Genomic DNA, 142293 nt, shown 5'->3' with positions numbered 1-142293 from the left:
CTCTGTCACACAGGGAATTTGAATCCAAAGCTTGTTGCTCACTTCATCAGGTGCAGCTCCAGGGAGCCTTTTTCATGATGAAAATGCAGCTTACATATGCAGCTTCTATTTCAAAATGTACTTCCAAACACATAACTTTTAATGAAAAGAGAAAAACCATTCCCTGAAAATATTTTCAGCATGAATGCACCCAAATTGATTCATAGGCTTTTCTGGATCAATAAATCATTTCTTTGTCACATCAGAGTTGCAGCTGTAGAAAGGGATCCTTAAAAATGGGCACGTTTTCATACCTGTAGCAGAACTTTCTGATCAGATCACATCTGTGCATGTGTGAATTTAAAATATGAGTTTAACACGAAAAGCTTTGAAACTACATTCTATATAGAAACTGTATTAAACTATATTTAACTGTATAGAGGCATTGCCTTGCTCAGAAGTGATCAAGTCCTCCCTGAGTATTGTACTAGCAATGGGTCCAAAACCTAAACTCACTTGCATTGCAGCAGCCTATATCTGTCTCACCAGTATGTCAAAGAACCTGGCTAATTCTAAATCAGTCCCACATACTTCACTGGGAAGAGCAGGTGTTCAACACCTTCGCAAAATCAGGTAATTTAATGGGTTGGCTACAGCTATAAACTCAAGACTCGTGCTTAAACTCGTTCAGCAACTTTAGAGGAGTAAGAGATTGCCCTATGGCTTTGTCATTCACAGTACCATTGATCCTTGTACATGTATCCTTGGACTACAAACACAACAATAATTACAGCATTAACTACTAAGATACATGGCAGAGTTTCATACCAAAACCAAGATCAGTTGGAAACCAAAATAATCCCCAGATCCTTACTATCTGCATCTTGGCAGTGCTTTGCACCTCATGCCAATGCGCCCAGAATTCCTGATGCTGTTTCTATGAACAGGCTAATACAGGGAAGTCAACAATCTTCAAAACTGTCTCTCAAATTAAAAAAGAAAAAAAAATAGGTTTCTCAAATCAGTTATTTTTACAAAAATACCTGAGGCTGAGCTGGAATTTTTGGAAACTAAAAGACCAGTTTCCAAAATTGTTTAGACTAGTTCCCACTAATGTCCAAAAGAGCCCAGTGTATGTATTCTTCTTCACTCTTAGCTTCCAGCAAACAAATAGTGTTCTGTTCTTCACTCACAAAATGCAGCTTTTCCTTGAACTCACCCATAGGAAAAAAAAAAAAGAGTGATATTTAATCAACGGGGAAATCTTGTCTTTTCATCTACAAGGCAATCTTGTCATTTAATCTCTACGGCCTTTCAGCAAACAAACCATTCAATGAGCAATATTAAAAGATCGTTTTTCTTCAGCCTCACCACCATTCTTTTTGTCTATGCTTTCCACTCTGTGTAGATCAACAAACACAGTATGCTCTTTTTTCCTGTAAAATTGGTTAATTTATTTCTTCATATTATAAAATGTAGAAGACATACTCAGATTACTCCAGCTACCAGTAATTACAAATTCAGAAAATAAAACCTGTTGATGGGTTTGGGGTTTTTTAACTAGTTGCAAATGGTATTCCCCATGACAGCCAGCCAGTAACACTCTAGACCTAGAGCTGCTGCGAACTCCGGAGTATGCTGTGCCGAGGCTGGTTCTGCCATCAGCTCAGCACGCTCAACCTAAAGCCCGCAGGTTTCTCACGTCCTTCCTGACCCACATTTGCCTCCAGGGAGACCGCAGGTCTCAGGAACCACCACCACTGGCACAGGACTCCACAGGCGAACCCGCCGTGCCCGCGGAAGGATGGATGCCCCGGACCCGCTCCGGCACTACCGGACCCCGCCCATACATCAGGGCTGGCCAGTAGAGGCGCTGGACGTGAGATAGCTAAGCCAATCAGCTTCAGCGCAGGCTGCTGGTCCTTTTGCTAGGGATGCGACCCCCCTAGCCCTGGACCAGCCGCCCCAGGGCCCGCGGTCAGGCCGAGGGCTAGGGGGGAGTCGAAGACCCCCGGAGGTCTGCAGCTGCTGGTTCTAGCCTTACATCGGGATTCTTCTTGCCCCTGCACGGCTTCACCCGGCCTTCTGGCACTGCCCAAATCCCGGAGGTTTCGGGAGGAGGTTGTCGCCTCGTCCCTGGCTCAAGCGGGGCAATAGAGGAGAGGAAATAGTAACAACCAGCTCTCCTCAGGAGACGGCTGGCGCAGCGCATCCTGCAGCTGACATATCGGAAGCCGCACTGGAGAGCGGTGACCCCGCTCAGGATTCACACTGTTCTCCCTCCTTGCGCAGCGGCGGCCGGTGCGTGGATCCCGGGCGGGTCACTGGGCTCGCCCTCTCCCCTTTGCACGGAGTTGGTGGGACCCGTTCGGTGCTGGGGAGGTCGCAGGGATGGGGCCCAAAAAATTAAATGTGGTAGAATTTCTCCCCGTTTCTCCCCGTGTATTTTGTGTTTCTGCTTATCCGCTACACAGCAGTCAAATAAAGTAAAACAAAACAAAATAAAATAAAAGCATAAAACCTGTTTTGAGTTTGGGGTTTTGTTTGTTCGTTGGGGTTTTTTTTTGTCTCGACTTTGGCTGTTCGAGGTTGCTAAATACTTACTTCGATTTGTCGTTTGCTTCTTTCAACGACTGCATTAATCTGTAGACATACAGACCGATAATTCACGGCTAATTCAACTTGACTGCCAGGAGTACCTTTCTTTGTAAAGGTAGCCGAAGTATTACGATGTCGTGGGACACCTCTATTAAAACACACAACCTCCACTGACATGTAAGTAATTCCCAGATCACAGCTTTATTATTCCAGGATTTCCCCGACCTCGTAGCCCAAATGATGCAGCTCTCCCCAGGTTCCTGCCCTGAGAAGGCAACAGATAAATATGGAAATAAAGACATGGCAGGTTAAATTCCGGGTCCCGTTACACATGACAACGGGGTTTTCGATTCAACTGACAGGCGAACAATATCCCGTTTTCCACAGGAGAGGCTTTTTCTATTCATTTTCATGACAGAAACACAAGTTGTGTCCTGGGATAAAAACGAATCGACTGAGCGTGTATTTAGTGCATTAGCCCAGACATCATCATCATCATAATTAAAATAATAATAGTTATAATATTAATAATTAAAACAATAATAGTAATAATAATACTAATAATATCTCAAAGCCTACAGCTTTAAAGGAAATACAAGCCTGGTATTTGAATTCACATTTCCTGTTACTGCCAAGCACTTTTAGCCTTAAGTGAGCAAAAGAAGGGTCTGATATTCTTTCAGCTTTGCATATGAGAGTGATTCAGATGCTGGAAGAAATTTGTTTGCATTTTACATCGCGTCCCCTACACCCTGGGCTGAAATAGGGCCCGATCCTGGAAATTCTCAACCTTCTGTGGGTCGCAGCATCAATTGAAGAGATGTACCATCTGCTTCAGGGTTGGGAGCTATGCAAAAGCAAAACGTGGGGCTCTCTCCCGTCTCCTCCTCCTGCCCAAGAATAAATTCCCACCGAAAGCACTGGCTGGGCCTGAGAGGGAGGGACTTGGGGAGTTTTCCAAGGGAAACATGATTTTCTAAGTCTTTTATAAGTTGAAAGAGTTTCAGGTTCCCCGTGCCAACAGTATAAGGAGATTTTTTCCTTAGACAAAAGTAAAAACGATTCTAAAGAAAAGGGTTTTCAAAAGGGGCACGTTTGACAGAACACAGATAAAGCAGAATAATGATGTCCAGCCTTTAACATCTCTCCACGGACCCTGTGCAGAAAAAAGAGAAAATTGTCTTCCAAAAATCGTAGGCATGGGGAAGAACAGATTGGATTTTGTTTGGGGTTTGCCGGTTCGTTTTGCTGAGTGACAGAAGGAAACTACTCAGACGCAATATTCAATGGGACAAGTACTTTAGGGCTTGACTCAAAGAAGCTGAAGCCAGCAAGATGTGCGCCGAGCTCCCCATCATCAGAAGCGTTATGGAGAAACACGAGATCCTGCCTGCAGCGTTTCAGTGACCAACCAAACTGTAGTTTGTCAGTAACTTTATTTAGAGAAAAATAAAATAAACCAAAATAGCATGACAAACCGGAACCAAGACCAAAATACTGTATCCACTGTACATCATTCATTAGAAAACAAACATACACCACATTTGTATTCTACCGAACAGAGAGTGTATTTCCCTTAAAATGATATAGTGCGTGCTTTTAGATTCATGCTTTTCAATATGTAATTTACATTTGTTACTCGAATATTATCTGTTATAAATAATTGCAACTTGATCAAATGGTGCACCTGTTATATGCGAACCTCTTCAGTGCTGCAAGTGTGGCTTTTTGTTGCCTTTTTTTATTTTTCTTTCTTTCCTTCCTTCTTTCAAGAAAGCTGCTGGTATTGCTTTATTAGGACCCGAGAAAGCACATCAGAGGCGTCAGATAAGGTGTACGGACGCCAGAGGTTCTTGTGACCCGGGTCTTCTGCTGCGCCCTGCGGCTTGGATCGCAGGAACAAGTGGCGGGAGAGCATATAATAAAAAATCGTTTCCAAAAGGCACAATTTCCTCGACACAAAGGTACCATAAAAATATATGGCCACTAAAATACGGGCGCCTATGGGGGTGCGCTGTCTGTTCGGTGGGATCCCAGGCCCGCCAGGGTTTCGCCCCCCCTACTCTCCCGGCCCAACTCCCGGCCGCCCCGCAGCCAGCGGGTGCCAGCCAGCCCGCTCTCCCCCGCGACACGGCCTCCAGTGGGACCGCCCCAGCTCGGAGTCAGCGGGAGGAGAGGGCTGCCTCTGCGGACCGGCCCGCTCCTCCCCGGTCGCATCCCGCGTCACTGCTCGTGGTTCCTGCTGCCGCTCTCCGGGTCGCTCTGGTCGTCGGTGAAGCAGACGTCCACGTCGCTCTCGTTGTCAGTCTTTTGTTCCTGCTCGGGGGCCGCGTAGCCAGAGTCACTCTTGTCCTCGGCCGCCTTGCCAAGGCTCTGCCCCGGGTGCCGGGACTTGACGTGCCGCTCCAGGTCGCGGCGCCGCACCAGCACCTTGCCGCAGTACTCGCAGCGGTAAGGCGTGTTGCCCTCGGCGTGCAGACGGATATGCTTGTTGAGGTTACTGGGGTCCCCGAAAGGCCGCAGGCAGACCTTGCACTTAAGCGGCTTGTAGCCAGTGTGAGTCCGCATGTGGATCTTCAGCCCGTACTTGCGGGAGTACAGCTTACCGCAGTAGAGGCACAGGTGCCCGGTCTTGGGCTTCCCGCCGGCCGCCGCTGCCGCCGGCAGCGCCTCCAGCCGCCCGCGGCCCTTCTCAGCCGCCAACTCGGAGAGCTGCTGCGTATGCATGGCGATCTCCCGGTCGATGCTGGCCAGCGAACCCAGCTCGGCGGCGTGCAGCCCCGCCGCCGGCCCCCCAAAGTACGACACCGACTCGGGGTACTTGAGGAGGCCGCCCAGGTGCAGCTTCAGCGGGTAGTAGGGCGCGGCGCCGTAGAGCAGCTCTCCATTGTAGACGGTGAGCGGCATCACGGGCAGCCCGCACTCCCCCGCGTACGCCTTCAGCCCCTCGAAGGGCGGCAGCGCGAAGCGCTCCAGCGCTCCGCCGGGCAGCGGTGGGTAGCGGGCGGGCGGCAAGGCTGCGCCTGGCAGCCCCCGCTCCACCTGCCGGAAGGCCGAGGCCTCCTCCAGCGGTGAGAGCAGCGGGAAGGCTCGGAGCCCGCCGCCGCAAGCCAGACCGGCCGCTGCCGCCGGGGGGGCGGCCTCGCCCGACAGCGCCCCACACTTGGGCGGTGCCTCGGCGGCGGCACGTCCCACCTTCAGCCCCCCCAGCAGCTTGGAGAAGCCGAGGGCGGCGGCGCCCCGCGCCTCCTCCCGCAGCGGCCCGGCGGGGCGGAAGGCCGAGCGCGCCCCGGGGCACAGCGCCAGCCCGTTGCCGCCCGCCGGTCCCAGCAGCGGCCCTGGCCCGCGGGCGGCCCCTACGCTCATGTCCAGGGCCCGCTCCTGCTCCTCCTTGCCTGCCGCACGCTTGGGCAACCCCGGCTTGGCGAGCGGCGGGGAAGAGACGGCGACCTCGCGCTTGACGGGCTCCCGCGGGCCGCAGCCCGGGGGCGGGTGGGCGCGCAGCGCGGCGGCCGGCGGCTCCTTGGGCGGGAGGCCGAAGGCAGCGGGCCGGCCGTGGTCGTGGTGGAGGAAGGGGCGGCCGTGGCTCAGCGAGCAGTGGAAGTGGACGTGGGCCTTGAGGCTGTTTGGGTACTTGAAGGTCCTCCAGCAGTACCAGCAGATGTACCGTTCTTCCCCTGCGGAGGCAAGAGGAAGGGCCCATCAGCGGCGGCCGCGCATCCCCACGCATCTCCGCGCTTACCCGCGCATCCCCGCTCCCCCTCCGTGTCGCGGCGCGGTGCAGGCTCTGCGCTGTTAGGGTTGCGCTCCCGCGGACGGTCGCCGTGAGGCAGAGGGGAGCAGCTGCTGCCGCGGGTAGTCTGTCGGGGGGCCCATCTGTTGGCGTTTGCAGAGGAGGTAGCGTATGTCAGGGAGTCGGCTGCACCGAACAAAGGCCAATCTAATGATCGTGAGCCCCTCATTACGCGGCGAGACAATATCCGATATGTATGGGCCATATGTAATCGTTCCCTTTCAGAGGACAATGCCCTTTGTGCCCCGTCCCCTGAACACTTCGGCTTCTCTAAAGCTCAACAGACCCCGGTGGCAGCCACCCTGGTGACTCCCCGGCACGCAGAGGAACAGGCTTCTCTTTCCTTCTCCTGGTTCTGCCTTGCCAGGGGTGTCCTCCTGAGCAGGAGCATCTCCCAGCCCCGACGGTGAAACGCTGCCTCTGCGGGCAAGCTGCCTGCCTGAGTATCTTTATGTCTTTTCCTTTTTCCTCGTTTTTCTTTCTTCCTTTCTCACTTTCTTTCTCTCCTTTTTTCCCCCTTCTTTTTTCCCCCTTTCCTTTCCATTCCTTTCCTTTCCTATCTTTCTCTATTCCCCCTTTACTTTTCTCTTTCCCTTTCCTTCTCCCGTCTCCTTCCTTCTCTCTCGTGTTATGTCTACATACCCATCCTTCTCCCGCCCCGTCTCTCCTCGTCACTACAACACACCACTAAGATGTTTCGGGAGCCGTCGGTTCCCTCACGAACTGCTGCCTATCCGCACCCCGTCTCCAGCCGATCCTTGCGGTGTGACCAAGTGCCGCACAGAAAGCAGAGGCCGCTCAGGCCGGGGACCAGCTCCTCACACTTGGGGGAATCCCTTGGGGGACGATGGGGGTAGGGTGGGGCACAAACCACCAGGAATGGGGTAGCTTCAGCTGGGGCACCGGCTGAATGGGGCTGGTCGGCGGGGCACCGAGACGGGCATGGTGGCCGCAACCAGCCCGAGGGGCCTTAACTCAGCGTCTGCGGCAGAGACGAGCCTGTGGCCGCTGATCCGGTGAAACACGAAGTCTTCGCTGTCCGCGGGAGCTCAAGTGGACGGACCCAGGGCTATTGAGAGTGTCCCGTCTCCTGTGTCCTTGCTGTCGTGCTCAGCCCTTCCTCACTTGCTGCGAATCGGATGTCCCAGGCTGCGCGGCGTTACCAAGTCCTTGAACGCGGGTTTTCGCCCCGTCGAGGAGGGCTGGCGGGAGGAGGGAGCGTATGGGTCCGGCAGCGGCCGCTGGAGGGAGAACCGCGGCCGAACCCCACCGCCGTGTATTGCAAACCGGGCAGAGGAGAGCTGTGGACCGAATGGCGTGTGGCCACAGACCGCTGCCGTCGTTCGCATTTGTGGAGCGGTTTGGTCCTGGTTGTCCTCGGCAAGAGTTTGATGGGACCGGCAGCCTTCCGAGCGACACCGAGCCAGGCCCGGGGCTTTCCTGGATCAGCTCCAGTCCAACAGTCATCGCTCGGAGGTGGGGTGGGGGGAGAGTGGCGTAAGAAAAAAACGAAAAATACCCTTTTCTCATCCCAGTAAACCCAAATAAATGAAGATTTGGAAAATGAAACTTCCAAAGTTTTGTTTGTTGGGAAAAAAGAAAATAAAACAAAACCAAAGCAAAGAAACAAACAAAATCCCCTCTGACTTTCTTCTTCAGTGTTGGCTTTGGGGGTTTGTTGGTTTTGGATTTGTTTTGGGGGTGATTTTTGTTTGTTTGTTGGTTGGTTGTTTTTTGTTGTTTATTTCGGGGTGGGGGAGGGTGGGTGCAGTTCGGTTGGCGGTTTTTGATGGAGCTTTGAGAGTTTTCTTCCAATATACTGTCCTTAAAAGAAGAGCACTTCAGCATTTGATACGCTTATTCCGAGCCCGTTTAAATTACCCTGGAAGTGGTGGGGCCGGAGACACGGCAGATCCGCAGGATCAGTCTGCAGTTAAACCTTTCTTCAAAGGGGCGAGGAAGATGCCGCACGCCTGCTGCTTCTCGCAGGCCCGAGATTCCTTGCCATTATTTCCCTCGAGCAGCATCCGCTGTCAGGGGCTTCTGGGCGGGGAGAAGGGGCAAAACCCAGCCCCGTGTCCTCCTTTCTCCAGCCAAAACTTCGCCAGAGCAGATTTTTTCTAAGGGGTGACGTTCCGCAAACCAGCCGCCTCACTGCCCTTGGTGGAGGGAGGGACAGAGACGTGACGATTAGCTTCTTTTCCTGGTGAAGTTTTAGTATAAGGAGAGATTTGTGCCCTTACGCATAGCACGAGTTGGGCAGGAGGTGAGCAGTCAGCGCCCGGTGTTTCTGCAGTCATCCATCCGGGTTGGATCCCCATTTCCCTCCGGAGAAGCAGGACTCGAGGGTTGAGGAGGGCTCAACATCCCCCGGATTGAGCCCTTGCTCCCTTCTCGGGCACTCCGCCGCCTGAAGCATCTTCTGTGTCGGGCAGCAGCAGGGGGGTCTCTCGTCGCCAGCTGAGCGGCCATGGCCCGGGGTGGCCTACTGCCCGCCCGCAGGTCGCCGAGCCGCCGCCGCCCGGGGGAGCGGCCGGCCCCGCCGGGATGGGCAGGAGGGTGTGCCGGCACCTTTTCGTTTCGTCTTCATTTCCCTCTCTGAATGTGCTGCCACCTTGTAATTGTTGTGAACACCAGTGTGATTCCAGCTAAGAATGAGCTCTCAGCCCAGTGTCTTCCCCTTCCTGGTGTCTTCGGATTTCCCTAACTGAGCCTGATTTGATGCCTGCTTAAGTTTTTCCTTCATACGTCCTAATTTAAAGGGACTATCCAATACCCGTTTGGATTTGACTATATGAACCTACCCACAAGATAACCTGAAAATAGGCTCTGAAGCTCTGACCGAGGAACATGGGAGATGCAAGAGGTATTTTTAAAGACCGTGAAGCCAAATTGCTGTCTCGCACCAAAACACTAGCCTTGTTTCACAGAAATCCCATTTGCCTATCAAAAGATCATTAAACTGTATCGAAGTCGGAACTACTCGAGGCACGGGGGCCTTTCCATACGCTACTGAACTAATAGATCACCCTTTAAACATAAGCAGATGGAGTCTTATTTTAAAAGATGGCAGGTTAAAAGTCACTGCAGCTGTGCTGGCATTAATGTTTTCTAATGGAGCAATTTGAAGGACCCACTGCTGCCTACCGCAGTTTGAGTTCCCGCCAAAGGTGATAATTAATAGGGTCTGGTTTGATTAATTTAATTTGTTTGCTCTGAAACGAATGGCCGCATCTGTACCTTTCTCGTCGTGCGTTGGGGTGGCCGTGACGGGGATGTCAAACCACTGTGCCAGTGGGTTGGAGTACCAAACGGTGAGCTCCTCTCCCGGCTGGACATCTCGCAGCGCCCGGTAGAAAATCTGGGAAGGAGAGAAAGGAAACTTCTTCAGGAGACTTGAGAGGGGAGGCAGGTGACGGAGAGCTGTACCAGGCCGGCCCGGAGCCGCGAGTGGGGTACCTGTCCTCCTGGCAGATCCGCAACAGCCTCCAGTGTCTGCTCTTGGGAGTTTCGGGCAGCTCGGATTAACCCTATCCACTCCAGAGCTGAGCTCCCGGCTTCATCCACTAATTCCCCTCTCACCATCCGCACCTGGAAGACAGGCGGCACCTCTGTCACTTCCACGCGAGACGAAACAGAAAACAAGCAAATAGCTTACCCGTCCCCCTGCCTCCTTGCCTGCCCTCTCTGCCTTGCCCTGCGAGCCTGCTCTCCTAGGCGGGTGCCTGGGCATCGCAGCTCGGAAGCAGCGGCCGGAGCATCTCGTTTTGCCGGCCTTACATCCTCAGCCTCCTTTGGGCAGGAACTTTCCCGGCTCGCAGGTGCATTGGGAGAGCTGCGGCCGGCCTAGGAGGGAGTGGGTGGGGGTTGCTAATCTGCAGGAGTCGGGATAGAAGATCCAGGTCCCCAGCATTGCGGGGGGAACTGGGATTTTACCCTCAGATCCCACTGACCCAAATGCATCTTTTTCAGTCGCAGCTACTACAATTAGCTTAACGCTGTATTAAATGGCCAGGTAAGATGCTATTATTTTTTTAAGGTTTTGTGCAGTCTTTGAATCGGTGCAACACAATCACGACACACACTACTTGTAGGGAGATATGAAGGGGGAAAGGGGAGAAGGATTCTGCTTAGCTACAAAGTCTCTGTAGCCCCATACTTCATAATCTGCTTGCCCATACAAAGAGAAAATGAAGTGCCCGTTCCCTGAATGACCGTGCAATAAAAGTCACCGGAACAAAGCGGTCTAAAGCGAGAAACCAAGGGAGCCAGATGAGAAATAAATTTGAGTGGGCTGGCAGAGCGTTTAAAAACAATTAAAGGCCATTAAAAATCCGAGCGGAACGCGTGAGCCGCGGCTGCCCGGGGGGTGGAGGGAGGGCTACCACCCGCAGTACCCTGAGGAGCCCGATGGACGGGGCGAGCACCCTTCACCGCCTCGTCCGAGCCCCGTCCATGCTCGGACACACACTGACCCCGGTGCCGGCAGCAGGGTAGCAATCACCCCCTCCCGCTCCAGCTGTGTGGGTGGTTTGTGGGTCTGAGGCTTTCAGAGAAGACCGAGCAGCTCCGGGCTGCCCCGGACCCCACCACCCGCACCCCCTACCCTGGAGGACCCCCGGACCGCTGCGCTGCGCTCCCCTGCGGCCCCAGTCAAAGGGCTCTCTGCTGGGGAGAGGGATGGAGGGACGCAGGACATAAACCCGAGCCAGAAATTAATCGGTGCATCGCTGCGCCCTCGAACAAAACCGGGGGGCTGAGAAAGCCGCATGTCCCCCTCTCGCCGGGGCTCGGGGTCACGACGCCATCCCTGCCGGGAAGGGGCAATGCCCGAGTATACGGAGACAAGAGGCACGGGGGCAGAGAGGAGGGACCAGCACCCTCCAGCACCGGGCATCAGGCACGGGGCTGCAGCGACGTTTTCAGCACGTCTGTGTTCAAGGCGGGAGCGCGTCCGCTCCTCCGGGAGAGCCGCTTGGTCCGCGGGCCTCGTCGCGGAGGCGAACCGGGCTAGCTGACCCCTGGCGCTGGCGTTGGGGGGGAGAGGGCATGGGAGGGTTCTCCTGGCAAAGCCACAAGGAGACATCTCGGGACGCCGTGGAAATGCTTCCCTTTCTTTTCCTGGCTTGCTCTAAGAAGGGAAGATAGAAGGCGGGGAGGGGGGTGATAGAAGGCTTTTCTCCTAAGCCGGCTTCCCCCGAACGAAGGGAAAACAAGATCCAGCGGTGCAGCAGAGACCGTCGGAAAATACCTTTTTTTTGGGTCCTGGCTCCCTGCGGTCTGACAGGTACTTGCCCAATTTGAAGGAGCCCGGCACAGGGCCCAGCCGCAGCCCCGCAGGGATGCAGCTCTCGGCGCTGACGCTGCCGGCCGGAGCCCTGCTGCTTTGCATCGCTGCCTCCGGGTGCCAGTGCTCGGGAACCCCAAGTACTTAAGGGGGCCGGAGTGACAGGGGCAGGCGGGGAGGACGAGCCGCGGCGTATCCCCGCCCGCGGAGTGACGCGGCGGTGTTGTGAGAGCCGGCTTTTCAACGGGAGCAGGAGGGGTACCCCTTGGCAGGGGGATGCTCCGGGGCGCGGAGTTTGGTGAGAGAGTTTGGCTCCTCGAGCAGCTGCGGAGTCCCATCCGAGAGGGTCACATGGAGCCTTTCCCTAACCCTCCTGCATAATCAGGCCGAGTGAATGGCTGGCAGACAATGGGCCAGGCGACCTTCCCATTCCTAAAAATCCAATTTGTCAAGGGCAAAGAAAAGGCGCTGGTGAATCAAAGGTCTGGAGGGACCATTAATCCTCAGCATGGGGTATTGTCCCCGAGACAGTTACGATATTTTAAGTGACAAATCCACTGTATAATTTCTCCATAAATTTTACTTCCTTTTATTGTTCCTCGACAAACCAGTTTTGGAAAATAAGTGACTATTTTAAGTCTACTTGGCTGAGCCTTTTGAGGTTTAATATACTTCAAAGATTTTTAATTCTCTTCCCTTGGCTTTATTGTAAAGGAGATTAAACAAAGAGATGGGGAATGTTTTGAGGACTTGTTAACTTCTATTGATTCCCGGCGTGTGCCATACAGAAATTGGGCAGGTACTTGATGGGAAAACACCAGAAAATACCTACACTTTCTCTTTTTTAAAAAGAACGACCATATTACCATTTCAGTGGGTTGGTTGCAGGCCAGTAATCTGTTCAGAAGAGCTTTGATCCTTAAGGAGGATGAATAGCTCAAAATATGAGCAGTCGTAGCCCCTGTAAAACACAACCCGCTGCACCTGCGAGAGCTGGGAAGCTGCGGTTGTAGTTCCTGCGATGAAGAAATAGGGACAAGAGCAAATAGAGACATACAGGCATGGGGAAACGAAGGGCGCGACCAGCAGATAACACAGATGTCTAGCAAGCAGCTTGTGGCTGCATTCCTAGTTTAATACATCCACAGGCTCCTCTCCCACAAGCAAAATCGCTTGCATCGAGGCTGCTTTCAGAGGAGGGACCTGCAAAAAGCGGCTGTAAATAAAGCCAGAAGGACGCGATTCGAACAGTGTGTCTCTGTCTCTCCTCTTCTCATAAATATTTTAATTAAGATACAACGAGGTGCTAGAATTAAGTCATCTTGTAACTCAAGCTGGGGAAATGTCCCAAGATTTTTCCAGGAGCCGAAGAGGAAAGGTGTGCGACTTTTTTCTCAGGCACATGCAGCAGCCCAGCTGTGCCTGTCAGACCAAAGAGTACAGTAACAAATTCAGTGCTGCATTTTCGCTTTTCTAGCCAGGTCTAGTCCCCGCTAGCACGTTTTCTCCGCTCTGTACCTCGTAACTCTGCAAAAAGAAGATTTCTGAACCTTTCTCTTGCGGAGAAGTTGCACATGCAGATTTTATCCACGTCTTTCAGAACACACACACCCCCCCCCCCCCCCCCCCCCCCCGCCCCCGGCGTTTTTCTAGCAGTCAGACCTAATACATTTCAAAAGACCCCCCAAAGGCTACCCTTAGAGGCGCATCTGCCGATAGGTGCCAGGTAACCTAGCGGGCTCTTCTGAAGTAATCCCGCTGTCTGCAAGATGGACTTTGGCACATCACTTCCGACGTGATCCTTACTGTGGGCTTTAGCCTGGATCTGCTTGACGCTGTCACGCGTGGCACCCACCGTGGAAGCACAGGCCACAGGGATAGGCACGGGCGACGAAAGCGATTTTGAACGGGCACGTCTTAGGTCTGCGGTTGCAAAGATGCCCTTCCCTCTCACCGCGCCGGGAGAGCGATGGAGTCTCAGCCCGGCGAGTTACTGCCACTGCTGTCGTGACATGTGCCCACACCGAGCGCTGTTCGCTCCGGCCCCGCAAGGCACCGGCCTCTGGTGCCCTGAAATGTCAGCGTCAATGCTGGGACCGGCGGGGAGAGGAGGGCTGACCGCTCCCCACTTCCCGCCCGCAGCGCTGGGCTACTCCGGCCGGGCTGGACTGGGGCGGGTTGGGGCGTTCCTTCCGCCTGCTCCGGGGGATGCTGGCTGGCACCGGGCTGTGAATCTGGGTTTTATTAATGATACGTATTGGCAAGCACAGGAGATAAATGTCTCGCCTGCTCCCCCGTAGCATCAATGATCATCGATCGCATCTCTCTGGGGTGCAGTGGCAGGGACCGTCCTAGAGAGCGGAGGCCGTGGAGGGGCGGGGAGATAGGGGGGTAGAATTGTGTCTTTTTCACTTCGGCAGGGACGGGAAAGGAGGGGGGAAAGAGAAGATGTGGGGAACTGAAGATGACCCCTTTGATCAGTGGCCTGAATGGGGAAAAATGGATAAACAAGAAGTTGAGGGCAATAAATTTAAGCCATGAACATGTCCCTGTAACCTCTGGCCTGGCCACTTGAGGATGAGACCGGGCTGAAATTCCGGGAGCCGCAGAGGTAGAGAGAGAGAGAGAGGGCTTTTAAGGCGACCAAGGTACCCTACTGCTCCGCCTCGGGAGCAGCTCCCTCCCAGGCCTTAATGAGTCAAAAAGCGTGAACGACACGCGAACAATTTTATCAATAGGACCATGTAAAGGCCGACTGTGAGGAAAGTTATTTATTAATATAGCCGATTGTGGCTGGTTCCCATCCACTCAGAAAAGAAAAGCCCTTGCTCTGGAAGCATTCACACCAGTTCTCCAATTTTTATTCTGTCCTGTGGCTCAAAGTTGAAGTTCCCCAAGTGAAATAAATTGTCCACAAAAGAGGAAAGGAACCACATTTTCTTTTATTTTTCCTTCCCTAAAAAGGAAGGGTGAAACCGATCTAATGTGCCCACTGGAGCAAGATGCAGCATGAAAGGCCGGGTGTTAAAAGTAAAAGCAGCCTTTGGAGCAAATGGGATGGAAAATTAAATGAAATTAAATAGCTTGAACGACCGTATTGTCCCTTATTAAAAAGACACATTAATTACATGGTTTCAGCTTTATTCAAAGACAATGTTTAGACTCAATCAAAACATTCCACTATCGCTCTTTATAGACTTAAACCGGGCTACTAGAGGCACCATTAAAGCGAGATCACTTTTGCCCAGAGATGCGATGAAAGTTATTTTCCTCGGCGGCCCTTATTTATGCCCACCGCTGAACTGCCGGTGCCCCTGAGTAACACTTTGGCACACTGTTCTCCCTGATTTAACAGGTTGCCCCATAATGAGGCATGAATGTTAAGGAACAACAGTCATCCAAAGAAGCACAGTTGCAGAGAGCAATGTCCCACCAGGGAGCTCCATTCAAACCATCAAGCCGCTCCGGCACAGAGAAGGTTCAACACCACATTCAGACCAGCATGAATGCCTGTATACAGGGCCCGACTCATTATGCCGCCGAGCACCGCAGCGGAGGCTCCAACAAAATGCTGCAAGTTCATTCAGCAGGCCGAGCTCTGCTGGGCGGCCCCGCCGTCGGCTCCCGGGGTGACCTCGTTCCCAAATGGCTTGGCCCCGACGGGGCGGCCCGGCCTCGGGCTGCAAGAAGGAGCGGGGCAGGGCGGGGAGCCGGCCCCGGGGCTCTGCCGCCATGGCCCCGCTGCAAAGGGGGGGCAAGCAAGGGACTGGGCGGAGGGCAGGCGGCGGCTTATGAGACCCTGAAATTCGGAAATCACCTTTAAACCGAAGAGACCAATGAGGTCTGAACATCTTTTATCTTTTTTCCTTTCTTAAAAAAATCTCCTCTCCTCTCCTCTCTTCTCCTTTCTTCTCCTCTCCTCTCTCCTTGCCTTTCCTCCTTCCCAGCCTTCTCCTCTCACTCCTTCGCAATTCCTATACACCTGCTCCTCCACTTGGCTCACCTTCGCTCTTTCAGCCACTCTCCCTCCAACCTCCTTCCCTTTTCTACCCTTTCCTTCTTTCTGTCCCTTCCCGCAGTAACAATTTCTCCCCCGCTCTCAGCAGCCGCAGCAGCGGCATAGGCAGCGGCAGGAGCAGCAGGGACAACAGCCGCCTCCCGCCGCGGCGCTGCCGGTGCCGGTGCCCGGTGCTGCTGTCGGGCGGGGCCTATCGGCGGCTGCTACCCGGGCCGAGCCGGGTCGGGCCGGCGGCCCCCAACCAGCTGTGCGGTGCAGACGAGATGCGGGTGGGATATTAAAGCAGCTTTTGAATAGTAATTCAGGTTCTATGGGAACCCGGGCAGATGACAGGAGCCCGATTTGGTATTCGTATTGTTAATCGCGAGCGTCAGCCCAGATCGGATTCAAACACGTTTTGTGCTCGTTAAAAATTCCAGTGTAGGGGCTGAGATTTTTTCTCTCTTTCTCTCTTTTAGCCCAGCTTCAATTGGAGGTGAAACTTGCCGCATAAAGTATTCAAAGTCTGTCTAAAGTTGCCTTTTAACCGGATTCTCCCCCTCCCGCAGCCCCCAGCGTATCTCTTGGTTCTTTCGGTTGACATGGTGCAAATAAAAGTCAGTAAACTTGTTGCTGAATTGCAATGTTTCGGTGTACCTTATAAATTCATACCTTTTCTCCCTCGATCGCCTCAGAATGAGCCCCTGCCTCAATTCGATTTTCCTTGCTGTTGGGCACATTTAGGAGAGAGTCTATTTGTGAAGTTCATTTCTAGGCAAATGTATTCAAGAGCTGATTGGGATGAATAGGACCGTGTGTCAGCCGCCCCTAATTGGGATTAAAGCACTTCGGACCATATGCAGAGAGTGACAGAAATTCTCAGGTTTCATTGTGCTCAGACTTCCACCCGCCTGGACACTCCCCCTGGAAAAGGGGGATTTAGAAAGATTTCAGGGAGAAACTGAGGAAATAAAGGAGCGGCACAAAATAACCTGGCTAATGTCCTTCGGCGGGGTTGCCAACGTGGCATCTGCCGGGGGCAACGACGGGACCCGGCGGGGCGGCGGGACTGGGGCCACGGGCAGCCAGGAGGATGAGAGGGGATGAGAGGAAAAGGAAGGGAAAGGAAAAGAAGGGAAGGGAAGGAATGCAAGCTCTCTCACCCCCAAGATACTAAGCTTGTATTTTGGCTTAGAAACACTGGGATGGGCACGAAAAACCCCAAGAAGAAACGTCCCCCGGTGTATCTAGCTTAAGAAACAGGATCCCAAAGAAGAAGGGAAGCAGGGAGGAAGAGAAGGGGAAATGTGAGACACAGGCAGACACCGCTCCCTGCCCAGCCCAGCACTGGTACCGAGGAAATGCGGGGTTTGGAAATTTGGCCCTGCTGCGTCAGGAGCTGGGCGAGAGCTGCGCTCCCTGCGCCGAGTGTGCCTGATACAGCGGAAGATGCCCACGGTTAGCTGGTTGGACTAAATGATCTTTAAAGGTCCCTTCCAACCCAAACCACTCCCTGAGCCTATGGGCGGTTTTGTAACCCAAAGCTGCTCAACGTGCGTACACATCCACCGCGCTGCCTGCCTATCTGTCCAGCCGCATGCCAGCTGTGCACGAATGGCCCTGGCCGGGTGGAAGTCCCTGCCCCTGAGGGCCCTGCACTTGTGGGGCCACAGCGAGAGGCGACGTGCAGAGCCCAAGCCTGGCCCTCACGCTGTGACTAATCCGGGTGTGGGTTCCTCTGCATGTGGTTGCCTGAAACGTAGTGAAGAAAACATTATTTAGGTTGATGTTTTTTTAAGCTCTGTGGTCGCTTATCAAACCCACGACATTTAATCCCCTCGGCAAGACGGAGGAGAGCCGGCACCGCTACCAGGGCCTTTGTGTGCAGAGGCTACTTTGTCACAGCAAGGTGACCGAGAGCTGGTGTCTGTCTGCTGCTCTCGTCCTCTCTACGCTCCTCTGCAAAGTACCCTTGGTCCCGACGCGGCGGATGTGTGCCGGAGTCCCCGGCAAGCCCGTGTGCAGCTGGGGGTGATAGGAACACAGCTTTCCTCGACAACAGTGAGCTGGGTGTCCCCTTTATACTGTCTGTGGGCAGATCTGTAGTGGTGGGAAGGGTCCTGCCCGCTCCCCATTGTTAGCCAGTAATGCTGCTCACTTCTGCGGGCACCTTCCCGTGTGTGTCGTGGGTCTGCCTGGGTGGGGTGAGAAGACGGGTCTGCCCTCAGCCCCGTGTCCCGGACACGGTGCTCCATTCCCAGCACTGAACAGGGCTTGGGATGCGACATGCGGAGTACGGCTGGCCTGGAAAGAAGCAGCATGACTCTGCAGTATATGTCAAGGACTGAAGTCCTTTCCCTGGAGTGGGTTTGCCCCGGCAAGTAGAAGGTCTGGTTTAGAGGAGGCTGACAGGGCGAAGCGAAGCCCCCTCACGTTTCCTCCCGCACCGCAAGGCAAAGAGCGGGCGGTAGCGGCTGCAGGAGGAGTGGTGGTGCGGCACCGTGATGCGGCACGGTGGCGAGGTGCGGGGATCGGGGCACAGTCAGGGCCGCCGCTGAGCCCGGGAGAAGTCTCTGACATCAGCCCCAGCTTTCCGGGACGGGGGAACGGGTTTCCCAGTCCCCACCCCCACTCCAGCCGGGCAACCCGTGTTTGTTCCTACCCCCGCCCCGGATCCAAATCTCTGCCCCCGGCCAGCCCGAGGAGAAAAGCTCGGCGCTGGTCAGAAAGCCCCCGAAAGGGATGCCCGGAGGTCCTGCCGCCTGGAGGTGGCTCCTCGGGTTAGGGGCAGAGCTGCAGCCTACAGCTACAGCATCCATAGGTTTCACCCGTATATTCAAAGGCGCCTAGAGAGCAGGAAGGATGCGGGCTTGCCTGTGTGTCTGTGCATATGCGCCCGGAGATGTTTGTGTGTATACGCACGCACACAAGTATATTTAGAAGTCGGTATGCTGGAGTCACTGCAACCCCTTTTTTTCCCACGGTTTTCGTGACAGGAGCGCAAGGAGGAAGGCCCTTCTTCTCCTTTCTGGCTGCCTTTGAGAGACAGGGCTGTAATTTACGGAGAAGCATACTGCACATACAGAGCCATAGGTTACCGAACGTAGAGGACCGATGCCCTGGGAAGCATCTGTAAAGGTCTGTACAGCTCTGAGGAACCGAGCTGTTCCTGTACTCCAAACAGTACCAGGGTAAAGAAGCAGAAGGTGCTGCCGTCCCTCCCTGTCTTCCAGCATCACAAATATCCCTGGGAATCCAATTCATGGAGCCGTATTCTTTCTGAGTCTGGCTTTGTAAAGACAGTGGTTGTACCACTTAAATCACACGGCCATTTCACCTCTAGGCAGGCAACTAGCAATGATTTTTTATTTCAGCCTGAGCTTTAATTGTTTGGGTGCTTTAAATACAGTGGGAGTCCCCTTATCCGAGCATTTCCACAGACTGTCTATATCCGTCCTGACAGCTTGATAGAGTGGAGCCCGACTCTGAATCTCTTCCAGGGATGAGATTGTGCAGCGACAGAGGAAGCCAAAGCACGCAGACAGAGCACGCATCCCTCAGATCACCCCCACTGCCACATCCCTTCCCTCCTCCCTCCTCCTCCGCAGAGCACCCCTCCACCCTGCTCAGCTCGGCTATAGGCGAAGTTAATTCTTTATACACAGAGTAAATTCGTTGCGTTTTCCACAAGAGCTTACAGGGGAGCTCATCTCTGAAAATCAGCACTGTTGATTACAGGAGGGTTACAGCTGCAAAATGAGCACGCAGTCTCTGTAAATCTTCTCCCCGAGGGGCAGTGTTATAGTACAGCGACGTGGCTGGAGCTTATGGAAGGGTGCTTCAGATGGAGGGAAGGGTGGCTCATTAGGAGGAGGCCAAAGACCTCGGGAGAAGTAGGTGCCACCGGTACTGGGATGGGAGTGAGGGCCGGGGCATGGCGGAGGAAAGGCACCGGCCTGCTCCCTCTGCCTTGGGTTCAGGAGTCGGCAGGTGAAAAGGACTGAGATTTCCCCTGTTAGGCTCGCACTGAATCCCTCACTTGATGTGAGGAGAGGCAGGGAAATAAATCATCGGCATGGAAGAGATAAAAGGATAAAAAACATGGTAGCTGCTGGAAGCATCAGCCCTCTCTGCAGTGGCACCAGAGAGCAGGGCAGAGCTTGCTGCCTGGCTGGTAATGCTGTAAATGGAGAGAGATGGTCTTTGCCAGCAAGTGGGAGAAAGGGCTGTAAGAGAGCTGACTTCCTAATGAGCGACTATAATGCTGTAAAGGGTTTCAGCATTTTATGCTTTTCAAGATACGACTATCAGCAAGCAGGGAAAAAAAAAAGAAAAGTAAAGAACTTTAGCAAAAAGGGAGCCATCAGAAACTGTTCGTTACACTCCGATAAACAACCCCTCATGGTGAAATCGTTGGTGGGGGCAACAGGCAGGGCAGAAAACGCAGCTTCTTCTAGTATGTGAAGCTCTCTAATTAATGAACCTGACAAACTGAAAGGTCTTCTCTGGTTCCTGTGGTTTGGCTTCTTTTTTCTTCTTTTTTTTTCCCTTTTTTTCTATGCATATCTGAAACAAGAAAGTATTGAGGTATTTAAAGAATAGAAATTATATAAATTTTTCTAAGTTTGGTATTTAAAGAAATGTTTAGATACGCAGAATAACGGAAGATAAACCCACATTATCTTCTCTTCAAGTATGTCACGAAGTACAGCCCTTTTCCTTTTCTATTTCAGCACTGCATATTTTGATGCTGAAATATGCATCATTTTTGACAGCTTCGGAGTTACGAAACCAAAGGAACTTGTAGGTGTCATCTGTCGGAAATAATTTTTCGTTTACAGCCTGTAGATTTAACATTGTTGTTTCTATTCTTTGTTTGTGCTATTAAAATAAAATCTAAATAAAATTATTCAGTCTTTTTGCCCTATCGCCTGTGGACTGCTGCCCTCAGCTTCCACAGTGCCATCATCTTTCAGTCTAAATATTCAAATATACGTTTTACAAGAAGACAGATTAACCGCAAAGTTTCTGTCTCTATGTCTCTCACACGTAAAAATCAGGGTACACCTGGGGCACACACATACAGAAGGGTTAGCTCTTCCAAAACTAGGAAGGAAAATCTTATATATCTTTGATTTTTTTCCAGCACGGCATGGTATTGGGCAGGGACGTCTTTTTTAATAAACTGAGCTCCTTAATTTTTTTGTAGAATGAACCCTCCTTAAAATCGGATTTGAATTAAGCTGAGCTCAAAATATCAGGGTCAAGCTAACCCCTGATTTTGAGTCACTTGTTTTAAAGCTAAATTTTGATGCCTACCGTACAGGTATTTCTGCCTGAGGAAGGTGGCTTCCCACCACTGTGTTTAAACACAATGTGTTCCGAGGTATTTGAAGAAAAAAAATCGAGTGTGCTACCGCTTAGGAGAGGTTTCCAACAGCCCCTGGGGCTTCAGAGTTCATTCCCAGGTACAGAAGCTGCTCTCAGATGGTTGCGCTGTTGGACTCTCCATCACAAACATAACCCTATATGGAGGGAATACTTGACTCCCATCCACCCCTTATGAGCTTTCCGAACCACTTTTCCTCAGGAATTTGAGACCCAGGCCAGTCCCCGAGGTGCCTGCACCCCCCTGTACTGGGCTGGCCCAAGATGCCAGCACACCTTCTCCCCATCCTGGCTTTCGGGCTGAGCGCTGCTGCACTGCCCGCCCCGTCGAAAGACCCCACAACCTTGGGCAGTTTTTATTTGAGAAAGGGCAGCCCCGTCCTACAGCAGGGGCGTCTCTTTTCCACCAGTGTTTTACTTTGGGGAGGGGGAAGAAGATTAAAAAAAAAAAAGAAAAGAAAAAAAAGAAAATTAAAAAAAGGAAAAATGAAAAAAATCAAAGAAAAAAGAAGAAAGGAAAAATATAAAAAAGAAGATTAAAAATAGAATCAGAAATAAAGGGGGGAGGGGAAAGAAGAAAAATAAAAGTAAAATAAAAAAAAGAACGAAAAGGAAGAAAAAACCAAACCTATTTGTTTATTAATTCCGAGAGAACAAAACTACGCCTGTCTCCTGGGATGAGTTCCCAGGAGGGGAAATATCGGGATATTCGTCACAGCGCACCTGAGGCTGTCACCCGGCCCCTTGTGCCCGCGGTTACAGCGAGCCCGGCTCTCCCAGTCCCTCAGTCCCTGCCAATACCCGCCTGCCGGCGCTCCGCCCGCAGCCTGTCCGCGGGAGGAGAAGCCGGCCCGCAGGCTTGCGCGGAGCGGCTGGGGGCTGCTGTCCGGACACCGCGGTCCTGCTGCCCAACCGGCCCAGCCCAGGGGCCGGTTGTGTCGGAGGCGATTGAAACCCGGGGAGAGAAGACGGCAGTTTCTCAAACTCCCTTTGGGAGCCAGCAAAGCTGTGTAGAAAAGATGTGCATACAGATGTGCTTATGCGTGAAACCTGTCCGGGGGAATATAGACACGGAAATACACAACGCGGCAGTGATTTATTTTCCCTCATAGGTTATATAGGTTTTGCCTCGCTTAGATAGTTTCAGACACAAACACCTCCTGAGCTTATGGGTTGGGGAGAGACAGTTTGCTGCCAGATCGAGCGAGGCACCAAAGCCTCCCGTCAGAAAAGCCTCTCAAGCGTGATCCGCCAAAGATGTAACCAATTAACCCGCTTCTCCGTTTTCCGCTTACTTTTTCTCCGGCAATATCAGGGCTTGCGGAGAAGCGGGATTTCTCTTCGGGACAGGAGCAGCAACCTCCCGGCCGCCTCCCGGCTTGCTTCAAGGTTATCTGATACCTTTGTGAAGCCGTGCAGAATCCCCTGCTCCCAAGGTCCCATGAGACCGAGTCAAACAAGAAAATACGTGTTCCTCATTTTATTTGAGCTAGGCAAAGCGGCACAACAGGTTTGCACACGCGGGCGGCTCGGGCTAGAGGCGGAAGAGCTCCTCTCCCTGGGGGCAAACGCATGAAAACCTGGAGGGATAGCAAGGAAGGAAGGAGAAGTGGCGGGCAGGTGGGGAAAGTCCCCTTGCAATCCTGGGGTGGTACCGGGACATCCCCGTGGCTCGGCGGGGGGACCGCAAGCCGGTTACGTTTTACTGCAGCATCCTTTCCGTTGTTTCGGAAGGGCCAAGAGCTCAGTGCAAATCCCGACACTCTTGAGACAGAGTCGCTTTCTCCAGAAGGCGTTTAGGATGCGGAGGGCTCCCCGAGGCACCCAGAGATGAGGGGCAGGCAGCCCTGGGCTGGAGAGTAGCCTTGGTCAGCCTCCTAACTTCTCAGGACGCCTTTCACCGCCCATAACGGCTTAATGTTTGTTTAACTGAAGGTTTGAGGGAGGTAAACTCTCCCTGCGAGGTGCAGGGCACCTTAGAGACCTCCGGTCCTCTCCTCCTGTGCCCAGAGCGGCCACCCTGCCCTTTGCAGCACCAACAAAGAGGAAGGAGAAGCTGGGACCGTGCTCAGCGCTGGGCTGTGGAGAGGGAAAGGGGGTAATCCCCAAATACTTTTTCGTGGGCCTGCATTTCATCCTGTGAACATGGTCTTTCCAGGAAGAAAAGCCCTCCCAGATGGGCCACTTGCCAGAGAAGGGCTGCCCCGTGTCTGGGCTGCACGTTGATCTACACGGCTTGAAGGACACTTTAATCCCCATCTCAGCCTGAGTATGCTGCTCAGCCTTACCCCGGGTCACCCCCTGAAAAGGCATGGAACCCCTGAGCCTCGGGGATGGGGGATGCACCAACAGCTGACCAGACAAGAAAATATAATAAAAAATCAATCCAACACAACACTGATTTGATACTACATCCTGCATATGTTCGCGTTGTTTTACTGAGAGGAGGTGGGGTTAAATGCCAGAGTGTCTGTGACCCAGAAAGGAAACCCTTTGAGAAAGCATCCTACTGTGTGGAAATGATGGCGATTTTTAGAATTGTGTAGGTTGGTAGAAGGTGGCTGAGAGCATCTTTCTGGATCAGCTGCCCTCACCAAGAAGTTTTCACAACAGAGCTGATGCTTTTAGTAATACCTCCTTCTCATTTATCCTCATGTCGTAAACTGGACTCTCATTATTTGAAAGTTGTTCCCTCATCTAATGAAATTACCCTGAAGGTCTTCTACCTAGGATATTAAATGGTTGTCATTGCAAGAGTCTTTTGTGTGTGCATTGGGGGGAGGGTGCTTCAAATAAAAATATCTCCAGTATAAATCCTTTGCTCCTGAAATTGTCACTCAAGAACAACAGGATCCTTATGTTCAGATACACGCATGACTGAGCAGCTGAATTTTTATTTCATATATATAAGCATTATTTGTGGATACTCCCTACTGGTTTGACATGCGGTCACATCCAGAGTCACCACTCCTCCAATCCACCTCCCTCGTTGCAAAATATAGCCTAAAAGACCCCATTATTGGGAAAAATATCAGACAACTGTCACATTACCTAACTTAGTGAAATCATAACAAAGGCTTCCATTAGAAGTGACATAACATAAGCTGGAAGGGGTTTTCAATTCCACTTAGATTTCTTTTCCCCGTTCCTTCCCTGAAACGTCTCACATTCTTGGCATGTTTTGTGAAAGCTTGATTAAAGTCAGGAAATCTGGTTTTGTACCACTCATTCATTTCCTGAGGGGACATTAAACAGAAGAGGGCAAACAGGAATGCCTATTGTCAGGTCTGTGAAAGATACGTACTGTTTTCTGTTATTAGATGAATATGTAAACATGTAAAAAACCTAAGAGTATTAGCAGAGAGTATTTTTTTGTGTGCAGCTAAGGGAAGGGGCTAACGAAAATATTGTATTTGGAACAGTGGTGGAGGATCCATGAGGAGGAGCATGCATCATCCTTCCATCATTTTAAATGCTATTTATGACATGTGTATTGAAAGAAGCATTTATTTCACAAGAAAAAAAAGACTCTATCAAACTATCCTGTGTAAGTTTACATGTAGTGATTCACTACTAAATATATTCAATATGTTTGTGACAGGTTTTATCAGGGGGGCAGCGGGGGAAGAGATCAGTGAGAGCTGACAGATAATTTCATCTCACAAATACAACGAAGTATAATTTTACCTGCAGGTTCTTGGCTGCGATTTTTTCATCCCATATCTGGATGTCCCTCAGAGCAGCAGCCAGGTCCAATGCTGAGCAGGAGACATAGGTGCACACAGCAGCACTGTACATCTGCTTCATGAAATCTTTGTTTGCCTGTTTTGACAGAAGCACACAGAGAGTACATGGTAAATAAAGCAATCCTCAGCACTGCTTCTGGAAAAGAAAGGCTGTAAAGCAATGTCAATGGGGAAAAGCTCTGCCAGTCTGCCTCCCACCATGCCCTTGCCCAGGAAACCACCTTCCAGCTGGGCCTCCAGGGAGATGGAACCATAGCAGTATCCACGTCCTCCAAGAAACATGGGAAAATGCACATGGTCACACAGCTCCACACCAGCTGCAGGACTTCTGGCCTGCAATGGGCATCCCCAGCATGCTGCAGCCAAGATGAGCCTTTGCCCTTTTGCTCAAGGGATGCTGATGGGCTGGAAGTACCCCTCAAAGCACTGGGAGCCTCCTGGGTGCTGTAGCACAGGAAGGATTTCCAGCATGGCAGAATGTCTCTTTGTAGGGTAGTAGGAGGGTGGCTGAGCAGGGTAATGTATATCCCAGAGGCTTTTGCTTCTCTCTATGTATGTGGGGCAGGGAGTGTTTCTTCTTCCATAACTCTGGTACTAGTGTGATCTGCTGCAGTGCTGTGAAATGGGGTCATGCAATGCGAGGCCTGCCCTGTTGGGAAAAGGACAGTCTGGGAGCAGGGCTGGCAAGACCCTGTGATGCCAAGTGCTCTTGTTCCAGCAGCAGTAGATAGCTCCTAGGTTGCCAGGTGCAGGGCAGGCAGAGCTGTCCCCTGTGCCCAGTGTGCAGTGGAGCAGTGGTATTTATCATAGTTGTGTCAAGTCTCCTGCTTGATCCCTACTAATTATTTTGTGCCACATTGTAGCACAGCATTTCAGAATTGTTTTGGTTGGAAAATACCTTTAAGATCATTGAGTCCAGCCATTAACCCATCACTGCCAAGTCCACCACTAAACCATGTCACTAAGCTACACATCTACACATCTGTTAAATACCTCTAGGGATGGTGACTCCAGAAGCCTCTTCCAATGCTTGACAACCCTTTTGGTGAAGATATTTTTCCAAATATCCAATCTAAACCTCCCAACGCAACCTGAAGCCACTTCCTATTGTTCTATCACTTGCTACTTGGGAGAAGAGACCAATCCCACCTAACTACAACCTCCTTTCAGGTAGCTGTAGAGAGCTATAACATCTCCCTTGAGCTTCTGTGAGAGCCTGGACATTGAGCTTGTCTCAAATACCGCTTACATTGCATAGTGAAAGTCAGAGACAGCAAACTGAGCTTGTTTCAGGCACCATTTGCATTTGACTATGGGAGAACTTGAGCTTAAAGAAGCAAATAACAAGGATGTTGGCACTCCATACTGAGGAGCTAGGACTGTTCAGATCCCTTCATTCAAAGCTGATGATTCTCCACAGGAATGTGAAAAATGCTTAACTCAAAGGATGACTCAAGTGGAGGGAGTCAAATAGCTGACACCACCATATGAGGGACACTGCAAGTGTTCACTAATCTACACCCATCATTATCATATTAACACCTTTCCATGCTTTGTATGCAAATGATGGATAACACCCCAAAGAACATGAACATAGAAGGGCAGGTCTCTGGTCAGAGGGAGAGCTCCTTCTGATGATATCGATGATACCCTGGGTGAAGAGGATCAATGAGACGTCACTGGATCCATGAGTAATAATACTTCTCTTCCCACTCTTCTCCTCTCTTGTCTCTTCAAGTATGTAGAAAGTTCCTATGTTAAATTTTGCTGAATGAAGCCATTTCCTTGCTTATTGGTGATGGTGGGGTTGGCTGCCTTGCAGGATATTTACTTCTGTCTCTTTAGACACCCCCTTAGTTCAGACTGATGAAGGTGAGAGAAACGTTTTAAGTGATGGACAGCAATGGAGGGAGTTTGCCCACTGTGAGGGGAATCTCTAGGAAGCAAGCAGGCTGCTTTTTGCACAATATGCTTTTTGCAGATGGGCAAGGCATACTTAAATTCCAGAAAAAAATAGGTTTTGTCAGACCATGCAAAAAATAGCCCTCATGTGCTCACAGGTCTTGATATCTATTATCTAAGCACAACCTTCCCAGCAGGATATACCAGGGGTTATTTCACCTTGACAAGGATATACCCTGTCAGAGTGCTTCTTGCTATTACCATGATTGTTGACAGGAATTCTGCTGACTTGTGTGGGTGCAGGAGTGGGTCTGAGCCCCAGCCTGGGTTTATGGTGGAATGGGGAGGCCATGGCAGCTGCAGCTTTCTATAGCTGCTGCCAGTTGTTGCCTGTCTATCTGTCTTCCTGTTTTGTGTCCAGTCAGCCTTCCTTTTCCTGCCCACATTCAGCCCTGAAAACTGGGCTTGTAGGAGGGATGTGTATACACTCATCTGGGTGAGACCACACACGTATGTCTCTGGGTGTGAAAAGAAATAACTCCCCCAATCTTCGTTATGCCACAGCAGGGTCCTCGTTAGGAGCAGACAACTCAGCCTGTTGATTTTGTAGTGAAGGTGTGGAAATGGGAAATAAACCCAGTAGACTGACTTACTCAATCCACTAATTTCATACACGGTGCATGTAGAGGACAAGGGAGAGAAATGGATGAATGTAACGTAGGTCAAGCTCACCTTCAAGACCCCAAGAGTTTCACCTTTTTAATATTCTTGGTTAATTAGCAAATTAATGGTTAATTGGACTTGATGATCTTAAGGATCTTTTCCAACCTAGTTGATTCTATGATTGATTCTACATTAGGAAACTATTCTGGAAAGCTGTGGCAACAAAGTGCAGAACTTAATGATTTAGACAGCAGTTTTAATGCAAACATGCTTGGGTCAAATATTACATCTCATGAAACAAGGACATCTCTTTTACTGCATCCATGCTGGCACACCACACACTAGCACCACGTGCCAGGGCTCCAAGGACACCCACAGCCCTGGCCATCCCTGCCCACCCCCAGAAGCTCACCTTACCCTTCCCATGGCCCAGGACCCCATCTCCGCCCCCCAAGGCAGTCAGACACTGCTACATGCTGCCAAACTGCATTAATGAGCCTTCTCCCCAAATATGGAGTGGGGTTTAGCCAGCATGTGATAGGAGTGTGGGTACTTGGCCTCTAACCACATCAGTCACAGCAGCCTTGCTCAGGGTCCCTTGTTGGCTGAGTGCTCCCAGCTCTGCCAAATGCCAGGCAGACCTGCTGACCTGGGAGGCGATGGATAGTATTCAGATAGACTCCTCCACACTTTTAAAACATATCCTTTTTTACTGATCTTGCTGCAAAACTCAGGTGTACTTTCCCTAGCAACAGGCACCATCCATCCCCTCCTCCCTCCATGCTCGTCCTGCTGGGAGCACTGCATCCTGGTGGCAGTGCAGGTACCAGACCCACAGCTCCTGCCCTGATGCACCCTTCCTAGCAATACATGGATCTCAGATCCCATCAGAAGTTGAGTGCTGTGAGTGTTCTGCATGCTGCCACAAGGAAGAGCATGAAAAGAAAGTTGCAAAGGGCTCAGGCCTGGGTTCTTCCTGTTAGATGTTAAATAAAATTACCTCCAGAGACTATTTCCATTGAAAATTCCAGCATGGAGCAAGCTGAACTCTGGGACCTTGGGAATGGGTAAGACGAATTTAAGTGAGGTAGATACAGTGGAAGACAAGTAAGCAGCCTTGTCTACAGTCCCAACTGGGACCTTGGTGGGAGTGGACTGGTACTGAATTTAGACAGCAACGGTTTTCCACTGAAAGAGGGCAGTTTGAACAGAAGGAAGTAGTTCTTCACTATGAGGGTGGTGAGGCACTGGCATAGGTTGCCCAAAGAAGCTGTGGCTGCCCCATCCCTGGCAGTGTTCAAGGCCAGGTTGGTGGGGGCTTTGAGGAACCTGGTGTAGTGGAAGGTGTCCCTGCCTGTAGCAGGGGGTTGGAGCAGGATGGTCCCGAAACGGCTCTGTATGCAGTGGGCATAGCACGGGAAAGCCCTGGCAGGACGCGCTGCACTCCGGTGCGTGCTCCGTGTGTGCCTGGTGCCCTCGCTCCCACCACCACAGCGGGCGGCCGCGCTCCGGGGCCCGACTGCTTCGGCGGGGCCTGCCGGGGCCGGCGGAACCTCCGCGCAGGGGAACGGTTCCCCGTGCCGCGTGTTGCCGGCCGGCGGCGGCAGGCGCGGGGCGGTGGCGGCGGCCGCCTCCTTCCTGCTGCCGGCGCGGGGGCGGCGGCGCTGGCGCGGCGGGGCCGGGGCATCGCGGGCCCGGGTGCTCCTCCCGCTCCTGAGCTCCGCTCCCCATGGCCGGGAACTTCTGGCAGAGCTCGCACTAGTGGGTGCCGCGGCCGCGGGGGTGGGCGGGGGGCTGCGGGCCGCCGCCACGCTTTATCCATTCATTGCCGGGCCGGGGTCGCGGGGCAGGACGCTGCCGGAGGCCCAGCGGGGGTGAGGGGCCTACGCGGCGCTGGGCCGCGGGTCCCGGCGGCGGGGCCTGCTCGGCGCGGAACCATGCCGGCGGTCCGGCTGCAGTGGCGGCGGCTTAAAGTGTCGGGGCTCCCCGGGAAAGGCGTCGCGTCCTGGGGCCGTGCCCGGGTCTCGGGCGGCCGAGGCAGGCAGCCGCGGCCCCTGCGGTGGGGTATGTTTTCTGTCGGCGGCGGGGCACCCAGGCCGGGCTGCGTTAAACCACTTTGTGGTGAGCGCGTCGAGGTTTAAATGGGTGTCTGTGAAGTGCTAAATATAACGTAAAGCTTGCTGGTGAGTGTCAGTGTGTAAGGTCTATAAAGCCGGTTTAGTTTGCTGTAGGTAAAGGCAAATCCTGGTCCTTGCTAGACAGTGCTTTTTCGTGTCTGAAAACCTGTAGAGAACGGTGGCGTGAGAGGATTGTATGTGGCTTGGTTAAAGGTCACTAGCCCTTCAGACCTGAGCCTCAGTCTGTAGTCTGTTTGTACAGTAAATGGTGTAATCTTGACAAAGAGTTGCTGACATTATTTTATCTCCCTTTAGTTTACAATGGATTTTGGATAAACAAGATCTGTTGAAGGAACGCCAGAAAGACTTGAAATTTCTGACTGAAGAAGAATATTGGAAGCTACAGATATTTTTTACTAATGGTAAAACTGCTTTATTTTTATTTTTGCCATAAAATTTGTTGTCTGCCACATCTAAATTCAAGTTTGAATTGCTTAGGGAATGTAATGTTTTCATTGTGATATTACATATACTTTCACAACCTGTTTTGGCAACTAGAATATCAATAACATTGGCATTTGTTTGTGGTATTAACACAGTTCAGGAGAACCTACAGGCAAGCTACCTGCACATACAAAGTTTTAACATGTTATGGAACAAATAACATTTGTACATTTGGTACATTTTCTTATTTTCAAGCAGTTCTTAACCAAAAAGGAAAAGCAAGGAGAACCTGCTAAGCTAGTATAGTAAGGGCGTAATGTAAATAATAATACTCAGACCGGGCTTTTGGTGGCCCATTAAGCTGTGGTGTTTTGTCCCATCTGCGCAGTCCTGTTGAGCAAAACTTGGAAACTTGTCACTAGTGCTCAGTTATGTTCTTTGAAACCTGCACCACAGCCTGTGTCTTGCTTGTGACTCATTCCCTAGCACTGAGTGGCTCTCATGTTGTCTATAGGTTTCCAAGAGCTGTTGGCAGGCAGCCTGTTCTCCCACAGTGTCTGGGGCTTGCCTGTGAAGTTATCTAAGTCTTACTTGGTCCTGCAAAGTATTTAACCATATGAACCATCGTGCTAGAGCATTTCAGATTACACAAGCACTTAAACTCTTTTCTGTGCAATAGATCAGCATTAAAAAAAAACCAAACAAACCACTCCCTAAGCAAGGATATTGCAAAGGAGCAGTTTGTTTGCAGACAGCTGTTTAATGTTTCTTCACAGCAGACTTTTAAAGTAGAGAATGCTATCTAGCTGGACTGGAGACAGAGAAGTGACTTTCCCAAGGCTGCTGAAAGATGTTATGTCAGTGCTGTAATGCTATCTGTGAAAAATACTTGTTCTAGCTTCTCTCTTAGCATAGCTATTTTTGTAATAATTGTGTATGCTGCAAATCTGATTGCTGTGAATGCCACCTGTGTTATCACTTACCCAGCACCAGGAAATCAAGCTAGTAATGCTTTACCTATTTGATCAATTCCTGAAATTCCTTGAATTTAAAACAAGGTGTCATAGCTTCATAATGCAAAAAGAGAAGATAGAGTACTCCTGTTTCTAAAACCGTATTTCTATGCTAATTTTCACTAGCATTAATTTGAATTACAAAATAGGCTTTTTCAAAACGTTTCACTTCAGTATTTTTCTTGAGTAAACAAAAGCTTATAAGGTAGACAAGTTGGTTTCAGTTTGTGGTTCTCAGGCTTCTTTTTCTTGGCACTCCTTTCCTCCCCTGAAGGTATAGTGTGTGACCTGTGGCAGCTGGAGAACAGTTCTGCCAGTATCTCCTTTGTGCATGTATGAACACAGCCTGCCATGGAGGAGAGTGGTGCTGGGCTTTCACTGCTTTGGTAGTAAAGTGAGTCACTGTCACAGGGGCTGCTGTGCACTGGTGACACCTCCGGCACAGCTTGCCTTCTTCACGCCCTCGATATGTGTTGTATTATCAACACCTGCCTCTGAATAGGACCCTGCTTTGGGTTCATAGAGCCTCCCTCTCTTCTCTCCTACTTTTTGCATTACCTGAGTAGGGATATGAGTCTTGGGCATGGCCTGTCACATTCAGAATGTGTCTGCCCAAGACATGGTGTTCCCTAAAGCAACCAAAAAATTGCCTGGAGAGAGGCAGTTTCCTTCTGCCTCCTCTTTGGAAAACAAGTACAGTAGATCACCAACTGATTGTATGGCCATGCCCAACTATTCAGAATGTTAATATTCTAAAGAAGGAAAACTATTATCTTCTGAAATAGTTCAAAAAGGGAAACTGACATTGATTTATTTATTTGAATCGCCAAGTCTTAGTAGAGTTTTTGGTTGAAAAGCACATTAGTTGATTTCCCTTTCTGGTTTAGGGCAGAAGCTGTAATGTTTGTGGTACAGGCTACTCAAGATACTCAAATTTTAAATAATTTTTATTAACCCCCACTGAAACCACTTATATTGTAAACAGAAGGGAATAAGTAATCCAGTAGTTTCTTTTAAAATAATTTAAAAATTAATTACAAGTATTGGACTTTTTCCCAGCGTATACAAGCTTCCATTTCATTAAGTCTCTCTAGGCTCTTGTCCATTTTTTTCCCTAAACCAGACTTGATTTTTCTCTGACAGCAGATGGCCTAACCGTTCCTGAAAATCCCATGGGAGTAAGAAACATATTTGGAGAATTCTGTTTATCTGCATATTCAATTTTTTCCTGATGCTCTAGTAGCAGGGCAGCTTTATAGCCCCATGGTTTAATCAAAAGAAAAAATCCTTTCAAACCTCCCAAGGTATGCGGATAAATATTTTACTCTTTGTAGAGATACTGCATACCAGGATTAACCTCCTTTCTGGCAGTATTGCTTGTCCTACTGTCACTGGCAAGCTAGGCTCAATTTGGCATTATTCTATTTAGGAAAGGAGTGGTGTGACACGGACAGGGATTTAATGTTGCTTTGGGTAATCGTAGTGGGTGTCAAATTAATTACCTTTTCCTATGGGGGGAAAAAAGTTGCCAATCATCCATGCTGTTCAGGGTGGTTTTCTCCTTTATCTCCTTCCTGCCTTCCACCCTTTTCTAGCCAACAATGCCCTTGATATTTGCGTGTTTTAAAATGCTGTGATGCTCATTAGAAGTGGGAGTACGGTGTAGCCTGACTGTTCCCAAGGGATATGGGACAAGAGCATAGGGGAAAAAAAATCTGGACTTGGGTGCTTAAGTAGTGACTGAGAAACATAGCCAAGCCTTGCACAGAATAATGGCCACAAAGAAGTATGGGAAAAATAACAAGTAATAACCTTATGTTTCACTGTGCCATTCTCTATATCCAACCACTGCACTTAATCTCAGCTTGATGCATCTAATTTGCTTGGCACCTTTCCTTTGCCTGGGAGGCCAAACAAGAGCTACCTGCACAGATGACACCAGGGTTGTTTCTTGGCCAACTGGCAGAGGACCACTGTGATGGAGCAGCTGACTGCTTCCTCTGGTCTCCCACCCCCTCTCCCTGGACTAAATATGTCATTTTTTTAACACCTGCTGTCTCTGCCAAATTTAATGACCATGTTTGCGTTGGCAGCTTTAGTTGTTTGAAAAAAAGCCCAAAACAGAACCCAAAACATCATTTTGCATGGCACTGAAAAGCTGTAGTCTTATATTTTAAGTGTTTAATTTTGTTTTGCTCTAAAATGGAATACTCAAGCTTTACCCCTCTGAGATTTGTGTTGTCATCTTCTTAAAGATCATACTCACTTTGTACACAATGAAGTTACTTTTCCCTTTTCAAAAGTGTCCACAGGCTTCAGGATGCAGTGCTGCTTCTTCAGCTGCAGGTCTGTAGGTTTACAGGAGCACGTTATTTCAGCAGAACTACGTATCTGAACTGGGGGAGAAGACTGCAGCTGCTCCTTAGCATCCCCAGAACTAGTCATGTGTTGAGATCCTGTGCTATTTGGTGTCAAGTTGTTGTAAAAACTCAACTTAAGCTTCTGTTCATTTTTTTTAAGTTATCCAGGCTTTAGGTGAACATCTTAAATTAAGACAACAAGTTATTGCCACTGCTACAGTCTACTTCAAGAGATTCTATGCCAGGTAGGACTGTTTACTATGATGGTACAAGAATAAAACATTTGCTAGGCACATTTTGGTAGCCCTTTTAAAATGCAGTTCTTTATTAAAACCAGTGCCACTTTTGTTTTCTGGATGGTATAAAATTTTTATGCTAATAAAGTTAACTTAAGCTTTGCTTTTTCAAAAGGAAGTGTGGTGCTCTTAATAGATTAATCGTTCTACGTGTATGAAACAACATATTATAATTTTGTTATAACATTTCAGATATTCCCTAAAAAGTATAGATCCAGTATTAATGGCTCCTACGTGTGTGTTTTTGGCATCCAAAGTAGAGGTATGAAGTATTACGATTTTTTAATGTAAATTATGTGATGTATGAGAGAGAGAAAACGTTTAGAACTTGTAAATTTTTTGTCATTCTTCATGCTTTGGGGTTTGAAACCTTCTCTCTTTTTTTTATATAGATTTCTATAGCATTTGAGAAAAGGAGATGGAGAAGGCCTTCAAACATGTTATTTAATATTTGATCTTTCAGTTTTGTCTGAACTACTAACCCTGAAGGACCTCTGAAAATTGGAAGGAGTATTTTAAATGGCTGTTTCACTGTGATACAGTGTTTACATATTTACATATTCAAGTATCTCAAATTGTGCAGTGTCTCCTTTCTGGTGTGTTTTTCCTTATTTATGTTTACTCAGACTTTAAAACCTAATTTGAAATTTTTTCCTCGTTACCCTTTTCCCTTTAATATATTTTCCCTACATATAGTCAGGGATTCTCAGAGTTTACCACACTTTCATTACTTGGATTAAAAGTATATTGTAGCTCATACATCATCTTTGAGAAATTATTGTAAGGAACTGATCCATTAGTGTTGAGAAGGCTCCATGCCTCTACCATTAGAAATCTACTTTGAATGTGGCCAAGGGTTAGCATCAGCTGGGCACTGCTGAGGACTGTAATGCAGGAAAGTTTTCAGCTGTTTGAGAGGTGTCTACTTCATGGGGAAAAAAGTCACAGTGGCCAATATGTGATCTGTCAATGCAAATGAATTTTACAGGAGGAACTCAAATACCTAGTGATGGTAGAAGCAGTCCTGCTAAACCAGTGTCTGCATATGATGCTGTTGTCTGTACAAATACTGTGATACCTTTCAGTGTTTGGAAGAGAAAGAGTACTGGAGAGAGTATTTTAAGCCTTTAAGAAGGTACAGACATAGGGTGTATACATATACATGTACCTTATATTTTAGAACAAATACTAGAAGTCTGTGCAGTCCTCCCTATGCTAAAGTTTCTGCAGCTTTAGAGGGCAGCTTTAGCAGTAATGTTTCAGCTATACACTTCTCTGGAAGAACAGCATATACAGAAAAGTTCCAGCTCGCTGACTGTCTCAGCGGAGGAGCTAAGGCTTTATGGAAACAAAATAAGAAAGGTAGTTAAAGATAGGTTCCTAAAGGCAGTTTTTTCTCCCAAGTGGGATAAGGAAGCCCTCTCGCCTCTTGAAGCCCTCTCGCCTATTTTATATGTGGAGTGTTAGCAACCTGAGCTTTTGTGACTTTAGTTCCTTTCATAAATATTTACTATTCCTCACAACTTAAACAACAAAGTGACTAACAGAAGAAAAAAACTCCTTACCTAAGAGTTTACCCTCTTCACCTTAAAAAGAAAGAAAAAGGGGTGTGTGGGGGGAAATACTACATAATAGAAGACCAGTTTAGTAAAAAGCTATTATTTTGATAACTTCAAGTATATAGTGTTTCAGGTGGTTCACATCATTTATCATTCTTTTTCTTCAGGAATTTGGTGTTGTTTCAAATACAAGGTTGATTTCTGCTGCTACTTCTGTATGTAAGTATCAGTGATTTACATTACACTGGGGTTAGGTACCTCTGCAGGGAGATCTGACATTTTCTTTGTGGGTTTTTATGTTTGCTTGCTGTTAAAAAGTATCTTTTTATCATGTCACAGTGGGGCTTGTGTGTTGACTTCTAGGAGCCAGTTAAAGCCATTTCGAATAAATAACTTCTGTTTCTAAATATAGATCAGACAGATCCTTTCTGTATTAGCTTTGGTTGATTCTGATTGGAACTTACGCCAAGCATAAATAAAATCAAAGTAATAAAATTAAACTATTGATGTTTATAAACAGTCTCAAATAGTAAATTGAATTCTGAACTACTCAAAAGGTAGAATTGGAAACTTAGGGCTTTATTTGTCTGTTTTATGAAAAATATGGCTTCATGGAAGTACATGTTTTCAGAATTATTGGAAGGCTGTATACCTCCTTGGGTTTTTTAATCCTTTTTCCCAGCACCCCCCATCATAAAGTTAGTCTTTGCGCATGATATTTATAAAAGTACATTTTATAACCTATATATCGTTCACAAATAAATGCAATAAAATCACACTGTAGTTGTGTAATTCTCTATCTTTCCCACTCACTTTATATTTCCCAGTTTCTGTAACTTGCATCTTATCCATCAGGGTCTTAAAGTGATGGCTTCCTTAACTGTATATTATAATTTGACCCAGAAGGTCCAGCTGCTCTCAATAGACAATTCTTGGCTGTGCTCTTCAAAATGTAGGTCAGTGCTTTTGGAATCCCTCTTAGCCATTGAGGGGACAGGTGACTGGCTGTATCTCTAGCCTCCACATGCAGTAAGTATATCAGTCCATGGGGCTGGCCATATGACAGTTCCACCACCAGAGACTGAAACGTGTCTTCAGTGCCAGCATAACCAAGACCAGTGCTGGATTTAGCAGTAAGAGTTACTGTTTTTTACATCAGTAGCGTCTCAAAGCACAGATCTGTGTGGCAGTTTTGATGAATCAGTGAGAAAGATGGATTTTGGTAAATACGCAGTAGCTGATTTTACTTGGATATCTGGTCCTGAGTTGTGCTGTTTCTGAAAATCCCAAGTGTCAGAATCCCATGGCAGATTCCCCCCCCAGTTACTCCTTCAGACCTAGAAGCTCTGCCTGCCTTGAAATACTCTGCATTTTGTGGAAGTGGAGACCATGATGTCATTTAAAATCTTGCATGTTGGAAGATCAAGTCTGTGTAAAAAAACTCCACATGAAAGTCTCATTTGGATTTAGTGTTGGAACTGAGATCCTGAAGGGATCATGAGATTTGGAGTGACATCAGTAGGTTGATAGCTCTGTGAATGATAACTCATGGAAAGTTAAATGTCCATAAGCTAGTTGTTGTTGGTTAACCAGAAGATTTAATAATGCCCAAAGCAGCAGACAAGTGTCTGGCTGCGCACCTGTGCAAATGTAGGTTTCAGGTGTATTTCTTTTTCCCTTTGAGGATCTTGAATCTTGTACCTTAACTTTTCTCCTCCAAATAAAAACCTTTTGTACTGCAGGTAGTTGTGCTGCCAAATGGATGTGAAGGGCTACATACACATGAATTAACAGAAAGGAAAACAAAAGTATTAATTACATGATATTTAACGTACTGATTTTTCTTTACTGTAGTGAAAACTAGGTTTTCGTACGCCTTTCCGAAGGAGTTTCCTTATAGGATGAACCATGTAAGTATTTTGTTCAAAATACAATTTGATCAAAGAAATTCAAAGACAAATAATTGTAGCAGGAAATCCTATCTTTTAATTTCTAAGAAAGAAATATTTTCATACTCACATGTCAGATTGCTCATAAGTTTTGGATAGATTTTTGGCAAAGTTGCCTTTAAAAGTAATAAACCTTATATAACCTCTTCTCCTTAAGTTATTGACAGGGATGCTATAATATATATATTACTGAAATAGTAATGTAGTATGATGGTAAGAGAGATTTTTTGAGCTCTTTTTTGAATGTTCTTGTTTACAAATACATTGCTGCAGGGAAAGTAAATAGCCCTTGCACCTGGGATGCTTCCAAGCTTGCACAAAGGAGCAGTTGGCTTACAGAAAGAAGTTTTGGTTTTGCCTGTAAAATGTAATGGCTTTTGAAAAATAAATTAATTTATGACATAAAATTTAGGTTTATCAGTGGTTTTCAAGGCATTCTTGGCCACAATGTTAAGAATTTTTGTCATTTTTCTTGAAACCAGTTTTGACCTTTGCTAGAGTATTGTGAAGGTTAAACCAGACCTAATTATTTTTAGATCAACTGACAAATACTACTTTCTGTTGGTTGGCTTTTCACCCACTCTAGAAAGGCAAATGATATATCAAGAATATAAAATATCTAAGTCTTTGCAGTAAAACTGCACTGCTATTTTAGAGATAAAGGCAAATGGAAATATATTTGGTAGTATCACTTTCCCATAGTGAAAGCAATCTTTTCTTTGGTACCGCTAATACGTCACTGTCTCTGTGGAAAATAAGAGCTGATTTAATTACTACAATTGGACAGAATATTTAATGTGAAATTAAATCTGAAAATACTTTAAAAGGCCATTTGGCATGTTAGTGGTCTGGTGAAGAGGCTTTAATTCTACAAAAGGATTTCTGTATTTCTGTTAATTGTTAATACACCGGGAACAATTCATTGCTGCCAAGTGTTGGAACAAATCAGACAAGTACTGCGAATTAGGTAGTCTCTCCTAGTAAAGTTAATCCAAAATCCTGAAATGCATTGTTATTACAACTGAAGTTAAGTTACAATGGTGGTAAGGAAATTGCTAATGGTAATTTTATTTTTATTTGGTTTTGTAGCTTCAGATGAAATGCATTTAGGACTGTTGGAATTCTGGATGGTGGTTAATTCTTTCTGCTGTCTGAAACATGCTGCTGTTTAACTGTGATTTTACTTCTTTGCAGATACTAGAATGTGAATTCTATCTCTTAGAATTAATGGTAAGTTGTGCTTTTTTGGTTTAGTATTTACATTTCCACCAGAATACCATAATTACTGTGCTGTCATCTAAGCTGAGTGAGGGCTTGTGTTGAAGCTGGACTTAACAGAAAGAGGGCATATTGCAGGAGCAGTGGGGCCAGGAGGATCACCTTTGGCTTTACATCCCAACGGTTAGGGCACTGTTGGGAAGGGTAAAATCAACATTCTGTTTCCAGAACTGTTTCTGTTTTTAAAAGAAAGATAATTGTATATAAGTTGTGCTGCAGAGACAAGGATGTCAAAATCCTTATTTCCCCAGATGAATGGACTGTCAAAAGCATGAAGAATTGTATTCTTTCTATGCTTTTTTCTTCTTGCTTGGAAGAACCTGGAGCTATGTTTTCTGCATTTTTTAGGGCAGCTGAAAGGATGCAGCCCAGGCTTCTTAGTAGGCTTAGGTAAAGTGATGCTCAGTTTCTGCATATAGGCACCAAGCTGGCTCTACTAGAGTAGTTCAGCTCAAGTGCAAGTGCAGAGAAGAGGAGAGAGAAGCCAGGGAGGAGTCTAGCAAGTTAGTCAGCAACCAGGAAAGGATATGTTTTGGGAACAGGACACAGAGGAAGCTGTATCAAAAGTTTTTGTTTGTGCCTAGAGTTGTTATAACCCCTTTATACATAACCTATTTACATTTAGTGCTAGATACTTCTGCTGTACATGGCAGTAACTCTTGAGTTTTGAATACATGAGTTTTATACAAATAACTGTGTTTACAAGGAGTTAGATTTTGGGAATTAACTTAGTTTTTCAGTATGCTATGTAATATATAGTAGGTGTAATAACTGTCTCACTTCAGTGCACATGTGACTTAATGTGGCTTTTCCCTATAGTATTCCTTCAGTATCTAGTTGGCTGCTTTCTGCAAGAGGGTTACTCTTTCTTGTTTACACCAACCTGGGCCTGAAAAGAGGGGATTTGAGAGCAGTGGATTTTTTTTCTTTCTTTCCTTTCTTTCTTTCCAAACCAGTGTCAATTATTTTGGCATGCTTTCCATGTATGGTATTTAGTGACAGACTGTTTTCTGGCAGTGTTTTGTATTTCCAAGTGGGAATTACGGGTTTGTAAGCAAATGAGGTTTCAGTGTGCTGCAGATGTGGCTTTCTCTGTCTCTTAGGGGAAAGACGTTGATGGACTGGCAACCATGCTATGTAATGGTATTCTAGAGAGAGCTCTGCCCTCATTAGAGCAGGGTTAGGTGTCAGAATGCTACTTAAAAAAAAATAATCAGTAATTGACTTGTAAACCAGATGGTTTTAATATGAACTGACAACATGTTCTGCATTGTAACCTAACTTTCATCCTGTTGACATTTTTCCTAGGACTGCTGTTTGATAGTATATCATCCTTATAGACCTTTGCTCCAATATGTACAAGATATGGGCCAAGAAGACATGCTGCTACCTCTCGCATGGTAATGAAGACAGTGATTAACAATAGTGCTTCCTTGCAGCAAGAAAGCAAGTATTTAACAGTTATGTTTCAAAGGTGGTTAAGCAAAAGCAGGCTTAGCCGTATTTGAATATGAAGGGTGCCCTAGTTAACCTGTGCAGGATATATCCCTGAACTTAGCTTATTCTGACTTTAGCTCTGAAATTATTTTAGTTCACTCTGGTCTAATTTTTATTTTTAGACTAGATCTAATAGCACAGTTTTTCACACTAGAGAATGGTGACTATGGGTAGAGGTAATCGTTTTCTATCAATGTGGGCTTTCTGCTGTATCTTGTAATAGAAGGCAGAAGCAGTATATAGGGGTTTTCAGCTGTGTTAGCAGAGCTCTCAATCTTGAACTATTTCTCAAGTACAGAAAGAGTGCAAGTACTACTTTTATGCTTGCTCTTTTTTATTTGTGAAACATGGATAATTATTTTACAGTGTATGTCAGCACCCTCTGCAGAAAGACATTTATGGTACTATAATAGTGTTTCCGAATAGACTTCTGCTGTGACTACAAGGAAGAAAGTGAAAGGCTTTACAGATTTTTTACAAGGGAAGAGATCTCTTCCCTTGCTGTTTTGCCTTGCAGCCTCACAGCTTCTGCCATCTGAGGAACTGGCAAAATATGTATAAACTGACAGCAGTTTTTGAAATCTTATAGTCTAAAGGTGAATAGAACAATACTTACCAGTTCTTTCTTGCACAGGAGGATAGTGAATGACACATATAGAACTGATCTTTGTCTGCTGTACCCTCCTTTCATGATAGCTCTAGGTAAGTAACAGAAGTAATATCTCTTGCCATATTTAAATGGATGTATTCCATGTACTTTTTATAAAACATAGAATGTTTTCAACGGTATAAAGAGTGGATCTTTGTTCAATATCTGTGTCACCTGATCTTTGCAGCTTGCCTACATGTGGCCTGTGTTGTCCAGCAGAAGGATGCAAGGCAATGGTTTGCTGAGCTGTCTGTTGATATGGAAAAGGTAATTCCTGCCACCTGTTGTGGACTGACCAGAAATGGTAGTCATAGTTATAAAACTACTGGCTTACATGTTTGTGGTACTGATTTGAACTTCATTCAGTGATCATATGTTACATACTGTTGAAATTAGGTGTATCTCTCAGGGAGAGAGACTATGTCAGGTAATTTGGTTATCACCCTGCTCTGAAAGTCAGGACAGAACTGTTATAAGTGTTGCCATTTTTCAGATGGAAATATAAACCCCATATCCTTTGCATTTTTCCCAGAAAATGAATTCCCCGTGTTTTTCATCATCCAAGATTGCCGCATGAGTTTGACATTTAAATTCTAGTGCATGTGATTTTCTGATTCACCTTTCAGCATCGTGCCTGCATACTGTTCTCATTTTCTCCCTATAATTGTGCCTAGAATAGCAGAGTGTAAAACGTGCTTAACACTTTCAGGATGACCAGGACCGTGACATCAGTCAATGTTAAGTAGAGGAACACCAAGGTTATTCAGTTGAGTTCCTGCTATTGCAAAATCTGTGTCAAATAATCCCCTTCTTAAATTTAACAGGTTCCAAGGCACAGTTGTTCTCATACCAGTAATGTTGTTCATCTTCACTAGTTCCTTTCAGTTTTTAGGTTGATTTATTTAATCTTTGTTTAGCTCCACCAAACAAGCTGGGGGTTGCTTAGCACTCATGCTTCTTATCATGCTGCTTCACTCTGCACATATTTTTCAGTCTTCCTTTTTTGAAACTGTCTGGAATTAAATAGGATATTACGGATGAAGTACACCATTGCCCTCTGTGCCCTCAGTATTACCCTTTATCCTGGCATTGTATTTTTATTCTAGGATTTGTCTTCAAATTTAAGCACTGTGTGGATGCTGAAGCTGCACCAAGTGCTCTGTGAATTATGCTGTCATGCATGTAAAAGCAGGGTGACAATAAATTGGCAGTAGAGGAGAACCAGCCTACATATGACAGATAAGGTTACCATAAGCTTGGTACTGAACATGTTTGAATGGTTTACATGTCATGGTTCTCATGCCAGTGATACAATCTAAGCATGATTTTTTTAACATTAATACCATGGATCTTTTAGCCAACTGTGACTTTTGTTTCAAGGATACATAATCAAAGTCCATGTATTAAAAAGACATTTTTTGATGAGAAACTTAACATGAGCTGGCACTGTGTGCTCTCAGCCTAGAAAGCCAACTGTTTCCTGGGCTGCATCAAAAGGAGCATGACCAGCAGGTCGAAGGAGGTGATCCTGCCCCTCTACTCTCCTCTCATGAGACCTCACTTGGAGTATTGTGTGCAGTTCTGATGTCCTCAACATAAAGAGGACATAGAACTGTTAGAACAGGGGACTGGAGCAGGATGATCAGGGGACTGGAGCACCTCCCATATGAAGACAGGCTGAAAACGTTGGGGCTGTTCAGCCTGGAGAAGAGAAGGCTGAGTGGAGACCTCATAGCAGCCTCCCAGTATCTGAAGGGGGCCTATAAGGATGCTGGGGAGGGACTACTCATTAGGGACTGTAGTGATAGGGGTAATGGATTAAAATTTAAACAGGGGAAGTTTAGATTGAATATAAGGAAGAAATTCTTTACTGTTAGGGTGGTGAGGTACTGAAATGGGTTGCCCAGGGAGGCTGTGAATGCTCCATCCCTGGTGGTGTTCAAGGCAGGGTTTGACAGAGCCTTGGATGATACGGTTTAGTGTGAGGTGTCCCTGCCCATGGCAGGGGGGTTGGAGCTTGGTGATCTTAAGGTCCTTTCCAACCCTAACTCTTCTATGATTCTATGAAAGAAGTCGACTTTATTGAATTAGAGAATGATTCATCAAATTACAAACTGAACATTGTCCACTTTTTACATAGAATATTGCATTAGAAATTTAATAGGAAATAAAGATAGTTGTGGTTCAGTAGATAGAAAATGTCCAAACTGGTAGAGAATGCTTACAGTTCCAGAAATGGAATATGAAATTCCAACTATTCTTATATGTATATGAGAGTAAAATAATAAGAATATTTGAAGAATAAGAAGGATTCAGACACTCCTGGACTCTTTGTTTCTTGGAAGGAGAGAATTAAGACCAATGTCTTGTGGTTTTGGGCGTTTTGTTTTTCCTGTGCTGTGCCTGTGATGTGTATAGAACATTTCTAGCTATCAGTTATTGTATTAGTAATCCATTGTCATCTAGCTGCAGTCATGATGCCAGGTGTCTGCATTTTCCCTGTAGCACAGTTGTAAGCTGTGGTAATAGTTGCAAATAAATAAATAAAAAGCTGTTTAGCTTGCAGGGGAGAAGTGTTATATACAGTTGAATGGGAGGAAAAATATTGTGTTCAGGCTTCCTTTCAAAATTAAATCAAAACCTAATTATAAAAATGGTTGATTGCAAGCACAGATTACATATGAGACATCCCTGTTTATAATATGAAAATCATGCTGCTTAATTTCAGTTCAGGGCATGTTTAATTAATTGCACACTGGCAAAGATAAAAATCATTATTGTGTCTGACCTAAGGATCTCTTTTCTCTCTAATCAGATTTTAGAAATAATCAGGGTTATTCTGAAGCTATATGAGCAGTGGAAGAACTTTGATGAGAGGAAAGAGATGGCTACTATTCTTAGTAAAATGCCTAAACCAAAACCACCTCCAAACAGGTACTGTACTTCGTTAATACGCCTTTCACATGGAAAAACTGAAATATTCAGAATGAGTTGATATTTAATTTAATTTAATTTGAGGTATAGTGTTATGCTTTTATGGTGCAGACTTTTTTATTACAAACTGTCAAGTCTAATTGTTCAGGAACTAGTGAGAAGCAGAATACATTGTTTTATGGAGGGCATTAATGTGATTAGAATATAATCAATACAGCTTAGTAAATGTAAAGAACGGCAGTATGAGGCTCCATGCTGGCCCAGATGTGTTGGAACTAGGCCTGCTTGATGTTGTATTTAATTACTGTGATTAAATATCACTGCTTAAATATCTGTACATGCTGATTTCTGTGCACATGCTTACGTAAGGTGAACTTTGACATGCTGACTTCAGAACTGGATTCAGCAGGCAGCTACATGGGGATATATTGAAGTTATTCTTCAATTAAATAGACTGAAGTTATTTATGCATGTGGAGAATAACCTTTGTGTTTTTAATGAAACTGAGCCGAATATCTTAACCTATTTGTGTATATGTTGAAAGGATTTTCCTTGAAAAGGTTTTTACTACTTTCAAAATACTGTATTTTTAATTATTAAAAAAAAACAACAAAACCCAACCAAACCAAAAATGTAATATTATGATTCTTTTTGAAGACATGTTTTTGTTTTTTTCTTCCAAACAGTGAAGGAGAACAGGGTCCAAATGGTAGCCAGAACTCTAGCTATAGCCAATCTTAAGACATTCCAAAGAATTTCTTTATGGACCACTTTGACTCAAGACACCCTGGGATCTTTCCTGTGTTCATGAAATGGACAGAAGGTTTTAGTAACATCTTTGACGAAGAACTTGAAGAATAAATAGCTTGTTTGTGTCAAGCATTTGGAAAGCTTTTTCTCTAAAACTGCATCATTTTCTCTAAGCTGGAGCAGATGTACTAAGATTTTTCAGTGTAAGGAATCAAACATTAAACCAAGCTGCAAAAAGGTTAACACCATCCACTGAAAACAAGTAGGTCATTATTTGGATTGTTTGCTTTGAGGAAATTGTAACTTGCCATGGAAGTGAACTATTTTTAAAACGACAGTAACCTGAAGCCTAAGTGTAACTGTGTTGATGACTTGTGTTGTCTTCATTTTGTTTGTGGCTGAAGGAGGATAGTGCCCTGTATGTTAAATTTATTCATTACCCTGAGTTCTGTTGATTTTTTTAAAACAATAAATGTGGATTCATTAACAAGTAACACACCAATCCTTCAGAAACAAAGCCAGCAAATAATATTGTTACAGTTTTAATGGAAGCTGCGGGAAAGAAATTCAGTTCCTTTTTTTTTTTTATTAGAAGAAAGCTGTTTTACTCAGTAGATGTGCTTGGAGGGTGTTTTGCCATGAAGCATAGTAGCCCAGCTGATCAGAGAAGTGCAATATGTATAGTGATTCTGCAGTTTTCTTAAACATTTCAAGTGTTACAAATTAAAAAACCCGACATACTATGACTTCTTTTTTTCTGCAAGTAAGCGTTCTGTGTTGTACAATTGGAATAGTTCACAATCAAGTACCAGTCTGGATATGATTACCATTTTTTATGGATTTTGTTTTGTACAAGAGATAAACACTGTTAGTCTGCCTTCACTGTTAGTATGAATTTGTGTGGTTCGTTAGAGTTTATTTAAGAGGTTCAAGCTTTCAGTGAGCTTCATACTGGCTAATTTTAATTATGATGTTAGGAGGAACTTTTTAGAATAACTGAAATGGGATTCCTTGGTTAACTATGTGCTGGAGAAAATGAGATTCCTTCAAGCAGAAGGCCGTATCCTGTGTTCCTTACTCAGGCAGATATCCCACTGAAGCCAGGAATTGGCCTAAATCAAATTTCTTGATTTTTAGATAACTTTGTTTCTAATTAAGTTCTGTACAACTTCATTTTGAGTAATAATACCAAAAATACCAAAACTGAATGACACAGTGCAGTCATGTGGTTCTCCTTTTTTTTATTTTTCCCCTGAAACAACACATGTCAATGGTCCGAAATCCTGGAGGGAAATTCTTAAAAACTCTTGCTCTGTGATGCATCTTGGTTCCACAGACCATCCCCTTATAAAAACCTCAACAGTTTTTGTGAGTAACTGTCTGTCTTTGTAATTGGCTGGTCATTCAGTGAAATATAACTGAAGTGTGGTTGTATGTAGCTCCTTTGGCTACTAGCATTTATTTCTGTTCAGGTCATTTTTGTAAAACATTAGGCAAACAAGCCCAAACATCTTGGTCTTTGCTACTTTTGTTGTCATTTGATTCATATCTTTTATAGACACTTGATTGATGAAGTGGAATTTGGCTATTTGCCTCTGTTTCTTGAAGTCTAAAATGTGCTATTTGTAATGTGGACTGGGGGAGTAGAAATAAATCAATGCAACTTGACCCCTGTGTGGAGCTCTTTAACAGGAACTGTTCTTTAGGTAAACATCAGTCTTCTCAGATACCTCACAATTTGCTGAGAGCAGATGTTTTTAAATCAGGGATTTCAAACCATTAATTATTAAGAATTCTGTCTGGAGTGACCAAAGTTTTCTTGCTGCTAAGGCACCTTTGCAGACTTCACACCTTAATTAGCTATGTGACCTAACCCTCAGAGCTAAAAGTTCAGTTCAGGCACTTCTAAATGGTAAATAGAAGTAACTTCTCTACTGGGGAGGTTAGGATAGTTTTACCAGCTGTGATTCCAGTGTAAACAGTGAAAGGATATGAAGGACAGTCAAAAGAACTACCAGTAATGACAGACAGTTATAAAAAGAAATATGTAAATTGGAACAACAGGAAATGGGACATGATGTGAATTCAGTTGCTTTGCTGCCAACCAGACAGAAAACAAACCCTACCTTTACCATGCTTTATTCAAAGGAGAGAAATGTATAAAAAATGTGTATTTTTAAAAGAGAGAGAGCTGAAAATCTTCATAGATACATGGTTCCAGGTGACAGTGGAGTCTCAAAGCAAACACAGGCCATCTATGCCAAAGACCTGAGGAAAAAATCTAAATGGAAGAAACTGAACTGGATCAGACAAGTTACCTCAAAAACCATAGTTTGAAAAGCAAGTTAAATATATCTTTTTATGCATATAAGATACATAGTGATTTGAGAAACATGTTGCAGAAAACTACCAAGATTAATAAAAACTAGATCTACCAAGACTAATAAAAATTATGAAAGTAAGAAATACACAGTGGCTTTCCTATTAAAAAGTCCACAACTCTTCAGCTCAGAAGACATAGTTGAGGTCTAGAAAAATCTTAAGTAGCATGAAGACTGATGAGATGACAACTGTTCATCACTTCTGACAGAAGAAATGGGAGCATGCAATGAGAACAGTATGTGACAAGCCTTATCACAGCACCTTGTTACACCCAGTGCCACCTGCCGTGAATGCCAGGAGTTTGTACTGATAATTTACAAATACCCAAATATACCAGGACATGCAAAGCAAATATCAGAGCACTTGGAGTAGTAAATGAGAATAATCTGGCGATTTTATTACTGCACACCTACCCGTTTTCCTCAGATACTTAGCACTGGTTGCTGCCAAACAGAAAATAATGGGCTATACAGATCTTGGTATGACCCAGTATAACTGTTGTTCATTCTTTGAGGTTATGTAGTTCTAGGTATTCCCAACGAATTTTAACAAAAACTACAAAAAAAAGCATTGGCCACTTAGATTAAATTCTGATCAAGTGTAGCTGATGAGATCCCCTTGCTTTGTTCATTTGTACACTGAAATCGGGTGTCTCAATCAATATAGCTAAGCATGCTTAATTACACATTTAGATAAACATTTTTCCGTGTGACCTTAATGATCTAGAGCAAAAGGCATCATTAGTCCTGGCACAACATAGCCAACAGTGAGCTTTGGTTGTCCCTTTGACTATGTGCCCATAGCGCCGGTGGAACTGACAGTCTAAGTCATGGTAAACAGGCAAAATCATAGGATTTACCTAAATCCAGCAAAACTGCTGGCATGTGTTATTCCTAATGCAGTCTGAAAAAGACCTTTCCAGAGTAAGATAGTGCAGAGTAATTGACCACAAGGTAACCTCTTACTCATCCTGGCATTTTAATTTCATCTTACTCCTATTAATTCATCAGTTAAACTAAAGCATTTATTTTGGAAACTGGTTTAAATTCTGGTTATTAAATTGTTTGGGTTTTTTTAATGGATTGAAAATAAAGTGTAGCAATAAGACCACTAGAAAGAGAATGATATTTTGAAAAAAAAAATGCACTCATTATTACGACAGCTACACTACATAGTCTTTATTACTGGAAAGAACAGAAATCCCTGTAAAAGACACTGTCCAGCAGCACAGCTAACACAGCTGGCTGGGCCAGCTACAGTTGTCTAGAAACAAATGACTGCAGAGACGGATGGATCTACCAGAAATAAAACTCTGTTCAGATTAGTTACTTTTTCTTCTCTATTCTCTAAACCTGAGAAGGTTAATTTTTTAGGTCCTCTTCTCACCCTGCAGACTGCACTGTCAGAATGGAAGAGCCATAGGATAAGTGCACCGTGCCTGCAATACTGGTTAGAGCAGGACCAGAAATTTGAATTCTTTCTTCCAGACATCCTGAAGAGTCCTGAATTTCTGTGCTAGGACTTCAATTTTCTAGATGGCAAAGCAACTCACCTTTGCTAGTTCCCCTGAAATGCTAACAGCATTTAAAACAACCAAGCAAACAAAAAATCCTTACAATGATGACTATGCATATTTACAGGTGGGGATGGGATGGGTTGGTTTGTTTGTCAAAGTTTAAGACATGCAAATTAACGTACATAAAAAAAGGGGGTTTAGTAACTTCCTTAGATTTCTTACATTTTCCAGCCTAAAATTATTACCTCTCTTTAATAATAACTTCAAATACAGTCAAGTTCTCACTTGATACTAAGCTGCTGAGAGCTGTCGACTGAATGCCACAGCATTTTGTGCTCAGAAACAGATCTGCATATAAAAATTAATACACTTCTAAATAAGGAATCAGCATTTTGAACAACAAACATTCTAGCATCAGGTCAGTTTCTGTTTGTGTTTTCTGATCAGTGGTGCTGTTTTGGCCTTACAATTGTGTAAGCACAAACCTAAACATTTGTACTCATACTCCTTGATAACACAACTATTTTAGAACTCCAGGTACACATGAAGTATAATAAATCTGTGCTTAGGGAACTTACCCTAATTCCATTAGAGTATCTGCAGTTTAGCTACTCTAAACAAACCACCAAACAGAGTTACTTGGGCAAGGCTAAGTTTATTTATCATCATTAGTTTAAACAGCCATAAGCTACATCATACAGAAATATTAGTAAACATAATAAGCTCTTAAGTTTTCTTTACATACTTTCACCAAAAAACATAGCTCAAAGTAAAGGTTGAACAAATTCAATGTTCTTTGTTTATGTCACAGTCTTTAAATATAATTTAAACCAAGCAACTAAGATGCATGGCTGTTTGAAGTTGAGCATACATTTACACAAGAAAAGAAGAGTGGGCTGTATTGTGGGAGTGGAATAAATGTAGCTTGAATGCCAAAACCTACAAACCATCCTGAAGCCTTGATGAAGTAAAGGCTGGGGGAGTTATCTTCATTTTGTCTCTGGGGGTTCATGTTTTATCCAGTCCTCAAAGCCACCCCCATATTGCTGAACTCTGAAAATATACAAAAGATACAATGTTAAGAGGGACTCTTCTTGAGAAAAGTATCTAAGAGGACACACACAAATAAATCCAACCCCAAACCAAAACTAATCAGAGAAAAAAAAACAACGCAAAACCAAACCTTAAAGAAACTCTTTTGCAATCAAATACACTTGCACCTAGCTTCAATGAGATGGATCAACTCTAATGCTGCCTGCTGCCATGCAGTGTGTTAACTGTTTTTTTCCAATTGACACAATGTTAGAATCAAACATCAAACAAGCAGCAGCAGATGGGTCAAGGGAACAGCTTGCCCGTTTCATTTTATAAAAAGAACAGAATCAATGCAGTGGGAGATTTACATGCTGCCATGTTGAATACTTCAGATGTTATCAAATAAACACAGCACGCTGATCTTTACTTCCTTGCAAACCTAAATGTTCTACAGATCCAACAGAAGTCTTCACAAAACCAATTCTTTCAATTAGGCAGCATGAAAAACAGGTAATGGAGGATATCTGCACTTATTAAAACAATGAACAATGTATCTACAAAATAAGAACATGGTATTTTGTACTAGCATTAGCAAGGATATTCCAGTTCATAAACTGCAGCACAGTAAAAACATGAGCAAACAACCAGTTTTTTAAATTTTATCTGCAGTCTTCAGCGAGCAACCTTCTGGAACAGGATTAACAGTTCTGCCAACCTAACACTGGTTTTGCTTTCACTCCCTATCAATCTCATTCTCTTTTTAGCCACTGCCTTCATGGCATTACTCCTAGCAAACAATCCCATACTTTACTGAAAGTGAACACGTACTCTGTCAACAGTGAACTGTACAGGTAAAACTGCAATTTACCAAAGGGTGTGGTTTCATAAATTAAGATCATACTTCTACCAAAGTGAGCAATTCTCCACCTTTCCAATCATCCTGCATCTCAGGGCTAGTGCTTATGAAGCTGTATAATGAATCATCATCTCGGGGAGATAGTCGTGACTGGCAGCATGGTCTTGCAGGAGACTGCACCACCCATGGCACATGCCAAGGGGGTATTTCACAAGGTGACACACTTCACTTTCCTGGAATGCCCAACGGTGTCTTTCAAGAGGAAGCAAGAGGCATTGTCTAACTCAAACACCAGGAGCTTTGTTTATACTCCACATTTAAAGTTTTACCCTTGCCCACAAGAAGCTGAGCGGGCAAGGGTAAACATTCTGCTTCATGGGGGAAGGCCTCATTAATCCCAACCTTATAGAAGCCATACCTGCTGAAACCCAAAGACATGGCAAATCCAAGTGCTTGTTTACTTCTGGTTCCTGCCAAACAGGAGAAAACCACAGGGTCCGACTTGGATGGCATCTTTTGGTTGTACCGCTCCTTGAACTCCATTGGGTCCATTTGTAGAGCTTCTACTAATTCACCCACTGGGAAACACAGGGAAAAAAAGGCTCCTTTATTCTCCATCCACAGGCAAGCTTACACTGTAAGCTTCTAGTTCCTCTGCAGGAAAAGTTTAGCCTCACAACATACTACAAACTGTCTTGCTCAGTCACTACCACCTTGATCAACAGGCAAAGGGGAACACCCAGCATCCCTATAGCAATGTTAATAACTTATACCGTATGTTCACAACACCCAACGCCTCCATGTAGCACTGCTAGTAACTCACGCGGTATGTTGATAGACGCCGGGATTTTCCCAGATCTATCGATCTCCCATCTCTCCCGCACGTCTATGTGGAGAACGTTGGTCTTCTTCAAGTCCTTGAGCTGTTGATAGGACAGGCTCGGCGCTCCACCGGCGCACAGGCGGCGGCTGGTGGCACCCGCCGCCCCGGGACCTGCGGGAGAAGCACAGCCCGTCAGACCACCGCAGGCGCCCGCTCCCCCGGCCTCTCGGGGAAGGAAACCCATCGCCCCGTGTGTTTTAACATCTTTACAAGGGGCTCCCCAGCCGGCCGCCTCCGGAGAGGCCCCGCCGCCGCTCCGCTCACCAGGCGCTGCCGCCGGCCACCAGCTACCGCTCGCCGCACGCACGGCAAACACTGCCGACCCCCAACCCCTCAACCCCATCTGCCCGCCTCCCAAAATGGCGGCCGGCGGGGAGGAGACGGCTCCCCAGGCGGCACCGCCTTCACCTCAGAGGCGGGGACTTGGAGACTTTCTTCCGACGCTGGGACATTTTGGGGCTAAAAACAACTAGTTTGGCGTTTGGGTTTTTTCCTTCCTTTTTTTTCCCTTTTTTCTTCTTCTTCTTGTGAATCTCTCAGATTTATGACAATTTATGACTCGCAGTTGATAAAATACTTGCACACTCGCATCTGATAAATTTACACCTTGGCATACAATCGCCAGTTGTGCTGGGCTGCATCCAAAGCAGCAGGGCCAGCAGGTCAAAGAAGGTGATCCTGCCCCGCAGAGGTCATATCTGCTCTGGTGATTGCCTACCTAGAGTACTGCATGCAGCTCTAGAGTCCTCAGTAAAGGAAAGACATGGACCTGTTGGTCCAGAGGAGGGCCACAAAAATGGTTAAAGAAATGGAGCACTTCACCTATGAGTAATGGTTTAGAGAGCTGGGCTTGTGCAGCCTGGAGAAGACTGCATCTTTCAGTACTTAAAGAGGCCTGTAAAAAAGCTGGGGAGAGACTTTATAGAAGGGCGAGTTGTGATGATGAGGGTGTGGAAGACAACTTCCTTCTGCAAGGAACAGAGGAGCCAACAAGGAGAGGTGCCCTGCTTGACCTCGTGCTCACCAACAGGGAAGGGCTCGTTGGAAATGTGATGCTCCAGGGAAGTCTTGGATGCAGTGATCACGAGATGGTCGAGTTCAAGGTCCTCAGAACAGTGAGAAGAGTGTGCAGTAAGCTCACTGCCCTGGACTGCAAGAGAGCAGACTTTGGCCTCTTCAGGAACCTGCTTATCAAGGTTCTATGGGATACAGCCCTAGAGGGCAGGGGGGGGTCAAGACTGTTGGTTAATATTCAAGTATCACCTGCTCCAAGCTCAGGAGTGTTGCATCCAGAGTAGAAGGAAGTGCAGCAGAAGGACCAGGAGACCTCCTTGGATGGATAAGGAGCTGCTGAGGAAACTTCAAGGGAAAAAGAGGCTTATAAAAGGTGGAAGCAACGACAGGCAGTCTGGGAAGAATACAAGGATGTTGTCTAGGAAGCTAGGGACCAGGTTAGGAAAGCTAAGGCCCAGTTAGAATTAAACTTGGCTAGGGATGTGAAAGATAACAGGAAGGGGTTCTATAGGTACATTGCAAATAAAAGACAGACTAAGGACAACGTGGGCCCTCTCCGGAAGCTATCAGTAGAACTGGCTACCCTGGATTTGGAGAAGGCTGAGGGTCTTAATGACTTCTTTGCCTCGGTCTTCACTGGCAAAGGCTCTGACCACAACATCCAAATCTTGGAAGGCAGAAGCAGGGACTGTGAGAATGAAGACTTTGGGCCCACCAAGAGAGGATCTGGTTCGAGACCATCCCAAGAACCTGAATGTGCACAAGTCCATGGGCCCTTGATGAAATCCATCCATGGGTCCTGAAGGAGCTGGTAAATGAAGTTGCAAAGCCACTGACCATCATATATGAAAAATCATGGCAGTCAGGTGAAATTCCCTATGACTGGAAAATGGGAAATATAACCCCCATTTTCAAGAAGGGGAAAATGGATGACCCAGGGAATCACAGACCAGTCAGTCTCACCTCTGTGCCTGGCAAAATCTTGGAGCAGATTCCCCTGGAAGGCATGCTAGGGCACATGAAAAACAACAAGGTGCTTGGTGACAGCCAGCATGGCTTCACTAGGGGGAAATCCTGCCTGACCAATTGGGTGGCCTTCTATGATGGGGCTATGGAACTGATGGACAGGGGTGGAGCCGTTGACATCATCTACCTGGATTTGTGCAAAGCATTTGACACTGTTCCATACGACATCCTTGTCTCTAAATTGGAGAGACATCAATTTGATAGGTGGACCACTCAGTGGATAAGAACTGGCTGGATGGCCGCACTCAAAGAGTTGTGGTCAATGGCTCAATGTCCAGCTGGAGACTGGTAACGAGTGGTGTCCCTCAGGGATTGGTGTTGGGACCCATCTTATTTTAACATCTTTGTCAGTGACATGGACAGTGGGATTGAGTGCGCCCTCAGCAAGTTTGCTGATGACACCAAGCTGTGTGGTTCGGTTGATACACTGGAGGGAAGGAATGCCATCCAGAAGGACCTTGATACACTTGTGAGGTGGGCTGATGCCAACCTCATGAAGTTTAACTATGCCAAGTGCAAGGTCCTACACCTGGGTGGGAGCAATCCCAGGCACAGCTACAGGTTGGGCAGAGAAGAGATTCAGAGCAGCCCTGCGGAGAAGGATCTGGGGTTGTTGGTTGATGAGAAACTTAACATGAGTCAGCTTCAGTGTGCTCTCGCAGCCCAGAAAGCCAACCGTATCCTGGGCTGCATCAAAAGGAGCATGACCAGCAGGTTGAAGGAGGTGATCCTGCCCCTCTACTCTGCTCTTGTGAGACCTCACTTGGAGTATTGTGTGCAGTTCTGGTGTCTTCAACATAAAAAGGACATGGAACTGTTGGAACAAGTCCAGAGGAGGGCCATGAGGATGATCAGGGGGCTGGAGCCTTCCCGTATGAAGACAGGCTGAGAAAGTTGGGGCTGTTCAGCCTGGAGAAGAGAAGGCTGAGTGGAGACCTCATAGCAGCCTTCCAGTATCTCAAGGGGCCCTGTAAAGATTCTAGAGAAGGGAATATTCATTAGGGACTGTAGTGACAGGACAAGGGGTAATAGGTTAAAACTTAAAACAAGGGAAGTTTGGATTGGATAAAAGGAGGAAGTTCTTTACTGTTACGGTGGTGAGGCACTGGAATGGGTTGCCCAGGGAAGTTGTGAATGCTCCATCCCTGGCAGTGTTCAAGGCAGGGTTGGACTGCGCCTTGTATGACATGGTTTAGTGGGAGGTGTCCCTGCCCATGGCAGGGGTGTTGGAACTAGATGATCTTGAGGTCCTTTCCAACCCTAACTATTCTGTGATTCTGTAATGGTTTTATACTAAAAGAGGGGAGATTCAGGCTGGATGTGATGAAGAAATTATTTACAGTGAAGGTGGTAAAACACTGGCACAGGTTGCCTAGAGAGGTGGTAGATGCACCATCCCTGGAGACACTCAAGGCCAGGCTGGATGTAGTTCTGGGCAGTTTGATCTAGTTGAAGATGTCCCTGTTCATTGCTTGGGAGTTGGTCTAGATGACCTTTGAATGTCCCTTCTGACACAAACCATTCTCGCAGTCTATGATTACGTGTGGCCAGCAGGGTACCCCCCTGGTTCAGGGAAGGCCTGGATTTCACCAGAGCTGTGAAGAGCTGAGCTTTGCCTGGGCAGTGTGACTTCCACAACCAAGCCAGGCTGTTGAGAAGCCTTAAAGTACCAAAGGCTGGGAGACTGAACAGGGATGAAGAATTTTGATGCCAAACTCACTCAAAGTAATCAGAAAAATAAAACCCTCAGTGTTACACCTGGGGAGAAGAGGTGATACTTGCACATGCCTGCACCACTGTCATGCTTGCTACTGCCCCTTGCAGACACAGGGGCTGTGGCCCAGGGGTAGTAACTGCACCCCTAGTTTCAATATGCTTTTGCATTGAAAGCTCTTGGTCATCCAGCCCTAAGGATTGATGGCCAAAGCATATTTTAAGTTTAAATGAGGGTCCCTCGGTTCAGCATTTCTTTCTATCAGTACTTTGTATTTACTACATACCCTTGTAGATATATTATGCACCAGCTGTATATATATAAGGACAGACATGCTAGATATTTTCTTTGTAAAAGATGCATTTTGAAGAGTATATTGTTGATTCTGTACTAGTGAGAGTTTTCCTTCTCAAAATGAGAACAAAATATTTCTCAGTACTGTAAAGTGTGACAAATAGAACTTGGCACATATAACTGGTTCACTAGCTGCCCTTCTGCCAGCCTCCCCATATGGCTGCCTTGACAGGCATTTGCAAATTGTCTCTTTGAGGCAGTATATCTATATATGAGTTGAAGATTTATGCATTTTCCATTTTTAACAAAGTATGGATAGAATACATTACCTCTAGAAATTTTCAAGTATAACTTACTGTGTATTTTATGTAGTAAATAACAACCACCTTCTTTCTCTTTAACCTTTAAATCTAGTTACTGTTCTTGCAGTACAATAATTCTGTGATCTCTCCCATCTGGAGAAGGAAGGATACACTTATTGATCCAATTTGTTTCAGATTACTGTCTCACATTCTTTTTCATATATAGATTTCATGGGGCTCCTCTGTTACATGGTCTGCAATTGTGCTTGCAGATCTTTGTGCTCAGTTGTCACCACTGTCTTTGAAGTGCCTGCAGAATTCCTCCTACCTAAATCAAATCCCGCTTAATCTATCAACCACTGTCAATAATACTCCTCTTGACATCCTGTCTTTGCTTGGTTCAATGACTTCTACATGCTTCTCATCACATTTTTTCATCTTATTTATCAGCAGACACACTAGAGGTTCTCCATCCTTGATTTTTGAGGGGTGTATTTCAACTTCACCCTTTCCCCCTTTCTTCTCTATTTCTTACCACTGGTTAATCTTATTCCAATAAAACTACTATTTTTTAGTGGTTAATTCAGATTTGATTTCTTGCAAATAAAGCCCCTCTTGCTGTCTAGCCACATGCTGAGTTTAATCTGAATCACAGTTTCTTCTAGCTTCTCCCTTGTGCTCTGGACACCTTTTACTCTGCCTGCCCCTCAGCTAGGATTTGCACCTTTGATTCTGATCACCTCCCTGTCCCTCCCACAGTGGCTGTCTTGAGAACCTACACAGGGCCTAGCCCCTTCTGTATAACCTCTGGATGACAACCCACACCCCTGCACGCATGTAAACCTGTTAGCTTGCTCCCCACGTACACAAATGCACTGCAGTATCTCCAGGTCTTTCAGCAAGACCTCACCAAATTCCAGTGCGAAGGTAACCCCTCTGCACCCCTTCCCTTCTTTCCATTGAGTTTCTAAGGTGCCCTGCAGCCAGACCTGCCGCGACCTGTTGCCTCTCGGCTGGCTCAGATACGCTCCGACCCGGCCGGCAGCCCCGCTTCCCCAGCGCCCTTCCTAGCCGGGAGACCCATTCTGCCCTCAAATAAGCACCACGCCCCGAGCCCGGCCACCTTCACCGCGATAGCTCCGGGGCCTGCGGGGAGCCGGCAGCATGGAGCTCGGGCCCAGGCTACAGCTCTGGCTGGGGCGGGGAGCGGAGCGGCGAGGCCGGGGGCGGGCCGCGCCGGGCGGAGCGGAGCGGCGCGGCGCGGCGCGGCCCTGGCTGCGGCCCAGCTTCCTCCGTCGTTTCCTGCCGCCGCGCTCTCCTGTCTGCAGGCTGCCCGCGGCTCCGTGAGTGCGGGGCGCTCGGGACGGGGAAGGGGAAGGGCGCCAGCCCAGCTCGGGGGAAGCTGTGTCCGCCGCGGGCGCCTCCTTACGGAGCCGGGGTCGCGGAGCCTCGGCGCTAACGCGCGGCTGCTGCGGCTTGGAGAGCCGGGCCGGGCCGGGCCGGGCCGCGCCGCCCCACCATGGCGGCGGCCGGGCTGGCGGCCTGCGGAGCCGCGTCCCGAGGGCCCCGCGCAGGTGCAGCTGGACGGGGCGTGGGAGGGGAGAGGATGGGGCGCGACGCTGGTGCCGGGCTGCGGGAGGGCGGACAGGGTCATTGCCTCGCCGTGGCCCCGGGCCGGTCGCCCTTCCCGGTACCGAGTAGCGCTTCTCTCGACGTGTTCCGGTCTGATGGCCAGCTACGGCTCGCGTGAGTTCGTTTTGGGTAGCTGGCGGCGAGCTGCTGGTGCTGACCGTTCGCTGTCGGTCTGAAATAGGCAGACCCTACTGCGATATGAAACAGCAGCACTCTGCCGTCTCCGTGACCCGCAATAAGCGTCTCGGCCTGTTCAGTTAGAGTTGGTAGCATCGGGCTTAAACATATGCTCTGTTCACTTTGCATTAGGCGAGTTAGCAAGTGAATGCAATTATAAAATGGTCTTGTGGTTCTGTGTCATGAGGCTGGCGTGATCATTTCTGCCCTGCTCTGACAGCATGGCATATGCCGGCCTGGTGATGCCACTGCCCGGCCTGCTGCCACTGCTGCGTGGAGTGCTCCACACCAAGTGTTTTCGCAGGCATTGCGTGTGGCCACAGTGCCCATGCTCCACTACCTGAAATCTGGTTTTCAGCTAGTGCAGGCTGGTACCTGCCTGGTGGTTAGATGACAGCATGGTGACAGTCCTCTTGATCAACCAGATAGATGGTATTTTAGATCCATAACTGCAACTCTGCATGTTGTATTTGTATTAATGTTTTGATTCTGTGGATTTTGTTTTTAGAACTTCATTCAGCCTTTTGCTGTTCATGTCCCTTACTTTAGAACTTCATCTGTAGATGAAGTAGTAGAACTAACTCATGCTGTAGATGTGTTGCTACTCACATGGTTAAACAGGATATGCCCAACAGCATATTAAGCATAGATGTGGAAGAATAAAGTAAGATGTCAAGAATGCAGAAGCAGATGGTAATAAATGCAGGTGTAGCACTGTGTTCTTGTTGCATGTTGTCTTTAGCTGCAAGTATTTCCCAATTCCATTAAATAATCCTCTTATACAAGCACATAAAGCAGAGTTTTCTTCAGAGGATTCTTTTAAATGGAAGCTTAGTAGTGGCAGATTGGTAGCAGAATATGCCTTTGTGAAACTGCACTGCAGTTTACTACAGTTGTAAATGTTCTGTCAGATTTCTTCATGAAATATTGAAGAACTGGTGCTCTGTAGTTTTGTTTCTGTGAGATTCGCATAAATGCAGCTGGCGTCGTATGGGTTCTGCTGTGAGCATCAATTGTGGATCAAGGACAAGTTGTTCCACTTTACACATGTCATCAAAGGAAACTGGGGCAGTTTGTGTGGAGGAAGAAATTGCAATGAATTTTTTTGCTCTCAGTGGCAAGACTTTGACTTTCAAGGAGCTCAAGCCAGTTTTCCATAGTCCTTTACCATTTTATCTGTTTGACTTTTATTGCTCAGCTCACTGCCACAACACCCTTTCAGAGTAAATGGGAAGTTACGTGGAGCTGTTTTCTTCCTTCATCTGCTCTGACTCAGCCTTTTAGGCATGGGTACAAAGTGAGTCTCAGCTTAACGTATTGTTTTGTGTGGGCTTCAGCCTGCTATCTCACACATTGTGCTGCATCCCCAGTTCCGTTTGTTTTTTGCTTCACAGAATTAGCATTTCTCTGAAGTTCATCCTTTGCTGATGCTGCCCTTCATGTTCTCTTAGTGACATCTCAGATCACTTTTTTTCTCTAGTGTCTGTCCACATAGTTATCCTGCCAAGATTTCAGTGTTTACTTTCCAGCTGTTTCAGTTGTTACATCCTCAGATTTTCTGTGGTGATGACACTGTTATGTTGGTGTTCATGTCATGTGAGTGCATAGTCTGTCAGCTTGGTTAGCACTTGGATGGGAGACGGCCTGGGAATGCTGGGTGCTGTAGGCTTTTTACTGGGCATGACTTGCTGTGGTATGGAATACCCCTTTGGCTAGTTTGGATCAGGTGTCCTCTCTCTGCTTCCTCCTGGCTTCTTGTGCCCCTCCTCACTGGCATAGCATGGGAGACTGGAAAGTCCTTGATCAGGGTAAGCATTACTTGGCAACAAAAACATTGGTGTGTTATCAGCATTGTCCTCAGACTAAAGCTGAAAGCACAGCACTGCACCAGCTACTGAAAAGGAGAAAAATGACTGTTACAGCTGTAACACAGAGTGTCATCTGCCTACCTTTCCACATAACAAAATTTTCATTTGCGGGCTAACATCATTAGTTAAAAGCCATGGCTTTTTTTATGGTACTTTAACAGTGTTCAGCTTTTTAAAGTGTGAATTTGTGGAAAATCCATGTTAGACCATGAATGCATCTATCAGATGTTTTTCCCCTCTTGGTGCGTTCACATTTATTTATTTTTTTAATACATTTAAGGTGGGATAGAGAACATAACAGAAGTTTCAGTTTGCTTTATGAAGTTGGATATTGACAGATATCCCTGAAATTTTTCTGTCAGACCTGTGCTGTAAGATGTTAGCAGAAATACAACATCAAAATACTACTCCTTTTACCCACTCAATCCTTCATTTACTTTAGTCATAAACCCAGTTACAGGGTCTCTCCATTCTTGTTTCTGGACACTTCTGGTTTCTGTTCATCTTTAGAAGTAGTTTTTTTTTTGGTGGAAGTGTGTTTTAGGAGGAAATCTGAGGGGGATTGTTCAGGATGCAAACATGAATGTCATTGGACCATATGTCCTGGGTTCATTGTGTTACACCTTAATTATGAAACTGTTCTTATCTCAGCCCGTGGGAGTTACATTCTTTGGATTCTCCTCCCCAGCTCTCTGGGAGCTGGGGGAGAAAGGGGGGAGACTGAGTGCACAAGCTGAGTGGGTGGGTTTAAACCACAACACCATGTTTAGCATGGTCAGCTGGATAAAAAAGATTAATAAAAGTGAGAAATGCTACAGGATTTTTACTGTCACTTGAAAAGTTGTATCTAGTAGTCTGACGGCTCCATCTCATTCCTTGTGCAAAAAGTGCATCAATGTCTCACCCTTTTAGGACTGTAATATAATATCAGGGTTAGCGTTTGAGCTCCAGTGACGGTGTAGGATGTGTGATATGCCTTTGGGGTAGGAAATCTTGAAGAAGACACTTTCAGAATCTCAGATGACATTTTCCAGGGGAAGAAGTGTTGCTGCCACTACCAGTCAGCAGTTCTGGTCCTTTTACTGCTCCAGCAGGCAACAGGGGCTTGTTTGCCGCAAAGGTTTTGGTGGCTGTCAGAGTGCTGAGCCTCCTGGTCCACTGATGAGTGACACTGCCCAGTCGCTAACGGTGATGGACACGGTTCTTGCTCTGATTGGGTGACATTTGATCTAGCAGCAAGCAAGCCAAAATGCCACAGGTAACACTTGGAACAGACGTCCAAAATAGATCAACTTGCAGCTTACATCAGAACATGTAGCAGTTCTGCTGAGGATCTGTCATTACTGACCTGTACAAGGCTCTTCTTTCTATAGTCTGACAGTTATGTGGGAGTTCATAAAGGCCTTTCACAGATGCACTATGGAGCATCTTGGCATTTGAATTTCAACTGCACATCTGTTCTGTTCCTCAGCCCCTCTGGCCAGGATGCTGTTGACAAATGGACAGTTCTGTTGAGTTAAGTGAAATGCAGTTGCTTTTCTTTTTTTTTTTTTTTTTTGCATTAGCAATGTAAAATGGTCTCATTTTAACTTGAAAGTTTCACTACAAGTGGTGAGGCAGCTGGAATTTAGGGTATCTCAGGTGAATTGAGGGACTGAGGTAAATAAATGTCTTTGCCCCAGCTTCTTTGAATTCAGGTGCTCACTGGTGGAATAATTAATAATTAATAACACTGGTTTCACAGTTAATGGGCAGTCCTGCTGTAAAATCTTACCCCTATCTAGAATAGTACCTGGAGACTATATTTCATAGGGTAAGTTGCTTAGATGAGTTGGTGGTTGTTGCACCATTTTTATCTTGTTTGCATTCTAGTAATGAAATGGTAATTGTCCTAGTTAATCAAGGATCAGGAAAAATGTTGTGATAGGTATTAAACACATAATAAGAATAAAAATGTGGCATTTGTCTGAAATGGCTGGCACCACCATAATGGGAGAGAATATGATCTTGGCAGATGGAGCCAGTGATATAATAGCAGTCAGCATGGCAGGTTATTTCTTTAACATACTGATGATCTGATTCAAGTTTCTTCTGCACAACATAGTGAAGGTGCAGCATTGGAAAACTTACTAAGGTGGCACATTTGAAACTTTAGCAAGTGAGCTGTAGACACTGTAGGAGAAGGAACTCAAGCTCTAAATCAGGAGTGCGAGGTGGTAAGATGGGAATCGGTTTTGGGGAGTCTAGACAGTGAAGGCATAGTTTGCTTGTACATCTCTCCTCAAACAGAAAAGTGAATTGTAGTTCACACTAGCTTTATATCCTTTATTGCTCCTAGCTCTACTAAGTTCCAGCAAAAAATGAAATTGTAAAAAAAATAACAAGTACTAATTTTAGGAACTGCATCCAGCTCTTTTTGGTTTCCGAATATGTATTTTATGAAGAGGGTGTATTTCTAAATATAAACTTAATAACACTGATAAATATAGCCTATTTCAGGCATAGTTGACATTTAAAACAATCTAGGCATACCTTAGATTTAACTTAATGAATTTAGTATGTTGTTTTTTGGCATTTTGTCAGATTTGAAGCTCTTTAAATTCTATAGGCAGATCATTCTGTTGCTTTTGAAGTGGTTAGTTCTTTCTACAATGGTGGAAATGAGCAGTTGTAGTGAGGAGCTTTTGATCTTAATCAGCTATTTGTAGGCAGACTGGCATTAGGAGTCTTTTAAGAAGTAAAAAGCAAATGGAGAATTGCAAGTGATGATGATTACACTTCAAACTGAGCTCAAAGAATCTCAACGAGTTTGGCAAGAACTTGTTCTTAGTTTTGTATGAAATGATTGTTTAAAAGGAAGAGACGTAGCTCTTTCTATTTTTAACTTTTTCCCATGAAACTGCATAATTTCTAGTTAAGATTTTCACTGTGTGCAAATAGGGATCAAGAAAGAGCTAACATACCCTCTGAACTCCACTTTTTCTACCCCCAAAATCAGGGTTTTTCTGTTTGTCAGGTTCATTAGTCAAGTACCATTTGCACTATGACTTGATTTTTTGTATACAAAATAAAAACATTCCTGTATTTGTTTTTCCAACACAAAAAGAAACTTCCAGGCAAGGAAGTCATGGAGACTTTTCTGTCAAGGGGAAGAGGGAGAGTCTGTCTCCTAGGACTTACCACAGTTGACAGCTGTAGCCACAAATTCCTTATTGAGCATATTAAAAAAATAGGAGAATGGGTTGGAAAGAGGCAAATCATGGGAACATTCCCACAGTTTTGAATCTTCAGTGTATCAGGTTAATTTTGTGTAAATAGTTAATTTTTCTTCTGCCTCCCTGTCGTGAATGGTTTGTACCTATAGTCAACAGAAACCTACAGAATTTATCTCTTGCTTTTTTCTTAGCTCTATTTTATGCTTTATTTGGTTTATGTTTGTTCAAGGGTTTAATGCCAATAAAATCTTTTATTTCTCGTAAACTGAAATATTTCTGAGAAGTAGTTTCTGTAGCACCTTAGGTTTCTTCCTTATTTATTTCAATTAAGTGTGATAATCAAATTCCTAGGGTAAACGTCTTGATTTTGAAACATTGATCATGTTTTTAATTGTTAAATGAGATTTTTTCTTTGTAATGTTTTCCATCCCGAAATATATTGGAAAAGGGCAGATAGCACTGCATATGTACTGTGCTGCTTGCATTGTAGATGCATGCTGAGCAGCTAGTTGCTCTTACCCTTCCATCCCACTTACATGATTTTCAAAACTGGGCACAGACCCTGGCTGTCTAGGTCCTTGACATGTTGTGGCTTTTCCAAGTGCTCACAGGTCAGTAAACATTGTCTGATGGATGCCTGTCTGTATCTGTGTTCAGGAAAACTGATTTATCTAATGGTCCATGTTATCTTTTGTTCTGCCTGCTCTTGCTGAAAGAAGACTGAAAGTCTTTGGGTTGCTCGGTGTGTTCCCAAACCTGCAGTGTTGAGTGCTGGCTTCTTACGCCAGTGTTCATTTCTAAGTCCATGTTCATTATAGTGGGCTAGAAATGCCACATTTTCAGTTGTTGCGAGTACCTGCTGACACTGGCCTTTCCATGTGTCCTGAAGGACCTTGGAGAATGGGTTTAGTGGTGGGTTGTGTGTGCCCAGATCCAGATTGTATCACCTGGCCTATGGGCCACAGGATTTCACAGATGGAAAAGCTTGCTTGTATTTCAGCTGATTTAGTCCATAATCGTTCTTTCATTAAGTTATCTGAGCTCTCAAAATGTACTGATCTCAACATGACTTCAATTAGGTGAAATCTGTGGTTTGGACAGTCTTATATAATCTGTCCAAAGAGATAAAAATCATTATGCTGAAATGAACTTGTAGATTGTTTATGTCAAGTGTTGAGTAAGCTAAACACAACTATGTTCCTTTAGGGAGGACATTTTTGCTGGTTTTGCTATTGACTGTATATAATTTAGTGTAAAATCATGGCTTTTCTAACAGCAGATGTATATCTGCCTTACTGTTTGATGAATGTCTCAATGACAGGTGGTGATGGGTACTTTCACATAAAGCTTGGATATCTGTGATAAGGTGTCAATACAGAAACACACAGTTGCAGTTGTTTGGGTCTGAAGCACTATTTTGTGTTCTAAGAAGGCTGTTGATGTACATTAGACATGCTAACATTTGTTGAATGTAAATAGTCAAGAGCTGGAATATTGAAATTTTCCTTACTATATGGACATGAATTGCAAACCTACAAGAAGGGCAAAGCTGAATTCAGTGTAATTGTTTACTTGCATGTCTAAATGCTGGAAGCTTTATACTCTTAAGTATAGGAAATCTTGAAATCTGTAATTTAAGAGGACCATGCTATTTAATATAGTACAAACTGACTGCTATGTAGATGTAGCATTCTGCAAAAGATGGAGTGCATTTTGAAAGGTTGAGGAGACATGAAGCTGTTAAACAGAGGAGAGGTTTATTTCATACTCTGCAGAAATTTGACTTGTCCAGAATAAATCTCTACTTGTTCGTGCAAAAAACCTCTAACACTAATAGTATGTGTGACAGATGCAGAGACGTCTGTCCAGATCTGTGGGAACCTGGAACAGGAGCATTGAGGTATGGTTACCTGCTTTGCTTCAGTGAAGGCTGTTTAAATACCAGCAGTGATGGTGCTCTAATATAGATATTGACAACTGTTCTGCCAATTGGTTTAATGGATAAGAGAGAGAACATTGAGTTCAATATACAGGTCAATTCCCCTGTGATGGCTTCAGTAATACAAAGGTTTAAATGCATATACAGAGATTTAAAACCTTAGATAGACAAACTTGCTAAACTTTGGCAATCATCTACTTGATCTGTAGCAAGAATGTATCTTTTGCTGTTCCCAAATGTAGAGCTGGGATTGTTCAGCCTGGAGAAGAGAGGGCTCTGGGAAGAGTTTATAGCAGCGTTCCAGTACCTGAATGAGGCCTGTGAGAAAGCTGGAGAAGGATTTTTTTGCAAGGATATGTACTGATAGAACAAGGGGGAGATGGCTTTAAACTGAAAGAGGGTAGATGTAGATTGGACATGAGGAAGTCCTTTACTGTGAGGGTGGTGAATCTATGGCACAGGGTGCCCAGGGAAACTGTGGCTGCCCCATTCCTGGCAGTGTTCTAAGGCCAAGCTGGATGGGGCTTGGAGCAACCTGGTCTTTGTGGAAGATGTCCCTGCCTGTGGCAGGAGGGTTGGAACTGGATGAGCTTTAAGGTCCCTTCCAGCCCAAACCATTTTGTGGTTCTATGATTCATTCTATGATTTTACGAATTTAGAGGTTTCCTATACATAAATTTATTAGCACAGTTGAAAATGCTTGGTAGTGGTGGCTCAGGTGACATTAATCTGTTTGGGATATACAAGACATAGTGTGAGGTGTCCCTGCTCATGGTGGGGGGGTTGGAACTAGATGATCTCAAGGTCCTTTCCAACCCTAACTATTCTATAATTCTATATTAAATGGGGGTGGGGGGGCTAGCTTGCACTCCAGTCTGTCCTCACTTATGGGAGAGGACACTTTCATGAGATTTGGAAGACTTTTGTATTGTATTAAATTGTTTGAAATTGCTCAATAGCTTTTAGGTAATGTGGAAGGATAAATGGTGACTGAAGCCTTTCCAAAGAGAGATATTATAAGGAAGAGAAGCTTTTCTTTTGATAAAATTTTTCTGGTAGGGTATGGTTGGAGCTCTGTGGTACTTTACAATAACAAACATGAAGGAAATGTCAGTATCTCAAGTATTTAATGCCATTGCCTGGAAGTGTGTCCCCTGTAGCTACAGATTTATGATTTATACAATTTATACATATTTATAGTTTATACAATTTATAATTTATACAATTTATAATGTCATGTAGTGTAACTAACTAATCTTGCAGCATTCCTAAGAATTCATTTCTGGCACATTCATACTTGTTGTTACACAACAGCAGGCATTAGTCAAAGCCTAAAACTGTGTTCATGAGGTTTGAATATGTGATTTGATTTCATGCATTTAAACTCACTACATTTGATGAAGTGTTCAGACAGTAAAACAACCTCTGTTTCTCTTTCCTAGTAAGTGACAGATGCGGGTGAAAGATCCATCAAGAGCCAACCCCGAGAAACCAAAGAGAAGCAAAAGGCCTAACAGGCCACAGGATGAGGACTCTTCAGATGATATTTCAGGTAAATACACCATGTGATGTTTGGTCTTGAAGTTGAGGGCTAATAACTTATGTGTTGACTGATAAAACCCACAAATCAGTGGTACCATGAGACACTTCTTTTTTGAATTTATAACAGAAATATCCCCAGTCAAGTGTTTATGACATGATCTGTTGTTACACTGCATGACTGCCCTGAAGGGGCAACTCTGGAAAACTGGTTGATCTCTGGTGACAACCTCTTCAAAGCAGGAGAATGGTTTTTGCCCGTATAGGGAAGGTCAAGCACATGTGGCAGGAGGCTGGTTGGCTGAATGGGAAGCTTCTAGCTGAGCTCATTGTCAAAAAGGAGGGGCAGAGAAGGTGAAAACAGGTTTGCGCTGCCCTCGCAGGGGCCCCAGGTGTGCAGGGATGGGATTAGTTAAGCCAGCCTCTGTTAGAGTTGAATCTGATGAGGGTGAAGAGTAAGGTGGGCTTGTATGGATACTGTGACAGTAAAATGAAGACTTAAGGCAAGTGCAAACATGCTGCTTGAGCGGGCATGGGACATAGGGACACGGGGCATGATAAAAGGCTGAGGAGCAAAATCCTGCCTTTGTCTTCACATGTGAGCTCTGCACTCAGTGCTCCCTGTCCCTGAGTCTAGTGGCAGAGTCTGGGATTTAAGCATTTCCCAGGTTACAAGAAGATTGAGAGCTGTTAAGTGAACTGGTTCATGGGAGCAGATGGGATGCATCTGATGGTGCTGAGGGAGATGTGTGATGTCACTGTGAGGCTACTCTTTGTCATCTTCATAACAACAAATTAAGGAGAGTAGGTGATAACACTGGAGGGTAGGTCTGCCATTCAGAGCAATCTAGACCGGCAGGAGAAATGGGTGGCAGAAACTTCTTGGAGTTCAACAGAGACAAGTGGAGAGTTTGGCACCAGGGCCAAAATAACCACATGCAATTACAGGGTGTGAATCAGTGGCTTGAAAGTACCTTTGCAGAAAAGGGCCTGGGGTTCCCAGTGCATGTGCTGAATAAAAGGAAGCAGTGTGATTTGTGCCTGCTGTATGCTGGACGAAATTAACTGGAATGCAGGGTGAGGTATGTGATTCTTTCTATCTTCCCATCACTTGCGAGACTTCATCTGGAGTACTGTGTCCAGCTGTGGGCTCTCTGTTACAGAAAGATACTGACCTGTCAGAGTGAGTCCAGCAGTGGTTCACCCCTTCCATGTGGTTAAGGAGATTGAGAACATAGTGTGTGAAGAGAGGCTGAAGGAAACGGCTTTGTTGAGCCAAAGGTGTGAAAGTATAGTATCCTTCTTTGACTGCCTAATAGGCAGTTATAGAAAAGGCACAGCTGGACTCTTCCAGAAGGTCCATAATGAAAGCACTAAATGTAACAGACAAAAGTTAGGGTGAGGAAAATTTGGCTAGGTATGAGAAAATTTATTTTCTTTTCACCCTGAGGATTTTCAGACAGAAAACTGATTTTCTAGTGAATTGGTGAAACCTCTGTCCTTGAAGATATTAAATTCACAGATGAACAAAACCATCAGCAACCAGATCTAAATTCGTATTTGGTCTTGCTTTAAATGAGGGTTTAAACAAGATGGCCTTCAGAGGTTCCATCAAACCTATGTTATTCTGTAATATTACAGTGGAATTTGTTAAAAAAAAAACATGACAGAGAAGGATGGTGGTTGATATGAATGTTCAGAAGGGACAGTTGTAATAGGGATGCACAGGTATTTTCAATCTATTAAGATTTTCAAAGGAGGTCAACTGCCTGTGTTGTTACATGCAAAAATAGATTTATGCAGTATTTTACTGCTCACAAAAAATAAGCCAAACAAAAAAAGGGAAATGAATTTTGTACAGAAGTAATCGTTGTACTTTTGTACAAAGTAGTTTATCTCTTTTTAAGAGGTGGCTTTTATTGACTTGAAAATGTTTTTCATTATCAAAAGGCTGAAATAGATTCTTCATAAAATTCAGTATATGGGGAGCAGCTGGATAATTTTTCCCTTTTTAGTTCTTTGGTGTTTTTTTTCAAATGCTAAATCCATTGAAGATTCTGCTCTTCTAGTGTACATGTGTTTCCCTTCATAGCTATTATTTTTAATGGATGAAAGCAAGTATGTGTTGTTTTCTCTAGGCTTAACCTGCCAGCATGTGAGCCAAGCAGTAGATGTGCATCATGTTAAGAGGGTGGTAGCTCAGAGCGTCTGGTCAATATGTGCAGAATGTTTGAAGGAGAGACGGATGAGTGATGGTGAGCCCGTGGCACCTTCGGACATATGGCTGTGTCTCAAATGTGGCTCTCAGGTAAGGGTATGCTGTAAATTTGTGGAGGTGGATTCGCCCTGATTTCCTAAAGGATATGATTGGTGTGGATCCTTGTCTCTTGGGCATCTCATTACCTTCAGTGAAACAGTGTGACATAAATGCTTTCTTCAGCTTCCTCAGTGGAGTGGAATGTAGCCTTAGGTTGATCTTGTCTTGTTTGCAGCAGTGTTTTTGTTTAGCTTTGGATCCCACAAATACAGATGAACGAAAAGCCATGTAAATATGTATATTGCTGAATCAACTTATATTGTGGACACTCAATTGCTAGATTTGCCTGAGATTAGGGAGAAAGGACTGTGCTGAAGTGACAGTTCTGTTTTTTGTGGGAGCTAGCCATTAGACTGGATCAGTTACAGTGTCAAATTGTGGCCTCAAGAGTTTATAATGGCAGGTCCTAATCCCAAAGGCTTGCACAGGTTTCTGCCTTGTGGGTGAAGTAAAAATACAGAAAAAAAATCAATTTACAAGAAGTATCATGCTTTGTTTAGCTAACAGTTGCCTGAATGAAGCATTTTACAATTTTCTCAAACTTTCAGTAGGTCTTGCCATAGTAAGGACAGAAGCCAGCTCCCAGTATTATCTGAACAGACTTAATTTTGCAATGAACCGTTCTATTTGCAGGCTTCAGAAGATAGCTAACTGGATCTGAGGAGAACCCATATATTTTGTCTCCGAAAATTTGTAGTTCAGGAGGGCTTTGAAAAGGAAGTAACTCTGTGCTTTTTCATGTTTATGCTGTTAGTACTCTCCAAAAATCATGACTCAGAGACCAGTCATGACTCTTCTAAATCTCATTGTGTAGATACTTGAAAAATTGCAGATGTTTTCTTTTAAAGTTGCTGTATATAAATGGTGTGTTGTGAGTAGGTTTTTTAGTGCAAAGAAAAAAAAAGTTAATTGATATCTTTATAATGCTGGATTATAAAGAATGTTAAACCCTCTCAATCCGTGGGAATGCTAAATGAGTATTTAGGGCACTACAGTTTTCTGCCTCATTTTGAAAAGCAAAGTTTTGGTAGTTTATTTACTAATAATACAGTCTTTTCCTACTTCCCTTTTTTAAACCTTACTGTGCTGATGTTTCCATTTTTAGGGATGTAGTAAGAACTCTGAAGGCCAGCATTCTCTGAAACACTTCCAAACAGCACGCACAGAACCTCATTGCATTGTTATCAACCTCAGCACATGGATCATATGGTAAGAATGAGTACACAGGTGTTCGTGTGTAGTTACATATCAGGACTAAAAAGCATAACTTAAAGCAGCGTCTTCTTGTGATAATGATTCTGACAGGTAAAATGAATATAGAGAAAAGGCAGGCTTTCTGGAGAGAAAATTAGTGTCCTTAGGACTTTCAGAGAGGGCACAAATAAATAACTAAGAAGTTTGTGTCCATTACGTTCTGTAGTGAGTTGGCTAGTTATAGCAGTTTGTCCTTCCTGCTTGTTTCTATGTGCTTATTTCTGAGACTATAAACTCAGATTATTTAAATCTGTAAGTATCACACTGAGGTGGGACTGATCTGTAGAAGAGCCTATAGGAGATGAGAGAATTCAGTTTGACTCCTTTTTAGTATGAAAAATTGAAACCTAGAGCTTAAGTAATTTGTGTGAAGTTGTTTGTGAGGTTTATTAGAGGTGGGAGGTGTTATCCAGTTATAAATTTCAGTTTGTTTCTTCTCTTGTTTAGGTGTTATGAATGTGATGAAGAGCTGTCAACACATTGCAACAAAAAGGTTTTGGCTCAGATAGTTGACTTTCTTCAAAAACATGGTTCCAGGGCTGAACCAAGTAAGTTTACATGAATAGTTTTATGTGGAGAGATCTGTAAGTTACTGCCTCTAAAAGTCAGCATTTCAGATTTTTAGTCATGTTAAATGTACAACTGAAAAATTGTGTATGGTGGAAGTATAATGCAGTTGGTAATTGCACATTTACTTGTGCAAGTAATGCCTGTCAAAACATGCCATTTTTTTTCCTGCAGTGTGGTTACATTTAAAAGAATACTTTGGGCACTGTAGGACAGTTTTTCCAAGTTTTGTCCTTAATGAAGAAAGTTTATTGTAAAGAAGTTATCTTAAATAAGATGCCATATAAATTAATGCACAAAAACTATTTAGAAGCATAAAATAATTGTATTTTCCTAGTGTGGGTGTGTCACATCTTAAAATTTTTCTTATTTAAATTTGTTTTCCACAGTTAGTTGTATCTGTTTAAGTGGATTTTCTTGTACTTTGTTGACGGATGTAGTGCTTTGTGTTCACTTATGTTACTGGGTTTTAATTGCTAGAACAAGGAATTGCCAAGGGAGATAAATTTATCAACTGAAAGGGTAGTCAGGCATTGGAACAGGCTTCCCAGGGAAGTGGTGAAATCACTGTCCCTGGAAGTGTTCAAAAACCATGTAGATGATGCCCTCAGTGACATGGTTTAGTGGTGGACTTGGCCCTCCTGGGGTAATGCTTGGATTTGATGATCTGAAAGGTCCTTTCCAATCTAATTGAGTCTGTGATTCTGTGACCCTCTCCACATGGCAGAGTATGGCTATGCTGAGCAGTTTGGGTCCCATTCTTGAGAGCTGTAGGACCATTAGCCCAAATATGATTTGTTGAGTTTTAAGTGGCAAGGAAAAGAGGAAAAAGCTGTTTACCTGGCTTGGTCTGTTGCTCTGGGCCAGGCTCCTCACTGGAAGAGGCTGGGAAACATCTGTGTCTTGATAAATATGATATGTGTGGGTTGGGAATTCCCAGACAGAGTTGGCATTCTTGTTTCACTTTGATAAATGTAACAGCAATGCATTTTCTGGTTTATGTCAAATACTTGGGCTGACACAGTTGGCACTTCCTCTAAATAAATATAACTTAAGTAAGATTTTTTTCCTTTTCTTTGAATTACACTGCCTCTAAGGATTTTTTAAAAATTAAATCTGAAATGGAAATGTAATTCATGTTATTGTACAAAACACAAAGAACACAAAATATAACAGTGAAAATTAACTTTTCTATTAATAACTTATCATTTGGCTTTTTTTTAATGTAGCATTTTATTTCATATTACAATGATATTTGCAGTGTAAGTGCCATCCTTGAAATTATTAGTTGACTTAGATTTTTAAATTTATTTTGTACATTTGGCCATTCAAAACATAAACTAATTTTAAATAAATGTAAAGTAACTTGTGAGTAATGTAAGACTGGCAGTGAATAGTTCTTATTTCTCACTTGAAAATCAGTCTTGTGCTTTATTCCCATTGCTTTTCCATTTCTTCCAAAGAAAGCTGCCCAAGTGAAGACACTTAATTTTCATATGAGAATGTGGCACTGTAGCAACAATTCATCTTCTGTCTGGATTTCTTTCTGTTGTAACAACTGGTTGGCATGGTGCGTCATTAAAATTCAAATAGCATGCTGTAGAAATTTCTGCAGAAATGCAGGATGAACATGGATCTAAGTAACGGGTGAGGACTGCTGGGTTTTTTTTGGTTCTCAAAAGTACAGGAGTCATTGAAAGATAAAATAATCAGCTTAAACATGTAAGGAAGGGGTATATAGATTTCCTAATTAATGCATCTTGGAAAACAAACAAAAGCAAAATGCTTGTCATTTGGTATTAATGTGGTGGAATAGTGTGGCAGCAGGGTCCCTGCTTTTCACTTGGCCTCTCATACAGATTCAACTTCACTTCAGCTGTAAAAATGTGCAAATTACATTACTACTACATGACTGACTTTTGTAATTACATTAAGCGATTGAGATAAATCCCAGTGCTGGGTTCCCAAAAGAATGCTTGCAGCTGTGTGATTCTCGCATCTGATCCTATGGTTTGTTGTACCCAGCAATGTCGGCATTGGTGTTTTTTTTTTTTGTTTTCCTTTTTCTTGGTTTTGTTTTAGAGGAGTCTGTTTGGTTAAGAGGTCATGTCGGGCACAAGATGGAAGAATAAAGCAAGATTGCTTTCTAGGGTGTACCACCCAGAAATCTGTTTTGTGGAAAAGGTTAGCAGGCCATGATGATTTTCACAGAAAGGCAGGTGCAGTATTGTCCGCGTGGCACACTTGTGAGCTTCACATGGACATAATGCACATGTAGTACACAGAAACCATGCTGAGACATTGCGTTCTGCGTGCCTGCTCTTTTGCTGGAGAAAATAAATTGGTTTTCAGTCTTAAAAGTGAATATTACGCATATTTTCCTTTACAAAGGCCAAATTAGATATCGGTGGAGACATGAGATTGCACACTCGGTTTTTTTTTATAGAGTAGTTAATTAAATTGGTTTGTGTGGCAATAGAATAAGAAGGAAGAATATTTATCCTCGAATTTTGTAGTTTAATTTATTGTTGGGAAGGTCAAGCAGAGGAATGAGATTTGGTAATAATACAGCTGCACAGATTTGCCAATAGGTGAAAGTCAGAAACTTGATCTCTGTTTTAATGGATATAACTGATGTAAAATAAATATTAAAAAATATGTAATTTTACAGTGCAAGTAATAGGTGTTAACTTGTAAGGAAAGACAAAAAGTATGGTGAATAACTTTTCAGATTTCTGTTCATCTGTGAACATTAGCATTTGACAAAGAATCACACTGAAAAAAATGGTAGTTTGGAGCTTGAAGTTGTGTTAGTCCACTCTATCTACTTAAAAGAAAATTACCTAGCAAAGTAAAGCAGAGTATTTTGATTCTCCAGATATGAAATACATTTCAGCAAAAAGACATTTCTGTTGCTGGTCATAAGTTTTCTTTCAAGTGTACTTCCATGTTAGGGGATGCTGTTAATGATGCACATTGCAAAGAAGTGAAAACCTAAGAATTGGCAAAAAAATTTTTAAACATTCTGTCATTTTTCTCCACAGAGTCTTCCCTTTCCTGTCCACATACTTATTTATTTGTGAGGTGTAGTACAAGTCATGTGAGCATGGGCATCAGAACTGGTACTTCAGTAGCTTGCTCTTTCACACTCTGCAGGTGTATTTTCCAGTTTATAACATTCCAGGAGAATCCGGGAAATAGAATTGCCATTTGGAATCTTTAATTTGGTAGGATTGTAATATTGCAAGGAAGATTGGGCTTTTCAAATGTAAAGCTAGCGACCATTTCAGAAGAGAACCGTGCTGTTTTGCTGACGGTTAGATCCCGTTATTGTACAGTGTTAAAAAAAAAAATCTAGTTTTTTTAAATGAAAAGGAAGTGCCAGACAATTTAGTAGCATTGCATAGTACAGCGTGATGAGAACTTGGTAAAAGAAAGGCAATTTATTAACCTTGCTTTTACTGTGAAGACCTTCAGCTGATGCACCACAGTTGTATTCAGGAGAAAAGACTGACCTTGGAATTAAAGTGCATATTCCTGGAACTCTCATTTTTAATTAAAATTAGAAGTTGCATTGAAGAGATGAGCAAAACTGCTTACTCCCCCGGCTGAAAGAAACATTGGACGTCATTTGTCTTTTTGCTTGCATACCATCTGCACTCCCAAGCACAGCTCAGTTTCAGCAAGAGTGGTACAGAAGCCCATGTGCCTGCAAACATTTGAAGTACTGGCAAAACAAATAGATATGGAGCCTGTGATAAGTTTTCTGAATGTCTTTTGCAAGTGGATGTGTGAGCACCGTGTGCTTTTGTGCACCTGCTACAGTGAGTTGCTTTGCTTCATGGACTGAATCATTGTCTATGTTAACGTTGGGCTTAGGAATCTCAGTCAGGTATCCATGAGGCTGGTGCAACTGTGGGACAAAATGATGTTCCCTGCATTCAGAGAGCTTACTAGACGAGATGGCAGGTGAGCAGCAAAAAAAAAAAGCTGAATAAGAGTGTCATAGAATCATAGAATAGTTAGTCAAGAAAGGCAAGAGCTGTAGCAGAGGAGCAGTCTCTGCTGTCCTCTTTCCTGTGGGTCTGGTGGGAAGGGGGTTTGCTAGCACAGGGAGAGCAGGGTGACGTCAGGAAGTTTTGCCAAGCACGAAGGCTGTGCCTGTGCACAAATGCGGCTGTGCGAGAGCCAGAGTGAGTGCTGGAGGTAGGCATCAGTGGCCAGATTGCTTGGGGCTTTGGGCAGTCTGGTCTAGTGGAAGGTATCCCTGCCAATGGTAGGGGGTTTGGAACTAGATGATCTTCAAGGTCCCTTCTAACCCAAATCATTCTAGGATTCTGTAATTCTATGGTGGAACTGTAGGCAATAACTAACCTGATGCCTAGGAAGAGGTAGTCAGTAGGGTGTGATAAGTAGGATGGACAGCTGGGCGATGGGTCTTGGCAGAGTGCTCCAGCAGTGCATCTCAGTAGCTGGATACCTTTTGTCAAGGGAAAAGGAGGTTTTGGTGACCTAGGCACAACTTGGGTGAGAGTTTTCCCAATGTGACTGGGCTAGAAAGGCCACCTCTACAACAAAACTGCAGAAGTAGTCTGACAGAGGTGCAGTCTGCATGTGAGCCCCAAAACAGTCACAACTGCATGTACTGTCCCCACTACAGAGATGGACAGAGGGGTTGAAGGTCACCATGTCAACTCTAAAAGATGTAATAGTGAGCTACAGACAGAAATCAGTCTGTGAATTTAATTACTCTGTGCCTTTCACCCACCTTGCTCTCATTAATGTTAAGGAAGTCTTTTATAGCAGGTATTATTGCACACAGATAGTTTGGACTACTTCATTTCTCCTGTTTGGAGCTGAAGGCCCTTGTGGGCAGCAGCAGATGACAGCCATTTCGATTGAATCCTTCTGCTGGGCTCCTTATTGTGTCTATACTGGCTTAAAAGTAATTTTTCATATCCGAAAGCATGCCTATTAAAACATTACAGGGTAGTGAGATTGAGTCGACAAGAGTCCATGAAACAGTTCAGTGCAAATTCACTTTAAAAAATTACATCTTAGCCTTTTGATTAATAGCATGCTTGTAGCCTTGGGTTAATCTTGCAGAAGGACCCTCCAGCCCCAATCTGTAGAAGTATTTAGCTATCATAGTCATTACCAGCATCTTCTATTAAGACTGACCAACTCTTCACATGTCAACTAAACATTCAGCTTCAGGCCTGTCTGTCATGTATCACTGAGCTGGGGACTCTGAGCAGAGTTAAATTAAAAACTGCTGTCCTTCTTCTGTCTCTGTATATGTCCTTAAAAATATCTGCATGGAATAAGGGAAGCAGCAACTAATGTTTGTATAGTGGCAAAGCAACATTTTTCTGGCAAGACTGTTTCATAGGTAGAAAAAACCCAGTCAAATGTCACATGGATCGTGTTTGTAAAATCCTTAAAAAATCAAGAGACAGTAATTAAAACTTTCTGCTGGAAAGGACTTTTTTTTTATAGGCTTCAGTAACAACATCTTAGTTTACTATTAGATTTCTTAATTTATTACTAGTTTTCCTATCCGTATACTAATTATACAGCTTTCTGGCAGTCGTATGTGTGGTTCTCATTTACAGTCCTTTATAATTGCATATTCATCCAGCTCTTATCGCAAAGCTGGATGCCTTGGTTTTGTTTTCCCTCCCTTAAATAATTTATATGTAAGGTTCAGCAAATGGAACCTTGCTACTTGTGTGAAGCTGCCATTTAACCATGAAGTGAAATGCTTTTATCGAGTTTGCCCTGCAGATATGGTCCGCTGTGGCAGTGCTGTCCATATTTGGTGGCTGTGCAAGGAGAGCCAGGTGGTGCTGCAAAGCGTAGCACAGTGAAGCGTGGACAGATCTAGGTTTGACATTTGTCATCCTGTACTGCTAAAGGGAAGAGAAAAATCTGCTTTTCCATATGCTTATGGTTTAATTTTTGCCTGCAGTTTTGTCCAGATGGCCTTGTGAACATTGTTTACTTTAAGATGCTGTCCCAGATGTTTTTGAATGCCGATGGATAAATGCAGCAACTGTGGTATACTAATACACAAATTATTTACACAATTTTGGCTTTTTTTTTCCCCCTTTTTAACCATCTCTTCTCCCCAGCCCTGCTCTGTACGGCACTCTTCCATGGGGAAGAAGTCTCCTCTTACATTGTGGTATTTCAGGGAGTGAGCAGTGCCTTCTTGTTGCAGACACTTGGAGCTCCCATTCTCCTGCTATGATTCTTTTGGAGCTGTCTGTGGGTGGACAAGTCTCAGACATTGTAGCATGCCCCCTGTGAACGTATCAGTTAAAAGGTATTATTGCACATAGCCCATAAAGCAGTGACTGAGGGTGTGAGCAGCTCTCAAGATGTTTGTCACTCGTTGTGCTGAAAAACACTGTCTCCTCTTTCATGGCGAACTTGGTCTCTTAGATTGCCCTTGTACTGTCTTAATTTTACACATGAGTGGAAAGGAGAGTATTTTAAAGCTGTGTAAGCGGTATTACCAAGATCATTTAAAAATGTTCCTAACCAGCAAAGCACCTCTAACTGTGTTTTGAGAAACTTGGGTACAATTTGAAAAAATAATTATACCTTTCTGGCACTGTAGGGTGCAGACAGACTGCATCAGAAGCTTGTTGCCAGATACAGTAGATATTTTAATGACTTCTTCTTTATTTAATTATATTTTTTCATCTTGTAAGCAAGAAGCTACCTAGGAGTGTACATAAAAGAACCTTTTGGCATGAACATTTCATTAACCTAAATAGGTCTGTTAGTTATTTCTCAAGAATACTGTAATGAGACTTCAATGTGAAACTCATTAAAACAAATATATGAATTCATATGTCAAGACAGAGATTGCAGCATCACAGTTCTTGGCATTTATTAAGTCCATAACTCATGTACATTGACATGCATTGTTAATCAATATTTAAGACACTGCATATGTCAGTAATGTTCACATTTAATTCTGCAACCATGAAGATATGAAAGTTGCTAGTAGAATTTGAGGCTAAATATTGTTATCTCAAGTCTTTCCATTACCTCTAGGCTACAAGTTAATGACTGTCTAACTTTGCTGCCCCTCATCTATTTAAACAATAAGGGAAATAGGGACATGTGGATGTTATACTGGTAGTACATTCCACTACAGATGTATGAAATTTTTGTTGTTTGACCTTAAAACACTAGCACTGTATGTATTTGGGTTGTGTTAGCAGTTCGTGAGGCTGTGACAAAGGGAGGTGGGTTGAGGAGCAAATGTAGCTTTTAGAGAAACTGATAACAACTCCAATTTGGTTGTTCACTGAGTTGTATGAGGGAATTCAGAGTGCGGTAATTGATAAAGGCTTGCAGCATTCAGGTGGCAACGTTTGGTTACCTCTCTTCAAAGGTGTTTGATGTTTCCAGTGTGTCTAATGAATGTATCTCTTAACTGCCTTATTGTTAGTAAATTAATAGAGCCCTTTTTGCTTTTTTGCTTGGCTAATTGAAAAAGTTACAGTTTCACTACGTGAAAGTTTTTGTTGGACATACGTAGTTGTTGGGGGGATTTTTTTTTTCCCCCAGAAGTTTAACTCCTGATGATGGCTTTTTTTGCTTTTTTTGTTTTTTCAAATTTCATAAAGCAGCTTAGAGTACCATCGAGATGTGTTTCTGCATATGTTAAAAATGATAAACATAATCCATGGGAGAGCTGATGTGATTAAACTATGCAATTAGTGTTACAATTATTAAAAGTAATTATAGTAATACAATGATAGTAGTATTAACATATAGTTTAATTATAGGTTCATCAAAAATCATACGACTCCGTGAAGAGAACAGTGAAACTAGTGAAATACTGAAAGGAAAAGGTTCTGGAACTGGTGCATCAGTTCCAGTTAAAGGAATAAATAATTTGGGAAATACGTGCTTTTTTAATGCTGTCATGCAGGTAAGGTGGAAATATCATACAGCTTTCTCTTAATAAATTTCATACTTAATATGTATAAACTGTGAGTTTCAGAAAAGGTTCTGACTGTTACCAGTATTCATTCTGCTTTCTGAAGGTCCTTTTCAAATTCTTTTTATTCCTTGCTGTTCAAGATATGTTTCCTGTTATAACAAAAAAGGATTCCTGGATCAGTAGCATTTTTTTTCAGTAATGAGACAAATGAAAATGTCAGAGTGTTTTACACACTGCGTATGTGTGTGGGTTGTACTCTAGCATATGGTTTTATTTGTAGTTCAGCATTAGTCTTCATGAGTAATGCACAGTATTTACCATACTGGTAGGTGTGAAAGGTGGTACTTTATGCATAATGTGTCTGCACAGAGCGTTGTGATGATTTTAAGCCCCTACAAGGGATGCAGTTATAAAAGTACTTTTATCAATTATGTTTTGGGTTTTTTTCTGACCAGAATAAGAGGAATGAGCTATACTAATACATTTTGAGTATACAACTAACTTAACATCCTCAAAAAAAAAGCAGCAGTCTTAGTGGGTTTTACATTGGACTATCCTATTGCTTGTCAGATACATCGGTGTGTTTGCAGGCAGGAGTGAACAAATCATAGATGAGAGAGAACTGCTACAAAAGTGTTCTGAACTGGCACACTTTACCTTGTGTATGGTGGTGATTACAAAACTCAGCAAACAAATAGTAGAGTAGAATTAGAATGAGTAGAATTACTGCAAATTGTTCTCTGTCCGTACTTAGAGCACTGTAGAAACTTAAGTGATCTGCAGTCAAAGTTAACCAAAAATAAAGAAACAAAGCTGCGATATGTTGGTTTCTCTCTTAAATTCAGAGAGGTAATGCTTTTCGGTGTTCTCAAACCTTTGTGCTTCTTGGGGCATGATGGAGGGGGTCTAGAGAAATAAACGACTTCTATTACTAATGTCCTCACTATAAATGAAATAAAATTAAAAAAAACCCCTACCCTTGTTCAATAAAAATCACAACGTTATTACTAGGAAACTGTTTTGGAATTACAGAAAAAGAAATAGATACACTTCTAGAAACAGTCTGAGATCAATGATCTCAGCTCATATAAGGGTGATACCTGCTTTTTATAGTAGTCTGATTTAAACCTCAGTTGTACATGTATATTATGAAATATATCTGGTTTTGTCTATCCCTGAAGCTAGAATTTATATCTGACAAAAATGTATAGTTGAAAGATTAGCTTGTGTTTCTTGGGTTTGTTTTTTGTCTTTAAGAACTTGGCACAGACGCATGTACTAAATGAACTGATGTATGAGATGAAGGAGAAAGGAACAAAGTTAAAGATCTGTCATACTTCAGACTCCCAATTGGTGAGTATGCAGTGAGAAATACAAATCTGGGGAGACGTGGGAAGAAGCTGAAGGGTGGGAAATCACACTCTTGTTTCTTATGCCTTTTCATTGTTTTAGCTGGTTTATGATATCTGTGAACTCGCTACTTTTACAATACTAATTATTCAACTGTGGAGGAGGAATAATCACTCTTTCACATTTTGTGACACTGAAGTAGCAAATAATGCCTGAACTTAAGAAAGAGTGGTTGGCCTATTTTGTTTCCCATTTTATTTCTTCAGTGTGAATGTATGATAGAGGAAATAGTATATATGGCTCTAGAAAGTGTTCAAGAAATGTTTTATTCCAGTCTGTCCAGCCCTTCATTGGTAAGGCTTTTAAGATGTATTGTGCCCTTCACAGGCCAGAGGATTAAATTGGGAGAAGTAAAATTTTGATGAGGACCAAATTTCTTGTCCTCAAGTTCCATTCAGACAAATGGGAAAGAGACTCCTGTGGTTACTATCAAAAGAATATATACTGCTGTTCCAGGTTGTATCTAAAGATAATTGCCAAAGAAAGCAATTTACAGAGGATTTTTTTATTCCTTTTTCCCTTTTTTTTTGTTTTTTTTTTTTTCTCTTTTCCTGGGAGCTTTCAGGTGGCAGTGAGGGTTGATGGGTAGGATTCTGTTTCAGCTACCTCTGAGATGATGATTTCTGTATGTTGCTGTCAGTGATGTTCATAGCTTCTCCAGGCAAGAACAGTGTGGAATTCACTGTGTTGTTGCCTGTATTTCCTCCAGTATTTCCTCTGAGCAGCCACATGTTTCACTAAGTTATCCTGAGCCACAACAGAGGTCTGGAGCTTGTTTGTGCCTTGAGACTTAGAAAGCCAGTGGTATGTTGGCTTATTTGCTTGATGCAAAACTTGCACAGCCATAAGGCTGAAAGATTTAAATTTTTTTGTTTAATGAGAGTGCTTACAATGTAAATGAGATCTTTGGAGAGGAGACTGTGTTTTCTGGTCTTTGTATGTCAACACACAATTAGAGTGCTTCAGCAGCCTAACTAATGCTAATGAAGAAATCTCAGCTTCCTGCTTGATAGAGGGCATTTTTCTACCTTGAGGTAGTTCATGTAATGCGAGTACCTTATATCTACGTGTATTCCTAGTGCTTATGTTTTTTATGGATCTCCTTTCTGGATAAGGCAACCTTTCTAATTTGTCTGGCAGTTGTAATCTGTCTTGATGAGTCAGGCCTGGTAGTAGGAAGTCCTGTGGTCATGTATGAACCTGGGAGCATGTTAGGGAGAGCTGGTGACCTGTGGCTGTTGAGACACATGTAGCATGTTAGCAATGCAGAAGTGTCTCCTGCTCTGAGACTGGCTGGGTTAGCTGCTGACCAGCTTTTTCCAGCCCTTGGGCCCACTGGCTGAGACAAATCCCACACCAGGATGGGCTGTGCTGGATGCACCCTGTGCCTGTTCCTTGCTGCCACAGCGGACCTGTGGGGTCTGCTGTCGGCTCCTGCTGTGAACCACTGCTGGTGCTTACCTGATACCTCATGTCTGAAGGAACAGGGTATGTTTCTGTGGCCATCAGATGTGTGGAAATCCCAGTGTGTGGCTCACAGGTCAGAGGCCAGCCCTAAACTCCTAAGGTTGAGCAAAGTGCCACTGAGCTACAACTCATGCTGGCCCATCGAAGAGGCCACCTGTGTTGTCTCTCCAGCTGAATTTCAGTGCACATGGGAGTGAGAGTAAAGTGGGTAATACAGGAGGTAGTCTGTTTCTGTGAGAATCAGACTGGCTCATTGACATGCCTTGTTTCTAAAACTAGTGGTTACCCACCAATTTACTTGACAAGTGTTGTTTGGCTTTACTACTGTTACTGCTTAAGTTTATTAACTTAAGTTTATTAAATTTATTTAGTTTATTAAGTTTATTAAATTAAGTTTATTAACTTTCTCTTCAACTATTTAAATCATATAGGTGACATCAACATTTCAAAAAAAAAAAAAAAAACAAACCCCAGAACACTCCAAGTCTGAAAGTTGTATTTTCTTTATCATAAATCTGCTAACTTGAAATAGGTCTTTTATATCATTAACTTTGAAATTTGATGTACAATTTACCTTTGCTTTGAAGGATCCTCTGGTGGTAAACCTCTCAAGCCCAGGACCTTTGACTTCAGCGATGTTCTTGTTCCTTCACAGCATGAGGGAGGCTGGAAAAGGTCCTCTTTCTCCCAAAGTGCTGTTCAGCCAGCTTTGTCAAAAGTATGTATTGTCAGTATCTTTTACTTGCTTATTTAGTTTCAGTTTCCTGTGATATTTTCTAAATGTGCTGTGTCTGTTGTCCTTTCTAAGGTGCCATTAGATTTTTACCAGGTAGTCCAGAAAGTCTTCATGTTTTAAAGTTGCAGGGCTCCTTGTTGCGCAGCAGGGTTGTACCTACTTGCTCTTCAGATGTATGGCCCAATCCAGAACCAGTAACTCTCAGTGGGCTTTGAACCAAGTGAGGGGGCAGAAGAAGGCATGGTAAACTGAAGAAAATAGAATTACCTTTCAGGTTTTGTTGTATATTAGCATACAGCTGTGCTAATACTGCAAAGTGTATGTAGGTGTTTTATAAAAAAAAATGGGTAAGCTTTAAATGGGAAACTTCTGCTATGATGTCTGACCTTGGCATCAATTCAGAATTAAAAAGGGTCTAACAAGTAAGGACTTGAAGCAGTACTGAAATGGCATATGGCTCCAGATTGCAAAGCTTACAAGCCCTAAAGAAACTCCTGTTTCTTGGTGTGGAAAATGTTTACAGTGGTGCTTTGTAGGTGCCTTCAGTTATGATGCAGGCAGTCTTGCCTTTTAAAACACCTGTAGAAGACCTACTCAGAAGTTGATACATGTACTTAAATATTGGCTTTACAAGTCATTCCAGGGTAACCTCATTCTGTAAATAGGGGTTTATGATTCGGTATAAAGAAATAAAAGTTTTTAGACTAGAGAAGGGACAATGTAATTCTGATATATCAGTTACTGTTTTTTCTTTATCCTCAAAATTCAACTTCAGAAACGTAATATTATATTTTTCTATTGTACTTGACTCCTGTTGATTTTTTTGAGCTGTGAAAGGAAATGTGTATAAATTGTCCTTGTAGCGATTTTGAGTCTTACAGCAGTGTTCTCTGTTTGGCATTATCTACCTGGAAGAAAAATAAGTTGTTTCTTCACTCCTTCTCCTGTTTCAGGGGTGACTCAAAAAATGTGATTATAAGAACAAAATTTGGCCAAGAAATGAAAGGGAAATGGTTAAATAAGAATAGCATTATTTTCTCTGTAAGTATTGAGGACGGAAGTGAAAAGATGATATAAAACATATTTTGAAGCCCACCTTAGCAAACTCATTGTAAAATAATCACGATGCAGTACACTTCAGATGGCACTGTATTTTTAAATAATAGCTATTTTGTATCTGCTCTTCTTTCTGTGTATGTGTGTTTGTGTTGTCATCAAGTGATGTCTACACAATGTATTTGTATTAAATCTCAGATACCTAGTTGTTCTTTTTTTTTGTTGTTGTTGTTTAATCTGTAACGTTGGCATATACCATTTTACTAGCTAAAATTGAAACATATGTTAGTGTGGGCAGTAGACTTTTGCTGTTTAGGCGTCTATCTCCTATCACCAACTTCTGTCATTTCTTGCCTTCATTCCCACTTCTTTCTTTTGTTAGCCTTGTAGAACACAACTTGGATATGAATGCTTTCTAGCTCTAGTATCAAATAACAGAAGTGTCAGCCACATTCTATTGGCAGGAAGTGTTGGGCAGTAAGCGGCTGCACAGGTATGACAGAAGGCTTTGGTCTTTTGATTATTTTGTTGTTGGTGGTAATGTAAGAAAGAAAGAAGAAAGGGAGAATGTCAACAAAATCAGCAGTCTGCAGTGGTGGAAGTAGGAGAACGCGCAATCTTTATCTTTGAAAACTGAATAAATTTACGGTGTATTAACTTAAACAGTATGAGTGAAGTTTTCTGTCATGCCATTTTTATGAAGTATTTTTAAATCTTTTAAAGATGGCTTTCTACTCTGTAGCAAAGCTGAGATGAAGGAGAGACCATAGCAAGATTGCAGGAGTCCCAGTTAGAAAGAAGTATCTGTTGCTGCAGCATTTTCTGTAAACTGCTTTTTGAATCCTGACAATAAGTCATGTTAATCATAGAATCATAGAATATTAGGGTTGGAAAGGACCTTAACATCACCAAGTTCCAACTCCCCTGCCATGGGACCATGTCACCCAAGGCTCTGTCAAACCCCGCCTTGAACACCACCAGGGATGGAGCATTCGCAACTTCCCTGGGCAACCCATTCCAGTGCCTCACCACCCTTACAGTAAAGAACTTCTTCCTTATATTCAATCTAAACTTCCCCTGTTTAAGTTTGAACCCATTACCCCTTGTCCTATCACTACAGTGATGAAGAGTCCCTCCCCAGCATCCCTGTAGGCCTCCTTCAGATACTGGAAGGTTGCTATGAGGTCTCCACTCAGCCTTCTCTTCTCCAGGCTAAACAGCCCCAACTTTCTCAGCCTGTCTTCATATGGACTCAATGACCCAGGAATTGTCTTCCCAGTCTTTACCATAACAGTGTTTTGAATAGTTGCTTGTAGCTTGCAAAACAGGGACGCTTGCAAAATAGGGGCACTTGCAAAACATGCACACTGACTGAGTGGTTCTTCAGAGTATAGATGTTTTTTACTTAATAATTAGTATAGTTGCTTCCCAGTCCTACAAGGCTACTTACAAATGTGAATGGTTGAAGTGCTGGAGCTGTCAACAGGTATGCTGCTGTTCTTTATATACTTAGATTTATCTACTTGGCAGGACTGTTATAGTGTGCTATCTGGCCAAGAAGTAGCACAGCAATTTAAAAGTTTCCTAACATTTTTCTCATGTGTAGCAGAAGGCTGACCCTTTAAAAATGGCTGCTTTTCCCTGATGACATAATTGGATTATATATATTATACTAATTTTTATTAAATTGATATTGATGAGTTTGGGTGGGGTGGGTTTTTTTGTTTGCTTTTTGTGGGGTTTTTTTTTCAATCTAGGTGAATGGTGATATGTTTTGATGTTGGATCAGTAAAGGTAGCTGTATAACTGAACACCTGACACTCACCCTCATTTCCAGCTCAGCGCTGGAATAATGCTTCTGAATTTAGTATCTGGAGTTGCTCTTTCTGATGCCATTGTAGGACTTCAGGACTGCACCTGCTTCAGATATTGCAATATGTGAGAGTTTGAATGCTCACATTTGAACTGGGCATCCTCACTCAAAAATTGAAAAGTGCTAAGTGAAAGAAGACCTAAGGAAGCAGGTAAGGAAGGGAATGCTAAAAAGGCATGGCAAAGGCATGTAGGAAAGTGGTTAGGTGTGAGCAGAGAGCCTGTAAAGAAAGGGAGCAGGTGCTGCCTCATTCAGCTGCAGCTCTGTCATGGCACTGGGTGGGATCCCAAAACCTGCAAATGAGAAACTCTAGAAGTGGATGCATATTTGCTGCTCAAAAGCAGTAAGAGAACTGGGACATTGTCCTTTCAACTGCAGATCACTTCTTTAAGAGTCTGTGGAGATCACAGAGCGAAGTTCATTGTCTTGTGTACAAAAGAGTATTTGTGGTGCCTTATTTTATTAAACAACAACAAAAACAATAAAAAATGATGCCGAGTGTTAATTTTATCAAGTGGTGGGGTAGCCAGGTTGAGGAAGGGAAGAAGACAAAAAGAAATGGGTGAGTCTTTCTGTAGCAACTGTTTAGCGTCTGGTACTAATTCATCCACTGTTAATTTTGTTAGTGTTGCAGCTGTCAGATGTTTTGTGAGGACAGATTGTGAGCATAGCTACGGGGCCCTTCTGTTAGTTTTCCACTATACTGAATATCAGGACTGCAGACTTTTGACTTATCTGGAGACTTAGTGACTGATGCAACACTGATGTATTAAAAGGACATGAATTTTATTTCTGTTATTTGTTATGATGGAATAATTTTATTGGTGGAAGGAAGCTTAGGTTTATGTAGCAAGTAAATGTAGCATATAAGTGGTGAGTCCAGAAAGGACTTAGAGAATTTAGCTGCTTTGAACCTTGACCAAGTAATTATTTATAGGGGTATTATATTGCTACATTAGCATGCAGGAAAAACTAGTTGCTGACAAAGATTTTACTAGTCATAGGTCTTTCCTTCCCAAGGAGCATTCATCCTTCCTTCTCAGGTGCAGAAAGAAGAACTCGAGACAGAGGTGGGACTGACAGAAATGAGGTCATGCCAGTTAACACTATTAATTAGTTTTGGAGGGAAACCTAAATAATGCTTGGAGCATTTATCCCCTCTGAGAGGAAATGCCAAGGGGAAACTTGGTAATGTTGTACAAGATTTAAAGGGTGAAAGAAACAGTATTTTTCATATTAATTAGGAGTCTTTTTGTGCCTTTTCTTTTAAAATAATACTGGTAGAGAGAAGAACATCTTTTTAGAAAGGACTACCAAATTGCTTATTTTTCTCTTTTGACTTTTATCACCTAAAGGTAATAGCAGTAGAACACAGTTGATACTTCCTTGGCCAGTTGTGCCTCCATATGCCTTGCTGATGGTGCTGTGTCATGTTTAGGACCTCACTAACAGAGGAGATTGAATCTTCTCTGTGCAGCTGAGAGATTGCACATTTTTATTTCAATTGGCTGTGTCAGAATTTCCTTAATTTAGGTACAAGTTAATAAAGCTGGGTGTTTATGAGTGCAAAGCAGATGAATGGCATATGTAAGTAGTGTGCAGTGGCAGGAAACATCTGCACTTGCTCCTGAGTTTTGTATTCACTTCTTCTACTCCAGAGGAAGACCTGTGCAGCATTTTGGACAACACAAGTATTTGCAATGCATGTGGTATTGGTGAGCAGTGTAAGCCATGCTTGTAGGTACGGTGAAAGAGAAAACTAGTAATTTCATGAGATATATTTGGGGACATATCCTCAGTAGCAATGTTCATGTTAACTGGAATAGAGCATTACAAGTTCAAGCCAGTTCGGAGATTTAGGGAGAGGTTAACAAAAAAAGGAAGTCTTCAGGTAAAGAGGGACTTCAGTGATGGGAGTTTAGGCTGGAGAGGACATGAAAAAGAGGCATGACAGCAAGAGAAGACAATAAATGACAGAAGATGAATTAGCTGTTCTTATTTAACTGCCCTGTTAAGAGTTCAAGGAGCTGTCTGTGAAACTGAAAGGCTTAGGTCCAGGGGAAAAGGAATTCTTTTAGACACTTTATAGAGCTAACCTGTGGAACTTGCTCTCACAGAGCTCTGCTGAAAAATCTGACTTAAAGAATTATACATCCATATAAAGAGAACATTTTTTACAGGGATGCAAGGCCTCATGCATAACAGCCTTTAATTGTCTAACACCTGGTAGGAAAAAATTTCCCCAGACAGGTATTTCATTACTTGGTATGAAAGAGTTCTATTTTCCCTCTGATTGTTGTGTGGGAAATGGTTCTGTTGTAGCATCACATCAGCTATGTTATCTGTTCAGAGCTATGTTTAACAAGTGCTTTTTGCACAGGTACCAGAGTTCTGGTGCACTGCAAGAAAGAGATATTGCCTCATTTTCTTTTTTTTGAGGGGAAGGTGAGACAAAAAAGATTGGAAGAACTCAGCCAGCACATCCAAAGGAGAGCTAAGTGCTGTCTGTCTATGCCATCAAGATACATCAGGCGTGTCTGGTGTTATTCGTTCATTACATGTGGGGGCAAGCCCATGTTTGGTTGGGCTTTTTCTTACGAAGTGCCTCACAGTAGCCAGGTGCTTATGTCTGTGGGGCAGGTTTGAGATGAGATTAATCATGATGTGAGGTTCCAGTCTCTTTTCTGTCACAGTGCTGCATATAACTGGGGATCACTAATGAGAACCATTGCTTTAGGAAGAACAAAACTTTTCATTCTCTTCTAGCTATTCTATAATGTCAGTGAACAAGTATTTGATATTGTAATGGGGAAAGATAAGTCTTGTGAATTGTGGTAACTTTTATAAACTGGTCCCTTGCATCTTTTTTTTTTTTTTTGTAATTTTCTTTAGTAACTGCCTAGTCTTGAGGGATTAATGTCTTCATCTGCAGATAAGCAAAATTTATTCCTTCAGGCTAATGTTATGTAAACATTTTCTTTGCTTCTCTATAGTGTATCGCAGTATTAAAGGGTTTCTCTGCATTTTGCACTACTGGAGAAAATCAACTAGTGTGGTCTGTTTTCTCTTCCAAGCACTTACTGTTCCTGAAGTTTTCCAAGGTATTAGGCTATCTTCTTATCAAAGACAGTAATTATTGAAAGGATAATTTTTGAAAGGATTTTTATTAGAGACAGTAAAGGTATGGGAGTTCTGTGCTGTATGATTGAATGACTGTAATTATATCCCAGTTTTGCTTTTGAAGCACAGCTTAATTTCCCTCGAATGTAAGATAAGAATTTAAAGTGTTAATGCTTAGAGGACTTTTTTGTTGTTGTTTATTTTTTCTCCTTTAAAAATTATGTTATTACATTGTTATTAAAACATTCTAGGAAGTAGATGAACATGAGTAGTATTTCTTTAACTGACAGTCAAGCAGTTATAACTGGTCTCCAGCTGCGTAAGGAGAGGCTAGATAAGTAGCATGCATGTAGATGTCACAGTTGTCCTTCACCACTTATGGCCATTAGCAGGGGTTCAACCTGTTCTGTCATTATCCTGCTGACACTGTACAACAGGTTGTATTGCATTGGCACTGGCTTCCATATGTCAGCACATCTGTGAGCGGTCAACTCAACCAACCATCTTCAAGTCCCTCACTTTTGCCAAGGATCTTGCTTGAAGCATATTTTCAAGGAGACAAGAGTGCACATCTTTTAGTTGTCAGATTTGTGTGTATCAGCATGGATTAATTCCTTTTTGTTTTTCCTTCCCTCATACTGGTTTGTAAAGTGTAGGAAGTTTCCAATAAATGCATTGTATGGTGTGAAATTCCCTACCTCCTCTTTCTTTATTGTGGGTTTTTGGTTTTCATTTGTGGTTTCCCCTGAAAACAAATGCACTAATCTCAAATGGTTTTACACAGAACATGAGATATTTAAAATTTATATGCATTACATAGCATGCTGTGTACATGAGTGACTGATTACATATGCATTAAGCAATGTTAACAGTTACATCATTTGTCCAGTTAAATGACTCAAACCTTACATAGCATCTTTATAAGTCACTTTCTCTGCCACTTCCATTTTTAAGTGGTAGCTGTTACATTCCCACCATACTTATTGCCATAAAAATTCAAGTATGTAGATTGGTGTGAGACTGGAAGAAGATTTAGTACAAGTACAGAGAAGCTTAAATAATCTTGCCCTTGTAGATGTGTGATGTGTTAGTAAAATGAAAGACTAAGAGAAATGAAAAACTGCCATAGCTGAGTTCTTCCCCTCCCTGCCCCACCTTTCATTCAAACAAACTGTATGAAATGTGCAGGCAAACTATTTTCCCTTGAAATATCATATATTAAATCAGTTTTCATCTGAAATGATTACTGCATGTTCATCAGTGGGAGGTTACCCTGCAAACCATAAACAGTAATGAAAAGTACGTGTGGAGCTTTTACCTGATTTGCATTGAAGATTTAGCTCTGTGAGGTGTGCCTACAATGATAAAGACCTCCTGTAACACCGGTGCACTTTTTGCTTGCTTCTTTGTCAAGTAGTTACTATTATTATTTCCTTTTTACTGTAATGTCTCTTGGCCTGCTTCTGTGGCCAAAAAAAAAAAAACCAAACAAAAAATCCCTATTAGTATGAGGATCCAGGTCGTGTAAATGAAATATTTTGTTTTCTCACTGAACACTGGAGCTATTAATGTGCATATATTGGAGAAGAGAGCTGAATATACTCACTGATTCTCACTGTCTCAGGAAAAGAAGATATTTCTCATAAATAAAACTAATGATAACGCTGTGACTAACTAGCTGGGTTTCTCAGAAGTGAACTGATATTGGCATCCAGGTTAAAAAAAGAGATTCTTTCAGATTCCTGGCCATTCAGTGAAACAACCAATGAGAAAACTGTTTTAGCAAACTGAAAAGGGAAACTGCATGCAGGTACATGTATTTTTTTTTGTAAATGCATATTAAGTGTAGTATTAGATCCAAAATGGAGTCAGTATTTTTCAAAATGTATTTGGGATTTTATAATCAAATTAACTGGAAAGAAAACATTTGATTTTAATAGAAGATTTTTTTTTCATAAAACCCCTAAAATACTTCATTTCTAAGAGCAGTCCCTCAAGTTTAATTTTTTTTTATTAATTTGAAAATAATTTTTTAGGTTGACCTACACATGCAAAAAAAGTAAATTGACTTTAAAGAGAATGCTTAGAAAAATTAACCACTCTGATTGCGGATTTTATAGTAAGCCTTGTATGCAGAGCAGCATCATTGAATCATTGTAAACTAGGGATACTGTCAACTTATGTCAAAAAGTAGATACAAAGTACAAGTGTGAGAATGTTGTATTTGTAAATGTGAACATGTTGTTTTGCATATGCAGGTCCAGATTGATTCCACTTAATTTTAGGCACTGACCTTAGGTGCCTTGTCACCTTAGATCCTTCTCCAATTACATCCCATGCTGCCTTCAGGGAGCAGTTCAGAACTGAGACCCTTGTATCACTTGCCTGCCTGTAGCTCACAGCCACTCTGCCCAACTTTGCCTCTTGACATCTTGCCCAGCTTGAAGTTTTACTGGCGTAGGCACATTGCACATTTGATGCATTCTCTGATTGCCATTAGTATCTCCTATCCATGAGCACAAACTTCCAAGACAAGCCTGAGCAGAGTTAGTGTGTGAGTGGGAGAGAAACCTCACCTTCAGGAAACCTACAACAGCTGAAAAGAGTGTCTGGTGGGCAAGTAAGATCATTGTGCCTGGAGGAAATCGTGACATGTATTTATAGCTGGATGGACTGGTCATCCAGAGCATGCAGTCTGAGGCTGGAAATGAAAACTGGCTCAATATGTGTTTAATAAAATTGAGAAACTGAGTTGGCCCTTGGTTTCTTTGGCTGCTCTGCCAGTTTGATAAAATTCCTCACTTGTAGTTGCAAGAAGCTGGAGATGGAGGAGCCTGCTATCCATGGTTATCTTAGTAAAGATAACACCTTAAGGATCTATCCATGTAATTATAAGTGTATTTTGTAATTTCTGTGTACCTATGGTGCAATGAGTAGTAAAAAAGGGAATCTACAGTTTTTGAACAGCGATGATGGCTGTCTACTGATGTAGACTGTCAGGAAGGTTCTGCTAGCATGGATGAAACTCTACTGGCAAAGCTGTATTTTAGTCAAACTATACCCAACAGGGTCAAAATGTTACTCAGATTGAAGTGCAGTCTTGTTGGTGTAATTGCTGCCACATCAGGAACTTCCAAAAGCCCCATGAGTTCCAGCAGGAATTTTACCTATTTGTACCCCTGGCCTCCAAAAGAGTCTGATGTAGACATTGTCTCATTAAGAACCTCCCAGGGTCAATGTAAATTCTTCACTGCTTCTTTCGTAGGGCTCCTCGATTTAAGGGGTTCCAGCAGCAGGACAGCCAGGAGCTTCTGCACTATCTGTTGGATGCAATGAGGATTGAAGAAACAAAGGTAATGTCTTTGTGTTTTTAAAGAACTTACTTGACTATACGGTGAACTACTAGTCATTGCTTCAATGTTCTTCATATGTTCCCAATGTTTTAAACATGTACTTAATGAGGTAAGAGTGGCTGGTTTTGTTAGTTTGAGAAAAATAATGACTTTATTTGAAATATATTCATACGTATTAAAGTTTAAGTCAGCATTACAAAGAGTATGGTAAATATATCATGATTACTTTAGGAATCTCAATTGTCTGTGTTTAAAAAAAATGAATCAAAAAAGACTTTGGGGATATCCTCTTGAAAGTGTGAAGAACTACTTGTTTTATAAATACAGTGCTGCTTTTCGTTACTTAAAACCTGCTTTTAAGTATGCTGAGTATATAAGCAGTTAATTATATGAAGGATTACTTCATTATTTCTGCTCCCTGCACTGTTGAATGCAAGAAAGTGTGTGTTTGCTTGCTTGAACTATTTTGACCATATCACATTTCAGCTGCCTTAGTCTTGGACCCCCCTTTTCAGACGATATTTTGGTAAATATTCTTTACCAAGTCTCAAAAGGAGGGCCTTAAATCTTGTATTGACCAGTGTACTTCCTCTTCCCTCCACTTAGTAATGTGACAAATGTCATGATTGGGATCAGGACTAGGACTCAGGAGCTTAATTATCTTGCAGATAAGATACAAAACTGTGTCTGAGCCCAGTTTCTGGCACTAGAGCTGAACAAATCGCCATGCTTACAGAATATTAATATACCTTAATCTTGTCAGCAGTATACTTGATCATAAACAACTACAGGGAGAAACAGCTGAACTTTGACATTGTCACATTTACAAGACTATGTGTTGAACAGGGCACACAACACAAGCAGATGACTTCAGGTAGAAAGTGGCTGTCGTGTTTTTGCAGTAGAGGGAATCTTCATTTTTTTCTTTGTTGATTTTCAAGTAATAAAAGGTTGATAATGTATTTGCTTCACAAATGAGGATTCACTGAAAGCAGAATTATTACAATGACTAAGCTTCTCCAGTAAGCAATTGTGCTTTCCCTTCAAGTCATTTTCACAAGTGAATATGCTACCATTATGATAACCTGCATTTGTGTTTGCTTTTTGAATCTCTTATTATTAGAGAGCAGTGACAGCTACAGAGCTGCCACAAAGGAGTGATGGAAGCTAATGAGAATTTTAAGTGACATTTGGGGCAGTATTTCTGCCACCCCGTCATCAGGCAGGGAAAGGTTGGTCCCTGCAATTATACCCCTCTGCTGCCCTAATGGTGCATCACTGCAAACAGTCTTTATCACTTTGGGCTGCTCTGCCGTGGACAGTACAAGTAAAAGCACTCTATTAACTGTAATTATCCCATGTTTCAGGTCTGTAGACTTTGTGACAAACACCAAACGTCAGGCCCATGTTGGCTGGACACAGACAGGAGCAGCTCTGCTGGCCACAGGAGCCTGGCAGCTGCCCCCATGGCCTCCCCACCACACAGGCTCTGACAGGGGGACAGCCTGCAGCAATGTGTCTGCCACCAGAGCCCTATAGCAGGATTTACAGCCACTAACCTTTCTCTTTCACATCACTTCTAAACTTCTTCTCAGAAGAAGGAATGTCCTCACTGAAAGGACAGCCGGCTGCTTTGCTGTCCACCTGAGAGAGAGCTGAACCTGTACAGCTGTCCCTTCTTCCCTATCCTTATCGGATTCATTTTTTTAAACCCTAAGAGTTTTGATGAGAAATAAATATAATGCATAACACAGCACTAGTAATAGGAACTATCAAAAAGCCACATTACACTCTGCCTCTCCTCTGGTTTGTATCTTGAATCTGACACCAGCATTGAACATTTTCCCGTCTCCATTAAAAAAAGTTAGCAAGTGCGTATGTACACCAGTGGACTTTTAAGATAAAAGCTTGTCAATACTACAATAAAGATGACATAGCGTCTGCTGTTTCCAGCAATGTGGGCTGGAGATGGTTTCACACCGGGGCCTGAAGTGGCTGAACCCTGCTGCTAATTGATTAATGTCTGCTGCCATTGTCCGTAGCACCCTGCCCATTCAAAGACTGTGTCTTTCTTTGACCTAAATAAATGGTTCAACGCGCTAATCCCAACAAAAGGGTTGCTTATGGCCCTAAACCCATTTATGGTGCTCAACTTCATGAATTACCTATTGATTAGTCCTTTTAGTATATTGTTGGCTTTAAGATGAACAAAACTGAGCTTGGGGCAGCGGGAGTTAATTCACAAGCCAGGTCACATACTCATAAGGTCGGAGTTTGACTTGGTCTGATGGGTGCCTGAACTGGAAACCAAACCTCCGATGCTGCCTGTCATCCTAATGCTTTTGTGATATATGGCTTGAAAGTGTACTTTGCTGCCTGCAAACAAGAGCAAGGACATAGGGTTTGAGTTACTTGCAGAAGGTTTGGTATCGCCATTTGTCTCTAGATGGTACTTTGCTCCAAGTGTGACTTCAGTGACACATTTAATTATAGACATAATTTGCACACCAGCATGGGAGACTTGTATATGTTACTAGAGTTTGTGGATTAGAGATCCAGTACTTTTGCTGGGAAAAGAGAAGCATGGGTCATGCATGCTACAGTTTCCTGTCAGGGCACCCAGTTCATCCTCCTGCTTCCCTTTCCACAGCACATGGAGGTTGGGCTGAGCTGCCTTTTGTACTACTGCTAGGGTACACCTGTTAAGAACACAGCATCTCCTTGTGCCAGGGCAACTGAGCAATGGGGAAGGGAGCACCCCCTGTCTTAAGCTACCTATATGTATTTGCTTCTTTCTGATTCTTTGTTCAAAAATGTAGGGTTTAGGATTTATTGAGCAAATGCTGATGACATCTCTGTGGATTCATAAAGTTTTCTATCTCTCCTAAGGTGTTCTAACATAACTCTGAAATGTGCTGTGTTAGCAAATAAACAGAAGTAATAAAAGTACTGTCCAAATGCAGTGACTGAAGTCTGGCTGTTGAAAGATACTTAGCTGTCTTTCAAGTATTCTGTGTCCTAGTCCGTCAGTAATAGTCCATTCTTCGGTGTATTTTTTCCCTAACAGTAGAAGAAATAGATAGCGTTTATTCACTGAAAATGCTATAGTTTCTTGATAACCTATTGAGTGCTTTACAATGGCTCCCTTTTTAAGAGGAGGAAATTTTTGGATCTTCACTTACTAAAGTTAAGCTTATGTAGTTTTGACACTGTTAGTGAATAACAACAACAGTTTAAAAATACTGAATTATAATTATTGTATGGAAATAAGACAAGATAAAACCTAATAATATAGTTGTAGTTTTTAGAATGTTTAAACTTACAATACTTGCTAAATGTTTTGGGGTTTTTTTTCTTTCAATTATAGCGTATACAAACTGGTATCTTAAAAGCATTTAATAATCCAACTACTAAGACAGCAGATGAAGAAACCAGAAGAAAAGTCAAAGGTATGCAACTCTTTATTGAAAACTTCTAAAAATACACGTTTCTAAATGCCATTTTCTTCAAAACTGACAACTGCAAACAGCAGTCCTGAAGTACTGTAGTGACTTTTATTATGTATTATTCTAGTGCCACCCAGTGTGTATCTAAAGTATAGAGCTTTGTATGGGCTGACTTACATCTTTGTGGCCAGTATAAAGGCTTTCACTGTATTAATAATGCCTCTTTTAATGATAGAATTTAATTTTGTTTCCTAAAATAGCCTGCCGCATCTTCAGGTTTATTACAAAGCCGCAATTACTGTATCACTCAGAGAGGCCACTGATAAGTAACACTGATTCCTGTAAGAAATAGTTGTCACAGATACTGCAACGCTAAATCTGATTACAAAGACAAGATAAGAAGCTGTTTCAAAAGCAGGCATGTTCTCTTAAAATTAGTTTTTCGATTAATTTTTTTTTATGTTTATGCAAAAGTTCTAATTTGGGGATTTATTTTTTTAATTAAAGTCTTAATAATGATTAAGCTATTTTGAAAGTCACCCTTCCCCTAGTATCTTTATTAAAGTAATACATTAAAAAGAAAACTGAAATTTCATTTTAAAGGCTTCTTCTTGAGTGATACAGTAGTATTAATTGTGTTACAGTAGGTGGGGAAGGGAAGAATAAAAGGGAACCATCTCACTAAAATAGTTTTAAATGTTAATATAGTATATGATGTATTAGTTATTGTATTGTGTTCAAAACATTTTGAGTTTGTTTAAAAATTGTGCTTTCATAATATATCTTGGAAAGAATTTTGTTGTACTTATAGTACATTGGATCTGTTATTTTTCACATTTAAAAAAGGCAATGTTTTTTCAGCATATGGAAGAGAGGGTGTGAAGATGAACTTCATAGATAGGATCTTTGTTGGTGAATTGACTAGCACTGTCATGTGTGAGGAATGTGAAAATGTAGGTATTCTGGAATTTGGTTTGATGTGGAATAGATCACATACTGGTTTGATTACGTTGTCTTGAAAGTATAAAATTGTACTGCCAATTTTATACTTGTTTGTTTGTTTGTAAAAACAAGACTTTATTGAAAGTTTCTCATTTAAAATGATTTATTCCTTCTTTAAAGCATTATCCTCCCAAACCTAAGAAGAGGGGTCCTTTGAATTCAAAAAGGATCCAAGTACTGAGCTTTATTTTACATCTAACTTAAGGCTGGAGGTTCCAAATTCTATAATCGTCTGTGTTACACCACAATTTTATTTCATATTTTAAAACACCTATCTTAAAACATAAATCCTCCTGCCTGGTCTTCTGGGATATATCTGAAAATTGGGAATTACTTTGAATTAGTTGGAGTGGGGAAATGCTAAAATTACCTTTTATTTTCTTGAAGTATTTTTGATAATTAACATAATAACCTAATGAACAGCATATTCCTTTCATAATTAATATTACTGACATTTCATCATAAATACTTTCCATGATCCTTATAATTTTCTTTAACTTTGGAAGAGAAAAATCTTATTTGCATGACTTTACTAATTGAATGTTACATTTGTGTTTGGTTTAAAACATTATATTTCATATTATAGAGATTAAGCAAATCAATCTGTCTGAATAATTAAGCACAGTCCTGCAGTGCCAGGTAAACTTCCCTGTGTGTGATGTGCAGATTACACCTCACTGTGCTACTAGTATCAATGAAGAACTCTGACAGTGTAAAAAATAGAGATTGTATGTATTTTGCATGTCTCATTTATTTTTGTTGGATTCTTATATTCTGCCTGCACAGGACTCAGGAATTTGCTATCTATAGCCCTCTGATGAAGAGTTTAGCATTTGCTTTCCTTTGCCTGCATTGGCAAAGGTATTTTTGACTAATGTTTGCTCATGCACACTTGCTCTTTAGAGGAACCCCTATTTGAACATCTCTCATGAGGCAGTCAGCCATCATAGTTACAGTTAGTTTTGAACTCATTTATTGCTTCACTAGAACTAAATCATGCTGAGTCGCAGAAGTGAAAATAAGCCTACAGTCTGTATCAAATGTCACAGATGGAAGATAAGGTCACAAATACAAGATAAGGACAACGATGACAGTAAATGAGGGCATGATTGCATTCAGTAACTTACATCTACATGATCTTTTTTTGTTTTTAAGGCCTTGTTTTTCAGTCTTTCCAGAGATAAAATAAGTCAGTTCTGGAAGGAATTTGAGAACGGCAAGGGAGAGAGCTTAAGGAACAGGCTTGGATGGTATGTTCTAGTCATAAAGGCAGATGGAAAGTGATGAGAGAAAATCTCCTTAGGTACACTTTGCCAGGTTATTTCCAGTTTTAGCTTAGATTGCATATGGCTTCTATAAGCCATGACAAAACTTAAGTACAGAAAAGAAAGAAGGGTTTTTGTTTTGTTGTTTTTTTTTCATTCCCTTTCCCCCCATTACTTGGATTTAATTAACTGGCATTAGCCAGTCCTTGCTGCTTAACAGTGTATGAGGTCAAATGCCTGTGCAGAACCACCCAGGATCAGGAAGCTCTAAAGTTAGCTTTCAGCAGAATTGTACCTGTAGAAGGCCCACATGACTTGAAAATCTGCCTGGAGCTCAGAGAAACTGAGCACCACCCTGCTTCTAGGACCAGTTCATGCCCAGATGAATGGCCTTGCCCCTTTTTGTCTGTATGCTGTAATTTTGTGCAGTCTTAAGAGAGAAAATCAGAGCTAACTTGAAATAAATAAATAAATAAAGTCTGTGGGAAGTTCTTCATTGTAGTTTCATACAGCTTGTAACTGTTTAGCTTTAATAGTTTCTGATAAGTTCATTTAAAAAAGGGAGCTATGTGCTAAACCCATACAATGTTCTTTGCATTTAATATGCGTTTTCTCTTTTTCTTCAAGATTTCAACAGTAAAAGAACCTTTCATTGATCTTTCACTACCTATAATAGAGGAGAGGGTAAGAAACAGAATAAGTAACTTGCTTCAGTGGATTGTGTTTACATACTTTTATGAAGACATTTATGTATATACAGTTTTGATTTCAAGCCTAAAAATGTATGCTTTACTGTCATACGTCTGTTCATTATTTTAAATAGATATATAGACGTACAGTGTCTTAAGTGTATATATTTTTAAATTAGTCCAACCTTGCAACAAATGACCATAGTAATTTACATTACATGTAGGCCTGAGATGAGCTTAATTTGGCAGTAGTTTTACTATATACTTATATGAATTGAATGATTATAAACTTCTTTTTTTTTATGGTTCAGAAAGTCAGATTCTAGCATATGGTTTTGCATCTAGAGAACACGAATCCCTTAGGCTGAAGTGTACCTATGGGATGAGACAGTGTAAAAATGGATAGACTTTGAATATATTCTGGGTTTCTTTTGGCATTTCACAAAATGCCTCCATTAGCTGCAGAGGAACTATGTTCTTTTGAAGGCATATATAAGTATGTATATATATACACACACACACACATTCTGGTTTTGCGAGACTTGGTATTTTCATTTGAGAGTAGAAGGGGTGGGTTGGGAGTGGTTCTTCCCCCATCCTGCATATGTTCATGTATATTTAAGGAAGAGTATGTAATGTAATATTCAATCCTGTATAAAATATACTCTAAACACCAGTTTTGCTCATAAGAAATTCTTCATCTTTGTTGCTGCATTGAGTGCAGATGTCTGTGGGAGTTAAATCTTTAAGAGCATTTTGAGTATGTGGGCCCCTGTGCTTTCTGCCTCACACGTATAAACATGGGATCTTCATGGGTTCTGTTTGAGAGAGAGACTTGCTGGCTTTTAAAATATATTAATTATATATGATAGTTCAAGTATAATGTTTTAGCTGTACGTTTCTATGTGCAAGAAATTAATTTCAGAAGCAGACAAGTACTTCATAGGTAATTCCTCACCTGTTAGAGATGAGACACTGGCACAGGTTGACCAGAGAAGTTGTGAATGCTTCATCCTTGGCAGTGTCCACGACCAAGTTGGATGGGGTTTTGAGCAACCTTGTCTAGTGGAAGGTGTCCCTGCATGGGGCTGAGGGGTTGTAACTAGATGAGCTTTAAGGTACCTTTCAACACAAACTAGTGTATTATTCTATGTTTCGGGGTTTTTTTAGCAGTCGCTGCACTTACCTGAGGACATGCATTACTTTATGGTCATCTCTTTCCATTATAGTCTAGATATGCTGCTGCCATTAATGTGATGGGGGGACATGCGGCAGTTCCTTCATCACATCATATGGTAGTAGGCTGCTCCAGAGATTGTCTGATGGGGAGCTATGTCCTCTTTGATAAATTCACAACTTATACATATGTGCTTATACAGTACTAAAATAGATTGTTTGGCATGGGTTCTCTACAGGGATTTTGTATCATTCCTGTTTTTGTGGCTCTCCATTAATCCTTCAAAGATGTTGACAGTGAGTTTATGATAAATAAAATGAAAAAGTAGTCTTGTACCACAATTCAGGAGCCAGTTAGTTGGATTTATATTGGTTACTGTTTTCTACAGTAAAGGAAAAAAAACACACCTACATTTTCCTGTAGGTTGCAAAGGAATACAAAATTGGCATGTTTCCTTCCCTAATTTCCTGTCTAATTTCTTAGGTTGCAAAACCTGTGCCTTTGGGAAGAACAGGTAAAGGTAAAAGTGTACAAGAGGCAGATCTTGGTCAGTATAACTGTTCTTCTGTCACTACACTGAATAATCAACCCAAAATTGTCAAGAAACATGCTTTAACAAAAGATAAGGTAAGAACTTAAATACACTAAATCATGAGTTTATTCTGCAGTTTCTATGGCTCAGGGGTGGGAATTTTGACACATATCAATGGGGTTTTTTTGTATACATACAGGGTCTTATTATTAACACATTTTTTTAGTAAGCCTTATTGTCCATATTGGGTTATGTGCCCAGTTAGAATCTATACTAGAATAGACATGGAAAAAATCCAATGTAGTTTGAATAATAATGTTAATACTTATAAATGCAAAAACAATTACTGAAATGTTTTAAAAAAGAAGAAAATAAAATATAGTTAATCATTCAATAAACTAGACTAGATGGACTAATACAGAAGAAGCAACAACTCTGCTTTCAGTAAGTAAGATAAACTGACCTATGAAGTATGTCTGTCTAATTGATGAGGCTTTGTGATTCTCTGCTCTCTTTCTTTTCAGATATGTATTTATCATTATTTTAGTCTGTTATTACTATTCTTTTCAGTGTAATAGATTCATTTTGCACTAAACTTATAATCCAAAACAAACAGCTGTTGAATTCAGTCTGTGTTTGCACATATTCTGTCACTTCAGTTTATCAGTTTGTAGGTTTGCTTGTGAAACTTGAGGTGTGTCCTGTTGGTGGTTTTGTAAACTAACAGAATACCTGAACACTCCTTGTAAGGCTTTTCTCCTGAAATGAGGAGTAAGTTCCTCTCCCTCTTTGCTATTTATAAGGCAAAGGGGGAAAGAATTGCTAATTTATTTTGCTTCTTTCTTTTGGAAAGCAGCCAAATGAAAGAAAGAAAAGAACCATGAATAATTATAAATCACCTAAATTATGGCAGCATTGGGTTTTTTTTAATCTATAGTGCTAGTTTTCTGTGGCAGCAAAGGTAGTGGTTTGGGTTTTTTTTCCTTCTTGCAATCTTGATAAAATAAAATAAGCAATTTCAGATGATACAAAAATTAGCAAACATACTGCCAGAGATGCTTTATTTAATTTTAAGACAAATGCCTACAAGGTAGATTGGATTTTCTTCTGGAGCTGCCCATCAGCTAAGGCCTCTGAAGGGAGGTTAGGGAACTAGCTTAAACTTAAGAACCTTTTAGAAGCTTAGGTTAGATTAAGCTTCAAACCACTTCAAATGTGCCATCACAGCTGTCAAAGTGAATGTAATTAGCTGGGGGAAGTATTGATCTTGCAGTAAGTGTAATGCTCTTAGCTTACTGGGGTGTAGGTTTCTAATCCTAAATTGGTTTAAAAAGATCTTAAGGAAATCAACTAGCTTAAACATGTGAGAGATGGAGAATACAAAGTAATAGGTTGAATTTGCTTTGAATTGGTCACGTTTCAAAAGCTATGTTAGATCACAGATCTGTTTTCCTCTATATTACTAAAGCAATAATGCCATAATTTACAGAATCAATTGAACCAGGAAAGACGGCTTGCCAGAAAAGCTTCCTCGAATGAAGAAGAAAGAAGTCCTGTTATAATACAGGAAAAAAACAAAAAGCTTGAGCTGGAAGGTGGCTCTGGCGTTCTGTGTTCCAAAGACACAACTGCTGACTCTGCTGTAAATGGAAGTCAGACGGATGGCAGTGAGAAGGAAGCCAGCCGCTCTGAAAGCAGCTTTGATGCAGATAGTGAAGCCTCAGAAAGCGAAAGTGCTTCTAAGCAAACAGCTTTCAGTCCATCCAGCAACATGTCTGGTTTGCATGTCAACCACATAAATGTTAAAACGCCCCACAACAAACCAAGTGACAGTACCGAAGGGATGATTTCTAGTGCCATATCCAAACTCAGCTTATGTGATACTATGCATGAAGATAAAAAATCAAGCCGTGGAGATCCAGCAACAGGTTTATCAAATAATTCCATGTTCTCAGGAGACAAATCCCCTCTGTCCCAAAACCCTCAAAATGCTTTCCAGACACTTTCCCAAAGCTACATAACTAGCTCAAAGGAATGTTCTGTTCAGTCCTGCCTCTACCAGTTCACCTCTGTGGAACTCCTCATGGGGAACAACAAGCTCTTATGTGAGAGCTGCACAGAAAAGAAACAGAAGTATCAGAAGAAAACCAACTCCACAGGTAAAGTGCTTGTACCTGTCTGGCCACTTCACAAAATTGCCTCTCAAAACCTGTGCCCTGGCTGTTGTGTTGTTGATCCAGCATGGGCCTCCCCCTTGTGGCTAAATAGGAAATGTTTCCCCAAGCAGAACTTTTAACAACTTAAAACTTCATCCTGCCAAGGACAAAACAAAATCTTATATTAGAACATAACGGCAGATATAACTTAGAATTAATTTTGCAGCTTTTCTTTATGTTATACAAGATAAGTAATTTAAAGTTGACCATAAACTGAGCAGATGAATTGTTCAATATTAATCTCTGCTGCTGTTTCTGTTCCTTACAATACTAGAAGCTTTGAAATAAATTCTGTATGTATTATTCAGCTCTAGAACCTTACATCCTCAGGGAAGTAATGTTATTAAACATGTAAGAGGGGAAAAAATATATTTGTGATGAAGGTGGGGGGGGAAACTTTACAAAGATTTTGTAAGGGTGGAGATGAGAAATACCTTCTTGTGACAATGGTTTCCTTGACGTTTGTTCAGCCCAAGCAGACCATTAGGGTTCCCTGAGTGAGAAAAACAATTTTAAAATAATGAAAAATAACCTATTAAAAAAGGACTGGAGGATTTGTTTTGCTGTACAGTAATTCAGAAGGATAAAAAATTAAGCTCTTCAGATAATTTCTATATTCTATATTCTATATTATATTCTATATAAAATAAAATACAAAGGGAGGTACAGTAAATAAACTTGCCCATATACTGTGCATTTATAGCTATTTAAAGAGGTACAATTTAAGCATGATTAAATTCAGAAAAAATAATTAAGCGTAGCATTTTATAATCATTCATTATTGGGCTGAGAGTAAGTGCTATATAAACAACGTTTTGGTTCCATAGGCCCAATGAAAAATGGAAGAGGAAAATCTGTTCACAACTAAGCATTATTCTTTTCTTTCTAAAAGAAAAGATGTAAGAAGTCACCTGCATTTACGTGAAATGCTCCATTCTACCTCAGATTAAATATTTTCCTTTGGACCTGTGTAAAACCAGGAAATAAATTAGTTTTTGTCAGCAAAAAAGCGCTGGTGCCCTGTTCCCTTTTACTGTATAGCTAATGACTGAGCTACTTTTGGCAAAAGCCTCAGGTTCAGTTTCCTCCGTACCAGAGGAGATTGGAGTCCACATATCCCAGTCCTGTGTGCTTAGGTCAGCAGGTTATGAGGCCTGAAGTAGACACCCCTCCTCAGACCTTTCTTTTAAATAAACATAAATGACTACAAAGTGTGTAGTCATTCAGAAAGAACTGAAGAATGGAAAATTAACCTCTATCTTAGTGGTTGGGACATCAGCATGGGTAAAAGAGACCTGTGCCTTCCAATTCTTGTTCCAGTGATCGTCCATTAATTTCAGATTAAATGGTTTTAACATGAAAGTTGGGTGCTATAGTAACAGATGATGTTGGTATCTCAGTGTGCAAGCTGACCTGGATAGTGTACATGTTTTCAACTTTTGATCTGATTTGCACAGGAAGAGCTAAAATAATGCTCAGATTTGACAGATTGTTTATTAAAAGCTAGAAAGAAGAGGAAATGTTTTTCTATTACTCTTAAAATTTTCCCTTGCATTTTATATAACATGCACATAATCATTGCAACATAGAATATTCTGTCAGATGTTTAAAAAATACCAAAATTCTGTGTGACTGCCTTCACAAATTATTTTGATATTCATAAATGCAGAAAAGAAAATGGAAGGTGTCTACACAAATGCTCGGAAGCAGCTGCTGATTTCTTCAGTTCCTGCTATTCTTATTCTCCATCTGAAAAGATTCCACCAGGTAAAAGGCCAAAACCCTCCTGTATATTCCTTTGCCCCACCAGTGGACAAGCAGTTCTTTCAGAGTTGTCGTGTATACTGATATTTGCTTTTTATATGGAGAACCACAATCTGAAACATGCCTGTGTTGTTTTTTTTTATTGTCTTATACCTTCAGAGTGCATTTAGCCATTCAGATGTATCCAGGGAAACCTCTTACGTGTCCATCATGCTTATGTGTAGCAGGCATTGTATTGAAAGCATAACAAAGAATGTTTAAGTCAGTTGCAATATTACTATTGGTTTTGGTTTATTTTAATAGTATAATAATACACCTTAGCTTTAAAAAGCTTCCTAGTAAAAATATTTATTTTACAGTCTTTTTTTTTTCTTTTTGTTTTGAAGGCTGGTTTGAGTCTACGGAAAGTGAATAGGCATGTGGATTTCCCACTGATTTTAGACTTAGCACCATTTTGTGCTGCATCTTGCAAGGTACCCATCTCAAATCTTTATTGTTATGGTTCTTCAGGCTGTTGTTCTGAGCACAAGTTAAACTGGATTGATGATAATGATGATGATAATGTTTAGTATTTCTTCTTTTCCTAGAAAAATTACAGAGTGAGTGTTTCAAGTAGCATCCTCAGATCAGAACTGTAACTAATTGAAATTCCATTCATATCAAGAATATCACAGAAATTAACTAGTATTAATTAAGCTATGGTGCCCCGATGGTGTATCTAACAGCATTTAAGCAAGTATTGCTGCTTCCATGGTAACTAAATTCAATTAGTAGACTATAGAGTATTCTTAATAGATGTATTTCACCATTAGAAAGCTATAGATGTCTGTCTGCTTCTTTGTGATACTGTTGATAGCTAGTTAAGTTATCTGTAAAATTCATCATGAAATAATTTGCTTTTAATTTTCTGTTTCTGGGAATGCAGAATGTTACGGATGGTGCAAGAGTGCTGTACAGTCTTTATGGAATAGTGGAGCACAGTGGGTCAATGAGAGGTGGTCATTATGCAGCATATGTAAAAGTCAGGACACCCTCCAAGAAATTACTGGAGCATATTTCTACCACTAAAAATGTTCTGGGTATGTACAAAGCCTCTTTTCTCTGTGAGTAAACCCAAAAGCAACCACTGGCTACAGCTCCTTACCCTTAAGGGGATTCATAGCAAATAATTGTTTTAGCTCAGAATATTCTGTTATTTCTGTACCACATAAATGAATTCTTCTTTTTAATGTTACACCCACTACATGACCTACTTCTGTATTAACCCCACACAGAGCTGAGTGAATAATGGAATTTTGGTTCAGTTGTTAAAAGAGAGAATTGATGGAAAACTCTCTCTTTCCTAGCCAAAGTAATATGTCCAGATGAATAGTTGTGCGAGATTGGCTGGAGGGTGTCTTCTTGAATTTTGAAGACAGCACACTAGTTCTCATTAATATGTTTTGGATATACAGAATGAAGTCAGATTCTAGGGTAGGATCTGTTAGTGAGTGACTTATGGAGGCAAGAATGTTGAGCTGTCAGAGCAAGGTAAATATATTTATTCTTTCCCTTCATGGGGTGAGCGAGAACCAAGAAGTATCCTGTCTGTCCTATGATGTGTCACTCTGCATTTGAAGCTCATTTCTCAGAAGTAAAATTTTTAATATGATTTTTGAAACTGAAGTCCCCCTCAGTCTTACACCTCCCATGCAGTGTTTATTAGAATAGATCTTTCTGTGTTCTTAATTTCACACCGGTCTGCTTTTGAAATAAGATTTTTTTCTATGTCAGAACTGGTTGTATGCTAGTATAACTTATTGTTAGAACTCAGCAAGCTCTACTTGAAATGTCTTAGAATTTTTGAACAAAATAGGAAAAAAGCAATGGAAGTGTACGTTTATAAGCTTTGTCTTCCACCAGTTTCTCTTACAGTACTTTCTGGCATGTAAATTTCAAACAGAAAATACTGGATTGCATCTAAGTAATGAGTTCTTCTTGGGGCTTTTTGAAATACCCAGTGTGTTTGTTTGATAATGATGTGAAATACAAGAAACAACTTACTTTGCTTTTGCATTTCAGGCTTAAAAGAAGCCGTGGGAGCATCAGGAGGACAGTGGGTGTATGTTAGTGATGCCCATGTTCAGATGGTTCCAGAATCAAGAGTACTAAATGCACAAGCATATCTACTTTTTTATGAAAGATTATTACTATAAGTCTCAATGATTTAATTTAAAGATGGTAGTGGTTATTTAGTTTATCTTATTTAAAGCTGCAGTGGTAAGAGTACCTGTAAATATTGTGCCTTTATCTTGTAGAGAATTTATCATATGTTGACTCTGAAGTTCAGTCAAGCTATTATAAATATCAGAATTGTTCTCTTGAAGTATGCACTTTTCCAAACATTTAAAATTCCTGGATTAATTAAAATACAGTACCGTTAGAATGTAAGATGATGTCCTATCCTACTGAGGTCTATAGAAAGTTTGTTTTTGATAAAGATAAGCTTTCACCCATAGTACTAGAACAGTTGAGAATAAAAATACTGATAGTGTTAAGTGCCTGGATTTGGTGGTGTACAGTAACTATAGAAAGTATTTCAACTTCTGTGATCTAATCCAGATCCTTCCCATCTCTGGGTTGGTTGTCAGCTGTTAAGAATCCTGCAAACAAGAACCTGTCAAATTGTGTTGTAGTAATTGGAAAGCACAGTGCTTCCAGAATGGAGTAACAGCTGTCTCTGGTTAAGGCTGCAGTGCACTTTCCCAACAGAGCTGGGAATAGACTGGGAAAATGTTGCTTCCTCAAAGTAACAGTGAATCCTTAGATACCCAATACCCTTTCAGCTGTCTCCAGCTGGCACAGGTATAGCAATGTATTCTTGTTTAAATATATACTTGGTGTGCATATATATATCCTCATATATATATTTATATACACACATGTGTGTGTATATATATGCACACCATAAATCAATATATATTGTCATTTTACCTGCTAGGAAAGACAATTGCAAATACTTCTGTATTTAGTAAATTTTCAACTTCATATTTATGACAATGTACAGCATATAAGCTTGTGTATGAATATGTATTGAATTTAAGTGTAACTGGGTAATTCTGTTACTTTTGGTTCTAAAAATGAATTTATCTGTTCCTGAATACTTTTCTCACAGGAGTAATAAACTATAAATTATTTTTGCACTGTGTCTGAGTTGGACAGTAAATGATGACTTTTGCCCTCCAATATGTGTCTGGACTTCCCTTTGTCATCACTGGAGGACAGCAGGTGTCCTGGTGGCAGAACTTGTTTCCATATCATGTTTTACTGCCCTGTATGGAGTTGTTACTTCTTTCGGCAGTTTCTCAGTTCCATCTCAGAGAGCAATAGATACATAATAAGATCAAAGTATGATGATTACTTTGAAGCTATGTTTTATTTAATAAGCAGTTACTTCAATACAAATTACTTCTACAACAGTTTCATTCTGTCCAACTTGTTCTTTGGTAGGGAAAAAACTATGTTTATTTCTGTTTACTATTTTCATTTATGGAAATGTGTTTTGGTGGAAAAAAAGCCAAACCCCAAACAAAACCCAACAACCCATGTTGTCCCTATTACTATCTGTACCACATGTCATCATACCTATTTGGACAGCTTTCCTATTCTTTAGTTCTGTTTTAGGGCTTCATCTCACTCTATTTACTCTTTTGTAAAAAGAAAATAGCAAAACCTGCCATAGCAGCATTTGCTAGAACTGCTGAGATACATTTTATAGCCACATTACCTGTACAGACTTGTGCAAGGTACGAAGTATTTTTGGGCCATACAGCTGATGGTCATACCAGAATGAGCCCCTGCTTGCACATGATTTTATTTTCCAAAGACTCCTCTGGGTCAAAATTAGGCTATACATTTTGGCCAATGCAATAATTTTTTCTTCCACTGATTAAACCAGAAACCAAGCAGTCAACTTTAGCCATCTGTATTCCAACTAAACACTTCTTAACCTGAGTCTACACTAAGAAAGAAAAAATAATGTTTATACCAGAGTTAGTTAAAAGATATTAATTTGCTTTAACCTCCTTCCCATACCCTTCATCCACCTACACACACCTTCCCCCTCTTTGTATGTTGCTGATCAAAACTCAACAGTTGGTTCTGGGCAATCACAGCAAATACCAACTGAGTTTCACTTCTGTGACACAGTCTTGCTAGGAGACCACACATGGAGTGTATTTCATCCACCGTAAAGCAGACAGACTGACTAGATGAGCCCTCGTCCTAGCTTTGCTGACTTCTCTAAAACTATTAAACTTAAGGACCTGTATTAATCTCCTTTTTAGTTTGCAATATTCTGTTACCAGACCAAAGACCTTTTCAGGCTTATAGCATCTTCTCTTCATTGAGCTGCACTTTACCTTTGTGGTGTCCCCCCCAAGCCCTGAGAAAGTGCAGTACCCTGCATCTTCATGTGGAATAACTTAGAAATGGCTCTCTCTTTGCTCCATTCTTCTCTTCTCACAAGAGCACCACCGTTTTCTTCATCAGCCTCATCTGTACCTTACATTTCCTGGATCTCCATAAGCGTGTGTCAATGTCTTATTTCACTGATCTTTAACCATAATGTTTCCCAATCCCAGTACTTGCATTCTTTCAGCTAGAAACACTGCTACTGGAAGAGCTACTGTAACTGCAGTCTTGCCTCTTCCCACAGACTGCAGTACAGGTATCTTGAGAAAAGCTGTGACTTCCAAGCAGCTGTCTGCCAACCAGTCACAAGACAGTGCCTTCAGAACAATGAGGAAGGAAGCAAAGTAAACAGTTGCTCACTCTTCAGTAAGTAAATCTAGTTTAGAGAAGTACTTGATTCACATATGGACAACTGGAACGCCCTAAAGCTTCCCTGGAACAGAGGCATCTATAAAGATGGCTGTATCAGTTAAGGAATTAGTCCAGATTACAAAGCCTTTCTCCTCAGAAAGAACCTTTTTACCTTTGGATTTAGGTACAATTTATAATAAACATGGCAATAGGTGATGGTGAGATTTATTATACTAACTTACCTACACCAATACATGTACAAACACCATGTTTGTATAAGTCTGTTCTCCTAAGAGAGGGCTACAAATACTCAGTGGTGAAGGAAAAAAAAACAACAAACCAACCCTGAACTTCTTTGCCCAAAATATATGCACTGTGATTGTTCAGAAAATGAAATTATGCAGTATGCCAAACCCTGCTCCCCTGTTCCCATCTGCGTGCTCTGTATCAATGAAGTGCTCTTGCTTATGGACTTCAAGTGGTAGCAGGTGAGAGTAGTTTATAAATTAATTAAAAGGCTGAAATGTCTTAACTTCACCATTTGTTTCTCTTCGGACTTCTTTTTTTATCTTGATACCAACTGAATTATGAAGGAATATATGAAATTAACACATCTGCATTCTCAACCCATTATAAAAAGCTTATTTGAACACACGAGTAAAACCCCTAAGATTTGGATAGGAATAATTTCTTGAGAAGACACTTGAAGACATATTAAAATAGGAACAAAGTATTTGAATACAACGCTTCTGTTAGCAATAACTGGCAAAGCCACTTTTAAATAAAAAGTGGCAGCATGCTTCACCGAGCAGCTTCACAGTAGTCCTGGTTAAACAAAGATTTGGTATTCCTCAGTTTTTAGCAGCTGGAAGCTCTCTTGCTGTGCCCTGTACACGCTTAAGCATTTGTACAAAGATTTATATGTGAAATCATATGGGATCATAAAGAGATGCCACTAAAGCTCAGCAGAACCATTTCAGTCTAATTATTTTAGAATGGATTATTTTTGCTTCTGTATCTATTTACTCTGTCCTAGGATGTCATTTTGCCAGCTGTTTTAGCTGGGCTTGGTGTATAAATAAACTGCAGAAACAGTGGGTGATTATTCAATATGATTTAAAACCTGTTTTTTTCTTGTTAACTGAGATTATGTGATTACAAAATACATTTTCAGACAGTAGTCTGTTAGTGTAAGTCAAAACGCTTACTTTGAACAACCTTATATAAAAAGCCTAAGTGAATTTATTTGTTAAAACAATTGCAATGCATTGTAACTACTTCAAGACTCAAATACTTCAAATACTCCTGTCTTCATTGATATCCATAGAAAAACTATTTTGCAAGTGTCAGAAATGTTTCTTGCATCTATTGCAGCTTCCAATATTTTTTTCTAGCATAAAATAAAAACATGCAGTACTGCTTTTAAAAGAAAACAGGAAAGTATTTATTTTGAGTAGGTTTATGATTTCTTAACACTTACCCCATTGCTTTGCTAGGTTAGTGTTTTGATTTTGAGCTGTGTAACATGGGGACCATTACAGTGAACTCTGTAAGAAAACCACCGTGCCAGTGGCAGCCATTTCATAAAGTTGAATTCTGATTCTACTGTTATTTATTCATTCAGATAATCCCTGGTACATTCATATGTTCTTGCACTTAAACAAAAGAGAATCCAAGTAACCAAAACTCATTTCTAAGTCCAAAATACTTGTGAGCAATAAATCAAGCATATTAGAAATTTCACCTTGTTTTCATTAATTTTATTTTCCATCTGTTTGAACTAGTAGTCTAATTTTATTCTGCAGGTATTTAAGTAACAAATAATATTTTTACAATTTCTAACATCCTGATACATTGTACACTTCATTTGTAGATTTATAATTCCAAATATTACTAAGTAAACAGAGCCTTAAACACAGACTGTATTTAAAAAACAATCTGATCAGTTTTACAGCCTCTCCTAGGTGTTTTAACAAGTTTCTCAGAACAAAGCTGCCATTTGTCTTATATTCATTTTGTCTTTTCGTCTATATTATATATTATTTGACAAATGTATAAATAGAACATGCAACCATTTGGAAAACGATATTGTTTAAATATAAGCTATATGTTGTACAATTGAGTTCACGAAGCTTCCATTTTTAACCCTCAACTTAAGAAGACATTATTTTTTCCTTTCACCTTGTGTCACAGCTTCATTGCACTTGGAAGAGCTACCCAGTGATGAGTCCATACCCTTAACCTACACCATTTGCTCCCCCTGCCTCACCATCTGTAGCATAGGTCACAGATTAAGACAGTTTCTTCCCTTTGCACAAACCAAGCTCTCTAGTTCTGTGATAAGACCAAGACAAAGCGCGGGTCCCCCTCATGTCCCCAGCTTCAGTAGCAGCTTGAAGCTCATCCATTCATAAGCACCACTCCAGGGTTCCAGCTGTGTGTCAGTCAATGCTGCACAGATTTAGAACTTTCAGAATAGTAAGTCCATGGAAAGCATTCTTTGTCTAGCTACTCTTTGTGACCCATAAAGAGAAAATGCTAGAACACTTCAGCTAACAGTAATATGTAGCTTAAGCGGCACCAACAAATCTCACACTGAAATCATTACATGAAGTAAAACACATATTTCTCAATACTTTCATAGAGATTTATAAAAAGTTATTTTGCTACTGTATGCATTAATTTATCCAATGATCAAAGAGATTATGGATATTTTAGGTATTTACATGAGATGACACTGAAGGAAGGACAGGCAGTGACCATGGTAATCAGTAATGTGCCAGCTGATGACAGTATCTGTTCCACAAAAATCAACTACCAAGTCCTTGCCTACAGAAACAACCCTAATGTCGATACAAGACCTATATACCAATTTTGGCTTATCTTCATACATTAAAATACAATGATAACTTTAAAGTTAATTTGGGTATTCAATAGGTTTAAAGAACTGTCCTCCTTCACATATGCACTAACCCGACACCCAGGACACCCTGCAGCTATGCAGCATCTATGCTACTTACGGATTTCAGTGCAATATCACTACCCAGAGTTACACCCGCTTAACCGAAACAACTTTATATACTTATTCATGCCGACTCCGCCCTCCTCCACCCTGGGACACTATCACTAGCAATCACCTGTGGAAACCGCAGGGCTGACGACTTTTGCCGGCTCCCCTCACACTAACGCTTACAGGCGGATCGTGGAATTCCGCGCCGGTCCCTCAGCAGCAGGCTCCCCTTTGGAGGGGGAGACCGCTGTGAGCATAGCCCCGCCTTTCTCCCCCGCCGCGGCTGCCATGGAGAGCGGCGACAGACAGGAACTGGTGTTGTTGCCCACAGTCAAGATGGCGGCACCGGGCACTGCCCGCTGCTCTTCGCTTCCTGCCACTGGGGGGAGCAAGGGATGCACCACCCTACGCCCCGTTCTCCCTTAGCAAAGATGGTGGCGAGAGGCACTCGTGTGTTCCAGGCAAGGGTCAACGCCGTGACGAGTTTTACTTCCGGGTGAGCGCCACTAGGCGCCATATTGTCTTGTTCGTGAAGACGAGGAGCGAAAGAGAGGAGGTGACGGTGGAGCGGTAGCAGCGGCAGCGCCTGCGGTGGGAGGCGGGGGAGAGTGTAAGTAACGGAGCAGGCTGCGCTCGCCAGCGCTCCCGGGGGGCCGGCAGATGTCGAGCTGATCCGAGCTTCCTTTGCGTTCCTCTTTCTCCTCCTCCCCCAGCCGAGCCCGGCCGGGCCGGCAATCGTTGGAGGGCGTGCAGCTGCGAACGGAAGCCGGTGGCCTGGGCGAGAAGGGCAGACTCGAACTCCTCGACCACCCCCGCCGGCCGGTGGCCCGCAGCGCATGCGTGGTAGGGGGACGAAGGGCGCCCGGCGCCAGGGAGCCCTCGGGACCCGGTCGCGCCTAGCGCGCATGCGCCGCTTCCCCGGCGGGGTCTCCGGTGTCCGCAGAGGCCCTGTCCGTTACCTGCCTGTACGCATGCCTTGGGGCCCCTCGTGCCGGGAGTGAAGGCGCCGCGGGTGCTGCGGGCCCAGCGCTGTGACCGGGAGCGGCTCGTGAGGAGCACACGTAAGCGGGCTCGCGGGGGGAGCGCGCAGCCGGCCCCGAGCGAGCCGAGGGACCGGTGCTGCTCGGTGCCGGTGCAGCAACGCCCCCGGATGTGTAGGGGAGAACGTCTACGGATGCAGCCAGTAGCCTAGCTAGGGAGCACCAGGAAGGGGTAGCTGGCCGTGTCAGCAGCCGGGCTCCTGCAGATAAAATGTCTCCGTGGAATATTTGTGCTGTTTCATGGGTTTCGTGGTGATTCTCGTGATCTCATTCCGCTGGAGGGCTCCAGAGAACTAACATTAACAGTTTAATCACACGCGGCAACATTCTAAGGATACCTGAACCTGGCTCAGTAGCTTGGTAAACGCAGGATGTTTCTACATTAATCCTAAACAGACGACGGGTTTGCAAGCCCTTTTGCATTGATCACTTATGCACTGATTCTCGGACAATCCCACGAAGTTAAACACTGAACTAACCTTGGATGGGATGTGCTAGGCTTTACAGTTAAGGATGAAGCCACAAAAATGGTAAGAGGGCTGGAACAGCTCTGCTGTGAAGACAGGCGCAGAGAGGGGTGTTGTTCAGCCTGGAGAAGAGAAGGCTCAGGAGAGACCTTATTGTGGCCTTTCACTATGTAATGGGCACTTTTAACAAGGATGGGGAAAGATTTGTTACTAAGGTCTGCAGTAGCAGGACAAGGGGCATTGGTTTTAAACTGAAAGGAAAGCTTTAGAGTGGATACAAGGAAGGCATTTTTTATGTTAAGGGTGATGAGGCACTGCACAGGCTTCCTAGAGAAGCTGTGGCTGCCTCATCTCTGGCAGTGCTCAAGGCCAGACTGGACAGGGCTTTGAGTAACTTGGCTTAGTGGAAGGTGTCCCTGCCCATGGGAGGGGGTTGGAGCTGGATGAGCTTTGAAGGTCCCTTCTAACACAGACCACTGAATGATGTTATGATATGCTACTCCAGCTGTAATTTACCAAGTCTCTGAAACAAGTTAGTATACAGACTATTCATCCACCTTGGTTATTGTTTATTTCTTCTTTTACAGCCATACTTGTATTTGTATGCAAAAAATATTGAAAGGTATGGGATACAGGGAAGGAGGTATGCCCTAAAGGGTTTTTGCTAAGACAGAGTGTCAGCCACCTTTTAAAGATGAGGAATGGTAGTCTTCAAAGCAGAAGTCATGTCTACCAGCAGTCAATATTTAAGCATGATTTTACAAAGGCAGAGTTACAAATAACAGTTCAGTCCAGCTGAATAGCTATATCACATATAGAAGTAAGAAACCCCTTTCAAATTCAAAGGTGAGGCTACGCTAAGAGATAGTGCTGCTCCTGAAGGTGACAGAAGCTGTGCCTCCCCTGATTGTAAAACTGGGAAACTGAGAGCCTCAGCATTGTCCAGGGACAAGGCACTGGCATTACTGGCAATTCAGTGACAAATCAGAAGACAAGCTACTGATTTCTGATTTGTCTGGGGCAGCAGCAAACCTGGTATCATCTCTGCTATTGTTATTACAATACTTTCTTATTGTCGTTGTCAGAGTGACATGCAAACTCCTGCTCTGAAAGAGTGGTTTTTCCACTTTTGGGCTCGGAGGTATTGCAGGGCTTAAGTTCATGAACTTAGCATAGTTCCACAATGTTTTAGTGCACAACTCGCCATATGTAACCTATAGTGGTAGAGAGGAGTCTTAACAATGTTTGATTTTCAGTTAGGTGCAGGATTATGCAAAGATACTATGGAGACAGGGGTGTCTTGTCTCCCTTCTTTTCATGACTGAGGTACCCGATGATTGTAAGTTTGCCTTTGGCAACAAGTGACACTATGAGTAGGTTTTATTGAACCTTCTTTCATCACTAGCTGAGCTGTTTTCCTTAAGTGATAATGTATATCATCGAGGGTAATATCTGCTCCTGACCAGCAAGGAATAGTTGGTTGTTTGTTTAGTTATTGGTAGTACTCTTTGTGCAGTGCATATTCATCAAGGAGGAAGTTGCAGATGGACAGTTCATTTCAGAAAAAAACATAATGCTAATTGCAAGTCTAGCATCAGGTCTTCTATTGAAATGATATGTGCAAAAAAATAAGCAGATCAGATTTCCCCCCAAATTCATTTTGTTCTTTTGAAAGGGTTGGCTTCAGCTGAGTGGATATGTAGATTTAAGTTTAAAATAGCAGACTGTGGAAGCTGCACTGCTTGAATGACTCACTGAATAAGTTTTCATAGTACTTTGTTTTTCCTTTTTTTTTTTTTTTTAATTTGGCCTGTGACCAGCCTACTTCATCTTGGTAGCACTGTAAATATTAGTCAGACTTGCTGGTTCTGTATTTTGAATGTTGGTTACACATTTGGAAGGCCTCTGTTCTTCAGTCTGAGAAAGGATAGTTCTGATGTGGCAGAATGGGTGTAACTGAAGTTACACTTATGTAGTGGAGTAAGTGAAGTTGACTTCCAGCATTCTAGTAATGCACAAGTGTAAATAGGCTGGAAGAATTTTGCATGTTTTTTGTCTGGACAGAGCAGACACATCAGTGTAGCTACTAGCTCTTGAGAAAAGATGCATAGTATCCAGGTATTAATACCTGCAACAGCTTAGGATAATGCCCTAAGGGATGTTTAGAAGTTTTTGTTCAACTTAAAGTGTGATAGGTGAAACAGAGTAGCAGTCAACATAGTTATTTTAATTTTCTTTTTCCTAATTTATTACAAACTTATCTCACCCCAGAAAAGTTTTATTTTCTAATCAGCAGCTGAGTATAATACAGTACTAAATGTTCATTTTCCCAAATGAAATGGAAGCCGATGTGCTTTTGTCTGAAAGATAGTACTCATTTGTTCTGCCTCTCAATGAATGTGTGTCTGCAGCCCTTGTACAGTAATGCTTAGAGTTGGTTCCTACACAGGTGCATAGAGTGCAGCACCCTCCCATACTCCCAGATCTTTTCAGCTGCAGAGGCATTCTGACTTATGTGCGTCCTCCACAATAGGACCACCAGCTGATGATTCTTGTGGTACCCTTTTGCATTAAATTTTTCATCTTGGTAGAAGGGCTCCTCTGGCTGTGTGAGGCGAGTTTTCCTTTGTACCTCTCTTTTCAGTCACCTGCTATGTACATATTATTACAGTAAATTATTCTTTGTTCCAATGGCACAATAGTGGAAGATGTGCTTAGTTTATGTTTCCTTCCAGTTTGGAGTACACTGAGATAGATATTCTTTGAATCTATACATTGTGTCCTTTACTGAGTTTGGACTTCAGTTCACATGGATGAGCTGCTTTGTGTCATTCGTTGGGATAAATATGTGAACTGTTGGGGTTGTATCTGTATTTATCCGCTAGTTCTTCCAGCCTCATCAGTGATGCCTCTGCTGTCATGACCCTGATGAAGCAATAGCATAGTGGGAGGGAGCAGGGAGGAGGTGGGGGAGAAGCAGCTCAAACTTGAACTCTTCATGTCATTGGTCTGATTCCTGTCTTTCTGCTACCTCCTTTGCTCTAGGTGTTGTGAATGTATGGTTAGATTTATCCTGTGTGCAAATGAGTGGTTCCATAAAATTCATCGTGGAAATTCACTGTAAACCTTCAGTCACTGTGCTAAAACTTCGCAAAGTCGATTTTGACTACCTTGAATGAAAGGAAGATGCCTTACATTAGAGCAAGGTGCTTATACAAAAGGTCAAGAGATCAGGCTTTTGATTTTAAGGACCTCTGCTTCTGAGACATCTTCTTTTTCCTTTAGGTCCATCTCCAGGCCTAAGCCTATATAGGACAGAGAAACTCTGTCCACACAGTATGTGGTGCTTTTGAGATCCTTCTCTGGATGCGAGAGGGATGACTCCCTGCAGCCCAAGAGTTCCATGAAGAGCATCAGAGACTGCTGCTTGTGTTGTCTTGAACTTAGTGCCGAAAGCTAATGACACTGATTATTTAATATTAATTCATTTCAAAACCAGTATTTGCATTTTATTACAAAGCAGGACTCCTACCTCTTGGGATCCTTTCCTTCAGCTACTCTGTAGATCTAAAGATAGCCAAAAGTCATGGCTGCAATGGCAGGATGTCTTAGAGGAGAAAGCAGTATCTGTAGGTTTGTTTTGTTGGGGTTTTTTACCCTTTGAATCCAATATCAAAAAGTCTGTGTTGCATTTAAACCCTGGAGTCCAAAGGCTAGCTATGTTGGTGTTCTCAAAGCATGCATGATTGCCTGTGGTTTCAGCTTCTTTCTTTATTTACATGGTGGATACTTTAATAAATTCAGTGCCTGTTTGGAAGGCCTTCAAGACGAGATCTTTAGTCACCGCAGGGACTTCTGCAGCTATGTGTTAGGACTCAGATTGCAAGTAAAACTTGTCAGGCCATCTCACCTCACTTGTGGACCAGCCATTGAGGGAAGATGAGTAACATTATCAGGAAGGTGATGCAATAGCCTCTCTTCAGCATCAGAAAGCACTTGATTATTGGCTTTGGTTCTGTAGACTCTGGAATCATGTCATTAGTGTACCTGTCTACAGACTTGAATAAACCAGACTGCCAGATTGTGTGTCCTGGAGATCTAGTCTAATGATGTTGATGTCTAATGTAAGAGTTCCTGACTTTGATCCTTCAGTTTATGACACAGCAGAAGGTGCCTCCTGTGTTCCTCCTAGGGATAGCTTGAGTCCTAGGCTCTCTCCTTCTTTTGTGGAGTTGAGGTAATCTTCCTTCTAACAAATATCCTGTTTAATTTAATTTTCCAGAGATTACTTGTATTTCATTGCCAAGATATTTCACATCCATGAATTTCTTGGGACAACCCATTCAGAATCTCCAAATCTCTTCTTCTGCAGAAAGTATCAGTGTGCAAGGTGTTCTGCTGTGTAACATTCATACTGAGAAGCATAATGTTACAACAGGAGGTTGTTAGAGCCAAAAAAGCGTGCTTGATGTACTCACCTGGCCAGCTAGGTATGGTTAGCTGTTTTCCTGGAGCTGAGCTACCTGTGTTAGGTATCTGTGCTTCCTGTCTTGGACTAGCTGCATCAATTGGAGCAATTGAGATTATCCATTAGCTCTCTTAAATTTTATGGAGGGGGCAAGTCTTGCTTGCCTTTCCAGGTGAAACTTCCTGATATTTTTCAGTTCTGCAGCCAATGTCATAGGTGTATAAGATAGCATCTCCAGGATGATAAGTGGGCTTTGTCTCTTGAACTTCACAGGACTGAGCCTTTTTCCCTAAGATTGTTCCTATGTATTGTTGAGAGGTCTGAGCATAGTTACTTCTGCACAAGTGCTGTTGAACTGGCTAGCAGATTTGATGAGCTTACACTACAAAGCTGCCAATGTAGAGTTGTCTGAGGTATCTGAGTGAGCCTGGTAGAGCTCAAGTTCTGTTGGTGGCCTTGTCTAAAAAGCAGGCCCATTTTTTACATCAGTGGGCAAATAGCTGAAGGGCTCCTTCACCAAGTACTCTGCCATTGGGAAATTGTCAGGAAACCATGCTCTATCTGACAGGGTGGCATCACCATCTGTATGAATGTCTGATTATTTCAAGGTAACTGTGTTTTATGGGGAGTACTGAGAAAAGTCTCCCAGAGTTAAAGGTGAGCATGTGAATTTATCACTCCAAACTCTGGTTACTGGTAAGTAGCTTCTAATACTTTTCAGTATGTGTGGTGTGTCTGGACACATCATACAATCATATCAGAAAATAACTTGTTTTGCAGACAGATAAGCATGTTGAAGGAGATGGCATTTTCCTAAAAGAACAGGTTAACACAGGGTATAATCTATAGCTGAGATGCTCATTGCAATTGAGGAGAAAAGTGGAAAGTTGTCTTTTAAAATACCTGTTCTTTTTCTGTCTTAACCTAGCTTTTTGTTGGGTAAAATAGTGGAGTATAGTAGAGATTTTGACACCAACTTTAAATTTTTGTGGGTGTTGTTGGCTCTCAGAGGTTGCTGTCTGCTGGGGATCAAGGTAAGTCCTATCTATGCTGCTGTTGTCAGCTTTTATTCTCAACAGGGGAGCTTTCACCAGCAGTCCTCTCAAAGGTGGTACATTTAGTGCCAGTAATTTGCTGTAATAAAACTTCAGCAAATCCTGCCTTTGAATAAAGTTCCAGTAGGTCCCCCCTTCGAAGAGGAATCTTTTTCTTGTAAATGTACAAACAGAACATATTTCAGAACATGGCTGCTCTTGAATACTCTAGCAAAATCTTGAGGTCTCACATTAACTTTTCATGATCAGTTAAGTACATGTAAGTGAAATTAAATGCGAATCGATGGGGTGTTTTTCCCCTGTGATTGTGCCTCTGTATAAAACAAAAAGAACCCTGAATTGGCTTCTGTTTCTTCATTGGTAAACAGATTTTTAATAGGTTCAGGTTCTTGTTCTGTGATCTGATATTAGAGAATGTCTCTTTAAGCACCAGTAAGTGTTCTTTTGTTTGTGTTTGCTAGAGAAAGCAGAAAGGCTGTGTCTAAATGGAGGGTAGAAGAGGTGAGGCACTGGAATGGGCTGCCTAGGGAGGTTGTGAATGCTGTGTCTCTGACAGTGTTCAAGGCCTGGTTGGATGAAGCCTTGGGTGGCATGCTTTAGTGTGAGGTGTCCCTGCCCATGGCAGGGGGGTTGGAACTAGGTGATCTTAAGGTCCTTTCCAACCCTAACTATTCTATGATTCTAAATATAAAAACCTTACACCAGCATCATTAGAGGGGTAGTATCTGTGTTTTCCTTTGCAAATAGGTACCTGTAAAATCGATCCATTCTTGGAACCTGTTTGCTTTTCAAAACCTGTTGTAAGCACTGGTGATGTTGGAACCAGTGTGTCTTAATGATTTCTCAGTTCTTGTACCTCTCTATTAGCATCTTGTTAAGGTTTGAATTTAGTAGATTATAGCCAGTATTCATCTGCCTCTTCCCCCCCTTCAGTGGAAACTAAACCTTGTTTCACTGCAGTTTAGATGTTCTGATGTGTATTTGGCCTTGTGTTACTCGTGGGCCTAAGAGCTTTCCACTGTGATAGGTGAAGCCTCTTTCAGATGATGCTGATTTTTTTTTGTAAAAAGTTAAAACTCATTTATAACTCATGTGGCAGCACCCTATTGCTGTCACCCTATTTGGCAGTGCAGATTTTAATTAGGTGGGAGAAGAATTTAGTTCTCTTTTCTCCATTATTACAACTTTATGTGTCTCAGGAAAACGTTTGCCTCTTGTCCACATGCCTTAGTGCAAGAGGTTTCAACTGTTTCAAGCTCTAGGTTACCTACTTGGCTGGTGGAGAGGCATTGTTTGTTGGTTTTGGGTTTGGTGTTGTCTCTGCTTTCCCCATGTTGGCTATAAATCCCTTGCAGTAAATGTAAAGTTGCTGGGAGCAGGCTACATTTTCTTTGCTGTTTTGTGAGTTCTTTTAGAAACAGTTTGTGTCCTTTCCCTTTCAGTGTATAACACTGAGGTTCAAAAGTGTTGATTTGGTTTGTTCATTATCAGAAGACTTGCCTCAGGCTGTTTTTATTTTCGACATCTTTAAATTAGCATCATTAGCAAAGGAAACTGTCAGAGAAGTCTCCTGGGACAATATTGAGATTCTCTTTAAGAGTTTTACATACACAGTAAAGTTTCCCAAACAGTATACAAAGTTACATTACTTTTGTGTAAAAAGGAGTAACTAAAGCCAGTTTGTTTGCCTCTGAAACTTAATAGGAGATGAAACCATTAAAAAAAACTCAGCAGAATGCTTTGTAAAGACAGTAAATCATCTTTGAATGCCTTTAGCCTCTCTGTAGTGAGAAGATTGTACATCAAGTACCGTTTGCATGTTTACCTTATACCAGTGAGTGAAAACTTTGAAAAGGTGCAGAAAACCAAATGGGGAACAAAAAATGGAGGAAGTAGCAATGGTGTCCCTCTCTTTCAGGTCACCATATAGATGGAGAGGCCATACAGCAAATCTCTTCTGTTCACTGTCTCTGAATGGAGTGTATTAAAATACATCATTTAGTTTTCAGTATTAAAGAATTTGAATACATGTGGTCTTTTAGCCATGATACCTTAAGGTTAGTTTTATAAACATTTTAAGATGCTCATTATATTCCTTCATATCTAGTTCCCATTTCTTTTTAAAGAATAGCATACTGAAGATCAAGTTAAAGATAAGAATTAATAATAATTTTGGCCAGTTTTCACATGATAATTTGAAAAAGGGCTTTTGCCTGACAGTTTCATAAAGAAAGTGATGCAATTGCTTAAATATTTGTGTAGGACATATTCCTCATGAGTAAAGAAAGCTTTTATGCTGAATTTGGTAATAACATCTGTGTACTTGAAAGCCAGCATTTTTTATAGTTGCCAACCTAAGAAAATCAACGTTTCTTCAGGAAAACAGTGAAAATACAAATGCAATACAGAATTAAAAGCTTTCAAATACAGTTCACAAACAAAATTTAGCAGTTTCAGGTAGCAGTGATCTTAAATCAGTCTGTTCTGGATGGCATAAATTGAATTAACCAAATTAAGTCTTCAAGATTTTACACAGCTGTTGCTGTCTTGTCATAGTGTTGTGCATCAAAATAGAAATCAACTCCCCCACTTGATTTCTCTCCCCAGAATAGCAATATTAAGGTGAGATAATCTCTTGAAGACTCTAGGCCATATTATGTTGCAGACTGATGAAGAAGCAACTATGTACGCTAACAGCTAAAACCCGACAGGGCTTTTCATTCTGGCCCTGAAGCCAGCTGGCACTGGGTGAGTGTCTGACCTTCCAACCCAGAATGAACACGACTTAACTGCCTTCCGAGTCTCAGGTCTGTGCTGATACCTGAAACATGTTTGGGAGCAGCCTGGACGAATGCTAGGTGTCCTGGGTCAGTGCTGCTCTCTGATGGGGAGATGGTGGAGTCCTTTGGCACCACTTCCTTTTGGAGTGTGGATTTGGCCTCCACATCCTAGGGCATGGGAACTTGCTGAGAGGGAAGCCAGGAGGGGAATGAATGTTGCTGCTGCCTAGAGTTGCTACCTGAAGTCACTGCCTGTCTTCTGTGTCTTGTGGTCACCTTTTCAGATGCCAGTTGATATAGCTGCAGAATAATTTATCTCCCCCTCACCAAAAAGTTGAATTAATTTCTTTGGACACTTTATAAAATGGTAAGATAGTTGCTGTTTCAGGGACAGGATATGCACAGGAGATCTGGAGGGATTTGTTACCTTAGGCCATCTTACTCTCCAAACTGGTGCTTCAGCTTGTCCACAGTGAGGATTAAGGCCTGCAAATAAACAAGAAAAGGCTCGAATACTGAATGCCCTTTTCAGTGGAGAATCCATGAGAAACAGATGATTGATAAGCATTTTATCAGGTACAAACGTTTATTAATAATCTAATTGTGTTAGCTGGAGCATGTAAAAAAATCCAAAATATATAAGATTTTTAGGACAGAGATATATAGACAGTCCCGTAAAATTAAATCTCATCTGATACTGTCAAGTAAAAGTTGTATGTAGGAGTTTCCACTTCAGCTGAATTTGTAGAGGTGCCCTCAATATTGTTACACCTATGTGAGAGAAGTTGGGGCTTAACTGTTTCATTTTTATTTTTTTTTTATTGAATTATATGCAAACCTGCCTCTTACATTCCTGCTGAAACAATTTAATCTCCTAAATCTTTTTCTGAGTTTATTTTAGTAAATCTCACAAACCCAGGTATTATGTATTTAGGTAAAAAATGCTACCAGAATTACTGAAATTTTATTAATGTTAGTGTGATTTAACAGCAGGGAGCAATGGGAGAGGCTGTGCAGGGCTTTGAGGCTGGTGGTTAGCTTGAACCACAGTTGTTACAACTTTGTTTTAAGATGTTAACAAGTTTATTTTGACAATTGAAAGAATTTGGATTCTGGATGGAAAGATGAACTGAGGGAAGGAAGAAACTTATTTATCTTTTTCTTCTTTAGGGTGGAAATAGTATATGAGCTTACTACTTCATACTTACTGTATGAAATACACACATAGGAGTACTTGGAGAGCTATGTATGCAAGGGCCTGCTTAAATGTTGCATTAAGTGCATTATTATCCAGCCTTGTATTCTATTGGTGTAAGAAAGTTAATTTCCTAGGTACAGATAAAAATGTAAAAAAGAAAAAAGGACAAAAGAAGAAAAACCCAAAACCAAAACAAAAAAAACCCCTACCACAAAAATACAAACACCATACTTGATTTGGTAGGAAAAGATAGTGAAAATGGTAAATTAGGTTTTGCCCTGTGCTCCTGCTGTTGTCAAGTTGATCTAGTGTTGTTTAAAGCTCCCCCACTCCAGTTCTGTCCACCCCCCCCCAAAAAAGGCATTTGCAGCTGAAGTTTTCTGAGCCATACATGTATAATTTTTGTACTGGCTTGGATATAAGTTTCAGAACAAAGATGTTCTCCGGTTTTTCAGATTAAAAAGAAAATATGACCGAAGTATGCAAGAGACCTCTGCACGATGCAACACCCTGCAATGTTCTGTACAGCTTTTTTTGTTGTGCGTTTTTGCAGTGTGATGCCCTCTTCCTATGCAGTCATGCGGTTACTTGTATGAATGTGTAAGCACTAAACATGAGATCCCTTTGCAAGTAGGATCCACTCTGACTGATTTTCTGTGTGCTGAAAGCCAGCTCTGTCTGTGGGGCTGCTTGTGTCCTGCTCTGTAAGGGCGGTTGTGGTTATGTTCCCGGCTGGCCACCTGAGTGGCACTGGCTGCTCTGAGCTACTTTCTTCTGAAGTTGACGGGCTGTACTCATCTATCCTGTACTGAACTTGGCTGTGAGCCACGATGAGGTCTTGTGTGCTCCTCCTATGAATGAATGTTTCTGTTTCTTTTCAGTTTGGAGTATTTGAAATAGCCTACATGGGTGATGGTTTTATTGCATGAAATTGAGGATTGTCTGGTGGATGGTATGAGGATATGTTCTTTGAGAGTGAAGGCTGTTGAGAAGTGGGTAGGACAGAAGGAGTCTTACCCCACTGGTGTTTGGGAACAGCTTTTAGAATGTTCTAAAAACTGCGCCCAGGGTTTGTCTTCAGAAAAGCTGTTTGGAGCAGTGCAGGTGGCCACTGGTCCTCCATGTGTAATCGCAGGCTAGGTGTACCTGGGAGGAGCAAATAACCGGAAAGAGCTGGCATTCCATTAAAGGCATACCAACCTGGTAGGCTGCTCTGCCTTGTCAGATTCTTGCAAAGCTGGTCCTGGAGCTTCACTTAAAGCAGGTTATGGAGCCATCAGGTCCTAGAGCTGCTGCTGCCTGCTCAGGACACAGAACACAGCACCAACAAATGTTTCTCATGATTTTAAGAGACTGTGTGGTAAATGTGCAGCTAAGCAGAGGCTTGTGGGTTTTTTCCTTCTTAGAAAGCATGTATTATTTAGAAATTACAATGAGCCTGTACAGCACATATGTGGATGCCATGTTGTACCTGTGCAATCATTAATGATGTGTTTTACCGTTCAGTGATTTCCTTTGTCTTGCTTAACAGACTTGCATGACACTTGTATAGAAAAATACACATCTTTTCCCTAAGAAACAGGCAAGGATATCACTTAATGTCTTTTACATTTTGACTTTAAATTGCATTTACTGTCAGATGAGTTCTTGTCTTATAAACTTGTCAGATCTCTCCTTGAACATCATTTTATAGTTAATTTCTTTGTGAAAATACAGAGAAAGCATACTGGGCTTCCGAAATCTGATGGTAATATTTGCAGATATTACTCTAAAGGATGAACCATTTCCTCCAGCTTAAAATAATTAAGCCAGCATTGCTTCAGCTTGCTTTGCAAGGCTTAACTATATCTGCAGTTATGTAAGTTTCAGTTATGTGATATTTCATGGGCATCTATTTAAACATACAACTATTATTTTTAGTTGAAATATAGACTATATAAAGACTTAAAAGATGTGGGATCAAGGTGGACAACCTTGGCAGCAATGGCCTTTGAACCAACAGCAGTGGATGCAGTCATTTCAGCACCAGCAAGACCCAAGTAAGTGTATGGAAAGCTTTGTGGATTCTTTTATTTTTCCTGTTGCCAATTGAATTTTTGAATCTTTGTTCAGAGCATGACTGATAGTTGCTTTTTGTGTAGCTGCTCCCAAGATAATACATTTATAATGTTTTTCTGAAGAGCTAGAAAAATAGAAAGCATCAATTCCAAATGTTTTGACATAGTTAATATTTAATATGCAAAGTACAGACAAGCAACCTGAGTTATCCTGGACAAATTATCAACATTGTACCAGTCATACCGATTAACATTTAGACCTTATGTACTTTTACAGAATCTGTCCTTGTGAGTTACAGAATCTGTATTTCTGCCAGTTCTATAGCCAAGATGAATCATTTATTTGTGGAAATCTGCTTTTTATTCAGTGCTTATGTGGCAGAAATACTAATGCAAGTTTATACACAGAAAAACTCTCACTGGAAGATTAGTATGGTATTTATGTTAGGTTACAGCAGTGATGATCATGATCTCTTGTTTGGATTTCTTTCCCCCACCAAAAAAATAAACCCACCACAGTAATAAACCTGAAATTGAGAGTGAGGTGACAGCAATTCAAAGCATCAAGAGAAATATAGGAATAGATAAAAGAAAGCAAAGGTGTGTATATGATACTCTGGGTGATTGGGCACACTGGTTTTACATTGCTTTCTGTCACTTCAGTTTCTCTGACTTCACTAGAGAAATTTCCTGACTTGATAATGAGCAGAATACAGACTAGTGTCCTTATCTGAGAGTGCAACTTACTTACTGGAAGGAGTGGTAGTAAAGAAAAAAGGGGGTAGAGAAATACACATTCCAGAAATAGGGGGTTATACAAAGACTATACCTTGCAAAATGTAGTTTTATAATTATGCATCTTTCTTAGACTTGAGTTTAGAAATTAAGGCTATATATATATATCTTTCTGATCTCAAAACTAGATCACTTAGATAAGAAATGCATTGCTACCACCCATACAGTGCTAATGTGAACCTAAAATAATCTGCCTTACGGCATTTTGAACATATGCAGAGAAACGCTACTTCAGCAAGTATATACACTGACACTTGCTTTCAGTTTATTTTACTCTACACTGTGAGTATGTTTTAATGGTGCTCATGGTACTTGCTGAAGGTAAACGTTGACCATTTCTCTTGAGCAGTGATACATGTAATTGAGAAACATTTAAACTTCAGACATGTGAATACTAACCTTTTATATTTCCTCTGTTTGTTTTAGGCCAGATTGACTGGGCTGCATTAGCTCAAGCATGGATTGCTCAGCGAGAAGCCTCAGGGCAACAGAATGTAGTGGAACAACAAGGAATGATGCCAAATGGACAGGATATTTCAGGAATAGAGTCTGGTCCAAACAACCATAATAATTTTCAGGGGGATCCCAACTTCAACAGAATGTGGCAGCCAGGTTTGTCTTTGTTCCCATTCATTCATTTTTATTTTAAGATATAATGAAATTTTAATTATGTTAGACATTTTTGGGTGTGAATATGCCCTGTCGCTCAGGTTCCAAGATGCAAAACTGCCAGTAGCATCATAACTGAGTATCACAGCTGCTACTGCCCAGTCAGGTGTTCCACAAAATGTGTAACAGTGCAGACACAAAGATCTGATAACACAATTTGGTAATCTCTGTATAAAATAAATCGTGTTTATAATACACATATGCAAAAGGTTTGTTCTGTCCCAGAATGTTGTAGAAAGATAACTGCAATTCACGCTATTTCCCTGGGTTCTTATTCTTGCACCTTATGTTGTGTTTTGCTTATCCCACTGCCCTAGGAACAGCAGCACTGAATGTGCAACAGGATGCCTCAGAATCAAAAAGCATATGTTGCCCTTTCCTGTAGTGTAATACCTGCTTCTTGTGTAATTTTGACATGTAGAATGAGTTCATGATATAGCTTGTAGATCCTGGCTTTGGGTGTCTTAAAATGCTGAAAAATGAGATGAGCAAAATTTCATCATGCATTGGAATGGGCTTCCCAGGGAAGTGATGGAATCACTGTCCCTGGAAGTGTTCAGACACCATGTAGATGAGGCCCTTAGTGACATGGTTTAGTGTTGGAATGGGCAGTCATGGGGTAATGGTTGGACTTGATGATCTTAAAGGCCCTTTCTGACCTAGTTGTTTCTGTGATTCTCTGTTTCGTATACTTAATATTTTTCATTTTCTGCTTATGTATCTGATTGTCATCTGCATAATTTTTCAGTTCCTCTAAGTTCAAGTTGATTGAATGTTTCTGTTAATATCAATTATTTCAGTTCTTTATAACTTCCTCAAAACTTAAGTTTTGGCCAAAAATTAATTTTCTTTTAAAAACTTTCATAAAGTAACACTGGCAGTAAGCATGGAGTAGAGATTGAGTATTTTCTGCTGAAATTTTTCTGAAGTTGTTTTCTGAAAGGTTTGTTACCTCACCATTCTCTAATGCAATTGGAAATGCATGAGCAAGGTGGTTAGTAAGCCTGTATGCATGTTTTCTGTCATCTTGGTGAAAACTGCACTTCATGCTTGGTTCTGTTAATGACCGAAAGAGTGACACCTCCAGTTTTCACTGTGACTATTCATATTTGTTTTATTGCAGTGCTTCATAGAAGTAGGCTGAAAATGTCCTTGGCAGTTCTTAGGTATGCTTTACAAAAGCGAGGTAGCCATCATGTTTTGCATAAGTTTCACCTGCCTACTCTGGCTTCTAAGTTATTGTAGCCATATATAAGAATTTGAACTTTACTATGTGGCAGTACGCAGTGTATTCTAGCAGTATTTCTGTATAAGTAAGTAGAGGTTTTCACAGAAATACTGTGTCACTATTGGATAGCTTTGTTTTTCATATGATCCTGTGGTGCGAGTATGCTCACATAAAGCATATTCATCCTATGCTTTGCCATCTCTAAGGTGAAAGAGAGTAATATCTTAAATGGTATCTTTTGTAAACACAGAACGGTAAAAGTGAGGAAGATGTTTTTGCTGATAATCATAAATGCTTGGTGCCCAAGCTCACACAGAAAATGCAGAACAGGAAAACAGCCTAGATCTAGGAGTGAGAAGAATGTAACACCTGTTGTTAACAGGAAACTGTATGCCAATGCATTCAGTGTATCATTCGAAGGATATGCTGTTTTCCCAGTTTCTTGGGATGCTGATAAAATACCATGCTGATGAAGATATGACCTAGCTTCCCTTAATTTAACCAATGTTATTCTCAGTGTGTAAAAGCAGACAAACCGAATTGTAGTGTGCACTGCTACCCAAAGTTCTCTTCACATATTTACTTTGTTTTTAGGAAGCTTAATCTTTCTCCATATTCTTTCAGGTTTCTTTTTAGATCCAAAAGTCCTTTATATGCTATTAATAAAAAAAGCAAAATAGCACAAGTGAGAAGAGCACCTCTTGTACGCAACTTGCAAGCTTTCAAATCAGTTGACTTGACGTTAATTGAGCATTTAAATAGCGTCAAATGTTAACGCATTTATTAACAATAATTCTTGTAAGCTGTATTTAAAGGATAAAGGATTCTGCCCTTTTAGAATATTTTAGGAGTGTTTAGACTTATTTCCTAGGAAGACAAAGGTTATGGCCATATGATCTATTAATTCATTCCTTAAGCACTTTTCGCTCTGTTAGCCAGCTGTAGCTTATGTTTGAGGGCTTATGACTGTAGTTTATGCTAGGACCTCTGCTAGATACTGGAGAATCCTGGGATTCCCCCATTATCAAGACATAAGACTTTGGAAAGCAGGTTTCATTGGCTGTGCTCCTCAGAAAGCCATTAGCTTTCCTTAATAGGTCTTCTAAGCCTGTTATGTGAAGGAATAAAATAGCTCATTACTTAGAAAGTTGAAGTAGAGAAGCAGGGTCACTTCTACAGTTTATACAATTTATAAGTGCTATGGACTCAGTATCACTGGAAATTTATAAAAACAAATGTACAGTGTGTCTGTGTGCATCCAGTTCTCCCCCAGCCCCTGGGTGTTAGTTCAGCTACAGCTATTTGTTTTTCCTTCAGTTGAAGAAATTGTTGAGACAGTGTAGAACAGTCTGTAGATTAATGATTCTTCATAGCTTCATCATCTGTGTTGCTTTGAGGAACTTTTTGAGAAGTACAAAACCATGGAGTGATTGGTGACTCATAAACTGTACTAACTTGGTATTTGAACTATATTCTAAATCCTAAACAGAATGGGGAATGCCTCACCAGCCCCCTCACCCACCTCCAGATCAACAGTGGATGACTCCAACCCCAGGTCAAATGGAAATTGTTCCTCCGTCCGAAGACAGCAACAGTCAGGACAGTGGGGAATTTGCTCCTGACAACAGGCATATGTTTAACCAGAACAATCACAACTTTGGGGGACCTCCCGATAACTTTGCAATGGGGCCAGTGAACCAGTTTGACTATCAGGTGAAACATATTTGTTGCTTTAATATTGTAGGCGTGCCGAGTCTCTTCCATGGATGTGTTCCTCTAATATCATCTAGCGGCGACTTTCATTCTTCAGTTCTACAAACATCTGCAGAATCTGTTGTCTGCTAAGATACATTTCTACCAAATACTTTGCAGAAGAGACTTTAGAGTTTTCAGTTCTGTTCTGAGGCGAAAAGGTTTTTTTTCCTATACTAGTAATAAGAAATGGCTGTTGTCTGCAATATTAAAACGAATCATCGTGTTCCAGAATAGAAATTAACATTACCCTAACTACTCTATGATTTTATGATTATGTAGTTTTGTGGTAAAAAAAAAAAAACCAAAAAAACAGTAAAAAAAACAGAGGAGAAAGAGGAGAAAAAATAATCTCAGAAATATGTACTTAAAACCACTAGATAACGTACCATAGGGAAAAGTCCTGTATTTGCAGGGAGATAGACTGGATGATCCATTGAGCTTCTCCATACCTATTTACTGTGATTCTTTGAATAAACAATGGTATTTCTAAAAAATCCACATACACTTTTTTTCTTCATTCTGGCATATAAATTGCATAGCATAATAAATCTGTAGGTGGTTTTAGCACTCATAATTGCAGGGGGCATTGCACAAATCTTTAAATACAAAAGTTTTTTGATCTTCTCCCTGTTTTTAGTATTTTTCTTCCAAAATTTTTATATAAATGACCAGCTGTACCTGTTAAAACACATACCTCCTGTTCATAAATAAACCCAAGTGAAGATGAGTAGAAATAAGTGTTTATCTTCTAGCCTACTTTATTATTAAATTCTCCTTTTCAGCAGTATTGTTAGGAAGTGAACCAGTAATTTTCAAATATACTAGTTTATTATAATTTCATTTGTTTACTATTATGGGATCAACTCTTAAAATTACTTTTTCTAAATTCTACAGAAAACTTGTTTTGCAGTAACAGCAGGATGCTTGAGCTCAGATTGTAGTGGAAGAGTGTTTTTAGCACTAGTGACTTAAATACACAGTACAATGTAATAAAAGCAGATTTGATGTTGTAACTCTCTTCCTAAACACTCTCCTCTTAAACAGTTTAATTAGGCATTTCAGGGCAGATAATACTAAAGCACTCCCATCCCCCCATCTTTGCTTCAAGACTTGTGACTTTTCTATTGTATACAGCTTCCTCAGTACCGAGGGTCTCTACTAAACTTGCATATTGATGCAGTTAATATTTTAGTCAGCCATATTAGTAGCAGCCATGAAAGATTTTGGGAAAGCGCACAGTGCAAAACTCTTTTGTAATAAAAGCTTGAACTTTCCATTTTTGTCCTCATGTTGTAGTTACAAGGAAAGACTGCTCCCATAGCTAGTCTGTTTAATTTTGTATACTCTTAATTTAACTGCATGCTCTGATGTTAAGCTGGTAAGGAGCTGCTGGAGATAAGTGGTGCTTGTCGGGCTTAATGTTTAGCACAACGTGAAAGGAGACTGGTTGAAGGCCTTTCAGCTTTGTTAGGATCCCTGCTTAGATATAAGTTGACTCGTTAAATATTTAAGGAAAACTTGGTTCTTGGGGACCACAGAAAGAGATTGAGAACACTTAGTAGCCTAGAAATCATGGATTTCTACTTGCATGGACTTGCACACATGCTGTATTTAGTGTTACCATGTGAAGAAAAATAAACTGCATTACTCTTTCAGCATGGGGCTGCTTTTGGTCCGCCTCAAGGTGGCTTTCACCCACCTTATTGGCAGCCAGGACCACCAGGGCCACCAGGTCCACCAGCACCTTCTGCACCTCCTCAAAATCGAAGGGAAAGACCCTCATTCAGAGACCGACAGCGTTCACCTATCACGATGCCTGTGAAGCAGGAGCCTCCACAGATTGGTACATGTTAACCACTCCTTAATAAAAAAACATAAAAATTTTAAGACTTTTTTTTTTATTTACATATAAAGTGCAAAAGAAGGGGAAGGCAAAACTATTGTAAATGCTTTTTTTTTTTTTTTTTTTTCCTTCTTCCCACAATCAGACATGTGGCATTCTTGGATTGGGGTGAAGGGTTTATTTCTTTGGGTTTGCTTGTTTTGTTTGGGTTTTTTCTACTTTTGGGGGGAAGAGTTTGTTCATCTTACAGAACTGTAAACCTTATTTACGCAGATGCCGTGAAGCGTAGAACTCTGCCTGCATGGATTCGTGAGGGCCTGGAAAAGATGGAACGAGAAAAACAGAAAAAGTTGGAAAAGGAGAGGATGGAGCAGCAACGTTCACAGTTGTCTAAAAAAGAAAAAAAGGAAAGTGAGGAGGCTGGAGAAGGGGATGGCCCACGGTTACCTCAGAAAAGTAAATTTGTAAGTAGAAGTGTTTGCCTTTTGCTCAGGTTTGTATTTCCTGAAAGATATCAACTTCCTGATCTCAAAAGAGAGACTGTGTATTCCTGGTTCTCTTTGATTCTGTTGCTTGAAACTAAGGTTAAGCTGCTGCTTTGTAGATAATTACTTGGTGTTTTGGAGTTGCTAATGTCTGAAAGGTAAAAGTATATTATTTGATCTGTGTAGCAGAGAAGCAAGGATGAAATTGGGCTTTTTTCTTTTCTGTATTTTGGGAACATGCGTGGTCTTTGAAGCAGCTGAACAAATTCAGATACCTGTATTTGCTAAACTGAGCCCATTTAGGAAACCTTGTGTTCTGTTCACTTTAGCAGTTATCTTAGTTGTTAGCGGTTCTAAGTACCTCTCTGGCAGTGAACTGACAACTATGTATTTTGTTATCTCCTGTGGGAAGAGATGTTTATTAGGAGGGGAGAAGTAGAGTTTTATGATAACTGTAATACAGACTTCAGTACAAAGTAAATCAAGTTGACTATCGTCAATAGACACTAATGAGCTTGGCATCTAAGTTTTCCCTGAAATATATGATGCTGTTCTTGTAGGACAGTGATGAGGAAGATGAAGATGCTGAAAACACAGAAGCTGTAAGTGTTGGGAAAACCAGTAGGAGTCCATCCCCAGCTCCTCAAGAGGAGCAAAGCGAACCAGAAATGACAGAAGAGGAAAAAGAATATCAAATGGTATTAATAATGTAGTTCTCACTGTTTGTCTGCTTGCTCCTATTTTCCAGGCATAGCAAAGTAAAACACTTTTTCTCTGCCTGATGCTGTCAATAGATGTATAGTGCACATACTGTAAAGAAGAGTTATATTTGCATGTCTCTATATTGCTGTCATATATACACAGATATAGGTTACATAATTTATATTTAGCACACCAGTGAAATAATGTAATGACTGTGATCTTTACACACTGATCATTATTAATTCTGTGGTTTTGCTTAATTTGCCAAATTTGTGAAAACTTTTGATGATTAAGTGAAGGTGTCTGAAATCTGTGCTTAAACCTCAGTTCCTGTGAAAGGGAGTTTTAGAAATTTATTCTTGCAAGAAAGTCCTAGATGAGCAACAATTTTGCTGTCACCAGGATCTTAGAAACTTCATATTTTGAAATCAAAGTTGCATGCTAATTTGTACAACTGAAACATTGCTAATTGAAAGGCCTGTATTTTTGCAAAGCACGTGGCCAGACTGCGCAGCTTGGAGAGCTAGCTACCAGCATTTTAAATTTTTGTAGGAAATATAATAAAATCCTACATAAGTTACCTCTGATTTTTGCAGGCTTGGGGTCAGTGAGACAGCATACCAGACTTAAATGTGCTCTTTATTCTGTTTTGAAAGATAAATGGTATCAGTCCAAGTACATTTCTGATTTACATATTCATTGTATCATTTTTGACTTTAGGAATCAGCAGGGTGTGCAATGCACATGGATACAGTTCACAATCAAAATACAAACTTCTAAAATTTTTGAAGTCAGGTCAAATTTAAACAGTTTGAGACCTATGGTTTTAAATCATATGTTCTGAGAAATCATTAAAATAACACACGTAGGAGAGTATTTTAACAACCATCAAAAGAAGGAAAGCTCTATGGATATAATTTGAACATAGTATTTACTCAAGGTGTTTTGGCCCTTAATTGTAAATACCATTTACTTCAGATGATGCTGACGAAAATGCTGCTGACAGAAATCCTACTAGATGTCACAAATGAAGAAATTTATTATGTGGCCAAAGATGTTCACCGTAAAGCAACTAAAGGTATGCCAGCTCTTTGGGTTTTTTTTTAGTTTCTTCAGTGAATATTCTATATTTGCATGTCTCTAGAACATTTAACCTCCATAGTTATTCCCCAAGAACAATTTTAGTATAATGCATCCAACTTGGTAGAGTTCAAATCCAGTAATCATGTACTGTCATCCTGTGCAGTGTATTGTGAGTTACTTCAGTTACTCCATTTCTTTCATACAATTCATTTTAGATAAAATGGTACCTGTGTGTCAATGGCTCTTAAGTTATAGCTGATTCTTAATGCTATCATCTTTACCTCAAGTTCTTAGCTGTTCAGAAGTGCAAAGAGACAAGCGTTGAGTCCTCAATTAGTAATTAATTTCCTTTCACTATTAACACATATTGTACTTGCATAACAGATTTCTTTAACATAACTGAGTAATCTAAACATGTAACTACTGAAACTTGAAAATGATGTGCAGATGCTGTAACTCGGAAAGTGATTTAGGAGTATATTTGTGTCTTTTTTTCTGTTCACTGTTAATTTGCAGTTAAATTCTAAATCTTCGTGGTCAGAAAATCTAGAAGTGGTTTTAAATGGATGATGCATTTTTAATGTTTCTTCTCTCCCTCCAAAGAACAGCAATAGTAGTAGATTTAACAATACCATAGACTCATGACTATGAAATCGTGGCTATTTGTGTTAACATGTTGTTCCTGTTGTTGATGTGATACAAAGCTCCTGCAAAACAGCTGGCACAGTCCAGTGCACTGGCTTCCCTCACTGGACTCGGTAAGTATGTTCCTTATTTTTGAGAGGGCTTAAAGGGGGAGTTTCACTCTTGCCTTGCGTTTCTAGAATTGCGTTTTGAAACTAGATTTTCATTGCCCAGGAGTATGGGTCACTTTCTGATAACTTTATCAGCACTTTTGTTTGTTCCACAGGTGATCCTAATGATAAAAGTGGGATGGTTTTTGGAGTACAGGACTAGTCAGTGTGAGTTAGTGTGTGAGAATCTTGCCCTAATTTTGAAAATGCATAAAAGCTTCAGATAAATTTAGTTTTCAAAGTATGATTGCTTCAAAAGCATTCTGCAGTCTTCAGAGAGAGGAATACTGTTTGTATTTATTTCCTGTTTTTATCCATCCAAGCAGGAAGGGAAAGATGATAGATTAATATTCAAGTCTAGAAATAAAAATATTTTTTATCTTTAGTATTATTATTTTACCTAAAAAACTACATAAACACAGAGGCTCCCATATCATATATTACCAAAAACAACACAGGAAAAAGAGATTGAAAACCCAGCTTGAGAAACAATGGCAAACGATCTTTCCCAGTATGCTTTTTGTCATCTAAGACTATCAGTGTCAATGATCAGTTATGTGTTTGTAACTTGGAATTCTGATTAATTAGGTTGAATGTTATCATAATTATTCACATGTTTTAAAACTAAGTCAATAAAGATCATAAGAACCTCAGCCTGAAAGAAAGTAAAATATCTCCATGTCAGTTGTTTAAATTGACTTTATCTTTCTTATCAGTCCAGTAATTATTAATATCTCTAGGGGAGAAGAAAGTCCATTTCTGTTCCATCTCCATACCTGTCAAAGTGCAGTGTTTTCTAAATCAATATAGGAAAATTGAAATGGCATTCAGAATTTCTGTAGCCTTGGACTACGGAAGCGGCTGAAGTAATTTCAGAGGTGTCTTCTGGGAAAGGTCCCAGACATTTTCTGTCCGGTTGCTGATACAGAGGCAGGCGCTGTTACGATCTCCACAGAGAGCTTTTTTGCTCTTCCATGCAATGGAAAAAGTACCATGATCACAGTGGTTGCCTGCTGAAAATAGACATTCCAGAAGAAGTAGAACCAGACAGTGAGCATCAATGCAGATAATAGGGGCCTTGATCACACCAGTCAAACACCATTGGCGCTTACCAGAATAAAGTGGCTTCATCAGAGAAGAGGAAGTGAAGGAAGGGCAATGTTACTCTCCTCTTTGCCCCACAGAAATATTAGGAACAAAGCTTAATCTTTCCTCGTGATAGACTGGACTTTATGCACGCAGGTGGACTGGGTGGTTATGGATCAGGAGACAGTGAAGATGAGAGGAGTGACAGAGGCTCTGAATCATCTGATACTGATGATGAGGAATTACGACACAGAATCAGGCAAAAACAGGAAGCATTTTGGAGAAAAGAGAGAGAACAGCAACTACTACTAGAAAAACAGCTAGAAGGTAAATCATATAATGTCTTCTTACATATAATGCTTACATATACTGTTACTTACATACACATATGCTACATATACTATTGTATATGGAATTTACTACTTAGAGAATATAGATTTTAAACCAAAAAATTTAGAAATAATGTTCTTTTAAACATTTTCACAAAAAAGATGGTTTGAGCTACTTGATCAAAATGGGGTTTGCTGCTTTCATTTATAAGAAGAAAAAAAATCCATGTAGTGTTTCCAATAAAATATTCTACTTCAGAGTTAAGGCATGGTGCATATCTATATCCTATAGATATTGTACTATATAAATACTAGTATCTCAGTTGTGACTGGACTGTAAATTTCACCTTTCTACACCAGACTGCAGTTTGTATAAACTTGATTCCTTAAAGTTGTATATACTTCTAAGTATATAAAGCATATTTTGCATCATCTGAAAAACATGCTTTTCTTTTACATAATGTTGAGCAGTGGTCCATTCAGCGTAGATTAACACACAAATACAATGGGCAGAAGTCATGAGCTAATTTCATAAGCTGCAGAAGAAATAAAGTGGTATTACAATAGCATACTTTTTTCAAGATGGATGACTTCATCTTTTTGTTTTAAAGGCCTAGAAATAAGACATATGGATCACTTAATAAAAGGCTGAACTAGCTAAACTTTTGGGTTCCTTAATATTTCCTGTCTCTCTAAGTATTTTAAGATGTATGCATAATAGGATAGTTTTTTATGGAGAGTGACTGAGTGAGCCTGTGACCTGCTGTATTCCTAGTGCAGGAAGCTGCATGTCAGTTTGGGGACATCTCCATGGGGCTATTTACAGAAATATAACTCTGGAGTAAAGAAGCTGACTCTATACATCCAGAATACCAGAGAATACTAAATTCAGGGTCTCACAGTAGTGTTGTTTAGGAAAGGCAGCATATTTCTACTATACAGTACAACACATCATCTTCTAACATAGTCTGGCTTCTGCCTTTATCACCTAATAACTCAAGGAGCAGGTGGAATTCTTTCTGTGGGTTAGATTTGAGTCTCAGTTGCCACTAAGATCACTGGGTTTACAGATGCAGTTTTATTCCATAAGTTAATTCAGCCCACGTCAAAAGGCTGTGCTTGGGGTTTTTTTTGGCTAAAAATGTATGTCAGTTATTTTTTTCTTGGGCTCAGTTTAAAATGGGAAGAGGAGATAAACCTTGGCCAGTGATCCGAGGTTGAATAGAAATAAGTAAAACTGTTTTTTAAAGTTGGATGTCTCTGGAAAATGCTCTGAGGGTCTGAATTTCTTTACTTTTCTCTGTGAAGATCTTGGCCTGATATTTGTTATGTTTCTTTCAAGAAATGTATGTGTAATTCTTCTGTTGTCTTCTTACCATGTGTTGCTGACTACCAAGCTTACGTATAATCCAAACTGACTAATTTTTTGTTTCGTAAGAGCTTCACAATCTATTTGCATAAATACTGTGGTCTTAACTTTTGAGCTTAATCTTGAGCAAAGAATTATCTATAAGTCTCTTTTATACTGTTCTTACCTTCCTTAGAATTCATTGGCTATAAAACTGATAAAAACAAGGAAGATTTTGAATTGCTGGTACTTGTTAGCATTTAGGACTAATCTAAGTTATCTTATGCTCTAAATGCAGTGTTTTCCTTCAAAAAACAAACATGTCACTACAGCACAAGGTACTCCTCTAAGGCTTTTTGTGGTCCTATAGAACATGCAGGTACAGCTGCTGTTCTGAGGTTGAGAGCCCGCCTGTGCACCCTATGGAAAATGCAGCTTCTTCAGACCAGCCAGTGATTACTTGAACCCAGATAAGTGGGGCTGGAAGGAAGGCAGGAGGTGTAGGTACTGCTAGAGAAGTGTTGTAGGAAGGAGACGGAAAGAATTAGAAAGTTGCAGAAGGAAAAATTATGTTTGTGTAGATGAGTTTGAGAGTTTTGGTGCTCCAGGGTATTTGTTAGAGAACTTTGTCTTTAGCCATTGAAACATGAAATAACATCAAGGACTTCTAAAAGTGGGTTGTGCACTTTCTCTAAACCAGGACTGCAACTCTTCTAGAGTTATAAAAAAAGAAAACCAGGCTTCTGGTGGGTAGTTGGCATGATGGGCGACAGTGTATTTATTATAAGTATTATGAAAGATGCTTGGAAATCTGGTTTTGCCAAAAGTAATGGTATGGAAATCATTGTTATTTCACTCCAAGTTAATTGCTTTTTTCTTTTACATACTTTTTTTTTCCAGAAGAAAAGTTACAAAGTGAAAAAGTTTCAAAAGAGATGAATGAATTTATCAACAAAGAGCAAAATAGTAACTCAGCATCGCAGGAGGCAAAAGAAATTGATGCAGATATGGTTCATGAAAAGAAAAGATCTCCAAATGCAATTGCTCCTGATACAGAGCTTAAAAAAGAGGGTAAAGAGAGGACAGGAAGGTGTGGGTCAGGAAGCTCTAGCAGTGGTAGCAGTAGCAGCAATAGCAGAAGCAGTAGCAGCAGCAGCACTGTATCTAGTTCATCCTATAGCACTAGCTCAGGTAGTAGTCGCAGCTCTTCACGTTCTTCCTCTCCTAAAAGGAAGAAGAGGCACAGTCGCAGTAGGACACCTTCACATAAAGTTAGGCGCAGCAGAAGCAGGAGTTACACCCACAGAAACAGGAGAGAGAGAAGTAGGAGCAGGGAGAAAATAAGGGAAAGGACAAGATCTAGTAGAAATCACAGTGCTGAAAGAGGGGAGAGAAGAAGAAATCGAAGTCCTTCCAGAGAGAGAAGCTGGGATAGACGTAGTAGCCGTTCCAGAGATAGGCGAGCTAACCGTGCAAGCCGCAGCAGAAGCAGGGATAGGCGTAAAGCTGAAGACCAGCGTAGAAGCCCTCCTGGAAATAGACACAAACATAAAAGTGAGGGTAAAGACCAAGAAAGGAAAAAGGAGCAGGGTGGAGCTGTAGACAAGGACAGAAAAAAGAACAGAGAAAGGGAGAAAGATCAGGAAAAAAGGAAAGACAGGTCCAAAAAGGAGGAGAAAGAAAGTAAGGCTGGCAGTCATGACGACAGTAGATTAAAGAGAAAAAGGGACAGCGAAAGAACTTTCACTCGCGGTGAGTCCATATGTGTGAAAATAATAAGACAGGATTCCAGGCAAGAATGCAAAAGAATTACTACCAAAGATAGCAAAAAACGGTCAGGCTCCGAATCTAGTGCAAGGAGTAGTTCTGAATCGCCAGGAAGCAGCAAAGAAAAGAAGGCTAAGAAATCGAAGCATATTCGGTCATGCTCCATGGAGAAATCTCAAAGGTCTGGTAAGAAGGCAAGCCGCAAACACAAGTCTAAGTCACGATCAAGGTAGTATACTTTTTAAGTATTTTGTCTGACTTTTTACTTTTATTTTTTGATATTCGTCTTCATGTGTACGGCATATGAACTTTTTAAATAAAGTATGGTATTTGTTAATTTTTTTGTCTTAGGCAAAAGTAACTTTGGAAAACTTTTAAAACTGTTAATAACTAAAGCCTAAAGTGTGTGTGGGTTTGGGGGTCTTTTATTTTTTCCAATTAACTTTTCCCCCCTTTTCCTTCTATTTTTCAGATCAACGACTCCTCTTCGTCGTAAACGCTGAGGAATTTATGGCACCAGTGCTATGATGTTTAAAAATTCCATGAGTTATAAAGGCTTGTCTCATTATAGAGGCACATTGTGGCTATGTAGGTGAAACCAGAATCCTTTTTTTATCTGTAAATAGGTGTATTTTTTCCAAATGCTGCTCAGAATTAAATACCTAATAGGATTTCTTTGCATTACCTTTTTTTTTTTCCTCCCCAAGAACGGTAGTGCTTATTAAGAATATAAACCAGGCCATTCTCTTTCAGCTGTAATGTTCTTAAAATTACTATTGAATGTACTGTGATGTCAATAAAGCTCTTTAGTTCATTTTTTTTGTTTAAAATTCTTGCACCGGAATTTTGTGTTAAATTGTAAAAGGTACTTTTTTTTTAAAGGAAAAAGATAAGCAAAGAAAAAGGCAGCTTTTTTGGTATAACAGTTTTTAAAGCACTTGAAAAAGATTTTAACGTAAACCACTTGTCAGAATATGTAATCCATGGACACGATGAAATTAATCTATTGGGGGGGGTGGAAGAACAAAGCAAAGACATCTTATTTTTTCTTTAGATCTGTGTAATAGATTTCTAATAACCTTTTTATTTGAACTAGCAAGTAATATATGCTGTGTGTGTAAAATATGGGTCACTGTAATAGAAGCTATACTGAAACAGACTGAACCCCACTAGGAATATGTGCAACTAACTGATCTTGTGTGACGTTGTTAAGCTCTGGAACTATATTCCTCACCCAGTTTTGAGAGAGGACTTTCTGGATGTCCAGGAATATTACAGGAACAAGACTCTATTTTAGATGTTTTTATGGAATATATTTATAAATGGCAGTCAGTACACAGTAGAAAACTGACAGTAGGTTAACTTTACATTTTGGCACATGCATTAGATGTGTCGTAAACATTAAAGCTGCTTTTTTTTGTTAGTGTTACAAACAAGAATTGTGATTCCCATAAATCACAGTGATGAGACAGCAAGGTAACTATATTTTTCATTTTAACATCACCATAAAGTGAAAAAGGTCACTGATTTTACCTCCTTCTTCAGGAAATTAACTGCTGCTGTTAGTAACAGGAGTGTGGAATAATACTAATTAACAAAAAAGCCACATTACATAACTCTAGGCCAGTGACTGTTAACAAGGAACATTAATGCAGGAAAAGATTGGGGATCTGTGCCTACAAGGTCCGGTTATGATACAACTGTGAAAAAGACAACAGGCTTAACATCAAAGTAAGATCTCTTTGATGGCTGTATCTTCTGAGGAAAAAAAACTAGTAGTATGGGCAACTTGCAGAGTGTGTCTTCATGAACAGTTTAATCCATTTAACTAAAACTAGAACTCGGTTATGCAGCATTTTTGCCAGTGTAATTTATTCATAAGTTAGAAGTAAACTGCTTCAGTGCAAAGAATCACATTTTAAATACATGTTTATTAAGCAAGCTAATGGCTGGTGACTACATGATGCATGTTTATCAAAACACTGTTACAGATAAATAATAAGTTAATTGGTTATAAATAACATGCCTCCCCCACCCAGTTAAGTCCTTTTACATAGCATATGCATTCATACCTGTTAGCAAAATAAGGCACAGTTTGCAGCACACGAGTTTTAATTGCATTGGTGTAGATAAAAATAACAATGCATTAATCCAATTGCAGTACATGATTTGCTCTTGGTAAAAGGGAGAGTTTTATTAGAAGTTGGTAGCATAACAGATGTCTCGGAAGGATGTCTCTTGAGGGCAGAAGTTAAGTTTTAAGAAAAGCTACTGAGGAATACAGTTTCCATGATGCATTGAATTTGATTTTCAGTTCAGATTTTATATTCTCTGTCTAATAATAAAAAAGATTGTGTATGGAAAGCTTTATATACTCTGCCAACAACTGGAATTCTGTCACTTCCTGTAAATATGAGAATTATTTTTTGACACAAATGCACTTATATGGGTAGTGAGTGTATGCCAATAAAAAGAGCATACGATCTCTGTATTTAACTGTTTCAGAAATCTTACTAAAAAGCATACTCAGCACGCCAGTAATTAAAAATACATCAGTGCTATGTCAGCTTCACCTACATTAGAATTCTTTGTGGATTAGTAACTCTGTTCTGCCTGGTTTTGAATGGTAAAGCTAATATGACATCTAGTCTGTAATTCCACACATGTAAAGTGTTCTTGAATTCAAACATGCAAATATTACACAATGGGAATGTATCATTTTGGAAAAATGTGAACTGAGCTGCTGCTCTTTTTGAAATAAACACTGCAAAAACCATTTTGGTGCACTGCAGGAGAGCAGGGCATACAATTTTGAATGGCATGCAGCAGCATGACAGTTGGAGGCACTTCCCTTGAAAAATTTGATTTAATAAGTAAGGGATGGTGTGGAATCAAGTAAAAAATTGTTTCCATGCAAATTGTTCTGAAGATTAATACAGCAAGCCCAATGCGAGCAAACCCCAAGGCACCCGTTGCGCCATCTATGAACACGAACCAGCTGTGGCCATGGACAGGCCAGTTGGGTAAAATGTTCCAACTTTAAAGATTGAGCAACTACATGCTTTTTGAAATATGGGATAATTGCTGGTTTGGGCGGAAAAATCTGTTGTCATTTGTGTCTTTGAGGAGAGACTTTGTGTCCTGTGGGAGAGAGACTGGTACCCAGGCTGCTCTTAATTACAGTTACCTTAGAAGTCTGTGTTTAGTAACAGAAAAATGAAATAGCTGCTTCCAGCTTATCCTATTAAGTACTTGCCATTGTGCATGTATTTAATTGCTTGTTACTAAATTTTTAGAAGTCACAAATACAAAAGCAATGGCAACACAAGGATTTGCTCTCTCCAGATTTTGCATTTGCTGTGCTAAATAAATGGCAAGTAATAAATTAATCTTCATAAATAATATGCAGAAGCACACTTGAAAGAAGGGTTAGTTTTGTGTCTTAAAGAGACTGTGTGTCTCAGCATAAAGGATTCTTTGAGCATTTTCCAGTAGCTCTGAGGTGTCATTCATGATTCCTAAGTCCACTGCAATGTGAACTTTGCTGCATGGGAGGTAGGTGCATAGTGAAGCAGTGCACACACACACTGAGCAGCTTTGCCATATATTTATTTGCTGCCGAGACCAGGTCTTTTGAGACCTTTCAGCAGTCCTTATTTAGCTTAAAGAAAAGTAAATCCAAACATTACCTAGCAGATGAATTACACTGTATTTGCAGGAGGCCTGCCAGTGGGCAGATTCCAAGCAGTCAGGGTTGGTGCACTGAGCAAGGTCAGTTAATGAAACACCCTGTCTTTGGATAGAGGTTGTACTGCTCCAAACCTGCTGCTGGGTGGTTTGTGCAGGCCATGCTCCTGCTCATGGCTGCCAACATCCATCCATGCGGCTGGACAGGGAACCTGGCTACTGCAGTCACCTGCGTGGAAAGCACGGGAGAGCTGCCAGCTCCTGCTTTCATGGCTTACCCCTGCCTTGCTCGGCACCCCTCCCTGACAGCTTGAGTTTTCATGGGACTTTCTCATGAGACCTGTGGCTGAATAAAGTGTCAGAAAACGATTCTTTTTAAAAACTGACTGAATTCTTTACCATTTAAGCTTGTTAAACTAGCTCACCATGTGGATCGGAAAAGGCCAAAGCCTGCCAAGGGGAGACAGGAGGGGAAGAAGGGCTCCCTGTGTGTCAGCTCCGACAGTCACTCAAAGAGCCATGCAGGTTCAAACCTCAACTGAACCTCTGTTCAGAGCCCTGGGCAGCCGTGCCAGGGTGAAGGATAGGGAGGGGAAGGCAGCCTCGTCCCTCCTGGGCCGCAACAAGGGCTTTGCCTGCACACTGTGACAGGGCAGCCTCTGCAACAGGCAGGAGCAATGTGGCTCGGGAAGTTCTCAAACACCCATGGCGTTGTCTCAAGCCTGGCCGTGTTGGAGGCCCAAGAGCTCTACTTCCAGCTGTGGATATGCAGTGCAGGCTGTTGGGGATCGCTCCTCCACTTGTCTCCCCTCTTCCAGAAGTGAGGAGTCCTGTAATCCGAGCCTTCCCCTGCAAGTCCAGTGTGTTACTTGGTGTTAAAAGAGACTGAAAGCTCATTGCTGTCCCATCGCAGCAAGCCTCTCCTAACGAAGTGCTTCCTTGTTCCAGGACATGCAAGGATCGCGTCCACACGCAGGAGCAGGACATACATTTACACAATACGCCTGAACGTTGAGCGCGGCGCCAGGGTGAAGCCCTGCTGA

The 142293-nt window shown here is 41.9% G+C and overlaps 5 protein-coding genes across 9 annotated transcripts; 3 read left to right on the top strand and 2 right to left on the bottom strand.

Moving 5' to 3' along the window:
• Nucleotides 1-4800: 4800 nt before the first annotated feature.
• Nucleotides 4801-11762, bottom strand: PRDM13 (PR/SET domain 13). Its single transcript, XM_034060751.1, has 4 exons — nucleotides 11622-11762; nucleotides 9830-9961; nucleotides 9611-9731; nucleotides 4801-6254 (listed from the first exon to the last, which is right to left on the bottom strand). Exons 1-4 carry the CDS (start codon nucleotides 11760-11762, stop codon nucleotides 4801-4803), a joined length of 1848 nt encoding a protein of 615 aa, XP_033916642.1.
• A 17214-nt stretch (nucleotides 11763-28976) lies between these two features.
• Nucleotides 28977-45867, top strand: CCNC (cyclin C). Its single transcript, XM_034060597.1, has 12 exons — nucleotides 28977-29114; nucleotides 29786-29892; nucleotides 33448-33532; nucleotides 33776-33845; nucleotides 35310-35361; nucleotides 36997-37052; nucleotides 38286-38321; nucleotides 39678-39769; nucleotides 40501-40568; nucleotides 40703-40782; nucleotides 43331-43449; nucleotides 44136-45867. The coding sequence occupies exons 1-12, from the start codon at nucleotides 29083-29085 to the stop codon at nucleotides 44188-44190; spliced, it is 852 nt and encodes a 283-aa protein (XP_033916488.1). The 5' UTR covers nucleotides 28977-29082; the 3' UTR covers nucleotides 44191-45867.
• A 2865-nt stretch (nucleotides 45868-48732) lies between these two features.
• TSTD1 (thiosulfate sulfurtransferase like domain containing 1) lies at nucleotides 48733-51215 on the bottom strand. The gene is made up of 4 exons (XM_031045458.2): nucleotides 51136-51215; nucleotides 50812-50982; nucleotides 50407-50566; nucleotides 48733-49150 (listed from the first exon to the last, which is right to left on the bottom strand). The coding sequence occupies exons 1-4, from the start codon at nucleotides 51212-51214 to the stop codon at nucleotides 49087-49089; spliced, it is 474 nt and encodes a 157-aa protein (XP_030901318.1). The 5' UTR covers nucleotide 51215; the 3' UTR covers nucleotides 48733-49086.
• Nucleotides 51216-56471: 5256 nt separating this feature from the next.
• On the top strand, nucleotides 56472-105987 carry USP45 (ubiquitin specific peptidase 45). 4 transcript variants are annotated; one of them, XM_034061161.1, is made up of 18 exons: nucleotides 56472-56564; nucleotides 65495-65604; nucleotides 67730-67899; nucleotides 69014-69117; nucleotides 69610-69710; nucleotides 77538-77683; nucleotides 78953-79048; nucleotides 81160-81290; nucleotides 90623-90710; nucleotides 94078-94159; nucleotides 95018-95109; nucleotides 97051-97107; nucleotides 98773-98916; nucleotides 100311-100980; nucleotides 102707-102804; nucleotides 103188-103274; nucleotides 103727-103880; nucleotides 104863-105987. In XM_034061161.1, the coding sequence occupies exons 2-18, from the start codon at nucleotides 65505-65507 to the stop codon at nucleotides 104994-104996; spliced, it is 2454 nt and encodes an 817-aa protein (XP_033917052.1). In that variant the 5' UTR covers nucleotides 56472-56564; nucleotides 65495-65504; the 3' UTR covers nucleotides 104997-105987. The 4 variants fall into 4 exon arrangements, 3 of the variants coding, with proteins under 3 accessions (XP_033917052.1, XP_005145149.2, XP_030901315.2); XM_005145092.3 differs by lacking the exon at nucleotides 56472-56564 and adding an exon at nucleotides 56906-56967; XR_004549507.1 differs by lacking the exons at nucleotides 95018-95109; nucleotides 102707-102804; nucleotides 103188-103274; nucleotides 103727-103880; nucleotides 104863-105987 and having other exon boundaries at nucleotides 100311-100708.
• A 5079-nt stretch (nucleotides 105988-111066) lies between these two features.
• PNISR (PNN interacting serine and arginine rich protein) lies at nucleotides 111067-138377 on the top strand. 2 transcript variants are annotated; one of them, XM_005145093.4, is made up of 12 exons: nucleotides 111067-111224; nucleotides 123543-123661; nucleotides 124901-125086; nucleotides 127861-128084; nucleotides 129783-129969; nucleotides 130243-130433; nucleotides 131015-131152; nucleotides 132135-132234; nucleotides 132944-132997; nucleotides 134276-134446; nucleotides 136697-137792; nucleotides 138036-138377. In XM_005145093.4, exons 2-12 carry the CDS (start codon nucleotides 123574-123576, stop codon nucleotides 138064-138066), a joined length of 2466 nt encoding a protein of 821 aa, XP_005145150.2. In that variant the 5' UTR covers nucleotides 111067-111224; nucleotides 123543-123573; the 3' UTR covers nucleotides 138067-138377. The 2 variants fall into 2 exon arrangements, with proteins under 2 accessions (XP_005145150.2, XP_033917051.1); XM_034061160.1 differs by lacking the exon at nucleotides 111067-111224 and adding an exon at nucleotides 111530-111675.
• The last annotated feature ends 3916 nt before the right edge of the window (nucleotides 138378-142293 follow it).

Source organism: Melopsittacus undulatus, chromosome 3 (genome assembly GCF_012275295.1).
Source record: "Melopsittacus undulatus isolate bMelUnd1 chromosome 3, bMelUnd1.mat.Z, whole genome shotgun sequence".
Lineage (NCBI taxonomy): Eukaryota > Metazoa > Chordata > Aves > Psittaciformes > Psittaculidae > Melopsittacus > Melopsittacus undulatus.
The sequence above is the reverse complement of the archived record's forward strand: the minus strand, read 5'-3'. Positions and strand labels throughout refer to the sequence as shown.

What these genes read in the sequence shown, in the direction of transcription:
- PRDM13 (XM_034060751.1), bottom strand. Translation starts at nt 11,762, where the DNA reads ATGCAAAGCAGCAGGGCTCCGGCCGGCAGCGTCAGCGCCGAGAGCTGC. An exon ending in AGCCAGGACCCAAAAAAAAG is followed by an intron (nt 9,962 to 11,621) that starts GTATTTTCCGAC and finishes CCTGTCTTCCAG; the next exon opens with GTGCGGATGGTGAGAGGGGA. An exon ending in CCCAACGCACGACGAGAAAG is followed by an intron (nt 6,255 to 9,610) that starts GTACAGATGCGG and finishes TTGCCTCCGCAG; the next exon opens with GGGAAGAACGGTACATCTGC.
- USP45 (XM_034061161.1), top strand. Translation starts at nt 65,505, where the DNA reads ATGCGGGTGAAAGATCCATCAAGAGCCAACCCCGAGAAACCAAAGAGA. An exon ending in GTCTCAAATGTGGCTCTCAG is followed by an intron (nt 67,900 to 69,013) that starts GTAAGGGTATGC and finishes TTCCATTTTTAG; the next exon opens with GGATGTAGTAAGAACTCTGA. An exon ending in CTCAGCACATGGATCATATG is followed by an intron (nt 69,118 to 69,609) that starts GTAAGAATGAGT and finishes TCTCTTGTTTAG; the next exon opens with GTGTTATGAATGTGATGAAG.
- PNISR (XM_005145093.4), top strand. Translation starts at nt 123,574, where the DNA reads ATGTGGGATCAAGGTGGACAACCTTGGCAGCAATGGCCTTTGAACCAA. An exon ending in CAACAGAATGTGGCAGCCAG is followed by an intron (nt 125,087 to 127,860) that starts GTTTGTCTTTGT and finishes AATCCTAAACAG; the next exon opens with AATGGGGAATGCCTCACCAG. An exon ending in GCAGGAGCCTCCACAGATTG is followed by an intron (nt 129,970 to 130,242) that starts GTACATGTTAAC and finishes TTATTTACGCAG; the next exon opens with ATGCCGTGAAGCGTAGAACT.
- TSTD1 (XM_031045458.2), bottom strand. Translation starts at nt 51,214, where the DNA reads ATGGGGTTGAGGGGTTGGGGGTCGGCAGTGTTTGCCGTGCGTGCGGCG. An exon ending in GTGGCCGGCGGCAGCGCCTG is followed by an intron (nt 50,983 to 51,135) that starts GTGAGCGGAGCG and finishes CTTCTCCCGCAG; the next exon opens with GTCCCGGGGCGGCGGGTGCC. An exon ending in GGCGTCTATCAACATACCGC is followed by an intron (nt 50,567 to 50,811) that starts GTGAGTTACTAG and finishes TGTGTTTCCCAG; the next exon opens with TGGGTGAATTAGTAGAAGCT.
- CCNC (XM_034060597.1), top strand. Translation starts at nt 29,083, where the DNA reads ATGGCCGGGAACTTCTGGCAGAGCTCGCACTA. An exon ending in TCTATCTCTTAGAATTAATG is followed by an intron (nt 38,322 to 39,677) that starts GTAAGTTGTGCT and finishes CATTTTTCCTAG; the next exon opens with GACTGCTGTTTGATAGTATA. An exon ending in TGTCTGTTGATATGGAAAAG is followed by an intron (nt 40,783 to 43,330) that starts GTAATTCCTGCC and finishes CTCTCTAATCAG; the next exon opens with ATTTTAGAAATAATCAGGGT.